At 41.7% G+C, this 144179-nt stretch overlaps 2 protein-coding genes across 3 annotated transcripts in view; one reads left to right on the top strand and one right to left on the bottom strand.

Moving 5' to 3' along the window:
* Pat1 (Protein interacting with APP tail-1) overlaps nucleotides 1-37582 on the top strand; it is a 42732-nt gene extending 5150 nt beyond the window's left edge. The window contains exons 4-12 of the mRNA XM_071680268.1: nucleotides 193-353; nucleotides 757-925; nucleotides 2025-2165; nucleotides 5472-5594; nucleotides 7011-7135; nucleotides 25333-25466; nucleotides 26463-26605; nucleotides 26852-27017; nucleotides 30219-37582. Of these exons, the coding sequence (XP_071536369.1) occupies nucleotides 193-353; nucleotides 757-925; nucleotides 2025-2165; nucleotides 5472-5594; nucleotides 7011-7135; nucleotides 25333-25466; nucleotides 26463-26605; nucleotides 26852-27017; nucleotides 30219-30451 (1395 nt within the window). The 3' untranslated portion in view covers nucleotides 30452-37582. The remainder of the gene's footprint in view (nucleotides 1-192; nucleotides 354-756; nucleotides 926-2024; nucleotides 2166-5471; nucleotides 5595-7010; nucleotides 7136-25332; nucleotides 25467-26462; nucleotides 26606-26851; nucleotides 27018-30218) is intronic.
* Nucleotides 37583-54007: 16425 nt separating this feature from the next.
* LOC139758675 (uncharacterized) lies at nucleotides 54008-138377 on the bottom strand. Of its 2 annotated transcripts, none has more exons than XM_071680262.1 (17): nucleotides 138227-138377; nucleotides 106045-106277; nucleotides 98674-98800; nucleotides 82845-83062; nucleotides 73531-73718; nucleotides 72419-72533; nucleotides 72025-72196; nucleotides 71588-71807; nucleotides 69690-71314; nucleotides 69082-69262; nucleotides 67435-67578; nucleotides 66193-66355; nucleotides 65251-65416; nucleotides 64288-64570; nucleotides 62214-62353; nucleotides 60191-60337; nucleotides 54008-59467 (listed from the first exon to the last, which is right to left on the bottom strand). In XM_071680262.1, exons 1-17 carry the CDS (start codon nucleotides 138271-138273, stop codon nucleotides 58954-58956), a joined length of 4683 nt encoding a protein of 1560 aa, XP_071536363.1. In that variant the 5' UTR covers nucleotides 138274-138377; the 3' UTR covers nucleotides 54008-58953. The 2 variants fall into 2 exon arrangements, with proteins under 2 accessions (XP_071536363.1, XP_071536365.1); XM_071680264.1 differs by lacking the exon at nucleotides 138227-138377 and adding an exon at nucleotides 134395-134643.
* Nucleotides 138378-144179: the final 5802 nt, after the last annotated feature.

The raw sequence follows: 144179 nt of genomic DNA, 5'->3' as shown, positions 1-144179 counted from the left end.
AAATAGTACAAAATTTTTGAAGATCTTCCTTCACAGAATTTTGCATGATTGTCCTCCATTATAAAGAATTTTGTTGCAGTTGTGTTATTTTTATTGTATGTTCAGGATGAATATTTGATTATGTGAAATTGAAGAAAGCATGTTGCATAGATAATAAGTAGATTGTATCTGATGATATCTTTATTTTTCCAGCTAGTAGACAACTTAGTGTTGCAGGGCTTGGCTGTCTCAGCATTCCTTGCTGAGGCTGGCTGGCTTCCTGATGCTGAGAACATCTTGACCTCCTGCCAGGCTCTCCTTGCTGAGTCCACTGAGCCACAACAAATGACTCGGGCTCTAGAGTGCTGCCACAGGTGTGGATTCTTGTGTGTTGTAATTAAGGTACTGGAAAAGGGAATGAATGATGGGTGGAGGGAGTACATGAAGTATTTTAAATCATTTTCATGTTTTAAGAAAAAAGTATCCTGTATTGGACCCATGATAACAGTAAATAGTTGGAATTAAACATTATGTATGTAGAACTGATATGCAGAACGTGTTATATGAGATTGTCAGAATCGTAGTTGCATACATTTTTATGTGGAAAGGATGTACATCACTATGATTATGGTAATTGATGTTACTGAGATCCACCTTATTCTTATAATGGGAAAATCTTCCTTAACCAAGATAGGCTGCTGGTGTATTAGGAAAAACATTTCGTCTTCCATTTAGACCTCTGAGAGAAACATTAATACACCAAGAGCTTCCTTGCAGACTCCTTCATGTCCAGAATGGATACTGTAGATTTGAGGAGGCAGAGCGGACATACAATCAAGCAATGCACCTAGTAAAGCAGCTACAACAGGCAGGAGTATCACCCAATCTTGCCTCTCTTTACTCAGAGTTTTCCACACTTTACATGCTTAGGTCTAACTATGCAGAGGTAAGTCTCATCTGGTAGCTTTCATCTTGTTTTCCGTGTCTTCTGTTGCTATTCTGAATAAAACTTTGCATGAAAAGGGGGTAAATTTGTTATCAATATATTTTATTTTGATGTGCTCATTTCCTCTTGTTCTTCCAATCCTTTAGATTTTGATATTCTTTAGTCTTAAACTTCATTTGAAATCAGTTTTGATTGGAATGACCTTAGTAATGATTTTGTCTTTAGGCACTTATCTTTTATCACACACACACACACACACACACCTCATGGCCATAGTGTTATCTCTGATATATGTATTCTTTTCATTATTCATGATATTCACAGATTTTTTTTCAACCTTTGATAATGTTAGATAGAGCATTTCAGGCAAGAAGTTTGATTATCTTTTCACTTTTTGTGTGATAATATAGGATTTATTCTTCAAAGCTGTGTAAGTCCATCTTTTAGTTGTGTATTTGTTGTCTGTTTCTTATCTTTTTTCTCATTTTCTTGCACAACAGAGTGCCCTCGAAATTTTTGGCAGCCTTTTTATTCATGTATATCCTTGTTTTAGTATTTGTTAGTCTTTCCTCCTTTTTCACATAATACTTGGTTTTCTCTTGTGTCAGTGATTCACTTTTGATTGATAGGTACTTTTCTACACTTGACATTGAACAGTGGAGACCCATGCATGTGATCTCTTTAGGTATTCAGCAACACATATCCCGTAAAAGGGGAAGTCAAACCTAATTATGTCAACTCAACTGTCTCAATATTAAGACCTAGCTCACCACACATGAAGTTGATTTTGAAATTCACTGGACTATTGTCACATTTACTCATAAAAATTAGTCTGTACCTGCAGGCAGTTCAATGTGTCAACCACAGAGAAGTAAAATGGTGTTTGTCACTGAACATCAGGGGAAGAGGCAAATGTTCTTGCATTGCTAGTTTTAAGCCACAAGCAGTTAATTTCAACCCATTCTAAGCCCTTCTCATTTTGGAACTCATCTTTTGACCATAAATTCCCACACTCTAACATGATGCAATTTTCGTTTTGGAACATGTCTTTTATCCACATATCCCCATAGTTTAACATGACACAATTTTCTTCTTTCAGGCATACAGCTGGAGTGTTAAAGCCTTACAAGCATTAGTTCCCAATTTTCTGAAACCACCTCTCATAGATGTATTGAGACAGTCAGCTAAAGCATGTGTCTTGAAACGGGAATTTAAGAAGGCTGGGTTGCTTATAAAACAGGTGGGAATTAAAGATATTTCATCATCAAAAGTATGTAGCACAGAAAAAGATGTTTTAACCTGTGTCACATGATAGTATGTACAATCTAAGATGCATCTGTCTTCCCTGTTTTGTCCAATTATTAGTTAAACCTATTGAACATTCTGAGGCTCAACTAGTGACAACATGTGGTTGGTTGGTATACCTGATTAGTTGGAAGTTTCGGGTTCCCATATGGATGATGTTTTGAAACGTTCAAGCATGATCACCATTTATGATTTGGAAACCTGACTGCTGAGCAATATTTATTATGGAACAACTTATTTTTAAGGATAATCATAAATCTGAAAGGTGTCTACATGTGAGATGTTGAAATGACTTGCAGTCTTCATTCACATGTTACATTAACACTTGATAGTTTTATGTAATGTGATTTATTGCCGAGTGGTTCATGTTGGCGGTATGGTTACCAAAGCTTGAGTGAACTGTTTCACTGTACTTGTACCATATGTAACTTGTTTCATGGGTACCAGGTCTGCCACCTGCACATAACTGTCACAGACATGTCTGTAGGTTGGCTCAACCATTCTGTTAAGTTTTTGCCAAAATCAGGAAAGATAGTTGTGTCTGTGATTGTACATGCATCTTAGATCAGATAAGTTCTTATATAATAGGTATAAGTTTGTTGAGTATTCCTGTGAAATTATATTGGAGGGTATTGATTGAGAGAGTTAAGGCATGTACAGAGCATCAGATTGGGGGAGAGCAGTGTGGTTTCAGAAGTGGTAAAGGATGTGTGGATCAGGTGTTTGCTTTGAAGAATGTATGTGAGAAATACCTAGAAAAACAAATGGATTTGTATGTAGCATTTATGGATCTGGATGAGACATATGATAGAGTTGATAGAGATGCTCTGTGGAAGGTATTAAGAGTATATGGTGTAGGAGGCAAGTTGCTAGAAGCATTGAAAAGTTTTTATTGAGGTTGTAAGGCATGTGTATGAGTAGGAAGAGAGGAAAGTGATTGGTTCCCAGTGAATATTGGTTTGCAGTAGGGAGTGCATGATGTCTCCATGGTTGTTTAATTTGTTTATGGATGGGGTTGTTAGGGAGGTGAATGCAAGAGTTTTGGAGGGAGGGGCAAGTATGTATTCTGTTGTGGATGAGAGGGTTTGGGAAGTGAGTCAGTTGTTTGCTGATGATACAGCACTGGTGGCTGATTTGGGTGAGAAACTGCAGAAGCTGGTGACTGAGTTTGGTAAAGTGTGTGAAAGAAGAAAGCTGACAGTAAATGTGAATAAGAGCAAGGTTATTAGGTACAGTGGGGTTGAGGGACAAGTCAGTTGTGAGCTAAGTTTGAATGGAGAAAAACTGGAGGAAGTGAAGTGTTTTAGATATCTGGGAGTGGATTTGGCATTGGATGGAACCATGGAAGCGGAAGTGAGTCACAGGGTTGGGGAGGGGGCGAAGGTTCTGGGAGCATTGAAGAATGTGTGGAAGGTGAGAGCATTATCTTGGAAAGCAAAAATGTGTATGTTTGAAGGAATAGTGGTTCCAACAGTGTTATATGGTTGCGAGGCATGGGCTATAGATAGGGTTGTGCACAGGAGGGTGGATGTATTGGAAATGAAATGTTTGAGGACAATATGTGGTGTGAGATGGTTTGATCAAATAAGTAATGAAAGGGTAAGAGAGATGTGTGTTGATACAAAGAATGTGGTCAAGAGAGAAGAGGGTGTATTGAAGTGGTTTGGTCACATGGAGAGACTGAGTGAGGAAAGACTGACAAAGAGGATATGTGTGTCAGAGGTGGAGGGAATGAGGAGAAGTGGGAGACTGAATTGGAGGTGGAAGAATGGAGTGAAAAAGATATTGAGTGATCGGGGCCTGAGCATGCTGGAGGTTGAAGGGCATGCAAGGAAAAGAGTGAATTGGAACGATGTGGTATACCGGGGTCGATGTGCTGCCAATGGATTGAACCAGGGCATGTGAAGTGTCTGGGGTAAACCATGGAAAGTTTTGTCGGGCCTGGATGTGGAAAGGGAGCTGTGGTTTTGGTGCATTATAAATGACATAGAGACTGAGTGTGAACGAATGTGGCCTTTGTTGTCTTTTCCTAGTGCTACCTCACGCGTGTGCCGGGGGAGGGGGGTTTCATTACGTGTGGTGGGGTGGCGATGGGAATGAATAAAGGCAGCAAGTATGAATTATGTACATGTATATATATGTCCGTGTACGTATATATATTTTTACATTGAAATGAATAGGTATGTATATGTGTGTGTGGACGTGTATTTATATACTGTGTATGTGGGTGGGTTGGACCATTCTTTCGTCTGTTTCCTTGCGCTACCTCACTAATGTGGGAGACAGCGACAAAGTATGATAGAAATGAATGAATAGATTATAGTTTCAGATGAAAGCAGATGTAAATGATGGTGGAAATGGAAGTCATAAATGAAAATAGGGAATAAAGTAAAAGAAATTCAGAGTAAGCCTATAGGAGATAACATCCTTGTTCTTATTCAATGTTTTTTGAAAAATGGATTTTTTTTTAGTATTTACCCTTGAAGTATGCTGCAGATAAAAACTGTATCCTCAGTGGCAGTCAGATAATCTCAAGAATGGAGTATCTTCCACACTCTGCATGGAAGTATTAGTTTTTGATTTTAAGATTATGTATTTGTGGAAGATTCATGACAGTGAAATTGTAAAGTGCTGAAATTGAAAAAACTATTCATGAAGTACACTTGAATGTTAATGATTAAAGGATTTTCGTTGTTGCACATAAAGTTGAATCTCTCATACTTTTTCATGATAATGGTCAGCCCATGTGGAGGAGTTTAAAAAGGTTAGTTAAGGAGTTAAGAATTAGAAAATGTTGATATGTATAAGAGTGTGAAAATATAGCTTGGACAGTTTCATTTGTTATGGAAATGATGTTAGGTAATGACTGGTATAAGCTTACGGAATGACAAACTAAAAAGTATTCCATTGGAGTATCATTATTTATCATTTATTAGCAGTATGGACAGCATTGTAAAGTCATACTTTTGGGTCCAGTAAAGATAGAACCAAAGGTATGTATGAAGTCACAGATTTTCATTTCATATTTATTACAGTAGTGTGTATTTTATAGAGGAAACCTTGTATCATATCTGGAGGGATGATTTCTTGAATTAGGAATTCTCATAAGCCAGAGTCATTGATACTAAGATATGCCAATCCTAAGATCCATGCATCTGTATTTACAGGAAAAGATTCATGCTGTGTCACCTTTTATCATCACTGATGAAAATGTTTATATGAAACATCAATTTTTTCAAAGGCTGTAATGATTGCCACTGAAGTGTTTGGTGACAAACATCCGAAGTATGCTGATACACTTATCGACTACGGTTTCTATCTTCTTAATGTGGATGCTATTAGTCAAGGCGTTGAAGTGTATCAGGTAAGCTATTGCTTGTAAATTTAAGTGTTGTGCTTCTTAACTATATTTAGATTTTTTTTGTAAATTCTTAAATATTTTAACTCCTCTCTCTCCCTTTCATTAACCCTCTTTACATTTCAGTTAAAATCTCTTTGATGTAGACTTTTGTCCATACTGGAACCTCCAACATAAAATACATAGGTAGTAGTGATTATAAACTTTATCATATCCTTATCTGCGTGTCGTAGAAGGCGACTAAAAGGGGAGGGAGCGGGAGGCTGGAAATCCTCCCCTCTCGTTTTTTTTTAATTTTCCAAAAGACGGAACAGAGAATGAGGCCAGGTGAGGATATTCCCTCAGAGGCCCAGTCCTCTGTTCTTAACGCTACCTTGCTAACGCGGGAGATGGCGAATAGTATGAAAGAAAGAATTAAGATAGAGGCAGTTAGTCATGGTAGTTATATTTATGACTTTGATTTCTGTTTATAGCAGTTTGCCTATATCTTTTATGTAGTACATTGCACTTTCGTTTTGCTTTTATCAAAATTAATGCCAATTATGTGAAAAAACATCAATGATGAACAGAAGGAAGTGTTTTGACAATGATTTTCCATTATCTCAGACATTTATACCAAGACTGAGGCACCTAAGAAATGAAAGATAGTAATAGATAAACGATATATATGCCTGATTTCCACTTTATAACATGGATATATTCACTTCATGGTAAAGCAATCTGTTAATGCTAGAAAACCAAGTAATAGTATGAGGAAGAGGTAGAAAAATTGGAACTTATGTGTTGGTGATATGTCTTCAATTAGTTTTCAGTCAAAAGAGCTGTAAGGGAGGTGTTAGTGGGTGTTTGTATGGGGTCCAGCTGAAGATGGAAGAATGGATGTTGAGATACTGGAAAGGGAGATGAAAGAGATTAGTTTATTAATGGCAGTTTTAGGAAGACTATTATGGGTTCAGGCATGAGTGTTTTTGTGTTGCAGAGCTTTGTGAAAGGTTTATTTCATCATATTCATGTACTGAATCAGGAAGTAGCATGGATTGAATAAGAAATGAAATTGTCTTCCTGTGGTGTTAAATGGAGAAAGGAGTGATAGCAAAAGAAGAGAGTGCTGAGGTGGTTTGGGCATAAGGAAATAAGTGTATGTTGAAGGATGATAAAGAAAGTGTATGTGAAAGAAGAAGAAGAATAATGGGGAGACAAAGATTTTGGCAGAAAGATGAAATGAGGGAGTGTGGTTAAGAGGAGTATAGATATGGAAGAATTCTTAGAATTATGTCGGAGGAAACAGATGAATGGAGAAGAATTTTCATGCAACATCTTGATTGTTAATCAGAGACAGCATGTTAGATATAAACAGAGGTGAATATTTTTGAAAGGATTTAAGATTCAGAAGTCACAACCAGTGTATACTTTGTGTTTCAGACTGCATTAGATGTTCGTCAGAGTGTGTTTGGAGGAATCAACTTACATGTAGCTATTGCACATGAAGATTTGGCATATGCCTCATACGTTCACAATTATGCTTTTGGGAAATTTACCCAAGCAAGGTAAGTTTTTCTTTAATTTTGCTATTCAAATGCTTCACAGAAGTTAGTATTACCATACCATTCCACAAATTTTGGTGTTTATTTTGTTTTTCGTTTCCTCCTAGCTTTTTTTTTTTTTTTTATTTATTTGCGATGTTCACTTTATGGTTTCCTGTACACTTAATGGTTGTAGGGTAAGTTTACTTGATATGCAAGTGTTACATCAACTCTTATACTCATATGGGAAGCTTTCTCGAAAAGACTTATTACTCTCCTTTTTTGTACCATTTGATTTTACATGTCTAGACTCTTGCTTTCACTAACCCTGCCCATAACATTTTCTTTATCAGTCGTACTACATTTATTCTCTTTATGTTCCTCTACCATCCCTGCTGATACACGGGGTGGCAATGCTGTTTCCTTTGGGGCAGGGTGGTACCAGGAATATGTACAAATATGTGAACTCTTTTTTCTTTTTTTTTTCCAAAAGAAGGAACAGAGTGGGGCCAGGTGAGGATATTCCAAAAAAGGCCCAGTCCTCTGTTCTTAACGCTACCTTGCTAACGCGGGAAATGGCGAATAGTTTAAAAGAAAAAGAAAGATGTGAAATTGGAAAAGAATGTAGCTTAGACATTGAAGCTTATTCTTTCATTGAAATGTGAACAAAGGGAGCATTTTTTTTTCAAAGTGATAGAGATGGAAAGCAAAAAGGTGTTTTTCATGAATGTACTGGAAAAGTTGAGGTCCAGATAAACTTTTAGTCTGTCAAGGCTTTATTATGGCGGATGACCAACTACCTACCCTCATGTATCCAAGATATGGTTGTACTTTGTGTAATGAAGACAATTGAGAAACATCATAAGCCAATATTCCAGTTTCATGATAAGAGAAGTGGACCAGGTAGTATGATACAGTGGTTGAAATGATGAAAACTACTATTGACGTTTGTGTAAATAAATTATACATTTCCCTTTTCCATAGCCAGAGGTTGAACCATTATGTGACATTCATTTTTCATTTCATTTCAAGCTAGAAGTTTCAGTTTTCTAAATTATTTCTTACATTTTTCATATGTATATATATATATACATATGGGAACTTCAGTGAAGGGCACAAATGGGGAGGTGATAACAAGTATTGGTGATGTGAGAAGGAGATGGAGTGAGTATTTTGAAGGTTTGTTGAATGTGTTTGATGATAGAGTGGCAGATATAGGGTGTTTTGGTCGAGGTGGTGTGCAAAGTGCGAGGGTTAGGGAAAATGATTTGGTAAACAGAGAAGAGGTAGTAAAAGCTTTGCGGAAGATGAAAGCCGGCAAGGCAGCAGGTTTGGATGGTATTGCAGTGGAATTTATTAAAAAAGGGGGTGACTGTATTGTTGACTGGTTGGTAAGGTTATTTAATGTATATATGACTCATGGTGAGGTGCCTGAGGATTGGCGGAATGCGTGCATAGTGCCATTGTACAAAGGCAAAGGGGATAAGAGTGAGTGCTCAAATTACAGAGGTATAAGTTTGTTGAGTATTCCTGGTAAATTATATGGGAGGGTATTGATTGAGAGGGTGAAGGCATGTACAGAGCATCAGATTGGGGAAGAGCAGTGTGGTTTCAGAAGTGGTAGAGGATGTGTGGATCAGGTGTTTGCTTTGAAGAATGTATGTGAGAAATACTTAGAAAAGCAAATGGATTTGTATGTAGCATTTATGGATCTGGAGAAGGCATATGATAGAGTTGATAGAGATGCTCTGTGGAAGGTATTAAGAATATATGGTGTGGGAGGCAAGTTGTTAGAAGCAGTGAAAAGTTTTTATCGAGGATGTAAGGCATGTGTACGTGTAGGAAGAGAGGAAAGTGATTGGTTCTCAGTGAATGTAGGTTTGTGGCAGGGGTGTGTGATGTCTCCATGGTTGTTTAATTTGTTTATGGATGGGGTTGTTAGGGAGGTGAATGCAAGAGTTTTGGAAAGAGGGGCAAGTATGAAGTCTGTTGTGGATGAGAGAGCTTGGGAAGTGAGTCAGTTGTTGTTCGCTGATGATACAGCGCTGGTGGCTGATTCATGTGAGAAACTGCAGAAGCTGGTGACTGAGTTTGGTAAAGTGTGTGGAAGAAGAAAGTTAAGAGTAAATGTGAATAAGAGCAAGGTTATTAGGTACAGTAGGGTTGAGGGTCAAGTCAATTGGAAGGTAAGTTTGAATGGAGAAAAATGGAGGAAGTAAAGTGTTTTAGATATCTGGGAGTGGATCTGGCAGCGGATGGAACCATGGAAGCAGAAGTGAATCATAGGGTGGGGGAGGGGGCGAAAATCCTGGGAGCCTTGAAGAATGTGTGGAAGTCGAGAACATTATCTCGGAAAGCAAAAATGTGTATGTTTGAAGGAATAGGTTCCAACAATGTTGTATGGTTGCGAGGCGTGGGCTATGGATAGAGTTGTGCGCAGGAGGGTCGATGTGCTGGAAATGAGATGTTTGAGGACAATGTGTGGTGTGAGGTGGTTTGATCGAGTAAGTAATGTAAGGGTAAGAGAGATGTGTGGAAATAAAGAGAGCGTGGTTGAGAGAGCAGAAGAGGGTGTTTTGAAATGGTTTGGGCACATGGAGAGAATGAGTGAGGAAAGATTGACCAAGAGGATATATGTGTCGGAGGTGGAGGGAACGAGGAGAAGAGGGAGACCAAATTGGAGGTGGAAAGATGGAGTGAAAAAGATTTTGAGTGATAGGGGCCTGAAGATGCAGGAGGGTGAAAGGAGGGCAAGGAATAGAGTGAATTGGATCGATGTGGTATACTGGGGTTGACATGCTGTCAGTGGATTGAATCAGGGCATGTGAAGCGTCTGGGGTAAACCATGGAAAGTTGTGTGGGGCCTGGATGTGGAAAGGGAGCTGTGGTTTCGGGCATTATTGCATGACAGCTGGAGACTGAGTGTGAACGAATGGGGCCTTTGTTGTCTTTTCCTAGCGCTACCTCGCACACATGAGGGGGGAGGGGGATGGTATTCCATGTGTGGCGAGGTGGCGATGGGAATGAATAAAGGCAGACAGTGTGAATTGTGTGCATGGGTATATATGTATGTGTCTGTGTGTATATATATATATGTGTACATTGAGATGTATAGGTATGTATATTTGCATGTGTGGACGTGTATGTATATACATGTGTATGGGGGTGGGTTGGGCCATTTCTTTCGTCTGTTTCCTTGCGCTACCTCGCAAACGCGGGAGACAGCGACAAAGCAAAATATAAAAATAAAATAAAAAATATGTACATGTGTATTCCTATGAGTCCACTGGGAAAATGAAATACAATAAGTTCCCAAGTGCACTTTCGTGTAATAATCACATCATCAGGGGAGATACAAGAAAGAAAAATAAATCAGTTGATACACATCGAAGAGACGTAGCTAGGATGCCATTTGGTGAACAAGTACATGTGTATATATGTATATATCTGTATGCATTACACTTGACAGCTAGAGACTGTGTGAAAGAATGTGGCTTTTTTTGTCTGTATTCCTGGCGCTACCTCTCTGAAGCAGGGGATAGCAATGCTGTTTTCTTGTGGGGTGGGGTAGCGACAGGAGTGGATGAAGGCAAGCAAGTATGAATATGTAAATGTGTATGTATGTTGTAGTGTCTACGTCTGTGTATGTATATGTATGTATATGCTGAGAAGTGGGAGACCAAATTGGAGGTGGAAAGATGGAGTGAAAAAGATTTTGAGTGATCGGGGCCTGAACATGCAGGAGGGTGAAAGGCGTGCAAGGAATAGAGTGAATTGGAACGATGTGGTATACTGGGGTCGACATGCTGTCATTGGATTAAACCAGGGCATGTGAAGCATCTGGGGTAAACCATGGAAAGTTCTGTGGGGCCTGGATGTAGAAAGGGAGCTGTGGTTTTGGTGCATTATTACATGACAGCTAGAGACTGAGTGTGAACGAATGTGGCCTTTGTTTTCTTTTCCTAGCACTACCTCGCACACATGAGGGGGGAGGGGGTTGTTATTTCATGTGTGGTGAGGTGGCGATGGGAATGAATAAAGGCAGACAGTATGAATTATGTACATGTGTGTTTTTCTTTCTTTCAAACTATTCGCCATTTCCTGCGTTAGCGAGGTAGCGTTAAGAACAGAGGACTGGGCCTTTGAGGGAATATCCTCACCTGGCCCCCTTCTCCGTTCCGTCTTTTTGGAAAAAAAAAAACGAGAGGGGAGGATTTCCAGCCCCCCCGCTCCCTCCCCTTTTAGTCGCCTTCTACGACACGCAGGGAATACGTGGGAAGTATTCTTTCTCCCCTATCCCCTATACATGTGTATATATGTATGTATTCCCTCAAAGGCCCAGTCCTCTGTTCTTAACGCTACCTCGCTAATGCGGGAAATGGCGAATAGTATGAAAGAAAGAAGTATATATGTATATGTCTGTGTGTGTATATATATATGTGTACGTTGAGATGTATAGGTATGTATATTTGTGTGTGTGGACATGTATGTATATACATGTGTATTTAGGTGGGTTGGGCCATTCTTTCGTTTGTTTCCTTTCGCTACCTCGCGAATGCGGGAAACAGCGACAAAGCAAAAATGGATATGTTTGAAGGAATAGTAGTTCCAACAATGTTGTATGGTTGTGAGGCATGGGCTATGGATAGAGTTGTGCGCAGGAGGGTGGATGTGCTGGAAATGAGATGTTTGAGGACAATATGTGGTGTGATGTGGTTTGATCGAGTAGGTAATGTAAGGGTAAGAGAGATGTGTGGAAATAAAGAGTGGGGTTAAGAGAGCAGAAGAGGGTGTTTTGAAATGGTTTGGTCACATGGAGAGATTGAGTGAGGAAAGATTGACCAAGAGGATATATGTGTCAGAGGTGGAGGGAACGAGGAGAAGTGGGAGACTGAATTGGAGGTGGAAGAATGGAGTGAAAAAGATATTGAGTGATCGGGCCTGAGCATGCTGGAGGTTGAAGGGCATGCAAGGAAAAGAGTGAATTGGAACGATGTGGTATACTGGGGTTGACATGCTGTCAGTGGATTGAATCAGGGCATGTGAAGCGTCTGGGGTAAACCATGGAAAGTTTTGTCGGGCCTGGATGTGGAAAGGGAGCTGTGGTTTTGGTGCATTATAAATGACATAGAGACTGAGTGTGAACGAATGTGGCCTTTGTTGTCTTTTCCTAGTGCTACCTCACGCGTGTGCCGGGGGAGGGGGGTTTCATTACGTGTGGTGGGGTGGCGATGGGAATGAATAAAGGCAGCAAGTATGAATTATGTACATGTATATATATGTCCGTGTACGTATATATATTTTTACATTGAAATGAATAGGTATGTATATTTGCGTGTGTGGACGTATGTATATACATGTGTATGGGGGTGGGTTGGGCCATTCTTTCGTCTGTTTCCTTGCGCTACCTCACTAATGTGGGAGACAGCGACAAAGTATGATAGAAATGAATGAATAGATTATAGTTTTCAGATGAAAGCAGATGTAAATGATGGTGGAAATGGAAGTCATAAATGAAAATAGGGAATAAAGTAAAAGAAATTCAGAGTAAGCCTATAGGAGATAACACCTTGTTCTTATTCAATGTTTTTTGAAAAATGGATTTTTTTTTAGTATTTACCCTTGAAGTATGCTGCAGATAAAAACTGTATCCTCAGTGGCAGTCAGATAATCTCAAGAATGGAGTATCTTCCACACTCTGCATGGAAGTATTAGTTTTTGATTTTAAGATTATGTATTTGTGGAAGATTCATGACAGTGAAATTGTAAAGTGCTGAAATTGAAAAAACTATTCATGAAGTACACTTGAATGTTAATGATTAAAGGATTTTCGTTGTTGCACATAAAGTTGAATCTCTCATACTTTTTCATGATAATGGTCAGCCCATGTGGAGGAGTTTAAAAAGGTTAGTTAAGGAGTTTAGAATTAGAAAATGTTGATATGTATAAGAGTGTGAAAATATAGCTTGGACAGTTTCATTTGTTATGGAAATGATGTTAGGTAATGACTGGTATAAGCTTACGGAATGACAAACTAAAAAGTATTCCATTGGAGTATCATTATTTATCATTTATTAGCAGTATGGACAGCATTGTAAAGTCATACTAGAGTGGGTCCAGTAAAGATAGAACCAAAGGTATGTATGAAGTCACAGATTTTCATTTCATATTTATTACAGTAGTGTGTATTTTATAGAGGAAACCTTGTATCATATCTGGAGGATGATTTCTTGAATTAGGAATTCTCATAAGCCAGAGTCATTGATACTAAGATATGCCAATCCTAAGATCCATGCATCTGTATTTACAGGAAAAGATTCATGCTGTGTCACCTTTTATCATCACTGATGAAATGTTTATATGAAACATCAATTTTTTCAAAGGCTGTAATGATTGCCACTGAAGTGTTTGGTGACAAACATCCGAAGTATGCTGATACACTTATCGACTACGGTTTCTATCTTCTTAATGTGGATGCTATTAGTCAAGGTGTTGAAGTGTATCAGGTAAGCTATTGCTTGTAAATTTAAGTGTTGTGCTTCATAACTATATTTAGATTTTTTTTTGTAAATTCTTAAATATTTTAACTCCTCTCTCTCCCTTTCATTAACCCTCTTTACATTTCAGTTAAAATCTCTTTGATGTAGACTTTTGTCCATACTGGAACCTCCAACATAAAATACATAGGTAGTAGTGATTATAAACTTTATCATATCCTTATCTGCGTGTCGTAGAAGGCGACTAAAAGGGGAGGAGCGGGAGGCTGGAAATCCTCCCCTCGTCGTTTTTTTTTTTTTTTCCAAAAGAAGGAACAGAGTGGGGCCAGGTGAGGATATTCCAAAAAAGGCCCAGTCCTCTGTTCTTAACGCTACCTTGCTAACGCGGGAAATGGCGAATAGTATGAAAGAAAGAATTAAGATAGAGGCAGTTAGTCATGGTAGTTATATTTATGACTTTGATTTCTGTTTATAGCAGTTTGCCTATATCTTTTATGTAGTACATTGCACTTTCGTTTTGCTTTTATCAAAATTAATGCCAATTATGTGAAAAAACATCAATGATGAACAGAAGGAAGTGTTTTGACAATGATTTTCCATTATCTCAGACATTTATAACCAAGACTGAGGCACCTAAGAAAATGAAAGATAGTAATAGATAAACGATATATATGCCTGATTTCCACTTTATAACATGGATATATTCACTTCATGGTAAAAGCAATCTGTTAATGCTAGAAAACCAAGTAATAGTATGAGGAAGAGGTAGAAAAATTGGAACTTATGTGTTGGTGATATGTCTTCAATTAGTTTTCAGTCAAAAGAGCTGTAAGGGAGGTGTTAGTGGGTGTTTGTATGGGGTCCAGCTGAAGATGGAAGAATGGATGTTGAGATACTGGAAAGGAGATGAAAGAGATTAGTTTATTAATGGCAGTTTTAGGAAGACTATTATGGGTTCAGGCATGAGTGTTTTGTGTTGCAGAGCTTTGTGAAAGGTTTATTTCATCATATTCATGTACTGAATCAGGAAGTAGCATGGATTGAATAAGAAATGAAATTGTCTTCCTGTGGTGTTAAATGGAGAAAGGAGTGATAGCAAAAGAAGAGAGTGCTGAGGTGGTTTGGGCATAAGGAAATAAGTGTATGTTGAAGGATGATAAAGAAAGTGTATGTGAAAGAAGAAGAAGAATAATGGGGAGACAAAGATTTTGGCAGAAAGATGAAATGAGGGAGTGTGGTTAAGAGGAGTATAGATATGGAAGAATTCTTAGAATTATGTCGGAGGAAACAGATGAATGGAGAAGAATTTTCATGCAACATCTTGATTGTTAATCAGAGACAGCATGTTAGATATAAACAGAGGTGAATATTTTTGAAAGGATTTAAGATTCAGAAGTCACAACCAGTGTATACTTTGTGTTTCAGACTGCATTAGATGTTCGTCAGAGTGTGTTTGGAGGAATCAACTTACATGTAGCTATTGCACATGAAGATTGGCATATGCCTCATACGTTCACAATTATGCTTTTGGGAAATTTACCCAAGCAAGGTAAGTTTTTCTTTAATTTTGCTATTCAAATGCTTCACAGAAGTTAGTATTACCATACCATTCCACAAATTTTGGTGTTTATTTTGTTTTTCGTTTCCTCCTAGCTTTTTTTTTTTTTTTATTTATTTGCGATGTTCACTTTATGGTTTCCTGTACACTTAATGGTTGTAGGGTAAGTTTACTTGATATGCAAGTGTTACATCAACTCTTATACTCATATGGGAAGCTTTCTCGAAAAGACTTATTACTCTCCTTTTTTGTACCATTTGATTTTACATGTCTAGACTCTTGCTTTCACTAACCCTGCCCATAACATTTTCTTTATCAGTCGTACTACATTTATTCTCTTTATGTTCCTCTACCATCCCTGCTGATACACGGGTGGCAATGCTGTTTCCTTTGGGCAGGGTGGTACCAGGAATATGTACAAATATGTGAACTCTTTTTTCTTTTTTTTTTCCAAAAGAAGGAACAGAGTGGGGCCAGGTGAGGATATTCCAAAAAAGGCCCAGTCCTCTGTTCTTAACGCTACCTTGCTAACGCGGGAAATGGCGAATAGTTTTAAAAGAAAAAGAAAGATGTGAAATTGGAAAAGAATGTAGCTAGACATTGAAGCTTATTCTTTCATTGAAATGTGAACAAAGGGAGCATTTTTTTTTCAAAGTGATAGAGATGGAAAGCAAAAAGGTGTTTTTCATGAATGTACTGGAAAAGTTGAGGTCCAGATAAACTTTTAGTCTGTCAAGGCTTTATTATGGCGGATGACCAACTACCTACCCTCATGTATCCAAGATATGGTTGTACTTTGTGTAATGAAGACAATTGAGAAACATCATAAGCCAATATTCCAGTTTCATGATAAGAGAAGTGGACCAGGCAGTATGATACAGTGGTTGAAATGATGAAAACTACTATTGACGTTTGTGTAAATAAATTATACATTTCCCTTTTCCATAGCCAGAGGTTGAACCATTATGTGACATTCATTTTTCATTTCATTTCAAGCTAGAAGTTCAGTTTTCTAAATTATTTCTTACATTTTTCATATGTATAAATATATATACATATGGGAACTTCAGTGAAGGGCACAAATGGGGAGGTGATAACAAGTATTGGTGATGTGAGAAGGAGATGGAGTGAGTATTTTGAAGGTTTGTTGAATGTGTTTGATGATAGAGTGGCAGATATAGGGTGTTTTGGTCGAGGTGGTGTGCAAAGTGCGAGGGTTAGGGAAAATGATTTGGTAAACAGAGAAGAGGTAGTAAAAGCTTTGCGGAAGATGAAAGCCGGCAAGGCAGCAGGTTTGGATGGTATTGCAGTGGAATTTTATTAAAAAAGGGGGTGACTGTATTGTTGACTGGTTGGTAAGGTTATTTAATGTATATATGACTCATGGTGAGGTGCCTGAGGATTGGCGGAATGCGTGCATAGTGCCATTGTACAAAGGCAAAGGGGATAAGAGTGAGTGCTCAAATTACAGAGGTATAAGTTTGTTGAGTATTCCTGGTAAATTATATGGGAGGGTATTGATTGAGAGGGTGAAGGCATGTACAGAGCATCAGATTGGGGAAGAGCAGTGTGGTTTCAGAAGTGGTAGAGGATGTGTGGATCAGGTGTTTGCTTTGAAGAATGTATGTGAGAAATACTTAGAAAAGCAAATGGATTTGTATGTAGCATTTATGGATCTGGAGAAGGCATATGATAGAGTTGATAGAGATGCTCTGTGGAAGGTATTAAGAATATATGGTGTGGGAGGCAAGTTGTTAGAAGCAGTGAAAAGTTTTTATCGAGGATGTAAGGCATGTGTATGAGTAGGAAGAGAGGAAAGTGATTGGTTCTCAGTGAATGTAGGTTTGTGGCAGGGGTGTGTGATGTCTCCATGGTTGTTTAATTTGTTTATGGATGGGGTTGTTAGGGAGGTGAATGCAAGAGTTTTGGAAAGAGGGGCAAGTATGAAGTCTGTTGTGGATGAGAGAGCTTGGGAAGTGAGTCAGTTGTTGTTCGCTGATGATACAGCGCTGGTGGCTGATTCATGTGAGAAACTGCAGAAGCTGGTGACTGAGTTTGGTAAAGTTGTGAAAGAAGAAAGTTAAGAGTAAATGTGAATAAGAGCAAGGTTATTAGGTACAGTAGGGTTGAGGGTCAAGTCAATTGGAAGGTAAGTTTGAATGGAGAAAAATGGAGGAAGTAAAGTGTTTTAGATATCTGGGAGTGGATTTGGCATTGGATGGAACCATGGAAGCAGAAGTGAATCATAGGGTGGGGAGGGGGCGAAAATCCTGGGAGCCTTGAAGAATGTGTGGAAGTCGAGAACATTATCTCGGAAAGCAAAAATGTGTATGTTTGAAGGAATAGGTTCCAACAATGTTGTATGGTTGCGAGGCGTGGGCTATGGATAGAGTTGTGCGCAGGAGGGTCGATGTGCTGGAAATGAGATGTTTGAGGACAATGTGTGGTGTGAGGTGGTTTGATCGAGTAAGTAATGTAAGGGTAAGAGAGATGTGTGGAAATAAAAAGAGCGTGGTTGAGAGAGCAGAAGAGGGTGTTTTGAAGTGGTTTGGGCACATGGAGAGAATGAGTGAGGAAAGATTGACCAAGAGGATATATGTGTCGGAGGTGGAGGGAACGAGGAGAAGAGGGAGACCAAATTGGAGGTGGAAAGATGGAGTGAAAAAGATTTTGAGTGATAGGGGCCTGAAGATGCAGGAGGGTGAAAGGCGTGCAAGGAATAGAGTGAATTGGATCGATGTGGTATACTGGGGTTGACATGCTGTCAGTGGATTGAATCAGGGCATGTGAAGCGTCTGGGGTAAACCATGGAAAGTTGTGTGGGGCCTGGATGTGGAAAGGGAGCTGTGGTTTTGGTGCATTATAAATGACATAGAGACTGAGTGTGAACGAATGTGGCCTTTGTTTTCTTTTCCTAGCACTACCTCGCACACATGAGGGGGGAGGGGGATGGTATTCCATGTGTGGCGAGGTGGCGATGGGAATGAATAAAGGCAGACAGTGTGAATTGTGTGCATGGGTATATATGTATGTGTCTGTGTGTATATATATATGTGTACGTTGAGATGTATAGGTATGTATATTTGCGTGTGTGGACGTATGTATATACATGTGTATGGGGGGGGTTGGGCCATTTCTTTCGTCTGTTTCCTTGCGCTACCTCGCAAACGCGGGAGACAGCGACAAAGCAAAATATAAAAATAAAATAAAAAATATGTACATGTGTATTCCTATGAGTCCACGGGGAAAATGAAATACAATAAGTTCCCAAGTGCACTTTCGTGTAATAATCACATCATCAGGGGAGATACAAGAAAGAAAAATAAATCAGTTGATACATATCGAAGAGACGTAGCTAGGATGCCATTTGGTGAACAAGTACATGTGTATATATGTATATATCTGTATGCATTACACTTGACAGCTAGAGACTGTGTGAAAGAATGTGGCTTTTTTTGTCTGTATTCCTGGCGCTACCTCTCTGAAGCAGGGGATAGCAATGCTGTTTTCTTGTGGGGTGGGGTAGCGACAGGAGTGGATGAAGGCAAGCAAGTATGAATATGTAAATGTGTATGTATGTTGTAGTGTCTACGTCTGTGTATGTATATGTATGTATATGCTGAGAAGTGGGAGACCAAATTGGAGGTGGAAAGATGGAGTGAAAAAGATTTTGAGTGATCGGGCCTGAGCATGCTGGAGGTTGAAGGGCATGCAAGGAAAAGAGTGAATTGGAACGATGTGGTATACTGGGTCGACATGCTGTCATTGGATTAAACCAGGGCATGTGAAGCATCTGGGGTAAACCATGGAAAGTTCTGTGGGGCCTGGATGTAGAAAGGGAGCTGTGGTTTTGGTGCATTATTACATGACAGCTAGAGACTGAGTGTGAACGAATGTGGCCTTTGTTTTCTTTTCCTAGCACTACCTCGCACACATGAGGGGGGAGGGGGATGGTATTCCATGTGTGGCGAGGTGGCGATGGGAATGAATAAAGGCAGACAGTATGAATTATGTACATGTGTGTTTTTCTTTCTTTCAAACTATTCGCCATTTCCTGCGTTAGCGAGGTAGCGTTAAGAACAGAGGACTGGGCCTTTGAGGAATATCCTCACCTGGCCCCCTTCTCCGTTCCGTCTTTTTGGAAAAAAAAAAACGAGAGGGAGGATTTCCAGCCCCCCCGCTCCCTCCCCTTTTAGTCGCCTTCTACGACACGCAGGGAATACGTGGAAGTATTCTTTCTCCCCTATCCCCTATACATGTGTATATATGTATGTATTCCCTCAAAGGCCCAGTCCTCTGTTCTTAACGCTACCTTGCTAACGCGGGAAATGGCGAATAGTATGAAAGAAAGAAGTATATATGTATATGTCTGTGTGTGTATATATATATGTGTACGTTGAGATGTATAGGTATGTATATTTTGTGTGTGTGGACATGTATGTATATACATGTGTATGGGGGTGGGTTGGGCCATTCTTTCGTTTGTTTCCTTTCGCTACCTCGCGAATGCGGGAAACAGCGACAAAGCAAAAATGGATATGTTTGAAGGAATAGTAGTTCCAACAATGTTGTATGGTTGTGAGGCATGGGCTATGGATAGAGTTGTGCGCAGGAGGGTGGATGTGCTGGAAATGAGATGTTTGAGGACAATATGTGGTGTGATGTGGTTTGATCGAGTAGGTAATGTAAGGGTAAGAGAGATGTGTGGAAATAAAGAGTGGGGTTAAGAGAGCAGAAGAGGGTGTTTTGAAATGGTTTGGGCACATGGAGAGAATGAGTGAGGAAAGATTGACCAAGAGGATATATGTGTCAGAGGTGGAGGGAATGAGGAGAAGTGGGAGACTGAATTGGAGGTGGAAGAATGGAGTGAAAAAGATTTTGAGTGATAGGGGCCTGAAGATGCAGGAGGGTGAAAGGAGGGCAAGGAATAGAGTGAATTGGAACGATGTGGTATACTGGGGTTGACATGCTGTCAGTGGATTGAATCAGGGCATGTGAAGCGTCTGGGGTAAACCATGGAAAGCTGTGTAGGTATGTATATTTGCGTGTGTGGACGTATGTATATACATGTGTATGGGGGTGGGTTGGGCCATTTCTTTCGTCTGTTTCCTGGCACTACCTCACTGACTCAGGAAATTGCGATCAAGTATGATAAATAAATGAATATTATTTTTTTTTTTTTTTCCAAAAGAAGGAACAGAGTGGGGCCAGGTGAGGATATTCCAAAAAAGGCCCAGTCCTCTGTTCTTAACGCTACCTTGCTAACGCGGGAGATGGCGAATAGTATGAAAGAAAGAAGTATATATGTATATGTCTGTGTGTGTATATATATATGTGTACGTTGAGATGTATAGGTATGTATATTTGCGTGTGTGGACGTATGTATATACATGTGTATGGGGGTGGGTTGGGCCATTTCTTTCGTCTGTTTCCTGGCACTACCTCACTGACTCAGGAAATTGCGATCAAGTATGATAAATAAATGAATATTATTTTTTTTTTTTTTTTGCACATGCTTACCTTTCCCCACCTTAGTAGAGTAGTCTGGAAACAGACAACCGAGTCTTAAGACAAAAAGCTCAGTAACCAATTTTAGATTGGGTTGGCTTTCATGACCAAGACTGGATTCTGGTCTGTTGAATTATAACTATTGGTGCTCACCATTACATTATGGTAGTTCATTTTGAGTGAAGCTTAAAATAAAACTGAAGATACAATAGGCTTGAAGGCCATCAGACGAGGTTGGTTATAGTTTTCTGAAAACTTGTTGTAAGAAGAATAGGCTTATAATTGTGGAGATGCCTGAATTCCAAAAGGTTATGGGGCCGTTAGATCATGAGGCAAAAAGTTCTTAATGCAAGAATTGGTTCCTCTTAACCAATGATGAAAATGGGTTGTAGGAGCTTAGGGGAAGGGGAAAGGGAGAGTATGCATAGATATTTTTAGATAAAAGTCCAGATTTCTGTGGAATGAAAGATGGTTTAATTATTTTGGTATGTAAACTACAAGTCAGTACATCTAAAGCAGCACTGAAGATGTCCATTTAAAGAAAAAAATGCTCCTCAAGAATTATTTTTTTTTTTATTGTCGCTGTCTCCCGCGTTTGCGAGGTAGCGCAAGAATTGTGTTTATTTATTCAGGATTGAAGTATATATGTCTTAATATGATATGAAGAGTAGAATTGAGAATAAGAGCAAGGTTGAGAGAGCAGAAGAGGGTGTTTTGAAGTGGTTTGGGCACATGGAGAGAATGAGTGAGGAAAGATGGACCAAGAGGATATATGTGTCGGAGGTGGAGGGAACGAGGAGAAGAGGGAGACCAAATTGGAGGTGGAAAGATGGAGTGAAAAAGATATTGAGTGATCGGGGCCTGAACATGCAGGAGGGTGAAAGGAGGGCAAGGAATAGAGTGAATTGGATCGATGTGGTATACCGGGGTTGACATGCTGTCAGTGGATTGAATCAGGGCATGTGAAGCGTCTGGGGTAGACCATGGAAAGTTGTGTGGGGCCTGGATGTGGAAAGGGAGCTGTGGTTTTGGTGCATTATTACATGACAGCTAGAGACTGAGTGTGAACGAATGTGGCCTTTGTTTTCTTTTCCTAGCACTACCTCGCACACATGAGGGGGGAGGGGGATGGTATTCCATGTGTGGCGAGGTGGCGATGGGAATGAATAAAGGCAGACAGTGTGAATTGTGTGCATGGGTATATATGTATGTGTCTGTGTGTATATATATATATGTGTACATTGAGATGTATAGGTATGTATATTTGCATGTGTGGACGTGTATGTATATACATGTGTATGGGGGTGGGTTGGGCCATTTCTTTCGTCTGTTTCCTTGCGCTACCTCGCAAACGCGGGAGACAGCGACAAAGCAAAATATAAAAATAAAATAAAAAATATGTACATGTGTATTCCTATGAGTCCACTGGGAAAATGAAATACAATAAGTTCCCAAGTGCACTTTCGTGTAATAATCACATCATCAGGGGAGATACAAGAAAGAAAAATAAATCAGTTGATACACATCGAAGAGACGTAGCTAGGATGCCATTTGGTGAACAAGTACATGTGTATATATGTATATATCTGTATGCATTACACTTGACAGCTAGAGACTGTGTGAAAGAATGTGGCTTTTTTTGTCTGTATTCCTGGCGCTACCTCTCTGAAGCAGGGGATAGCAATGCTGTTTTCTTGTGGGGTGGGGTAGCGACAGGAGTGGATGAAGGCAAGCAAGTATGAATATGTAAATGTGTATGTATGTTGTAGTGTCTACGTCTGTGTATGTATATGTATGTATATGCTGAGAAGTGGGAGACCAAATTGGAGGTGGAAGATGGAGTGAAAAAGATTTTGAGTGATCGGGGCGTGAACATGCAGGAGGGTGAAAGGCGTGCAAGGAATAGAGTGAATTGGAACGATGTGGTATACTGGGGTCGACATGCTGTCATTGGATTAAACCAGGGCATGTGAAGCATCTGGGGTAAACCATGGAAAGTTCTGTGGGGCCTGGATGTAGAAAGGGAGCTGTGGTTTTGGTGCATTATTACATGACAGCTAGAGACTGAGTGTGAACGAATGTGGCCTTTGTTTTCTTTTCCTAGCACTACCTCGCACACATGAGGGGGGAGGGGGTTGTTATTTCATGTGTGGTGAGGTGGCGATGGGAATGAATAAAGGCAGACAGTATGAATTATGTACATGTGTGTTTTTCTTTCTTTCAAACTATTCGCCATTTCCTGCGTTAGCGAGGTAGCGTTAAGAACAGAGGACTGGGCCTTTGAGGGAATATCCTCACCTGGCCCCCTTCTCCGTTCCGTCTTTTTGGAAAAAAAAAAACGAGAGGGGAGGATTTCCAGCCCCCCCGCTCCCTCCCCTTTTAGTCGCCTTCTACGACACGCAGGGAATACGTGGGAAGTATTCTTTCTCCCCTATCCCCTATACATGTGTATATATGTATGTATTCCCTCAAAGGCCCAGTCCTCTGTTCTTAACGCTACCTCGCTAATGCGGGAAATGGCGAATAGTATGAAAGAAAGAAGTATATATGTATATGTCTGTGTGTGTATATATATATGTGTACGTTGAGATGTATAGGTATGTATATTTGTGTGTGTGGACATGTATGTATATACATGTGTATTTAGGTGGGTTGGGCCATTCTTTCGTTTGTTTCCTTTCGCTACCTCGCGAATGCGGGAAACAGCGACAAAGCAAAAATGGATATGTTTGAAGGAATAGTAGTTCCAACAATGTTGTATGGTTGTGAGGCATGGGCTATGGATAGAGTTGTGCGCAGGAGGGTGGATGTGCTGGAAATGAGATGTTTGAGGACAATATGTGGTGTGATGTGGTTTGATCGAGTAGGTAATGTAAGGGTAAGAGAGATGTGTGGAAATAAAGAGTGGGGTTAAGAGAGCAGAAGAGGGTGTTTTGAAATGGTTTGGTCACATGGAGAGATTGAGTGAGGAAAGATTGACCAAGAGGATATATGTGTCAGAGGTGGAGGGAACGAGGAACATATGTGTGTGTGTTTGTGTGTGTTGGAAAGGATCACAATTTTGCGCGTGATCGTCTGTCTTGGACAATCGCATGTTTACCATATGGCATCCTAGCTATGTCTCTTCGTTGTATATCAAATGAGTGTTATATTTCTCTCTTGTGTCTCCCCTGATGATGTGATTATTACACGAAAGTGCACTTGGGAACTTATCGTGTTTCATTTTCCCTGTGGACTCATAGGAATATATATGTGTATATGAGTGGATGGGCCATTCTTCATCTTTTTCCTGACGCTACCATCCTGATGTGGGAAACAGTGATTATGTATAATAAATGTATCTGTATTTGTATGTATATGTATGTATATGTATGTGTGAGTTTGTGTATATGAATGGATGGGTCTTTCTTCGTCTGTTTCCTGGCACTACCTCACTGACTCAGGAAATTGCGATCAAGTATGATAAATAAATGAATATTATTTTTTTTTTTTTTTTGCACATGCTTACCTTTCCCCACCTTAGTAGAGTAGTCTGGAACAGACAACCGAGTCTTAAGACAAAAAGCTCAGTAACCAATTTTAGATTGGGTTGGCTTTCATGACCAAGACTGGATTCTGGTCTGTTGAATTATAACTATTGGTGCTCACCATTACATTATGGTAGTTCATTTTGAGTGAAGCTTAAAATAAAACTGAAGATACAATAGGCTTGAAGGCCATCAGACGAGGTTGGTTATAGTTTTCTGAAAACTTGTTGTAAGAAGAATAGGCTTATAATTGTGGAGATGCCTGAATTCCAAAAGGTTATGGGGCCGTTAGATCATGAGGCAAAAAGTTCTTAATGCAAGAATTGGTTCCTCTTAACCAATGATGAAAATGGGTTGTAGGAGCTTAGGGGAAGGGGAAAGGGAGAGTATGCATAGATATTTTTAGATAAAAGTCCAGATTTCTGTGGAATGAAAGATGGTTAATTATTTTGGTATGTAAACTACAAGTCAGTACATCTAAAGCAGCACTGAAGATGTCCATTTAAAGAAAAAAATGCTCCTCAAGAATTATTTTTTTTTTATTGTCGCTGTCTCCCGCGTTTGCGAGGTAGCGCAAGAATTGTGTTTATTTATTACAGGATTGAAGTATATATGTCTTAATATGATATGAAGAGTAGAATTGAGAATAAGAGCAAGGTTGAGAGAGCAGAAGAGGGTGTTTTGAAGTGGTTTGGGCACATGGAGAGAATGAGTGAGGAAAGATTGACCAAGAGGATATATGTGTCGGAGGTGGAGGGAACGAGGAGAAGAGGGAGACCAAATTGGAGGTGGAAAGATGGAGTGAAAAAGATTTTGTGTGATCGGGGCCTGAACATGCAGGAGGGTGAAAGGAGGGCAAGGAATAGAGTGAATTGGAGCGATGTGGTATACCGGGGTTGACGTGCTGTCAGTGGATTGAATCAAGGCATGTGAAGCGTCTGGGGTAAACCATGGAAAGCTGTGTAGGTATGTATATTTGCGTGTGTGGACGTATGTATATACATGTGTATGGGGGGGGGTTGGGCCATTTCTTTCGTCTGTTTCCTTGCGCTACCTCGCAAACGCGGGAGACAGCGACAAAGTATAATAAAAAAAAGATATAATATTACACATGAACTATGATTTTTTCAGAACACATGCTGAAAGAGCAATTGAACTAATGCTTCGCCTACTGCCAGAAGATCATCTGCTTCTTTCATCTAGCAAGAGGGTAAAAGCATTAATATTAGAAGAAATGGCAATTGATAACCCAAATAAGGATGTAGGTAGGTATTACCATGTCATGACTTCAGATCATGGGTTGTGTTTGATATTTTGTTGTGTAGTTGTTGAATTAGATTTAGAGGCACTTGAGCAATAGAAATGTTTGGGAAGATTACGTATACATCGCCCTAATGACTTACATGGTATGAGTGTAGAATACTGTATGTAGTATATCACTTAGGTTTACAAGTGAAGTTGACCTTTATTTGGGTGAAGAAACATGAAGTTGAGTACTCACCAAAACTGTACATTGAAATTTTTAGGAAAAATTGGGACTACTTGCTTTTGATGGTAAGCAAAACATACCATGGAAACTATATAGAGCCACCTGACACTGGAACCGTGGTTGGATTGTATCTACATATATGGATACAAGTGTGACCCTGATTGGGGCACTAATGCTTGTTTTTCAAACCACCCTTTCTCTGCTTCTGTTATTTGAAAATTTTGGTCACCAACCAACTCCACTTGTACAATTTAGGATTACCAAACAACATAACTGAAAGCCCTTACAAAAGAGATTTATATATTTCTTTGGCTCTGTAAAATTATGGCATTTGTGATCTAGTTGCATTAGGAGTGAGGTTATGTAAAGCGATTGCTGGATGACTAGCAAGTTGAGCAATGGGAAAAGGGAGATAAACAGGTGTCAGAGATATAGACAGATAGCTGTAGGCATCACGTCTCACTCTCACATCTCGAACATCATTTTGAGTTGCCAACAAGACCCTTCATGCTTAAGATGCAGTTTCCATACTGAGGACCTGAACACTTACTTCTCAGTTGTCCTGCGCTCACCCAACAAGACATATCTCCACTGCACTTTTTGACTTCTGGTCCTTCCCAGTTGCTGTGTCTGGCTTTCGAAGCACTGCAGGAGCCTCATAGCAGGTTGTCCTTGGGCAGGAAGGTAAGTTAAGGTTTGGCATATCTGATAAGTGAAATTTTTTCAGTACTTATCTGAATGCTGTATCAGTAATATTGGGTTTCTTCCACAGAGAAGAAGTACCTAGCAGAAGCACACTTATTACATAAGGAGGCATTAGCAATGGCCATGCGTGCTTTTGGTGAAATGAATGTTCAGACTGCAAAGCACTACGGTAACCTTGGTAGACTGTACCAGTCAATGAGGATGTTTCAGGTAAATGCATATGTTTCACTTAATTTTGTATCATCTTGGTTTGCAGTAATGACTCTTGTATGGCAAAAACAGTGACTGGTATCATATAGTCTTTTCCTTCTTAATAGGTGTTCTTATGAGAACTTTGTTTTGATCAGTCATGGGGCAGGGCAAGGCTGATATTATCTTAATTACTCTGTTTGTGCATATCTGTTACAAATTTGGATAAATATTTGTAGAGGATGCATAGAGTATTATATCTCACAGTTAGCTGAGGAGATGCACCTCAAGGCGATCACCATAAAGGAGCAGCTTCTAGGGCCGGAAGACTACGAGGTGGCATTATCTGTAGGTCATCTGGCTTCTCTCTACAATTATGATATGATGAAACTTGATAAGGCAGAACAGCTTTATCTTAGATCCATTGCTATTGGTAGGTGACACTACAGATTTGGTGTAATTGTAAAATGTCCATACATTTAGGTAGTTCAATGTAAACACTTCAAGAAGAAATTTTTTACTGTGATTCTAATGATATCTTTAGGTGAGAAGTAAACCATGTGATGTGCAATATGTAGTAAGCTTTTGTCAGAAAAGATATGGTATTTCAGGTGTAACCATTGTGAAGCATATTTTAGGTAAAATGTTGAACTTCTTTCATTGTTTCTTCTTCCTCTTATTATTATTATTATTATTATTATTATTATTATTATTATTATTATTATTTTTTTTTTTTTTTTTTTCGCTGTCTCCCGCGTTTGCGAGGTAGCGCAAGGAAACAGACGAAAGAAATGGCCCAACCCACCCCCATACACATGTATATACATACGTCCACACAAGCAGATATACATACCTACACAGCTTTCCATGGTTTACCCCAGACGCTTCACATGCCTTGATTCAATCCACTGACAGCACGTCAACCCCGGTATACCACATCGCTCCAATTCACTCTATTCCTTGCCCTCCTTTCACCCTCCTGCATGTTCAGGCCCCGATCACACAAAATCTTTTTCACTCCATCTTTCCACCTCCAATTTGGTCTCCCTCTTCTCCTCGTTCCCTCCACCTCCGACACATATATCCTCTTGGTCAATCTTTCCTCACTCATTCTCTCCATGTGCCCAAACCATTTCAAAACACCCTCTTCTGCTCTCTCAACCACGCTCTTTTTATTTCCACACATCTCTCTTACCCTTACGTTACTTACTCGATCAAACCACCTCACACCACACATTGTCCTCAAACATCTCATTTCCAGCACATCCATCCTCCTGCGCACAACTCTATCCATAGCCCACGCCTCGCAACCATACAACATTGTTGGAACCACTATTCCTTCAAACATACCCATTTTTGCTTTCCGAGATAATGTTCTCGACTTCCACACATTCTTCAAGGCTCCCAGAATTTTCGCCCCCTCCCCCACCCTATGATCCACTTCCGCTTCCATGGTTCCATCCGCTGCCAGATCCACTCCCAGATATCTAAAACACTTCACTTCCTCCAGTTTTTCTCCATTCAAACTCACCTCCCAATTGACTTGACCCTCAACCCTACTGTACCTAATAACCTTGCTCTTATTCACATTTACTCTTAACTTTCTTCTTTCACACACTTTATTATTATTATTATTATTATTATTATTATTATTATTATTATTATTATTATTATTACTGAAGAATGTGTGGAATGCGAGAGCGTTATCTCGGAGAGCAGAAATGGGTGTGTTTGAAAGAATAGTAGTTCCAACAATGTTATATGGTTGCGAGGTGTGGGCTATAGATAGGGTTGTGCAGAGGAGGGTTGATGTGATGGAAATGAGATGTTTTAGGACAATATGTGGTGTGAGGTGGTTTGATTGAGTGAGTAATGAAAGGGTAAGAGGGATTTATTTTTATTATTATTTTTTTTTATTATACTTTGTCGCTGTCTCCCGCGTTTGCGAGGTAGCGCAAGGAAACAGACGAAAGAAATGGCCCAACCCCCCCCCATACACATGTATATACATACGTCCACACACGCAAATATACATACCTACACAGCTTTCCATGGTTTACCCCAGATGCTTCACATGCCTTGATTCAATCCACTGACAGCACGTCAACCCCGGTATACCACATCGCTCCAATTCACTCTATTCCTTGCCCTCCTTTCACCCTCCTGCATGTTCAGGCCCCGATCACACAAAATCTTTTTCACTCCATCTTTCCACCTCCAATTTGGTCTCCCTCTTCTCCTCGTTCCCTCCACCTCCGACACATATATCCTCTTGGTCAATCTTTCCTCACTCATTCTCTCCATGTGCCCAAACCACTTCAAAACACCCTCTTCTGCTCTCTCAACCAGAGGGATGTGTGGTAATAAAAAGAGTGTGGTTGAGAGAGCAGAAGAGGGTGTAGGGTGTATTGAAATTGTTTGGTCACATGGAGAGAATGAGAGAGGAAAGATTGACAAAGAGGATATTATGTGTTAGAGGTGGGGGGAACGAGGAGAAGTGGGAGACCAAATTGGAGGTGGAAGGATGGAGTGAAAAAGATATGATAATGTAATAAGTGTTATTATTATTGTTATTATTATTATTATTATTATTATTATTATTATTATTATTATTATTATTGTTATTATTATTATTATTTTATATTTTTTTATTATACTCTATTGCTGTCTCTCGCGTTAGCGAGGTAGCGCTAGGAAACAGATGAAAGAATGGCCCAACCGACCCACATACACATGTATATACATACACGCCCACACATAAACATATATATGCTTATACATTTCAGCATATACATACATATACATACACAGACATATACATATATACATATGTATATACTCATACATGCTGCCTTCATCCATTCCCGCTGCCACCCCACCACACATGAAATGGCACCCCCTCACCCCGCGTGCATGCGAGGTAGCGCTAGGAAAAGACATTAAAGGTCACATTCATTCACACTCATTCTCTAGCTGTCATGTGTAATGACAAATATGGTTGTTGTTCATTTGGTGTACTCTGCTAAGGAGGGAAGAATAGTCGGGTAGATCTTTTATTATCATATTAGGAATATGAATCTATAAATCCTTCCCTTTTTAGTAGGAACAGAAGAAGGAGCCAAGCGAGGAATTTTCATTGTAGGCTCAGTTGTCAGTTACTTCATTCTTGCAGTAACAAATTGAAGAACATCTCTCCATAGCGCATTGTATTTTTTATACCTCTTGTGCATACAGTTTTCTTTTATCCATCATATTGCCTATTTACTGCCAAGATATCTCCTTATCTCTAGTTTTTAGCCGATATTTTGATATATGAATTTTTTTAAGTGATTACTGTAATAGCCTTCATTCCGTAAGATTTGTGTTTCAGGATTCTGTTGTCTGTGCCAGATTTTTAATTAGGTTGCTAAGTATTTAAAGTTTTATACATTGCATGATAATGGCTACCCTCACTGATCGCTGTGGTGCATCTAGAACCTCAGATTGTTATTTCAGATGCTGTGTTTTTGAAAGCTGTGGAAAATCCCAGTTAGATTCTTTTATTTGAAGAGATTTATCCATAGATTTTCTGTGTACCGAAGGTTTGTTAATATTATTGGTACATATGAATTTTTTTTCTTAAATATATCAACAGGTAAGAAGCTATTTGGGGAAGGCTACTCAGGCCTGGAGTATGACTACCGGGGTCTACTTCGCGTATATAGCATTCAAGCCAATATAGAGAAGTGTGTCAAGTACCAGACTGTCTTGGCATACTGGAAGGTCTTACGGGACAAAGCCCAGGAAACACAAACATCACCTTTTAATGAACTCAAAGAACCTCTACGGGTTGTTGAAACCTTAAAGCAATTTATGTCCATGTCATGAATGATGCTAGTGATATATTTAGGCAACTCCAGTTTCAAACATTGTACTCCCTGTGCTGCAGTTATTGGGTAGGAAAACCATATATGATCTAACCTTGGATGTAGAATACTCTACTGCAGTTTCCAGAACCATATTCATATGGTGCATTTAAGTCAAGGGATACAGTGAAGGAATACTCATCAAATGGTACACATTGTAAATATTCAGAAGTAAGTTTAAGCACACTCAGTCCATTGATGGAGGCATGTTTTGTAAAGATATTTTGTTCATAGAAAGTTTAGCCACACTTGGGGTATTGATGCAAGCAGTGTAATTGCATTAGTCTGTTATTCCTACACGAGTGTGCCATTTGACTTGATTGCTCAAAGAGAAGAGTCATGAAATAGCTTGCTGTTAATGATTAAATTGTTTTGCTCAGAAGGATGTGTTGAGTTCATCCAGTCATTGGTATGTTAGTTTTCTCAATACTGCACTCCAGTTATTGTTTGTTATCCAAAATATTTATTTGTTCTTCATAAGATAGTTATTTAGACTGTATGATAGAGTTATTAAGTGCTTTTCAAAATTTGTATGACTTTTCTGTCAGTTCATCAGTTGGGAGCTTGTCGATCCAATGTTCTGGAGAATGAGTGTCATTACTAGTCATGACAATGTCTAGATTATGACATGATCTGCAGAAAATAGTATTGGTGCTTCAGATCCATTTTGTAATGTTGTTATTTGATCAGATTGCATCCAATATTCTTTTCCTTCTCACATAAAGCAGGTTAATTCATGAAGATTCATTGTTATATAAGTATATTCAAATGCAATAAATATCCACAGTCCAGAATCATTGATTGTGTGTGACAACACCCATGCTGATCAGTGATTGTGTTTGGAGATACCCATGCTGATCAGTGATTGTGTGTGGAGATATCCATGCCAATCAGTGATCATGTGTGGTAGTACCCATGCTGGTCAATGATTATGTACGGAGATATCCATGCTAATCAGTAATTGCGTATGGAGATATCCATGCTGATCAATCATTGTATGTGGAGATACCCATGCTGATCAACAGTTGTGTGTGGCATTATTCATTCTGAACAATGATTGTGTGTGTAGATACCCATGCTGATCAACGATTGCGTGTGACAATACCTATTCTGATCGAAGATTGTGTTTGGAGATACTCATGCTGATAGATGATCATGAGTGGCAGTACCCTTTTTGATGAATGATTGTGTGTGGAGATACCCATGCTGATCAACGATTATGTTTGACAGTACCCTTTCTGAAAAGTGGTGTGTATGGAGATACCAGTGCTGATCACCAGTCATGTATGGCATTTCCCAGTGCGATCAATGATTGTGTTTGGAGTACCTATGCTGATCAGCGTTCGTTAGTGGTGATACCCATGCTGATCAGTGAATGTGTGTAGTTATACCTATGCTGATCAATGATTGTGTGCAGAGATACCCTTGCTGATCAATGATTGTTTGCGGAGATACTCATGCTGATCAGTGATCGTGTGCAGAGATACCCCTTGCTGATCAGTGATTGTGTCCGGAGATACCCATACTGATCAGTATCTTATCTGCGTTGAAGGAGCATTCTTTTTGTGTTTTTGTTGATTTAATGTCATAGATGTATGTTCTTGGAACTGAGTATAGTTTAACTTCCCTATGGCCAAGCCTACATGTATTTACAGTTGATTTACTTTTGTTTTTAATCAAATTCTCCTTTAGGTTTTTTGAATGAAGAGGAAGTAAAAGCTTGTAACTATGCCAACCTGTGGATTGCAGTTGTGGAAAACAGAGTATCAGGGCTCTTTGACTTTAATATACAGAGAAAAATAGAAGTGTTAAGGTATATAGATTAGAGCCACCATATTTAAATAAGAATTTAGGTAAAGATGATTTATAGAAAGTACAGCACAAAGGCTCTCTAAACAAATTTAGATTTAAATCTCGAGCCTACCTTTTGCATGGATATCTGATAACTCTTTCATGTCATGTTTGAAAAATAACCTTTACAGTGCTAGGTCTTTGAGATAAATGTTGAACATTTTAATTCTGCTTGTAATTGAGGAACTGTAAGCAACTCTTTGCAGGTGTGATTGAACCTCAACCTTTAGATTCTGACAACTTGAATTACAACTTTAGAGGAGTATGCATAAAAGCACACATTTGAAATTATTCTTTGGTAAAAGCTCCTAAATCCAGCACCCTCAGGACCTAGCAGTTTTTGGAAATTCACGGGTTTGGAAACTAAACTGATTGCATGGCATAATTTTGCAAAATGATAGCTCATGTCCTGGAATTTTGTTGTAACACAACTTATGCATTTGGGAATCATTTCATTTATCAGGAGAACATTCATATTAAGAGTTATAGAACCAGTTCATTTATTGGAAGGATAAGATTAGGATAACGGAATTTTGATTCTCTAATGACCTGCTATTCCTTTGTCTCAGCACTAAGTTGACTCTAATATGATTAACTGACTGCTTTGCACTGATACTGTAATACTTTACCTGAATTGTAATATAGAGAAAGTGAGGGAGTAAGTGGTGAGAGTGAGGCAAGAGTGGCCATGAGCAGTAGTTATACATGTGTATGTGGAAGGGAGGAACTCTGTTTTCTGATGTTTGTGGACTAAGTTTACAGCCTGGAGGTTCTAGTCTAATGTTGATTTCTTATGCAATTAGATTACTGCTTTTTGCAGATTTAGTTACTGTATACAGTAGCTTTAACATGTTGACAATGAAACTTTTAAAGGATAATTCAAAAGAAAGGAGGGGATAGCTTGTGTTAGAGGAGGAGGCACCTTCTTCCCCTCGTACACACACATACCCCTGCCCACACCATGTTAAAACACCTACCCACACATGCACCACTGCTAAGTTGACTCACTGGTACAATTAAATGATTGCTTTACTGTGATGCTTTATTGCTTTAGCTGTATAGTATAGATGAAACATTTATAAAGATAAATTTAAAAAAAAAGTGGAGAGGGAGAGAGAGAGAGAGAGAGAGAGAGAGAGAGAGAGAGAGAGAGAGAGAGAGAGAGAGAGCATATTGGTAGTGGATGTTAGCAATGTATGTGTTTTTAATGCCTACAGTGTTTTTTGCATATAGGGTTGGAGTTTAACACAGATGGGTTCCCATCTCCGATCCATATACTCTTATGTTTCCCATATACTGACTTTGTTTTTTTCTGTCTCCAAAACAAGTACTGTGACCCTGGAATGGTGATTGTGTGTATGTCTTGTTTGTATGTGTTTCTTAGGAAATTTTTTGTTGTGGTTGTTGCTGATGGACTCTGTTTAAGGCCTGGAGTTTTAGCCCCAATATAACTTTCTGGTATGATGAAATGACTGCTTTACATGTTTATTGTACTGTTGTAGCTACTGTAAGTAGTTGCTCAAGTATGAAAATATTAGAAATGAAAATTAGATAAATAATGCGTTATATATCAAGTGGCTTGGTCAAGTGAATGCCCTTATCAGGGTCATCTCAACAATATGCTACCCCCTGCTTCAGCAAGGTAGTGCAAGGAAAACAGACAAAAAAGGCCACATTCATTCAAACTCAGTCTCTGGCTGTCATGTGTAATGTACTGAAACCACAACTCCTTATCCACATCCAGGCACCACAGACCTTTCAATGGTTTACCCCAGACATTTCACATGCCCTGGTTCAGTTCATTGACAACAAGTCGACCCAGGTATACCTGATCGTTCCAATTCACTCTATTCCTTGTACCCCTCTCACTCTCCTGTATGTTCAGGCCCCGATTGCTCAAAATCTTTTTCACTCCATCCTTCCACCTCCTATTTGGTCTCCTGCTTCTTCTTCCCTCCAACTCTGACACATGTATCCTCTTTGTCAATCTTTTCTTACTCATTCTCTCTATGTGTCCAAACCACTTCAACATACCCTCTTCTGCTCTCTCAACCACATTCTTTTTATCACCACACATCTCTCTTACCCTTTCATTACTTACTCGATCAAACCAACTCACACCACATATTGTCCTCAAACATTTCATTTCCAACACATCCACCCTCCTTCGCACAGCCCTATCCATAGCCCATGCCTCGCAACCATATAACATTGTTAGAACCACTATTCCTTCAAACATACCTATATTTGCTTTCCAAGATAATATTCTCTCCTTCCACACATTCTTCAACACTCCCAGAAACTACGCTATCTCCTCCACCCTGTGACTAACTTCCGCTTCCATGGTTTCATCTGCTGCTAAGGCCACTCCCAGATATGTAAAACACTTCACTTCCATTTTTTGTCCATTTAGCTTCTCCCTCAACCCTACTAAACCTAATAACCTTGCTCTTATTCGCATTTACTCTCAACTTTCTTCTTTCACATACTTTACCAAACTCAGTCACCAACTTTTGCAGTTTCTCCCCTGAATTAGCCACCAGTGCTGCATCATCAGCGAACAACAACTGACTCACTTCCCAAGCCCTCTCATCGACAACAGACTGCATACTTGCCCCTCTCTCCAAAACTCTTGCATTCACCTCCCCAACCACCCCATCCATTAACAAATTAAACAACCATGGAGACATCATGCACCCCTGCGGCAAACCAAATTGGAGGTGGAAAGATGGAGTGAAAAAGATTTTGAGTGATCAGGGCCTGAACATGCAGGAGGGTGAAAGGCGTGCAAGGAATAGAGTGAATTGGATCGATGTGGTATACCGGGGTCGACGTGCTGTCAGTGGATTGAATCAGGGCATGTGAAGTGTCTGGGGTAAACCATGGAAAGTTGTGTGGGGCCTGGATGTGGAAAGGGAGCTGTGGTTTCGGGCATTATTACATGACAACTAGAGACTGAGTGTGAACGAATGGAGCCTTTGTTGTCTTTTCCTAGCGCTACCTCGCACACATGAGGGGGGAGGGGGATGTTATTCCATGTGTGGTGAGGTGGCGATGGGAATGAATAAAGGCAGACAGTATGAATTATGTACATGTGCATATATGTATATGTCTGTGTGTGTATATATATGTGTACATTGAGATGTATAGGTATGTATATTTGCGTGTGTGGACGTGTATGTATATACATGTGTATGGGGGTGGGTTGGGCCATTTCTTTCGTCTGTTTCCTTGCGCTACCTCGCAAACACGGGAGACAGCGACAAAGCAAAATAAAAAATGAATATGATATATTTTTTTCAAACTATTCGCCATTTCCCACGTTGGCGAAGTAGTGTTAAGAACAGAGGGCTAGGCCTCTGAGGGAACACCCCCCCCCCCCCCCCACCACCACCACCATCCCATTCCGTTCCTTCTTTTGGAAAACTAAAAAAAAAAAAAAAGATATATAAAAAAATGTATACTTCCCATGTATTCCCTGTGTGTCGTAAAAGGCGACTGAAAGGGGAGAGAGAGGGGGGCTGGAAATCCTCCCCTCTAGTTTTTACTTTTCCAAAAGTAGTAACAGAGAAGGGGGCCAAGTGAGGATTTTCCTTCTTAGGCTCAGTCCTCTGTTCTTAACGCTACCTTGCTAACATGGGAAATGGTGAATATGTATCAAAAAAAAATATATATATATGCATAGCATTATGTATATGTATGTATATGTGAGTGTATCGGCATTTACGTATATATATATGTGTATATGAGTGTTTGGATCATTCTTTGTCTGTTTCCTTATGCTACCTCACTGATGCGGGAAACAGCGATTAAGTATAATAAATAAATAATAGATACATAGCATCAATGGGATGGTCTTGATTAGGGCCTCAGCTGCCCATGCTTTCTCAGCTAACATAAAAAGGTACATATTCATACTTGCTCACCTTCATTCATTCCTGGCACTGCCCTGCCCCACAGGAAACAGTATCACCACCCCCTGCATCAGTGAGGTGCCACCAGGAAACAGATGGAGAAAGGCCACCTCTGTTTACATCCGTACTTAAGCTGTCATGTGTAATAAACTGAAACCTCAGCTTACTATCCACATCCAGGCCCCACAGACTTATCCATGGTTTACCCTGTACGTTTCACATTCCCTGGTTCAGTACATTGACAGCATGTTGACCCCATCCTTCCATCTCCAGTTTGGTCTCCAGTTCTCGTTGGTCCTTTCACTTCTGACACATATGTATATTCTCTTTGTCAGCCTTTCCTCACTTATTCTTTCTATATATCCAAGACATTTCAATGCACACACTTCAGATCTCTCAGCCATACTCTTTTTATGACCACACTTCTCTCTTACCATTTCATTATTTACTCGATCAAACCACCTCACACCACATAATGTTCTCAAACTTTTCATTTCAAACACATCCACCTTCCTTTGCAGAGCCTCGTCTACAGCCAACCCCCGCATCATATTATATTATTGGAAGTACCGTTCCCTCAGACATTCAATTTTGCCCTCCATATAGCATTCTCTCTTTCCACACATTCTTCAGTACTTCCAGAACCTTCGCCTCCTCACCTACTCCATGAAAGACTTCCACTTCCTTGGTTCCATTTGCTGCCATGTCCACTCTCAGGTATCTAAAACACTTCACTTCCTCCAGTCTTTCTCCATTCATATATACCACAGAGGTGGTGTGTGAGGAGGTGTCTATGTTTGCTGTTTTACTGGTAGACTTAGTCATTATACAGAGGATATGGGGAAGCATAATATTAAAATGAAATGAGTAAATTTTCTAGTTTGGCGTGTTCCAGCGCAGCATTCAGTGATCATTCTCTGATTTTTCATTGACAAAGTTTACCATACAGGCTTTTCATCATGATAACTTCAGTAACAATGTCTAGATAACTGGAAAAAGTCTTAACTGATAGTAAAGACGCCGAGAGAAGCAGTAAGCCATTTACTTGTGAAGTAAAACTGTAAGTGTTAGGATTGTTTAAAAAGGCTGGAAAACTTAATTGAAATTTCATGTTAGGCCTTGTTGCATCCACAGTGGGAACAATACTTGACATGAAAGACAAAATAAAAAGTCATTGCTTAGGCATCTGCATCTGTAGGTGCTATGGAAGGTGACTCACCAATGAAGCGATGTAATGGAAAACATGGAAAGACCGTTTTTACATGGGGTCTCTTGTATATAGCATATATTGTACAAATGTAAGAGTTTGAAATAAAGAATAGAATGTATTTTTTATTTACTTAATGAATTATCTTTCTTGTTCCACTCCAGAGTGAAATGCATGGGGGTGATTGGTAGATGCTTACATTGGCAAAGGTGAAGGAGATGTGATATGTGAATTGTCTAGGGTCACTTAGGTGGAAAACAAAGGACTTCTGAAGGTGGAAGATGGCTGGTAACACTTTCCTTTTTTTTTAACAAGAATTTACTGTAGTTGATTTTAGATAATATATTCACAAGCTGTATACTTGTTTTTGGGTGGAACTGTTTTAGGATGCTGGATTTTAGAGGTTTTTCTTTTCCATCTATAAGAGCTGACAGATTTATGTTCTTAATCTGTAATACTTTGGAATGCTGTGAGAACCAAAATTTCAGCAAATCCAAATACTTCATGCTTTTATGATAATTTCTGATGCAAAGGTAAATTTATTGTGTGGTGTATGTTCTGGCATGATTAAGATAATTCTGTTCAATAGTTGTGTTTAGTTTCATGAACAGATTACTGTATGACTCTTTTAGGTATGAAAACGTTAGAAGGTATGATTAGATGACAAAAAATCATCTGTTCTGTCAGGCGTAGGAGTGACTTCCAACATGAATGAGACAGTGAATGGACATACCCTTAGAAAGGAATAGGAAACCATGAAAACATATGAGAGGTGTGTGATAATGTTATGAGTAGAGGAGTTCATTATTTTTGATAACTTGGAGAATTCCTCTGTTATTACAAACAAAAAATTTCCAAGGAAATGTTATTGAGATATCAGGACTTAGATATTATGTTATGTTTATGTATATGGTATCCATTTTGACTTCCAAGAAATCAAATACATGACCTAGAAAGATTATGCTGAAGAAACCAAATGTTTTGAAATCTGCAAACACTCTATCTTAAGATAAATGGCAAATGGATTCAGGTAGAACTTTCTATTTTTGTACAGATATGCTGTCGATGAATGCATCACATTATTTAAGGTATTGTGTATATAGAGCAAGAATAGAATTATGCAAAACTCATTCATCGTTTATTAAGACCAATTGAGACATTGTGAACCTCAGCGAAAGTGTAGATTCATGCCAAACTGTGAGCAAAACTTAAAAAAGTACATGTAATTATCGAATATCAATGGCAGTTTAGTTTTACTACCATACCTAGTTGCATGAGATAGATCAAGTAACAAAATTGTTTTGATAAGATTTATTCAAACATGGTTTCATGAAGGCAAGATTTCTGTACACTGTATAGTATCAGAACCTGTGGATAAGTTAAGGACTTGTATAAGTAAATGTGTGAATGAAATATGGTAAAGAAGTATATGTTTTGGATGTGAAGTTGATTTTGTGGAACAGAAGAATGTAGATATGCAAAGAACATTTTGATATGAAAGAGAGCAAGCAAATAACCTTATTACAAATATAGAATTGTGTGAATCAGTAGTAATGGAGCAAACACAAAATTGGACAAATGTTATTGAAGACATAAGATCATTTAGGTGAAGACTGTGCTTTGAAAACTAATATATCCAAAAAACGCCTTTGATGTGATCAAGTTTGACATAATGACAATATTCTTCATCCATCATCATAATGCAACTCTAATTAACTGTTTGAAATTAAGACCAGGTTTCAGGATGTTTTAAGTTAATGTATGGGTCATTGATAGACATTTGCAGAATTTTACCAGACATGGAAAAGAAAATGTCTAGCTTTATATGCTAATTTGTGGTTTATTGGCAGTCTTTGTAGAAGTGTGTGTGGAAACAGAATTCATATCTTTGTATGCTGTATGTGAAAACAAAGTAACACACCCTTAATTACTTATACTGTTTAACTCTTGTATGGGGCTCCTGTGCTGTAATCGAAAGCAAGGGAATGACTTAACTTCTTTGGGGTGAGAAATTCCTCAGTGAGATTATCCTCCTTTCCGTCCATTGATGATGATGCAACCATGCCAAAGGAGACCTTTCACTCACAGCATAACTGCACATGGGCTGAGTCCTTTGTGTCTGTATTTGGTTCATTGGCAGTCTGGCAGTCTTTATGGAGTTTGATGTGTTTACCACAGTCTATTGTATTCTGATCCATTTTGAATGATGTGTAAATAAATTCCCTCATAAGATATGACACATATTCAGTCAGTAATTTTAGGAAGAGTTTTGTAATAGATGAAATCAATGGATGATGAGTCTGAATCTTGATGTGAATTCTAAGATTCTATACTTTTGCCCTATTATCACAAATTAGCTTCAATGTGAGCTCAGTTGGCTGGAAAAAGCTGATGCTCAGATAAGTGCTTATTTCCAGGCTTGTCTTCAGTACAGTTAACTAGTTACTGAAAGTTTTGTGATAAAGAATAAAAGAAATTATTTGTGGGTTGATATACATGTAACTCGTGGAACATCAGTATACCTCCAGAAATATTTTGTGTTTAAAGAATTAGTGACTAACTGGTCAGTTTATTCTGTTAGAATTTACTTTTCTGATATTTTTACATAGTGTTCACAAAGAAAAGCTGATACTTTATTGATACTGACTGAGAAGTTTTCCTGTTTTATAGGATAGTGTTGTTGATGCTGATATTCACTAGCTGTGAAAAAAAAAGAACTATCAAGCTGCTGCATGTTACTTATGAAATTTTTTTTTAATACTCCTTTGGTGTTTTGCATTTCTTTATCCCTTGTTAATTACTTTATGTCTTAGAATTGAATACTTGATACATTCAAATCTTTCTCATGGCACTGTGGTTGATTGTGAAATTATTTTATTCTAGGTTTTCTAATAAGTAAGGGTTGACAACTTAAAATTTACTCGTGCAGTGTTATACCTGTTTGGTTATGAAATGTGATTTTAAGTTGTAAGTTCAAAAGTTTCCAATCAGTAGGGTTGACAGGCTTTCAAGTATTTTGGTAAAATGTAAAGATAGATATTCCATCTATATACAAAGCACCCTTCCTGTATTTAAAGCTGGTTGGTGTATTTAGTCTGTTTTCAGATGTGTAAAGTTTGATATATGATATTGTATACCTGTTTATTTGTAAATTTAGGTGGTCTAGGGAACTCATGTCACCTACGACCTTTGATTTTCTGGTTGATATGCTTCTTTTTCAAGGGAGAGCAGGGATGCTTCCACAGATTTCAGTTGGAGGATTCACCAATGATAGATAGTGGAGTCACACTTTGGGAAGCAGCTGTGTGATCTTCTATAGAAAGTGTTTGAGGATCACTCCATTCCACAAGTCCTCTTGTTCGTCATCTTAAAAATATGTCAGAATCTGAAAGGAGTGTAATGCCCCTGACGAGTAATAACATAACACACACAAAACAGGTCAGTGAGTTTTTGCTATGGTATGTAAGCAATGAAAGAAAGAAAGAAAGATTAGATGTAAAGGTGAAGGGGAGTTTATTGTTTATGGCTTCTGCTAAACATCCCAGTGAATAACCTTCTTTGAACCCTTTTGGTGCACAATTGAATTTTTGGCCTTCCCCAGTGCGCATAAGCAGGAAAATTGTTTGACAGCCATTTCTAGTTGAGGAAATTGCTTTGTTTGTTGGATTAACCAGTTCTGAGTGTGCTGAATTATTGTAACTTTTTTTACTGATGTGATTAAGTTTACAAAAACGTAAGACCATTGTTTTTCTTATGAACTATGAGTTAAGTACTCTTAGTGTAAGAAAAACAAATCACATACTGGACTGGTCAGTCCACAGTAGTGGTGGTGGGGTTGCAGCAGTGGGCAGAGTGGATGAGGCATTAGGTGTCACAGACACAGTAGATATCAAGGGAAGGTGCACGACCATCCACTGTGGTTACAAGCATGTTTCTGATGCTTCCAGGTAACTCCTGTGATTCATCTTTTGTTTAGGTTGCCATTTTTGGCCAGCCAACAGAGCCTACAGTCCACTTGGAATTCAACTTGTGAATGGGTATTATGTGTGTAGATTGAAACTAATAGTACCCTGCTGTATAAGAAGCAGTTGACATTCATACCCCTGAAAGAGTTAAGATATATTTTTTTGGTAGATTTTGGATCTCCTGTTGAAATGTTTTGCTTCAAGATATGGATCAGAAATCCCTTCAAAAGAGGGTTTTACATCCAAGGTTCAGAATTATTTCTTACCCTCTTACCAGCAGCAGCAAAATGTTTCTGAAAAGGTATATTTTGGAAAAATGACTAATACATTTTGAAAGCATAATAGTGCACAAAGTATAGCTAACATGTAATTTTCAGTTACAATACTTACTGTAAGAAGAACAAACCATCTGTTGTGTGAAACCTGAATTTTGTGCTTCTTTTTTTTTCTTAAGCCGTTATGATGTGTGTGTGTGTGTGTGTGTGTGTGTGTGTGTGTGTGTGTGTGTGTGTGTGTATGTTTTCTGTTGGCTTTGTAAAACAAGAGTAATGCTCGGGAAGCTGAAAAATATATTGATTGGCCCTGATCCTGTGATAGGTAACTCAAATTATGCTGATATTTGTAGCTGCAAATTCAGACCAAGTTATAGTTTAGAAGATGCTAACCACTTCATCATGGAAGCCCATGAATGTAAATCATGTTTATTTTTGCCTCAACTCAGGTATTTGGAAGATGGTATTTTGTTAACATTTGTAATATATTTTCAAACAAAATTATATAGAAATGTTATTTTTGATAAACAAAAGTATCAGGCATTTTATGGTGCCAGTCTTTCATTATGAATAAGAGTACAGAAATATATTCTATAGTAGAGCATATGAACTGGATTTGATGTTAATAGAAAGTCATATGCAAAATATATTTACCTACCATCCTGCTTCAGGAGCCCCTTTCCTCTTCTGTGGGAACCCTGCAGTGCTCAGGAAGCTGTCCATGTCCACTGTGCAAGACCACAGGTCATGAAGTTTAGTGATGTGTGTCTGTCTACAGGGTGTGATTGCAAGGGATCTGAGCACTCTGTCTTCATAGTGATAGTTGCATCTTGGGCATGAAGGGTTTTTAGATGTGTTGAATATGGTGTTTGTGTTGTTGAAGGAGTGGGTGATGTCCAGAACATAGAAAGTTTGACTCATACATATCTGGGATGTGTGGTTTCAGTTGGATGAATGACTGGTGGGGTGGTGTTCAAGACAGGAGAGCAGCTGTGTAGTTCTCGTGTCACTGTGATGTGTTTATGTTTTTTCAGTGTTGTGTTTTTTAGGGTGAGGGAGATCTTTGAGTATATGTTGCTGAAGTATGAAGCAGGGTATTGATAGTTAGTCATGGAGTAGTTTGGATGGGAAGAGTGTAATGCTATTGCAGAGAACTGAGTGCTGAGCATTTTGAAATGTGAAATGGGAATTTATTGGGAGGAGTTTTGTTTTGTGGTGTAGGTGTTGAGTATTTATAGTAGTTAGGTAGCCATTGATTGTTTTGAGTCCTCTGTTTGTGAGGTTTCCAGATCTCTTATGTTTGTTTTTGAAAAGGTTGATCAAGTAGATGAGGCATACTGTAGGTTGGAGTGGATGAATTGTTTTTAGAGGATAATAAAAGATTTTTTATCTTGTCCAGATCTGGTACCAGTCAGTGTTCTGAGAGCTTTTAGGTTATTTGTAACTTTTGTGTTGATATGTTATTTTATTCAGAGTGCATGTGCGTGTGTTGTATATGATACTTAGAAATGTTAGTGTTTTGTTGAAAAATGAACTGAAATTAGCTACAGTAGTTACTTGGCATTTTTGTGCTGTGGCTAGTGACTTTGTTTAACTCATATTTTTCTTCTGTATCAGAGATTAGCAAATGTGATACACACACAGTTAGTACTATTGGACACTTTTTGGGTATTGAGCAATCCTTTTTGAAGTTTCCTAAGAAAATATCATTGTGAGAAAAAATCAAGCTGGAATAAGTGCTGTAATTGTGATGATAATGGTGGGGAAGTAATACCCTTAAGTCAGTTTTGAAACTATGGCATTGAATACATCATTATTGCGACTAGTCTTGAATACGCCATTATCAGAACTACATTATTGAATAATTCATTATCACAACTACAGCATTGAATATGTAATTATCACAGCTATGGCACTGACTTTAACGTAAGAGATTTCCTGATGATGATATTCTTGTAACATAACTGAAATTGTTCTGTTCCAATTTATGTAAGGTGTCAATAGGTAGGCTGAACCAGGGCATATGAAGTGGTGAAGGGAAACCATAGACTATGAAATAGATGCATTGATCCTGGCTGAGGATGGTGTTTTATGGATTTGGTGCAATATGCTTGGCAACTAAAGTGTAGGTGTTAGTAAATGAGGATGCTGTTTTGTTTGTTCCTTATGCTGCCTAATTAAGATAGGAAATGGGGAACATTATCAAAAATGATAGTACTCAACATGTAAATTTGATTAAGTAATAAAATGGTAAGAGAGAGGTGTGGTAATAAAATGAAAGTTGTAGAGAGAGCTGAAGATGGTGACCTGAAATGATTTGGACATTTTTTGAAAATGAGTGAGGAGTGGTTGACAAAGAGGATATATGTGTCAGAGGCAGGGGGACAAGAAGAGGGAGACGAAATTAGAGGTGGAAGGATGGGGTGAACACTGATTAGAATCAGTTGGAATGATGTGGTATACAAGGGTTGATGAACTGTCAATGGACTGAACCAGGACATGTGAAGCAGCTGGGGAAAACCCTAGAATGCACCCTTTCTTTGTGTTCCTGGCACTATCTTGTAATCAGGTATGGAAAAAAATGTAATTATGATATCTTTTTGGTCCTTGACACAAAAGAAAAATTTAAGTCAAACCATGTCACTAGCCACAGCAGAAAATCACTAAGTGTTCAGCAAATATAGATCCAGTCAAAAGCCCCATTCTCACAATTTTACTTTCTGGATTATTTCTTTGCATCATTGCAACCCCTATGAAGAGATTAAAGGTAATGTTGACATTGAAGACAAACCTGAAATCACCAAATGGCTGACTAACAAGTTTGCTATCCCTCAGAATGTAGCATGCGTAGTCTACAACTAAGAATGCAAAGAAAAAATATTGTGGGTCAGTCACTCTCACTGAATGCAAGGAATTCAACAAAAGTTGGGAAATGAAAAGATACTGGCTACCGTGGTAGAAGATAATATTCAGAAACAAATGCTTTGAAGCTCAAGTATGAACCATGTAAGGGATTGAAATGAAAATTATTTCCAGAAAATTAGTTTATATGCTTTTTGTTTGTGGCTAGAGTGAAAACAGGGAGTGGTCAATATTGGGAATGTACCTTTACGTTTCTCAGATAGTATTAGGTACACTGCAGAGAGATGTACGTTCATTTTTCTTGGAATGTATTATTTTTGGATAGTGGGGGAGGCTTGTACCTTCTTTCATTTAGAATAATACTAAAGGAACTTCTTTACCTACAGTATTTTCAGAAAACCAAATTCCAGCAGTAAAACATAACAGGGCAGTGTGTGTATAATGTATGCAGTTGTTCTAATTTCCTTGATATTGATACAGTCTGATTTGTGCAAAGGTATTTGGAGACTGATAGAGGCACCATGTATTATCATAACACTTGCACATGAGCAAAATTTATTGTTTGTACGATAATCATAGTTGACATGCTGAGTACTATGTGAAAACTGAAATTTTTCTGCTGAAGTGTATAAGGTTCTTTGTTGTTTGTTGTTAATGAGTAGTTTTATTAAAGCAGTGAGTTTGGTTGCTCTTCTTCAGCTTTCAGTTTGACCAGTCATGTGGTAGTCATGTATGCGACTGATCCATGCATTGCTCTCAGAAACTTTTTATGCATGGTTTTTATTCACAATAACCATTGTATACATATTCATACTACTGACATTTGATGACATCACACTTGGTAAATTCAAGTTTTTGCAGACCTCGTATCATGAAGTATTCTACTTCTGAGTTGTTCTCACTTAAAAACAAGAAGAGGAGATTGTATTGGTCTCACCAAAAAACAAAGAGTATTGTAGAGTTGAAAAGCTCACTCAGGTGTAGAGCTTCCTTTTTTGTGTAAATGTATAACTTGAAGGTGAAAGGCATTTTTTGAAAGTAATGTATAAGACATCAAGGAGTATTGTTCAATATTGGTACATGGATCACTTTTCATGTTCATCATCTAATTGAAAAATGATGAATATGAATCCAGGTAAATGGTTTTAGAACTTTCATTATGGTACTTTTGATTTGTGGTTTCATGGAGATAACAACAAAAGAATGTAGGTGGAGCACTGTAACAGCATGCTGTACTGTACACCAGGTTGAGGGTCATCTACGAGGATTATCCAAAAAGTGAATGTACTACATATCCTAGAGATTAACTAAAGGGTGGCTGTTGATATGAGACATTAAGTTTGTGGTGTGCTAGGAGAACAGATGTCAGTCCTAATGGTGTTTGTTTATACAACTGACCAAGAGTGGTTTGGAGAAATTTTGCACCTATCTTTTTCTCTCTTTTCCTGTGGCAAAGTCTGGTTATGGGTACTTGGTGCTACTTTTGAAGATGGTCTGCAGTTTTGGAAAATTCCCCTCATGGTGTGCAAGAACCTCTTGATTTATGTGTATTTGATTTATGTGACTTATAGGATAATGAGCGTAGTCCATTTACTCCTTTTTTTGATTTATGCGAGCTGAAGTTTGGAATAACGTAATCATCACTGGGTTGACAGTGTGTTGGTGTGGCATTGCCATTGCTGTGCAAGAAGTTCATGTAAGCATGACACAGATTGGGTCTGTAGTCATGGCGTGCTGCAGTATTTTGTTTTGCAGTATACTGTATATTGCATTTGATTCGCCCCTTGCATCATGTCATGAAAACATCTTTTAAGGTTTTCTGGTACCAGTGGTGCTAAAAAGCACAAGGCTGTCACCATTGAGGTTAAGATGGATTGCTCAAACATTATGAAAAAGGTGAGTCAACAGCGGATATCATGTGTGACCTTGGACTTCATGAATTTACTTTATTGATTATTTGTGGTAGTGTAGAGATCAAGTAGAGTGCCAAGAGTGGAACATTGATCAATTCATCTAAGACTTTGTATCCCGAAGGTTCAACTCTGGAGAGAATAGAATGAATGTTTAGCACATGGATCGAACACCAAGTGCGAATGTGATCTCTCACTAGTAAGAAGTTAGCTGAAGCACTGCACCACACTGACCTTGCACTTGCCATATTTGATGAGGATGACCCAGACACAGAATGGTGTTCAAAGGTGGCCTGAAATGTCCTAGCTGATTTCAGGGGTTACAAATAAATCAATGTGAGAAGATAGTGAAGGGTAAACAGAACACTAGATTTCTTTTTGAAGAAACTAGGCACTCGTAAGGAGGACCAGCCCCCAGCATATAGTGTCGCTGTAGCTGAACTCGCTTTACCATCACCACCACCCTCCACAACCACATTATCTGACCCAGATGACCCCTTTCCCCAGTAACTCCTTCACTCACCTCCTCTCTCCATCAGCACCAGCAAACAATTCAGGAGCAGTAGTAAACATAAGTGTTGGAGTTGAGTTTGTTATTTTCTGTTTATATTGATATAATTCATTGTAAAGTATGTGTATTATAGTAGTTTATATTTTCTGGTACATGCATACTATAATTTTCCACCGATATGATATTGGGTACTATCCTACTAAAAATGAAACCCTTAATCTTAATTACTTACATTATTTGATTTATGCAACCATTTTCATGAATGTAACTATTGCATATGCTGAGAGGTCCCTGTGAGGCTTAAGGAAACAATCAAGTTGTTTTGTTGGAATATGCAAATGTAACTGGATGAGTTGCTTATGTTTGACTGAGCATTTATAGAAATGAAATCTTTGTATGTCATGTACAAATAGGGAATGTTTCAAACTTATTGACTTGGGTAGCTTTTCTGTTGATTTTATTATCAGTTGTATATGTATGTATTGAATCATAATTTTTTTTAATCATTTAAAGTAAATTGGACAACAGATATTTTTTGTAAATAATTGCTATCTTCCTATGCTTACCTCTTGTTGTTGAAGATTTTCCAAGCCTTATCATGCCACAGGCCCATGCTTTTAGATGGCCTGTCCCACCTTATCCCCTTAGCTTAGTGGTATATATATATATATATATATATATATATATATATATATATATATATATATATATATAAAAATGAATAACAAATATATATATATATATATATATTTATATATATATATATATATATATATATATATATATATATATATATATATATATATATATATATATATATATATTTTTTTTTGCTTTGTCGCTGTCTCCCGCATTTGCAAGGTAGCGCAAGGAAACAGACGAAAGAAATGGCCCAACCCACCCCCATACACATGTATATACATACGTCCACACACGCAAATATACATACCTACACAGCTTTCCATGGTTCACCCCAGACGCTTCACATGCCCTGATTCATTCCACTGACAGCATGTCAACCCCGGTATACCATATCGATCCAATTCACTCTATTCCTTGCCCTCCTTTCACCCTCCTGCATGTTCAGGCCCCGATCACACAAAATCTTTTTCACTCCATCTTTCCACCTCCAATTTGGTCTCCCACTTCTCCTCGTTCCCTCCACCTCCGACACATATATCCTCTTGGTCAATCTTTCCTCACTCATTCTCTCCATGTGCCCAAACCATTTCAAAACACCCTCTTCTGCTCTCTCAACCACGCTCTTTTTATTTCCACGCATCTCTCTTACTCTTACGTTACTTACTCGATCAAACCACCTCACACCACACATTGTCCTCAAACATCTCATTTCCAGCACATCCATCCTCCTGCGCACAACTCTATCCATAGCCCACGCCTCGCAACCATACAACTTTGTTGGAACCACTTTTCCTTCAAACATACCCATTTTTGCTTTCCGAGATAATGTTCTCGACTTCCACACATTCTTCAAGGCTCCCCGGATTTTCGCTCCCTCCCCCACCCTATGATCTACTTCCACTTCCATGGTTCCATCCGCTGCCAGATCCACTCCCAGATATCTAAAACACTTAACTTCCTCCAGTTTTTCTCCATTCAAACTTACCTCCCAATTGACTTGACCCTCAACCCTACTGTACCTAATTACCTTGCTCTTATTCACATTTACTCTTAACTTTCTTCTTTCACACACTTTACCAAACTCAGTCACCAGCTTCTGCAGTTTCTCACATGAATCAGCCACCAGCGCTGTATCATCAGCGAACAACAACTGACTCACTTCCCAAGCTCTCTCATCCCCAACAGACTTCATACTTGCCCCTCTTTCCAAAACTCTTGCATTTATCTCCCTAACAAGGAAACAGACGAAAGAAATGGCCCAACCCACCCCCATACACATGTATATACATACACGTCCACACACGCAAATATACATACCCATACATCTCAGTGTACACATATATATACACACACAGACACATACATATATACACATGCACACAATTCACACAGTCTGCCTTTATTCATTCCCATTGCCACCTCACCACACATGGAATAACATCCCCCTCCCCCCTCATGTGTGCAAGGTAGTGCTAGGAAAAGACAACAAAGGCCCCATTCGTTCACACTCAGTCTCTAGCTGTCATGCAATAATGCCCAAAACCACAGCTCCCTCTCCACATCCAGGCCCCACAGAACTTTCCATGGTTTACCCCAGACGCTTCACATGCCCTGATTCAATCCATTGACAGCACGTCGACCCCAGTATACCACATCGTTCCAATTCACTCAATTCCTTGCACGCCTTTCACCCTCCTGCATGTTCAGGCCCTGATCACTCAAAATCTTTTTCACTCCATCTTTCCACCTCCAATTTGGTCTCCCACTTCTCCTCGTTCCCTCCATCTCCGACACATATATCCTCTTGGTCAATCTTTCCTCACTCATTCTCTGCATGTGCCCAAACATTTTCAAAACACCCTCTTCTGCTCTCTCAACCACGCTCTTTTTATTTCCACACATCTCTCTTACCCTTACATTACTTACTCGATCAAACCGCCTCACACCACATATTGTCCTCAAACATCTCATTTCCAGCACATCCACCCTCCTGTGCACAACTCTATCCATAGCCCACGCCTCACAACCATACAATATATACAACATACAACCATACAACAGTCCTCTGTTCTTAACGCTACCTCGCTAATGCGGGAAATGGCGAACAGTTTGAAAGAAAAAGAAAGAAAATATATATATATATATATATATATATATATATATATATATATATATATATATATATATATATATATATATATATATATATTTCCCTGGGGATAGGGGATTAAGAATACTTCCCACGTATTCCCTGCGTGTCGTAGAAGGCGACTAAAAGGGGAGGGAGCGGGGGGCTGTAAATCCTCCCCTCTCGTTTTTTTTTTAATTTTCCAAAAGAAGGAACAGAGGGGGCCAGGTGAGGATATTCCAAAAAAGGCCCAGTCCTCTGTTCCTAACGCTACCTCGCTAACGCGGGAAATGGCGAATAGTTTGAAAGAAAAGAAAAGATATATATATATATATATATATATATATATATATATATATATATATATATATATATATATATATATATTATCCCTGGGGATAGGGGATTAAGAATACATCCCACGTATTCCCTGCGTGTCGTAGAAGGCGACTAAAAGGGGAGGGAGCGGGGGGCTGGAAATCCTCCCCTCTCTCTTTTTTTTTTTTTAATTTTCCAAAAGAAGGAACAGAGGGGGCCAGGTGAGGATATTCCAAAAAAAGGCCCAGTCCTCTGTTCTTAACGCTACCTCGCTATCGCGGGAAATGGCGAATAGTATGAAAAATAAAAATATATATATATATATATATATATATATATATATATATATATATATATATATGAATAACTGAAGCCAAATTATAACTGGAACTCAGTAGCTGTAGCATGTATACTTACTTGAATGATAAACTAAAACCTTTAACCATATGACATTGTTATGGTAATTGTTGATAGTTGGGAAGTATTAAGATTTTGACATTTAAATGATTTATCCTTTCCTCTGACAAAAAGCTTTTGTCTTGGGATATCTTTGTTTTGATTTTTTGCTTTAGCAAGTAAAGTTTTTATTCTTAAGTAGAATATTATGTTTGATGGTGAACATGATATCTATGAAAATGATAGTGATTAAGAGCAATAAAGTGAAAGATATAAGTGAATTAGGATTAGGAATTGATTTGAAGACTTCAAAATCTGTATTGTAACTGGAAAAGAAGCTTGGATGCAAAGGAGCTAATTAGAGGGGTAGTAGGTTAGAGGGTAGTAGGCTGAGCATTATGCTTATCTTGAAGTCTAACTAATTTTTCCCTAACTCTGACATGACATAAAAAATAAGATTGAATTTATGATTCGTAGTTTTGCTGCATTAGACATAAGAATGGTATAGTTTAAATAACTGGAATTTGTGCAGTAAATATTTTGGCATCAGGTCAAAAAATAGCGGTTGGAGTGTAGGAAGAGAAACAAACCAATGTAGTAAAGTTGCAATAGTCAGCCATGGAGTCAAAATATTTAGTTCTGTCAGTTTTATCACATTCAACTTCCTCATTGTACAAATATTTGCTTATCATATATTCATCTGTATATTGGTTTATCAGAGAATGAACTTATGTAAACAGATGTTGCAGAAGTGATATTACTGTATTTGTATTAGTTTGACTGTTATTCAAAGATTACTTAAAATGAAAATTTTTACAGAAATTGTTTTAATTTTCCCTTACACTGGTGTGTTATTATCCTGTTAGCATGATATGTTGATTTATGCACTGTATCATTACTGTATTGATTAATTTGAATTTGGCATCAAAAACACTTTAAAGGGTATTCTTCCATACTATCACTGCAGTCAATCTTTATTTGTACAGAGAGGAGACTATTGGGTTTAGTCCAATTCTAGAAACAGTTGGAATTGATAACTCAAATTTTGTGGGATCAAACAGTTCGTTGCATTTTACACAACACACACAGACATGTATGTAAAACAGCCTATTACACCGTAATCATCTGTGGACTGCCCTGGGCTGGTTACAGCACTTCAGGAACACACACCTAACCAGTGCCAGCATTGGCACCTTGAGAATGGGCTGTCATTTGACAAGAGCTTGTGCCAAGCTTATTTTTGGTGAATCTTAACTTACTCCCATACACACAAACACACACACATACACACACACTCAGACCCTTGTTCTCACTAGAGGATCACTTTCTTAGCACAATCATAAATGCATTATTTATTTTCAAGTTCCATATTTCCCTTCAAGTTTTTCCATTTCTCTTGTTATCCTTCTATTTATATTTGTTGGTGCAACCACTCATGATTCTTTTCACGCATTCTTAATTCTTTTTGCAGGCAAGTACTTCCTTCACATGTGAGACAGCCACTTAGTATCTTCAGCGGATGTTTTAAGTATTGCAGTTGTTTGTTTGATGCTGGAAGCTGTGGAGTTGGCCAGCAGCTGAAATGTGTGTCAATTCCCTTTGAGTGACCCTTTTCTGAAAAGGTATGTATGATAGTTTTATTGACAGACAGTTAGATAGGTAAGCCACACCTCTCTTTATTTGAAGGTTTTCCAATACCTTTATGACCAACTTGGAAACCATACGACACACAGTTTTGTTTTTATTTACATGTCCACATCACAGATATCTTTTTTGTTTGTATTGAAGACTTGCTCTGAACAAGTCTTAACTGAGGACTTGCTTAACTGGAAAAAAAAGAGGCTAGATGGATAAAGCCGTAAGGAGAGAAGAATTAAAGACTTTCTAAGGGAGGTTGCCTTTTTATGAGAGCAGATCATAATTATTGGGAATAACTTGGAATAAGTTTCAAAGCTTTATGGTGTAGGAAAAAACAGACATGATAAGAGCCCACCTTGGGTGCATAGTAGTCATGTGTAGCTTCCTGAGAATTGTGTAGTCTTAGTGAAAGTGTAAAGGGCTACTTTTCAGGAGCAGAAATCAAGGTAGTAATTACAAAAGATGGAGAAAGGAAAATCTTGTGTAGGGGAAGTGGGTGAAATTTTGAAGGATGAGAGACTTACGTTTCAGATTGCTGTAGACTGAACATGTTATGATCAAACATGGAATGATCAAAGTGTTCAGAGTAAGATATGACTTTAGGAGAAAGGATATTGTTAAGGAAGAATTCAAAGTAGAGGAAGTATTATTTTGATATAGAAATTTAGAGAGATTAGATGTGGAGAGAATAATTTAATGCTGTTTGAGATGGTATGAAAATCCATGTTTTCACCAGAATGATACAGATGTCAATGTATGGAGTGCCACACATGGATGATTTCATTGATGTCATATTGGTCCATGCCTAGTCATGGAAAAAGCATATTGAAGAGTCTAGAGAATTTTTTGAAAATACTGCTGCATTAGCTGACTTGTTTTTCTTTGACCCATGAAAGAACGTATTGCAGTGTGAAGTTCTTAATGAGTATGTGATGGGAATAGCAAATCAATAGATAAACTTTTGTAAAATGAGGGATGCAACAAGGCCCAAGATGAAAGCTCCTTTGAGGTTGTTTTTGGCTTTAAGCGAATATTAGAAATGTGATACTGATGATGCTCAACAGCCAGAATATCTTAGGAAAAACTCATTTTACCTTTAAATTAGTGTTGAAGGATGGATGCATCACACTAGGTATAATTGAGAATTAGGTACAAGATGGAGAAAAGCACGTTTTGGCTTATTCAGCAGAGGGAATTGTCTACCGTAGGGTTTGGCTTATTCAGTAGAAAGGGAATTGTCTACAGTAGGTTATATACTTTTTAATGATACAGGTGCTGATTTTTCAAAGAATTTTACTTCGTTAGTACAGTAGAGTACCCATGCATGTCCATGTTGATTTTAAAGGTGATGTTGTGCTTAGGCAGTATCATCAAACTGGGTAGCTGGGAAGTGAGTTTGCCCAAGGGAACCTACCCTTGCTAGCCTATAGGGTTAGGGCTGAGTATTCCAAGTACTCTGCTATCAAAGAGTTGTCTTGTGTTTGACAGTAGGCTTGTAATCACCAAAAACTGAATGATTTAGATTTGTAAGGCTAAGATGAATGGAGGAGTGATTTATAAATCTGTGCAGATGCAAGTTGGTAGTTTACCGCTATTTTGTCATGTTTCACCCAAGTCATTCAAACTAGACTCTTCAGTACCCCTGGGCTTGCTTCTATCTTTCTTCATAGCCTGCAGGCAGTATTCAAATTATTGAACATGGATGTTGGATATACATATTATTTTATTAAGCTTTGGTGTGAGAACATCTTCAAAAAACCTTTTAGGCAAATCTGAGATTCCTTCATATCTTATAGGATATTAGGTTAATGTCGAAGGTATTGAAGACATCCTTTATATGATTTAGTACTTGGAAACAAAATCTCTCCCTACCACTAGCTGTCCAAGGATACAGAAACAAGCAATCATGGTTTACACATTTATTGTATACCATGTGAGAATATTAATACTGGCAGTACTTTCCTACATCCAGGGGAGATAAAAGCAGGAGATATTGGCGGGCGGGTCAGGCCCTGGGAATATCTCCAAGTAACTACATCACAGAGATGGACTGCTTTATGCTGGGGCAAGGTGACCTAGGGGGACCACACATGATACAGGTGGAGAGGTTGTGAGTTGCAGGAGGTTGTGGGTGTAGGGGAGATGGAGGCTATAGAATGGAAAATGGGAAGAAGTGTAGGGGAAAAGAGGTTTTGGGATGGGGAGAAAGGGAGGAGGCTTTTGGTCAAGGTGAAAGTTGGCTATGTGGTAAGAAGTAGAAGGTTGTAGGATAGGAAAGGAAGAGCTTTGCCTTTAGGAAAAGGGTGGTATTGAAGTGGGGGAAAAGAGGGGATCATAAGAGGTTAGGCGGAAATGTTAAATGGGATGGCTTAGTGGTAGAGGAGGAGGTTATGGGGAAAAGGGGAGGAGGTGGAGTAGGATGGGGTGAGGATGAGGCTGTATTGAAGTGGAGTAGATTGTTAGGTGGGGAAGGTAAGGATATAACAATGTGGAGAGGTTGTGGGAGAGTGGTCCTGGGAATGAGGTTGGAAAGAGATTGTCCTGTAGATATGCAAATATGTCTTTAGAATGGTAAGGAGGAAGAAGTTATGGAGTTGGCATTGAGATCAACAAGAGCATTGGAGAAGCAGTGTGAAGGAAAGGAGATCTGGGGTGATGGCAGTTTCTAGGATAGATGAATAGAGTGGTTCACGGGATGGGACATGAGCAGTTAATTTGGGCTGGAGGTTGTGGAGTTTGGAGCGAGGATAGGAAGTTTGAAGTGGGGAGGATGAGGATTAACTTAAGTATCTTTAAGATAATTTAATTTATCAACAGCTAAGGTAATTAACACTGCACTGGATGGAAGTTCATTGTTAGATTATGAATGTAATCAAGGGTTTGGCACTGTAAATGTTGCTCATATAGAATTTATTTATAATTACCCCGGGACCTCTTTCTAAAGGCTCCTACAGCCTAAGTCTATGCTACTTTTAGTAGCAGGAAAATGCAGACTCATTTACAGTATGTCTGAGACTGTATTCCCAGTGATACAGTATCACCAAACATGACTTTTCACATGCAGTGTAACCTCTCGCAGGCAGAGCCTGGTAGCACCTTTATATAGTATTAGAGATGTAATCTGAAACAGTGCAGAATGAAAAACTCAAATAACAAGGGACTGACAGAAAAAAGGATTACATATATGCATCAGAGATGATAATTTCATTGTTATCCAGAAAGCAGTGCAGTAGTTAGAGAATTAATATGATGACTTCTGGTAATGTGAAACAGTGGGTGTGTATTAAGATAAAAATATCTTTAACAAGGTATTACCGGTACCCATCTTCAACAAATGAGCACCTATTGTCAATAACAGGTACTAGATACACAATTAATAAGGTGAAGGAATATTTTCAGACTGTAACAAGATCACCAATGAGATGAATTATCTTCACATATGGACACCATTTTTTCCTCAAGGCTACGTCACCCCAGCATAGGTTGTCATAATATTTACACATACACATATTAAAAACTATGTACATTATATTAAGTTAAAGGCCTATAAATGATGGACAACATGGAGACTGCAGCAAACTGTTCCAAAAGAAGGAAAAATGAACAGTCAAAATCATGAAGGTTGGCTTCCACGGAGGCAGACAATTTTTAGTTCAATTTGCTTTTCTGGGCTTGTTTTTGATAACTATAACAACCAGGTATAAACTGAAACATGTATTCTGTTTCTTTATACTAGAAAGATATATTAGTTTACATTGCAACTCATGGACCAGCCACCTCACAATGTTTGGTAGGTTTGTACAAGAATACTAAGGAATTTCTGTTAACAGGAAATCTGAGATAGAAACATTCCACAGTATTAACAAAATGTTAACGGAATGTACTGGAACACTTCTAGATAAACATAGAGTCCACATATACAATAATTATATATATATATATATATATATATATATATATATAGTTGTTATTGATTGCTGTTTCCTACATCAGTGAGATAGTGCCAGGAAGCAGATGAAGAATGGCCCATCCACTCATATATATATATATTTTTTTTTTTTCATACTATTCGCTATTTCCCACATTAGCGAGGTAGCATTAAGAACAGAGGACTGAGCCTTTGAGGGAAATTTTCACTTGGCCCCCTTCTCTGCTCCTTCTTTTGGAAAATTAAAAACGAGAGGGGAGGATTTCCAGCCCCCCGCTCCCTCCCTTTTTAGTCGCCTTCTATGACACAAAGGGAATACATGGGAAGTATTTTTTCTCCCCAGGGATGATATATATACATATATGTTTGTCTGTCTTGGACAATTACGTTTACCAAATGGCGTCCTAGCTACGTCTCTTCGTTGTATATCAACTGACTGTTATATTTCTCTCTCGTATCTCCCCTGATGATGTGATTACTACACGAAAGTGCACTTGGGAACTTATCGTGTTTCATTTTCCCCGTCGACTCATAGGAATATATATATATATCCCTTGGGATAGGGGAGAAAGAATACTTCCCACGTATTTCTTGTGTGTCATAGAAGGCGACTGAAAGGGGAGGGAGCAGGGAGCTGGAAATACTCCCCTCTCGTTTTTAATTTACCAAAAGACAGAATAGAGAAGGAGGCCAAGTGAGGATTTCCCTCATAGGCTCAGTCCTATTTTCTTAATGCTACCTAACTAATGCGGGAGATGGCGAATAGTTTGAAAAAAATATATATATACGAGTCAGTTCTTGTGCGCTGATGATACAGCGCTGGTGGCTGATTCGGGTGAGAAACTGCAGAAGTTGGTGACTGAGTTTGGTAAAGTGTGTGGAAGAAGAAAGCTGAGAGTAAGTGTGAATAAGAGCAAGGTTATTAAGTTCAGTAGGGTTGAGGGACAAGTTAATTGAGAGGTAAATTGAATGGAGAAAAACTGGAGGAAGTGAAGTGTTTCAGATATCTGGGAGTGGATTTAGCAACGGATGGAAGCATGGAATCAGAAGTAAGCCATAAGGTGGGGGAGGGGGTGAAGGTTCTGGGAGCGTTGAAGAATGTGTGGAAGGTGAGAACGTTATCTTAGAGAGCAAAAATGGATATGTTTGAAGGAATTGATCCTCCAACAATGTTATATGTTTGTGAGGCATAGGTGGTAGACAGGGTTGTGCGTAGTAGAGTGGATGTGTTGAAAATGAAATGTTTGGAGACTATGTGGTTTGATTGAATAAGTAACGAAAGGGTAAGAGAGATGTGTGAAATAAAAAGTATGTGGTTGAGATAGCAGAAGAGGGTGTGTTGAAATGGTTTGGTCACATGGAGAGAATGAGTGAGGTAAGATTGACAAAGAGGATATATGTGTCAGAGGTGGAAGGAACAAGGAGAAGCAGACCAAATTGGAGGTTGAAGGATGGAGTAAAAAAAATTTTGAGCAATCGGGGCTGAGGGTGAAAGGCATACAAGGAATAGAGTGAATTGGAACTATGTGGTATACCGGGGTTGATGTACTGTCATTGGATTGAATCAGGGCATGTGAAGCATCTTGGGTAAACCATGGAAAGTTTTGTGGGACCTGGATGTGGAAAGGGAGCTGTGGTTTTGGTGCATTACACATGACAGCTAGAGACGAGTGTGAACAAATGTGGCCTTTTTGTCTTTTCCTAGCACTACCTCGCAGGGAGGAATGCTATTTTGTGTGGCGGGGTGGTGATGGGAATGGATGAAGGCAGCAAGCATGAATATGTACACGCGTAAATATGTATATGTCTGTGTATGTATATGTATGTATACGTTGAAATGTATAGGTATCTATTTGTGCGTGAGTGGACGTTTATGTACATACATGTGTATGTGGGTGGGTTGGGCCATTTTTTGTCTGTTTCCTTGCGCTACCTCGCTAACGCGGGAGACAGCAGTTTCATGTGTGGCGGGGTGGTGACGGGAATGAATAAGGGCAGACGGTATGAATTATGTACATGTGTATATATGTATATGTCTCTGTGCATATATATGTGTATGTTGAGATGTATAGGTATGTAGATGCGCGTATGTGGACGTGTATGTATATACATGTGTATGTGGGTGGGTTGGGCCATTCTTTCGTCTGTTTCCTTGTGCTACCTCACTAACATGGGAGATAGCGACAAAGTATAATAAAATAAATATATATAGTCAGTAATGAAAACAATTGTGGTAAATGCTTCACATCATAGGATCTTTCATCAAGGTTCCAACTGTATTTGGATTCTCTTTCGAACCCATCATAGAGGAGTTCACATTTACAATTTTTAGAGAATATTATGAAAACTCTGTATATATATATATTCAACTTGTCCAAAGATGTTGAAGGATAAATAACTTATTCATAATACATATACAAAACGAATGCTACATATACAGTATATGTCCAAGTAAAGAGTATGCCATGGCTTCAATCTCACAAAATACAGCAAGATTTCAAAGGCATATCACACTCATTCTGAGAAATGAAATGGGCCTTTATAATTCAGGTGCCCAAACTGTACATAAAAGTGGCTTAAATAACTAGCAGGACCATAGGGAGAGGTTTTGAGGCAGGAAATCTATTAGACATTATGAGACCTGGTACTTCTGGAAAAGGTTTGGGGCCTCATTTACATAGGACAGGTGTACAAGAGGCTTGGGCTTAGGATCTGCATTATGGATTTTGGTGCCTGTATTCAGCAAATAAGAAACAACCCTCACTGTATGGTCTCCAAAATGTAGACATGGTTTTCAATCTCGGGCACAGTTTTAGAGACCAAAGAGACCAGTTTGAAATGTGGGGCGTGGATGACTTTTGAAGGTCCTTTTATCCTGTATGACAAGATTACTCAAACATGATAAAGTTATTCAGAATTATCCTAGCTGAACAGGGACCGCAGAAAAGGTGGGATTGGGAATGGGAAGCGGAGAGGGTTTTGGGGTGGAGGTGGTGGAGGTCGGAATATGGGGCCTGTGGGTGGAGGTGGTCTGGGACGCAGAGGCAGCTGCTGTTGGGGCTGAGGTTGTGGTGGAGGTGGTGGAGGTGGAGTCAGACCCTCACTGAAGACGCTAGCAGGTGGTGGGCGTGGTGCTGGTGGCTGCACAGGTGGTTGCTGTGAGGGACGGTTTGGATCAAGGATACTTCCACACTGGGCCCTGCATACATTATCCCGCAGGATGGTTTCAAGGCCAAAGCGGGAGCGCAGTTCAAAGCAGTTGACTTTCAGTGTCTGGCACTGTGCTCCTGAAGGTGTACAGGTGCAAAGTGTGCAGGGTGTGGGTGTCCGAGTCTCCCCAACACCAACAGCCTGGTTATCGATGACACAGGTGTTCGAGTCCCGCCACAGTTGAAGGTTCACATTTGGTACAGCACCACAAGGCACACGGGGATTCCTGTGTAGGGTCAAGATGGGTTGACAGAAGGTGAACTTTACCAATCAGGGCTTGAATAATGCTATTCAGGAAATAATTAATGCCATCACTAACCTGGGTATACAGATTCTCTCAGGAACACAAACACTTGTCACTCAGGGTAAAAGCACTTTCAGTCTGGGCATGAACACAATTTAGGCCACTGAGGAACAAGCATTGTTAGCTAGGGCACAGACACTGTCATTCAGGGCACAGTTACCATCAGTCAGCTCAAGCATGGTCAACTTTTGTACAGGCATTATCACTTGGTGTACAAAAGCACTATCAGCTATAGTACAAGAACTCAGTCAAAACACCAACTATATCTGGTAGGCACAAATGTTTGTTTCTTTCCTAACAGCACTGAAAAGGAAGCATCTCTTCTTTAATCCTTTCTCCCCCTAAAATGTGTAAGCCATGTCAAACACCTCTCTTAACTCCTTTGCCCCAGTAACTCTTCCAGGAGAGGCAAGTTCTTAAATATGTTTCCCTAAACTCCTCTATCTCTCTCCAAGCAACATTTACAAAAGTTGTAAGGTATGTCAAACACCTTCCCAACCCCTTCCATCTCCTGGGAACATGTACAGAGGTTGTGAGGCATGTCAGACACATGCATCTCAAACCCTTTCCTTCCCCAGAAATACTTATGGGAGTTGTAGGCATGTTCTACTTCCCACCCGCCCTTTCTCCTTCACTAAAACTTACAAGAAGTCATGAGGCATGTCAAAGACACCCCTCTGGATCTGCTCAACGACGTCACAGTTCTCACAGATGAGGGAGGCCATGGTCACTCTGCGGATGTCTGCCAGCTGCTCCTCAGAAAACTTCAGGTGGGGATTTGATGTCTCATACCTGTGGCAGTGACACAAGTTAGCTATAGAAGGACAAAGGAAGGGAGATATGGAGACTCATTCAAAACATGAAAAGAAAGCAAGCTAGTGCATACATCTTATTTTTCTGGGTTTTATTAAAACATATTACTGGAAGGGGCACAGGATTAAGAGGTCTATATCATGGAGTGTGGGAATTTGAGCCATCAGTGGTAGAGTTATCAGAAAAATAGAGAACCAAATGGGTAACTTTACAACTACAACATAGCTTGCACAATAAAGCAAAGGCAGAGCAACACAAGGTGTTAGAAATACTGTGGACATTGACCAGGAAGGTCAATAATAAGAAGGAAAAGAAAGATTATAATCTCTTTAGATAAAGTGATTTTTGCAGAGATGAAAGCTGTATGGAACCTGTTTTTTCATGTCCAATATGCCATGCCCTGCTTGTACAGCATCAGAACAGGAGTTGCCATGTCATGGAGAACAAAGCATCTGATAGGAAGACAGGATGCATAATTACCCATTTGTACTGTACAGGGAGGGAGTTTTACACTTGCTGGGTCTTATTTCTTAAAACATTCTCTATTATCACACAATTTCTCAAATTTATGCATGCTGTTTTCATTTATGTATGCCCCAGTGATGACCATCTTGGATTTATTACAGTACAAGTGAACCCTAAGGTGAGACTGTGGAATTGTTAATGAACAAAAGTAAACTACAATCTTGCAGAAGAACTTCTCTATGTAAGTTCATTTCCGTACTCCTGCCTGGGGTACAACCTACAATTGGTAGGAGCCCCATATAAAAGGGGTTTGGCTCTAAGGGTTGTAAAGTTAAAATTATAATTAGTGTATATAATATAGATAAATATATTATATACACTAATTATAATTTTAACTTTACAACCCTTAGAGCCAAACCCCTTTTATATGGGGCTCCTACCAATTGTAGGTTGTAAAATATAATATAGATAAACTATCCCTGGGGATAGGGGATTAAGAATACTTCCCACGTATTCCCTGCGTGTCGTAGAAGGCGACTAAAAGGGGAGGGAGCGGGGGGCTGGAAATCCTCCCCTCTCGTTTTTTTTTTTTTTTTTTTTTTTTTTTTAATTTTCCAAAAGAAGGAACAGAATTGGGCCAGGTGAGGGTATTCCCTCAAAGGCCCAGTCCTCTGTTCTTAACGCTACCTCGCTAATGCGGGAAATGGCGAATAGTTTGAAAGAAAGAAAAATATAGATAAATACGTACATATATTTTTATTATTATTTCATACTTGATCACCATTTCCTATGTTGGTGTGGTAGAGCCAGGAAACAGATGAAGAAAGACCCATCCACTCATATACACACATATATATACATACACATATACATAACACATACACATACACAGACATATACACATATATACACATGTACATATTCTGAAAGAGTCCTGGCATTACCCCGGGACCCTTTTTTATTGGCGCTCCTGCAACTCTAAGATTGTGCTACATTCAGTAGCTGGGATAGGATGGATTCCTTTGAAGTGAGTTACTTGATGAGACTATGCTTTTTTGTCAACAAATGATAATACAATCTCATTAAAGATGACTTCTCTCATAGTGAAAGCTCATGCAGGGAAGAAAGTTTTCAGTCTAGCAAACTTTTAGAGAATGAATCATTTCATTGTGTGTTAGTCACCATGGCACATCTGCTGCTTGTACAAGTTGGGAATGAAAATCACATGTTTTACAGACTGCCTTGGGACAATTTCCTGGTCTTACTGACAAAGACATAACAAATGTTTCAGGGGACGGCAAGGATCGAGTTAGGTTGATTACAGAGAAGGAAAATGACCTGGGGAGGGTAATGCAAAAAATGAAAGAACATGTAAAGAGAATAGACTTACCAGAATCTGTCACATTTTCTGAGGAAGGAGAACTGGAGGCCGATGATGCAACCGAAAGTGGGGCCAATGATGCCTCCCTGGAGAGGTGTTTCACACAGTCCTCCAGTGAACAGGTCAATGTCTTCAACACTGTTGTAAACCTGTAGGAAAGCAGTGTAGATATTGTTAGGTGGTAAAAGGGGTAGGGAAGGTAGGGAACTGGAAAGAGGAATTAGAGAAAAGGAAGATGTTATGGGTGAGGAAATCAACGGTTGTCAGAAAAGGGAACTGGGAATGAAGAAGTTAGAAAGATAAACAAAAGGCAAACTATGCCAAGTCACCTGTAGAATGATCAGAGGACTGTGACCCACTGCTCTAAAGCAGAGGTAACTATGGGACTTTATACAATAAGAATTCAGTTACAATACACGAAAATACATCCACACATATGTATGGCTACATATGAAAGTGTTACGACTTTAAAAGTACACATATCTAACTCAAGAATTCTATCCTTGCCCACATTAGTATCCCCTATAATTTCACAACCATACATCCATTCTTCTGCTCCCTTTCTTCCTGACACAGCCAGAGACACAGATATGAGTGTGTTGTCCTGATGGTAAGATATTACAAAAATTTTGCTGTGAGAGGGACTTCAGGGGTTAGTGTAATGCTCAGTCTCCTACCTGAGAACCAAATCAGAAGAATTATCAGGGAAATCATTTTCATACTGGTTAATGTAAGTATTGCCTCCAAAGTTGTGAAAATCATTTTCAGATATATATGATATATATATGTGTTGGAAATGGAATGTTTGAGGACAATATGTGGTGTGAGGTGGTTTGATCGAGTAAGTAATGAAAGGGCAAGAGAGATGTGTGGTAATAAAAAGAGTGTGGTTGAGAGAGCAGAAGAGGGTGTATTGAAATGTTTTGGTCACATGGAGAGAATGAGTGGGGAAAGATTGACAAAGAGGATATATGTGTCGGAGGTGGAGGGAATGAGGAGAAGTGGGAGACCAAATTGGAGGTGGAAAGATGGAGTGAAAAAGATTTTGAGTGATCGGGGCCTGAACATGCAGGAGGGTGAAAGGCGGGCAAGGAATAGAGAGAATTGGATCGATGTGGTATACCGGGGTCGACGTGCTGTCAATGGATTGAATCAGGGCATATATATATATATATTATTGCATGACAGCTAGAGACTGAGTGTGAACGAATGGGGCCTTTGTTGTCTTTTCCTAGCGCTACCTCGCACACATGAGGGGGGAGGGGGTTGTTATTCCATGTGTGGCGAGGTGGCGATGGGAATGAATAAAGGCAGACAGCATGAATTATGTACATGTGTATATATGTATATATCTGTGTGTGTATATATATGTATACATTGAGATGTATAGGTATGTATATTTGCGTGTGTGGACGTGTATGTATATACATGTGTATGTGGGTGGGTTGGGCCATTCTCTCGTCTGTTTCCTTGTGCTACCTCACAAACGCGGGAGATAGCGACAAAGCAAAACAAAATATAAATAAAATATATATATATATATATACAGCATGAAATTGGGAGAAAAGAGATTGCAGCATCAGTGTGCTCGCCATTCTTAGAGAAACAAAAATCTGCTGAGGAGAATCCTAAGTAGGGAAATAAAAATTGTACCTGAAATGAAAGAGATAAGCCACATGGACAGGATGAAAGTCATGTTCTTTCTCACAATGGTAGAAAGAGGTAAAAGGGAATATATAACTGCATGCAAGTTTCTCAGCTGGATGTAATGATGGTGACAGTCCTTTGTGATTCAAAGTAAAATGTAAACAGAGGGCATGATGAGAAGCTAACATAACAAAGTTGGTTGATTGGAACAAACCAAGTGTTAGTGTCCAACATGATGATATTTAGGAATTGATCTGAAAAGTACTTCACAATGTTGAATTCCGAACTGAAGCAGGAGAGCTTTGAAGCATTGGGGTTAAATAAATATGAGTTCAAGTGTTTGTATGATAGAAAAGGTTTAGCAAGGGGTCCGTACAATTGTGTAACTCCCTTCCATTATGAGTAAGAAGGCTACAACACACACACAAGAACTCACTCTCTGCAGCTTCTCAATGAGCTCTGGCTTGATCTCTCGGCTAAGGTCACTAAAGGTCCTGGCCCTCTTGAGATTACAGACAGCACGATACTCGTTATATGAACGAATCCCATGCTCGCGTCCTCGCTGAATGTTGAGGGCAGCGAGATCGAGGCCTGAGAATGGGATGGTTGCATCCTCAAAGAGGTGGTTTGTGATCTCTTCCGTCATGAAGTTATCTAACGTTTCCATGGGCGTGGAGATGAGGCCTCTCACTAGCTCATCAATCATTTGGAACTCTAGGCTGTTGGTGGGAGATGGAGGTAAAATAGGTTAGAGGGACTTAAAAGGTACAGGTACCTACAGCAAAGTGGAAGTACATACAGCACAGTGAGAGTATTTACAGCAGAGCAGAGATACTCACAACAGGAGAAGGTACTTACAGCAGGGTGAAGGTAGAGCAGTGGAGGTACTTACTGCAGGTTGGAGATACTTACAGCAAGGTAGATGGAGGTATTTACAACAGGGTGGATGTATTTCCAGCAAGGAAAAGATATTCACAAAAGGGTGGAGGTACGTACAGCAAGGTAGAGATCAAGCAAGGTAGAAGTATGAACAGCAAGGTGGATGTACTTACAGCAGGGTGGAAATACACACAGCAAGGTGGAAATACTCACATCATGATGGAGATATTTATGGCTGGGTGGATATTCGTACAGCAATATGGAGGGAGGTATTTACAGCAGACATGTGGTAGGCAGTTACATCAGGAAGGATGGAGGTAGGTACTGCAAGAAGGGTGTGGAGAGATACCTACAGCAGGGTGGAGGGAAGTACTTCCAACAAGGAGAGTACTGGAAGGAATGTACAGCAGGGAGTGTGGAGGAAGATACTTACAGTAGGATGGGCATGGGAGATACTTACAGATGGGAAGAGTATGGAGGAGGTACTCACAGCAGGGAAGAGGGTAGTGGAGGTACTTACAGCATGTCTGGGTTGAAGAAGGTGCTCCTGAGTTCAACACCATCATGGTTCTCGCTGAAGGTGGTGTCCATCCGAAGCAGTGACTTACGGATCAGTGAATGGCCAAACCTGAAGGCAGCTGTTGCGAACTCATTCAGGATGCCAGGGTTACAGTTGCCATCATACTCTGGGGGCACAGATGAACATGTTTGGCTTGGGTGATGTCAAGGAAAGAGGTGAAACGTGTTTAGCACGCAATGGGAAAGAATTAAAGTGATAGGCACCATGAAGGTACTTGGTGGTGGTAGCACTGCTGTGGGAGATGGCTGTCAACTTACTGTTCACTGTTTGGATTTATTTCATGAAAACTTGTACCTTGTGGAATATGGGAGGTCCCTCAGTGGAAGGAACATGGTTTGGATACCAGCAAGGAGAACTAGAACACATGATGGTAGTATATCTTCATTGTGTTCTTTCAGAGTGAGGGAGATAAAGGATGGAAAGGAATATCTTATGAAGAAAATAAAAAAGTAAACAAAGTATAAACAGTGATGAAGAACAAAATATAAACTACAAGTGATGTATAAGCAGAACATTAAGATGAGAGGAGGGAACTAAGAAGGCTAGGAAGACTAAAGGAGCAAGAAATATTATGGATGATGAAAGAAGCACTTCAGATGAAGAGATACAGAGGTTGTAAAAAGAATCTAGCATTACCAAAGGAGGAATGAGGAAGCACTAAGGAAGAAGTTACAGACATCTATAGCAAAAACTGGACCAATAAAAAAGATGTTGCCTGAAAGATAGCCATCTTAAAGGAAGGAAAGTACACTGAGGAAGACATCAATATTCAAGAAGCTGTGAAGACAGGCAGACAACCAAGGAACACCTTAGGAAAACAGAAACACTTAAGGAAGATAGGAAAACCAGAGAGAAGCAAGAGGAGGAGGAGGAGTCACACACCGCCATAGTATCCTTCCTGCTTGAGCCTGAGGGAGTACAGCTGCATGGCATTCCAACCAAGCACCCGGGGAAGGAACTCATTGTATACGATGTGCTGCCACTCAGCTGTCACGATGCGACGCGCCTCTTGGTACAGTCGCTCCACGTCCCAGTGTGGGTTCACCTGTAGTAAGAGGAGGGCTGGTTAGTATGAGTATGAGCAAGGGAATGGGCAGGAGTGTGTGGGAGGGACTGAAAATAGGCACGCTGGACAAGAATGTTGGGGGTAAATGCTGGTGGAGATAAAGGGAGGATATGTGAGGAAGGTTACAGTAGGAAGTTGGGGTGTTTTGGGTTGAGAGAGAGAGAGAGAGAGAGAGAGAGAGAGAGAGAGAGAGAGAGAGAGAGAGAGAGAGAGAGAGAGAGAGAATTAATTTACAAGTGGAATATTCTCTGAATTAATTTACGAGTGGAATATTTTCCAAGTCATGGATCTCTAAGAATCAGTGCCATACACTTAAGCATAAAATGTCCAGGTTCAATTTCCTGATGTAAATGAAAAGTCATGAAATAAGAGAGTAACACATGAACTCAACTCTCTTATTTAAGTACATTTAATGCAGTATATTATACTGTTCTATCTCCCTCTCTTTCCCAGTTTGTTTCTGCTTCCCAGCTTATGTCCTTGCTTAAATAAATTATGTAGGTGACTCTTTCACTGCTGTTCCTTCATTGTTTTTAGATGACTACATTAACTTGACTAATGTCTAATTGACAACCATGATTATAACATGTTGAAATTGTTTGACAACCATTGAGCTTGGAGAAACTCTTAATGATTCTTAGAAGCCACTGTTTTTACTATGCACTAACATTAAATGCTCCGTTTTCTGAATGAGCCTGATGACCCTTTTGATTCAGTGTAATGACTGCTTGCTTAGATATATGGTTTGTTTTGTTTGAATCAATTGACTGAATATTTCTAAAAATTATTGCTTGGTGCTTTTATAAAACTGTCTATGCTTGTTTGCTTGCTTAAATGGTATACTGTGCTTGAACTGACTTTGCTGCTTAATCAAAGGAATAACTTGTTATCGTTTCTAAAAAGAAACATCTATCTTTGCTTATTTTAGTACGTGGTTTGCTTTGTTTGAATCAACTAACTGCTTGCTTGTGGAACATACCTGTTTACTGCATTTCTCCTTCATGACTTTTAAATAACAAGTGTATGCTTGCTTGCTTTCTTTGCTTTCCTTTGCTTACCGTGGAGAGTCCATCAGCAATGCGATTGTGTTCCCTCATCCAGATGGTATGAACGACTGCTAGTCCTGGCTGCTCTGATGAACGTGAGTCGCCCGCCTTGAAGCAACGACCAGAATCAGCCTTGCACTCGGGGTTGCCAGTCTCCTGCAGAAGGTGACAGAATGGGGTGATTAACTGCATGCCTTTACTGTCAGTAACTGGAATGTATGTTATAATTGGTGATATAATTGGAAGATAAGGAATGTTATACTTGGAAGTACTTAGAAGGTAATGAATACTATAATTGGTAGTAACTGGAAGGTAGGGAACATTATAATTGTTGGTAATTGGAAGGAGAGTTACAATTGGTGGTAATTGGAAGATAAGAAAAACTTAGCTGTCATGTGTAATGCGCTGAAACCACAGCTCCCTATCCACATCCAGGCCCCACAGACCTCTCCATGGTTTACCCCAGACACTTCACATGCCCTGCTTCAGTCCATTGACAGCACATCGACCCTGGTATACCATGTTGTTCCAATTCACTCTATTCCTTGCATGCCTTTCACCCTCCTGTATGTTCAGGCCCTGATCGCTCAAATTTTTTTTTTTTGCTCCATCCTACCTAGGCCAGGTACCCAATGTATTAACCAACCCTTAAGGGAGGATGAACAGCTAGATTGACTGTGGACAAACCTCTATAACCAGGATTTGAACCTATGTGCTTGATCCCAAGCAGCCTGTGAATGCATCAAGGTCAACAATGCTAACTGCTATAGATATGGTGGTAACTGGAAGTTAAGAGACTTTACTGAAGTTGAGAATGTTGTAACTGGAAGACTAGAAACAATGTAATGTGGTAATTTGGCAACAAACAGTAAAACTGGTACTAAACAAAAGGTGAGGGATGGCATAATTGATGACAACTGGAAGCTAATGAATGTTGTAATGGATGGTGTTTTTCTGAGGGGCCATCTCTGCTTACCATTCCCCTCACCTGTGGTCTTCCATAGGACATCAAGATGGGACCTTGTTTTTCCTCATCCTTATAATTTGTGCCTTGATGGATATACCTTCTTGATAGAAGTTCATCCACAACTCTACCACAACAGGTATCCTTACAACATAATCCTTCAGAATACCCTCAACAGCCCCCAGAGCTCGACCACCACAAACCACATCACTATCAACTAAATGAAGACCGTCCTCATACATGTCATTTTCATTTTCAAGATCATCCTGGGTCCCTCTTATACACATACCAAGAGATGCTCAAAATACTGGTCTTTCTGCCTCTCCAACTATCACCTGGACCTCATCCAACAGGTTTGGAAGACACTACTGCATGAACTTTGCCATCATCATCTGCCATATGAATCCTTAGTCAATTAGTTGCAGCTCAGCACCACAACCACAATGAGCCCATCCGGACTTGTACAGACTGATACAAAGAACAGTGTCATCCCAACCACTGTGAATGTAAGTAACCAGCACACTTCCAACCCCAGAGTTTGTAAAGACTATCTTTTTAGCTCCATATTAAAATCCCTGCCTTTATTCAAAGAGTTTTCTCTCTAATTGCTTCCTTTGGCTGCACTTGATTCAATAAACTGTTAAATTTTGTTAATTATTCATTACTGAGAGATGGGTAAAATGACTAACACATACTTGAGGCAGGAGTGGCTTGCCACGGATGGGGTGTCTGGTAACATTGAGGTGTCCATTCTGGTTGGACCGAAGCTCCCTGGCCTCACACAGCTCTTGGCCATAGATGTGGGAGGCATCCAGGAAGGCAGTGTTCTGGTTGATCTGCTCCCGTGGCCCCAAGGTCTGCTGGCCTGGTAGTGACCTGAGGAAATGGGGTATGTCAGAGGGAGGGTGCTCAGGTACTGTAATGCAAAGTAAATGGCAAAGTGAATGTTAAAGATATCAGGGTGGAATGGAAGAAGGTATAAAAGCAGAAGTAAAATTGGAATGAATGTAGACACCAGAAATGCTAAGGTGTAGCCTGACACCATAACTCATGAGGCACAAACTTTGACCCTTACACAATAAGTAAGAAATGATTATTTCTTATGAATACTCTCAGTATCAGAGTGACCGTCTACAGCTGCCTCTAAGAATGTCTTTGGTACTTAGATATTATGTCGTGCTTATTGAAAGGGTTAAGATATATAGAAAGAAGTCTTTTCCTTTTGATGGCAAGAAAGATTCTTTTTGAAGTACAGGGAGGAAGAAGAGTATCAAGTGAAGACAAGGTTGAATAGTTTTAGTACCTGGTAAAGGCAATGCAGAAGGGCCTGCCAGACGATATGTTGACAGCAGGGTAGAAGGGGTCATTGTCTGGCACAGGGATGGGCCAGCACTCTGGGTGCACCCGCTGCTGTGCCTCACAGTCTCGGCAGTCCAGGATAGAGTTCTGGAAGCCCTTGTTGACGGGTGTAAAGGTGATGTCGTGGTCCAGGAACTGGCCAAACTGCATGACCATGAGTGTGTAACGGGCATGCAAGTGCGAGATGTCATTGTGGATCACAGTGGAGATGGTGCGAGGGGAAGGGAGGCTGTCCCCAGACACAGAGCGTGTGCGTGGTTCAGAGATGCCATCATCGTAGCCAGCAGGGAGCATGCGTGCGAAGACTGTGCTGGAACGACCAAAGTCTGGGCGACGGAGGTTGTTGCAGTGGCCACTTATGGTTCTGAAGGGGTGACGTGCATCACAGGCCCGGTGTTCCTCAGTCTCCCGACAGGTGCGGATCAGAGGGGCCGGCGGAACCAACCCTGAGATGTCGACGGATGGAAGGTTCAGGTCTAGGGAGTCGAACTCATTGCCAAGCCCCTGGATCTGGCGGCGGACTCGGCGGTCGTGCATGATAGTAACCAGCTCCTGGCTCGTGGCCTCTAGCAGCACCGATGTATTGGCCAGGATCAGGGAGGTTGGGTTGGGCTTGTTGTTGGCATAGGCTGAACCAACTGATGACTTGGAGCCTGCCACCAAACCTTTTTCAAAGATCAACTTCTCCATCTGTCGTCGCTTCTCAACAGCTTGCTTGCCCTTCTCCACAACACTGTGGAGGATGTCCTCTGACACAACAACTTTGCCGCGGGTCTTCCAAGCACCCAAGTTCACGTCATCGAGATCACTGCATGGGATTGGAGCATTGAGGAACTGGTCGCGAGCAAGAAACACAGAGCGAGGAACAGCATCCATCCCAGGTACATTGTTGCACACCAACCTTGCCATGGAGGATTTACGGATTTCAAAAAGTTGTTGTTTGCTGAAGGCAGCAGGAGGGAGGTCATTCTCATACCAGTACCTGTCAGTTTGTCGCAGTACCTTGAACTGTAGGGCGAGGAGGCAGGAGGCCGTAGGGCCTACCACTGCCCCATCTAGAGGTCTTTCGGAGATAATGCCAGTAAAGAGATCGATGTCAGCGACATTAGCATAGATTGACTGGAGTCGAGCGATCTGCTCTGGGTTCATGGCATCCACAAGGTCATCAAAATTATGTGCAGGTCGTCTACCACAGAGGGGGCGCCACACCACATAGGGCGGGAGGCCATGGTCTCGGCCACTTTGCACCACCCGTGCCACCAGGTCCAGCCCTCCCAGATATCCACGCACAGAGCTGCTAACAGCAGGGTCAAAGGTCAGGGAGTTGGATGAGACCAGACCATGGATGAGCTGCTCGTATGCACCCGGCTTGTAGAGGATGGTCATGTTGAGAGCAGTCATGGTGAGTGGCAAGTGGTCAGAACCGAAGGGCAGGAGGTCTGGCAGTAATGTCAGTACCAGCTGCAGTACCACCGTGGCCACCGAGTTGAACACCCCGGGCTCAATGGTGATATCATAACCGTGGTGAAACCCAGCTGCCAGTGGATTCAGTTCGTTCTTCTCCACAACCTGCAAAACACAAATAATGTGAATAAAATGATGTGTATCGTTTATGTTATGTGTCCCAGAAAATGAAGTGACCTTCAAATGCATCCAAGGCCAGAACAGATGGCTGAGGACATAACTGTTTAAATTGTTTTACTGAACTATTCACCCCGTCAAAGGTCTCTTAACGCCATATTCTTTGAGGCCCGTTCACTCTCATAACAAAATGCAGCTCTCCCCACCCTGTAGAACACCTTACCCCTCACTATGTCCAGTAAATCACAACTGCTCACACACCTGCGTGCCCAGGAGAGTGGGCAGGAACTCCCTGTAGGTGATGTGTTGAATCTGTGCCGAGACAATGGCTCTGGCCTCTTCGAAGATGGTGTCATCGCCCCACTGGGGGTTCAGCTCGGAGAGGATGGAGGCAATGCGATTGTGCTCATGGACCAGAAGAGTCTGGAGGGCCGCCAGGCCTGCGTGGGTGTTCAGACGAAGGTCACCACCCAGGAAACACCTGCATCAGAGGTTTGGGGTTAGGGATACGAACATGTAAAGGGAATATCTGAGATGGGGCTTACCAGAAACGGGAAACTTGAGAGATGAAACACCTGGAGGATAGAATAGTGAATATATGACTCGAAGCGAGGCAACACCTGAAGAAGGAAACTCCTGCTGGAAGGAGAACGAAATGAGACAGGGTAGACATTAACAAATTACTGAGAGGGACGTACATCATGGCATCCTTGCAGGTATGTGAGGTAGCACGAGGCAGGAGCCAGTCCGCCTGGGTCTTCAAGTGACCCGTTTCAAACAGGCGGAGAGAGTCGGACTCCCGTTTGGACGACCCATAGATGGCAGACCCGTCCAGGAACGATGTGGCTCCGTTAAGCTGCTCACGCACTCCTATTTGCAAAGATCCAATGAAGTTATTCATCTACATTAAATGATCTACTGTTATTCATTACATTTACTATTTCGGTTTTGACACATAATGAAAAGCTAGTATTCAAATTAAGATGGGGTGGGTGAGCGAAAGAGCAGTATTGGCTTTACACATATTTTTTCGGATGAAAGGAAAGGTCATTGCTGTAGTTCAGGCTTGACGTAACCAGAGAGAGACGTTACCTAGGGCGCAGTCGGTGGTGGTGGCTGGAGCGGTCCTGGCGTACTCTGAACACTGATCATGATCCCTGATAGGGAAGCACTCAGGGTGGGTCTCCACAGGTCCACAACACCGGAGCTGTTGAGGAAACAAGTCAGTCATCGTCTCCCACTCTGCTCATCTTGCCGGCGTTGCGTTTGTTTGCGACAAAGTTAAGCAAGCCTTGTGATCCCAGCAGTGGGTACTTCAGTAATCTGGGTTCATAAGATTATCTACAACGGTCATTATGGCTAACATCATCAAATCACAACCTACTGAAGTCCTGTTCATCATCTCGTGTCTGTTGACAGTTCCGAGATCATAAACACACACTCACTCTAATCTAAGTTCCTTGGACAGAAATGGTACCTAACAAAGTGTCTACGCTTGTTACGATGATAGGGTTTGCCTTTGTTTACATCATAAAACGCTTACTGACATACATTAAAACAAAGATATACATGAAAAGAAAAAAATGACAATCATATGTTACTAAATCAAATATATCTCAAAAAAAATAAGACCTTTAGTTCTACAATCTATTTTGCATGCCAGTCTCAAACGCTTATTCATATTCTTTCAATCATTCTTTACTATTCACATCTCATGCTATCATCTGTCTCTGGTTTATCCATTCTTGCAGTAAATTTTCTTTATAATGACCCATATTCTATTTAACATTCGTTCAGCACATGGTGGTGTTGTTGTCACAAAAGTTCCTCAGTATTTACCAGATGTTTGTGTAAACACGTCACCTTAATCACCTCATTTAGAACTAGTTTACCGTTTCTTATCGTCAGTGAACCAAGACATTGAGCATTACTTAGTGCATCAGGGTAGTTTGACCGATAACGATGAGGGTGGTTTATCACCAAACACGAAAGTACCTCACGACAATGTTGCCAAAAATACATGGCTTTCGCGCAGCGTAGTTCTTCATAGAAGGCAACACACAAACTCACGAAGGTGTCGTGTGGGTTACCGTATTGTCGTGTGACGTGTGAGATGTAGTGTGTTTGTGGACTGAAAGCCAACAGCCCACCAAGTGGGTGAGATGAAGATCAGCCACACACCCACCGTTCCCCTCTGTACTCACCCTCTCACCCCTGACCCCCTGGCCCACGAGGGGCCTGGAGAGGTCATGGGCCAGGTACTGTGTCCAGACGGCCGCCAGGAGCGACACGTGGGCGTGGGCGTGAATGGTGCCGGCGTGTACAGCACGAGACACCCTCGAGGCAGGCGGCAGCGGACGCCCGGCCAGCGACGCGCGTGGTGACGACACACCTGCAAAGAGGACGGGATGTGGTGTGGTTACTTGTAGCGTGGTTAGGGATGGTGTGGTTACTTGTAGCGTGGTTAGGGATGGTGTGGTTACTTGTAGCGTGGTTAGGGATGGTGTGGTTACTTGTAGCGTGGTTAGGGATGGTGTGGTTACTTGTAGCGTGGTTAGGGATGGTGTGGTTACTTGTAGCGTGGTTAGGGATGGTGTGGTTACTTGTAGCGTGGTTAGGGATGGTGTGGTTACTTGTAGCGTGGTTAGGGATGGTGTGGTTACTTGTAGCGGTAGGATGGTGGTTCTAGGGATGGTGTGGTTACTTGTAGCGTGGTTAGGGATGGTGTGGTTACTTGTAGCGTGGTTAGGGATGGTGTGGTTACTTGTAGCGTGGTTAGGGATGGTGTGGTTACTTGTAGCGTGGTTAGGGATGGTGTGGTTACTTGTAGCGTGGTTAGGGATGGTGTGGTTACTTGTAGCGTGGTTAGGGATGGTGTGGTTACTTGTAGCGTGGTTAGGGATGGTGTGGTTACTTGTAGCGTGGTTAGGGATGGTGTGGTTACTTGTAGCGTGGTTAGGGATGGTGTGGTTACTTGTAGCGTGGTTAGGGATGGTGTGGTTACTTGTAGCGTGGTTAGGGATGGTGTGGTTACTTGTAGCGTGGTTAGGGATGGTGTGGTTACTTGTAGCGTGGTTAGGGATGGTGTGGTTACTTGTAGCGTGGTTAGGGAGTGTGTGGTTACTTGTAGCGTGGTTAGGGATGGTGTGGTTACTTGTAGCGTGGTTAGGGAGTGTGTGGTCACTTGTAGCGAGGTTAAGGGTAGTTGGAAGTGGCGTAGTTTGGGATGGGGAGACGAGATGGCATGGATAACAACAGAGACAAGAGGACACCGGGAGACAGCGAGAGACCAAGAGATACTGGGAGTAACACACACACACACACACACACATATATATATATATATATATATATATATATATATATATATATATATATATATACTGTGGTTACATAATATAGGGCAAGGCCAGGCTGCCTTCAATGCTGACTCTCTCTACAGAATTCATAACTTTATTTGCTTTTGTTGATTTATCTTTTTCTTTGTTTTGTTGTATTTTTCAGTGATTTTCCATATGATTCCCGTTTTCCTTGCCAATTTTGATATATATTTCTTTTGTATGTTTCACTCACACCGCATGTAAACATCTTTCCTTTTTCCTTTATGTCCATTATTTTTGTCATGGATTTGTTTACACAAAGTAAATTGTGAGAAAGAACGATGGCATGTTTTAAAAACCTTTGATTTAAATGGCAATGAAAAAAAAACCCCTGAAATCTATATTAGATTGCGAGGACGTTTATACTGCATCTGTACGTGGTAAACATTTAAAAATATGTCTTAAATCCTTTTCTCTGATCTGAAAACTATGATACATGCAAAGAAATATTAGGACATGCTCAAAAGTTTTAAATAGACTCATGAAAAATGTAAAGTCTTTAGAAAATGATTGTGTGAAATTCTGATATATTGGATCAACTGATGTCGCGTTCCTGTTACAATCTGGAATAGGTCGAAAAACAGAGACGGGGTCGGTCTGTTGTAACAGAGAGAGAGAGAGAGAGAGAGAGAGAGAGAGAGAGAGAGAGAGAGAGTCTACTCGTGGCAAAGACGGAAGGGGGGAAGGGGGTGAAGACAGCGATAAACAAAACCAGTACAGGACCCGTTTGTTCTGGACGCCCGTGTGGCTGAGCCCAATCTAATATGCCAATATAAAGGTGTATGAAACAATACTACATGATCTCTGAGGTTTTAGGGAAGCAAAATGATAACAGACCATCCGATTTTAACTTTCAGCACGACGGTGCGATCCTTAAGCACGACGCTACGACCCTTAAGCACGACGGTACGACCCTTGAACACGACGGTACGCCCCTTCAGCACGACGGTGCTACCCTTGAACACGACAGTACGACCCTTGAGCACGACGGTACGACCCTTGACGCAGGGTCGTTCCTTCGTTTCCTAGCGTCGTGTCGTCGTGCTCAGAGTATTATGTACATTACAGAAAATTGGAATCCATAAATCAGGGGACCAATTAGAACAAGGTCCCTCACGTGAAGGTCGAGTCCTAACCCACTGGTCAACGTGGAAACCATGCTAATTTGCATAAAATTAACATTTTCCATCGAACATGCTAACCACCTAAGTACCTATGCCCACAGGCCAGCACAGAGCCTAATGGCCTCACCCTAACCACTCGTAACCAAGGCCAGCAGGGGTAGTCGGAGACCTCGACCTAATCTAAGGAGTATATGGGAATATACCAAAAGGTATAACACAGTTGGGGAATATGTCAGACATGTTGCCATAGACGGTAAGGCCCTTGAGCACGACGGTACGACCCTTGAGTACAATGATATGACCTCCGAGTACGACGATGCGACCTATAAACATCGCCCTAAAGGGTCAGGTCATAGATCAGCCAAGCCATTAAAAACCAAGCAGAGGATATCCCAGCCACCTCCTGGGTTAACCTAACCTAGCCACGTTATCATCGTTTACAATACGATATTCGAGATCAGCTAAGATCACCACTTAGCAATCGCCTCTAATCACCACAATCCAGTAGATGGTTTTAAAACGTGTTCACCTCGTATCCTAAGCACTCGATAAGTTGATAATGGGATACGTTAACCGAGGTCAAAGGTCATGCCTGGGCCTGTTGACCTTGCCTCTAGGGGTCCGAGGATGCTCTCATGTTTACATACTTTCAAAGTTTACATACAGGTTTTACAAACCGTGAGCTCAAATCACCGGCAGTTTCAGGGGAGGATCAAGTGTTGGGTTAGAGAGGAGGGTAACGCTGGTGGGTTACTGTTACCATGACTACATGATAGGTCAGGTTAGAGAGGAGGGTAACGCTGGTGGGTTACTGTTACCATGACTACATGATAGGTCAGGTTAGAGAGGAGGGTAACGCTGGTGGGTTACTGTTACCATGACTACATGATAGGTCAGGTTAGAGAGGAGGGTAACGCTGGTGGGTTACTGTTACCATGACTACATGATAGGTCAGGTTAGAGAGGAGGGTAACGCTGGTGGGTTACTGTTACCATGACTACATGATAGGTCAGGTTAGAGAGGAGGGTAACGCTGGTGGGTTACTGTTACCATGACTACATGATAGGTCAGGTTAGAGAGGAGGGTAACGCTGGTGGGTTACTGTTACCATGACTACATGATAGGTCAGGTTAGAGAGGAGGGTAACGCTGGTGGGTTACTGTTACCATGACTACATGATAGGTCAGGTTAGAGAGGAGGGTAACGCTGGTGGGTTACTGTTACCATGACTACATGATAGGTCAGGTCACCACGCTTATACTGTATTAAGTCACGTTAAATAAGTTGAAGTTATCATAGGTTAGCAAGGTTAAGTTCTGTGACTCCGATAAGTTAAGGAAGGTTACATTAACTTGGTTAGACTGGCAAGATTGTATTGACGAAGCTTAAGTTAGGATTATTTATCTTGTTTATTATTAAGTTTGGTTAACATAGCTTGTCAGCTATTTGTCCAGCTTGTTAATACCATTGTAGCCTCGAAAGTTGTAAGTTAAACATCAAGTCTACCTCACCACAGCAATGCTAGCTTAAAAAATCTGTAACTCTGGCTATTAAACTGCGCATTCCAAACTTGCTTTTTAATCACCCAATAAACATTTTCTATTCTAAATCGTCTAATGAATCCATTACGAGCAGCTGTGTGACCTCAGTACAGAGGGAAAGGTCTTGACCCCATAACTACGAGGTTATGACCCTTGAACGAGAAGGTGGCGACCTGGCATATATGACCTGGCCACTATGGGTCAAGTCACATGCCAGGTCATCACACACACACACACAAGAGGTCGTGTCGTCAACTTCAGAAATGTTACTATGTTGTCAAGGGCTTGGGTGTAGTGCCTGTATGACCTTGGCCGCCAGCGATCCACACAAGCATTATTGTGGTGGACAGTGCATGACACGACCATCAGCACCAAGGCCGCCATGCATGAGAGAGAGAGAGAGAGAGAGAGAGAGAGAGAGAGAGAGAGAGAGAGAGAGAGAGAGAGAGAGAGAGGAGAGAGAGAGAGAGAGAGAGAGCCCAACCCCTCAAGGTGTGAGAACAGTGAGTGAGTGAGTGGGAAGATGGATGGGTGTTAAAGAGGTGAACACGTCCAGGGGAAGTTTCACTGGGGCGTGATTGAGTGTCATACAATACCTGGTGTTTGCCTGACGTGTTCACTACCTGCTCAGTGTGGGGGGAAAACCATGCCAGGTGGGTAGCTATTCTCCTCCAGATTACGTACTGACTGAACATATTATTTGCTACTTCCATTTTCTGCTTCCCGGCGACACATGAAAGACGTGTCCTTATTAGCGTTTTTCTTCGAAAGTAGATATATATATATATATATATATATATATATATATATATATATATATATATATATATATATATACATATATGTCGGTTTTATTTCGATTTTCCTTTAAAGTATTAACATTACAACGATACGTATGTGTAGGATGTGTTATGGAAGACGTACGTGTGTTGTCAGTCGGTATTGATATATAAAGTTCATAAAAACATGTTCAAATTATACATATTTGTGATGTCAGATGACATATTCAGAGGTCACCTCAATTTTCCGAATATGATATCCGAATCAAAAGTGAATATCGTTTTTGAAAAATCCCTGTATCGTAAGAGAGCCTGATATCATATCTGTGTTTGATAACACTTACTCCAGAGGAAGATATGAATTAGCGAAGCCAAGTTTACTAATATTGACGGGAGAAGGGCAGCCATGACGCGGCTGTTCCACTGGCCGACCTGCCATCATGCAAGGCTGTTCCACTCACAGGAAAGGCAGCGGAGTCTTGGGAGATTACTATCCATTTACTTTCTCCTGCCCCACTGGCCATGCAAGGTAATTTACATTTTTTTTTTAGTGCAATCGGCACCTGCTCCACTTGTCCAATAACCCCAGGCAACACAAAATTCTCTATTATGGTACAAACTTTGTGAAAACTCGCCCTTGGACAACTAAATGTATTAATGTTGATTGAAGATAACTTTATCTGAAGGTGACCTGAGAAACGGCACATAGAAGCTTACACAGCAACGTTACGCCTGGGAATCTGAGGGGAAAGTCGACAAGTTATGGAGGTATCCGGTATTACGTTACACAGCCTCTGTTACCTTTGCTTGAAACGGGTAATTATCGTATAATCATCATTCTCCATCTGGCACGCCTTAATTAAAGGTTATATAATCAACTGACTGATCCTATAACAGAGTGGAGAAGGATCCCCTACAGCACTGCCTGGCACCTGCAGGGACGTCAAGGTCGCCACGTTAGGATACTCAAAGGCATCACCTAGGGATCTTGTGGGGCGTTATCGAGGATCGTCAGGGACGCGTCACTTACCACCCAGGAGGGACGTCCCAGGCCTAGGAATCCCTGGCTCGTCTTCAAACCCATCCTACCCACCTCCAAGGTCACTCCCTCACCAGCAAATATTTCCTACTCGTAATTGTCCTTCGAGAGGCAAAGGACACGGGCGTGGGAGGGAGAGGTCTAGGATGACCACTGTGGGCAGGAGAGAGGAAGCAGATGTTGGTATGGGTCGGGGAAACAACCAGAGACTTGAGGGGAACAGTTCAGAACACCGATAATGATGGGTAATTAGAACAGAAGCTGATGGAAATAATGATGCTGGTAAAGGCAAAACACCATGAGCTATTAATAATGGTTGCATAGAGACGATGGTTTAACCTGGCGATGATGACGTAGACATACTGAAACGGGAACTGGCCTCAGAAAACCACGAAAAACAATATTCTAGAAAAATTCTGAAGTAATTTGTACGTGTCCCGTCCTGGGGAGGTCACTGATCTCGCCGGGGGTCGACCCTGGGATACTAGAAATATAGGTAGTTTTTTTGAACCCCTCGGCCAAGCAGGACTTTCTCAGAAAGCAGCGAGAGATAACACTGGTAGATTTAACTACAAAAATTCAAATGTTGGCAGAGAAACGGTCATGTGCCACCATTTCCGCCACTCAGTCCCGCCTGCATTACGTCAACCAAACATTACTCACCTTAATCACTGAGCTTCAAGCTTCCTGCACCTGACAAGCGATTCTCAACCACCAATTTCACACAAAGTATATTTCATTATTTTCTACGTACCGATACGAAAGGCATTTAGGTCACGAAGAGCGAAAGGCGGGTAAAAAAATATTTAACATAATGAAATTTTATTTGTACAAACGACAGCTGGTGTGTCTAACCCTAAAGGAACGATGCATGTGCACGCGAACGGTCGTCTCGTCCGCCTTGGTCAATAAATAGAGACCGCGAACACAAGTACAATGTATCCAAGTTAGAGTTGATTTAGTCTCGCAGTCTCTCTCATTCTCAAATCTATTTATCAGTAATAGTGATAACACATTCTCACCCACAAGTGGTCATGTCCTGGTCAACACACTGATACAAGAAAATTCATGGGTGTCTTGTCTTCAAAATTGGCGGCAAAATAAGGTCAAACTTTCCCTGAGAACGTTCTAAATATTGAGAATTTTCCCGTCAATTTCACCATTAACAAACCCATTCTATTTACTTACGAAATATTTTTTTTTTTTGGTTACGTATTTTCCTCGCGTCGTACTCATGAAGAATAAACCATCTGGGATTTCTTATCAATCCTTACGTAATATAGTCAGCTTTTTACTCAAGTTCTCAGAGATGGCGAGCTTGTGACATAGCTCGTTTTTCTCTTTTTCAAGAATAAAAATTGTGATTCTTAATTAATTTACGACACTGTCAGGCAGAGACTTTATAAGACTTTACGTTAACTGAATCGTACCAGACCGAACGTCTTCTCATATACCTTATATACATATACGTTAATTACAAACATCCAGCCAACACATGAAGTACTGGATATCAAAACAGGTGTAGTACACACACACACACACATATACGTTGTTCAAGACTTGCTCTGAGACTACGATACACCGTAATAGTTAGGAAGGAGGTGCTTGGAACGTATTACGTCATGCAGGAGGCCGTAAGACGCACCAATCACGCAAATCTGAAGAGACAAGAAGACCGGGGGCTGTGACGTCATGGTGTAATGTCAGACCTGACCTATCATTCATATGACGGTCGTACGAGCAAATGGGGCGGGGGGAAGGAGGGCAAAAAAGAATGACGTCACTGCAATCGTCGCCAGACTTGCCAATCAAGTGAAGTAAGGGGGGCGGGGCCTACACACACACACACACACACACACACACACACACACACACTGACGTCATCCGTGGACGTGAAAAGTCGTTACGGTTTGGGCGGGAAAGTTGGTAGTGGGGTGTCATCATGGCGCTCACGTTGTGTCATCACCATGGATGAGGCAGCCAGAACCGTCATAAACATGTAGCATTACGTAAACCAGTGTTGTGTTCGGTCCACGGAACGATTGTTACGGTGACAACCACCAGCAGTAACCACACACGAATCGCACTCAATGATTTCTCCCTTTTCGTCCCGTAGACTATGGTCGCCATTACTGACAACTGGTTGAGGTATGTATGTGTGTGTGTGTGTGTGTGTGTGTGTGTGACGGAGGAAGGAAAACTGGGTGTGAGTCTGGGCGGCTGGGTGGGTGGGTGGGTGGGTGGGTGTGAGTGCTTGCTTGTGTCTAATCATGAACACACAAACACACGCTCCCTTATATATATTTTGTCATCTAAACAAAAATCTTACGTTCAGCTGCGGAGGAAAAGAAAAAAAAATTGGGTTACACTATTTGTTCATTGCTGTAATTGTCATGATTATTATGGTATGACCAAAATCGTCCCACACGACGAGATGCTCTTCATCTTAGGAAAGTGATGACAGTGCCACTGGATGTCAAGTCATGGGCCAGCTTGCCACATTGCGCATGCGCCGTGACATCATCATAAGGAAGCCGTGACGTCACGAGTCATTTAAGATGAAACTGTTACTTGAGTTTGTTGTGGCATCGGACTGACGGTTCTTGTTATCTTGAAAATGTGAGCTGATCAAAATCTGTGGACACGCCACTTTTTATTGAGCAGTAACTAATGAATCTTAAATTTGAAAAGATAAAAATCTGCCAATTTTACAGCATATTTTCCCCTCGAAAATCAATTTTAAATTGCCAATTTTACAGCACATTTTCCCCTCGAAAATCAATTTTAAATTTTCCATTTTTTTTTTTCAGTCGTAAATTATTGAAGTTTAAGACAGTCCGGCATTGTTGTGTCTTTATTCCCTAAAAGGATGGCATCGACTCCCACTGTCTTAACGCTTAAAGATATATAAAAATCCACAAGTCATGACGTCATACACACACGCCTGGCGAACGCAGTTTTTCTTTAGGTTTATAATCGTGTGGTAACACGTGAGATGGCGTACCGATAGTCGTGCTAACATTCACAAATAATATTTCCTCCAACTTACATGACTGTTTTGTAAGTGAAAGCCAGATATGTACACACATGACCGTGTAGATCGCTTTTGAAATCATAAGATCCGTACGAACAAATATGTTTTCACAATGTCACTTCTGAAACAAGCAGTGCACTTTCTTTTTTCCCCGCTGTAATCGTTCCGTTATCTTTATCTCATACTTGGTTGGCGATGTGGCCCTTTAAACAAACTTAAATTCGACATGACCCAACAATTTGTTGTACGAAAATGATAAAGCTTAGTTTTTAGGTCTAGAAGAAAATGTTATTAGAGAAAAGTAAGAAACTCTGTTGGCTTCAATGTAATTATACTAAAACATCCCATAAATTTTCTTTTTCTGAAAATAAAAGAACTACCTAAAAAAAAAAAAACCACATTACCTAAAAGAACGACCACCACGTAACCTTTCCCTCTAAAAAACGTAAAAAAATCAACATTTACAAAAATGCATCTTTTTCCCAACTAAAACAAATCGCAGGAAAGAGACAGATGGTTCTAAAAGATAATCATTGCGACAAAATGGATGGAAAATAACATACAAAATGGACAACAACAACATCAACAAAAGCAGAGAAAGAGTATTAATAATAGACTTACCATCAGCGTACCAGGCGGGCAGGAGACGAAGGTATGGGGTGTTAGCTGCACCCCAGCGAGGCTGGTCGGGGTTGTTGCAGGTACCGTCCAGGGTTCGGTACCTGGAGGGTGGGCAGGAGGATGGTGGTAGTGGTGTCGGGCATGACTCGGCCAGTACCGTCATCATGGTGTCGTGTTGGGGCAGCACGAGTGATACCTGACCCACTGTCAGGTTGTGTCTGGGAGGAAGAGAAGGGAAAACGCCACCTTAGGCTAACTCTTGCTCGGCCACGGAGATGTTGTTAGGCTAAGATGGGACTATACGCTTGAAGGGATAAAGGAAAAGCAAATATTGACTATTGGCCACTCCTTCAAAAACAATAATTAACGAATATTAACTTAATGAGAAATAATGTACAGATAAACACTAAGCATTTAGAACCCTTTTTAAAAATATGGCTTAAAAAAATACTTGTTACTACTTTCTAAATCCTTGCTTTAATGTTCATAATTAATGTGTGTGTGTGTGTGTGTGTGTGTGTGTGTGTGTGTGTGTGTAGGCTTACCATTATCTTGCCCACCTGGAGGTGTGTTCAGGGTTGTTTGTTAGTTATAACTTGACAGCCTTAATGACCCCCTGGCAGTTGAACAGGCACACATGCTAAATACCAACCATTCTTTCCTCTTGTAATTTCTGTAACTCATGTTACAATATCTGGTTTAATAACCTCAGCTGACGGTGGCCACTAAGCTTTATATGTATTATGAGTTAAATCATGTTGTTATTAACTTTAGCTTGACCTCTATTAGTCTAAATGGGTCAATATTAACCTAGACATAACTAACCTGTGTTAAAGTTCCAGTCACTAGGCATTAACCTAAGCCACAGCACACCTAACCTGGTTAATGTTAAAATCCTATCTCTAAACATTAACCTACACACGAGGCAGTAAAGTGCTAATCTCATGTTTACGACTTGTCCGGATGAACGGAATTCTGGCCTCATACGCCAGGAAACTGGTCCTTCGGCCACTTTCACTGCTGGCCGCGAGCAGTGATATTATCAACAGTGCAAGAGGGCAATAAGTCTTGGCCACTGAACAGAGTTCGACCCACTGACCACAACAGTACAACCCTTGACCACAACGGTACAATCCTGGAACACAACGGTACTACCCTTGACCACAACGGTACAATCCTTGACCACAACGGTACAATCCTTGACCACAACGTTACAACCCATGACCACAACGGTACAACCCATGACCACAACGGTACAACCCTTGACCACAACGGTACAACCGTTGGATACCGTTAGGTCTTTGGTCTGGCCCTTAATGGCCAAAAGTGTGACAACAGAGGTGTGGCAACAGAAGTGTGGCAACGTAAGTGTGGGAACAGAAGCCTGACAACGGAGGTGTGGCAACAGAACTCCAGCAACGGACGTGTGGCAAGAGCTTTTTTTCTGGGCATCGGTGTGTGAGCAAAAGTTTTAACAACAGAAATGATGTTGGAGTTAAGGCAAACAGCTGCTTCTGCTGCTTGGATGAGTTTGTACAGACAATCCGTTGCTTCTAAGCAAACACACACACACACACACATAATATATATATATATATATATATATATATATATATATATATATATATATATATATATATATATATATATATATATATATAATGTTTGAGGACAATAGGGTGTGAGGTGGTTTGAACAAGTAATAAAAAATGTTAAGAGAGATGTGTGGTCATAAAAAGAGTGTGGCTGAGAGAGCAGAAGAGTATGTGCTAAAATGGTTTGGACACTTGGAGAGAATGAGTGAGGAAAGGTTGACACAGAGGGAGGGAGGGAGGGAGCTAGGTCAGCGGAGAGACCAAATTGGACATGGAAGGATGGGATAATTCTATTGTCGGGTTTATAACAACAATAATCACTCGCAAAATCATACACACATAATTCGATAAACTCTACTTCAAGGGTCACCTCAGTAAACTCTACTTCAAGGGGCACCTCAGTAAACTATCCTTCAGGGGGCATCACAGTAAACTCTACTTCAGGGAGCACCACAGTAAACTCTACTTCAGGGGGCACCACAGTAAACTCTACTTCAGGGGGCACCACAGTAAACTCTACTTCAGGGGGCACCACAGTAAACTCTACTTCAGGGGGCACCACAGTAAACTCTACTTCAGGGGCACACAGTAACTTCAGGGGCACCACAGTAAGTACAATATACGGGTCTGAATGATAATTGAGGTCATGACTCAGTATAATCATTTTCATTTCCTGAGCAGCTGTACATCTGTCTCTCCACCATAACATAACCCCCCACGTACATCCCCATCGATCCACGTAATCCTAACAATACAATGTTGTTTGTTTACAACACAACCCATCACACCTTGTGAAATTCATTGGCTTTGGGAAAATCCACCAATGGTAAACTCTACAATTCAAAACGTCGCCTGGAAATCCTCTGCCAAAATTAAGAAATAAAAGCCATATTTTGTAAATCCGCTCAACAAAAATTGCGTCACTTTACGAAAGACATTAATACACAAGCCAAGAGAAAGCCTTTCATTACGATCACAATCTATTAACAAAAAATAATCTTCGATGTATATAAGGTCAAACCAGCAACGAAACTCGTCATCACTCAGTGTTATGTTATCAACCAACGAATCCATGACGTGTACAAGATCAAATCAACAGATAAAGACAGAGACAACGGGAAAAAAATGAGTGGCTGTGTCAGTCCCAGGGTCAGTGTGGCACAAGTGAGGAAGCCATGACACCATCAAGGTCAAATGAGCATCTACAGTGAACTCATTTGATGATGTAATTAGCATACGTGACGTATGAATACGGGAATGAAAAAGGAGAAGTAATTAGCGCCATTAAAGATAATGACTTCAATGAAAACGAGAGAGAGAGAGAGAGAGAGAGAGAGAGAGAGAGAGAGAGAGAGAGAGAGAGAGAGAGAGAGAGAGAGAGAGAGAGAGAGAGAATATCTATAGTTACGAAGAGCGAGACATGTGAGTTCCAAGGTTTTTTAAGTACTTTGTGAATGATAGAGTTTTGACGGATACTGGGTCCAGGGAGTGGAACTCGATTGGAGAGCCAAGCCAGATGTTCATTAATGAAGAAATGATCACCTTTGTGTAACTGCTGACGAAGGAGAACGTGCGAGGGACTATGTATGTTCTTCCTGACACATGGGGGCGGAGGGACAACACTATGGCAACAGAGAACGGGAAGCTGTGTCGACAATTGTAGTGTTACCCCTGAAATTATCAGCGCGAGAGACACACACACACACACATATATATATATATATATATATATATATATATATATATATATATATATATATATATATATATATATATATATATATATATATATATATTTTCACAATATTACTCAGGGGGTTGACAGTGTTGAGATAAATGCGAACTAATTAATGACGGGACCAAGGACGGCAGGCCTAGTGTGCCAAGAACTAGAGACCAGTGTGAGGCAGTGTGTGGTGGTAGGGTGAGGCAGTGTGTGGTGGTAGGGTGAGGCAGGGTGAGGCAGGGTGAAGGAGAGAGTGAATTTACGTCAGTGCCCCCTTGTGGAGGCGCCGCTCGTCCCCCGTTTTTGCTGCCGCCACAGTAATCTATTTGGGTCGCTCAACCCACTCTTGTTTTCATTTCCGGACAGCAATTCACTTATCCCGTTTTCTTCCCCTTTTACGACACTTAAGATATTTCTATTCTTGAAAATCAAGAGTTAAACATTTGGTGATTTACGTTGCCATGACGTAACTATCATTTACATTACATGTTTTTACATCGTTAAGAAAACAAGCATATCAGGTTTCAAGCACGCACGCACGCACGCACATCTACGTATTGATCCATCGCTAGGAATTACTTATTTCTATTTTTACCTCAAGTTTATTTTGTAATAATAATAATTCACGAACCTGCGTACAAAAAAAATCTTGAAGGGGAATGTAAGTGTATTGATGTGATAACCTAACATTAACTTGTCGTCACCCAAACCAAATTGTAGACTTAGTTGTATGTTGAAACTGTCCAAGTGGCGAGGTACGCTTTACTGAGGCTCAGTCAACCCAAGTTCACAATAAGAAAGTTCAGGTTTGTGAGGTTGAAGCTAACTCGAGGTTCATTTAACTGAGAGGTGTTCAGTCGAGGTTGATTGTCTGAACTTGGCGGGATATCGAACCCACACGACACAATAAGCGAAGCTCTGAGGTTTACCTTCTGAACCCCACGCGAAGTTGCCTTGGAATAACAGCTCCAGGGTTGGGGTTCAACTCCAGGGTTGAGGGTTCAGTTCCTCAGTGAACCCCGGAACACGAGTGACCCCGACATAACAGACCAAATAGTGAAGTTCACATCTTGAACTATAGGATGACGTTGACCCCGTTATAATAGCCCTAGCTGCTCGCGTTACGTCTTGCCTCGGGCTCACGGTGAATGGGGTAGGCCTTCTTTAAGCCTAGGCTCGACCATCGACCCCCAACCCAGGTCTGGGATCGACTGTCGAACCCACTCACCCCTCGACTGAAACGAACTGTCGACCCCATCGATGCCCTCAGCTCTTAAGATGAGACTCAACCTTCCTTACAAATACCCAATGTTGAGCCGGAGGGAGTGGTGGTTGGGGGAGGAGTAGCCTTTTGCTTCACTGCTCGGTCTCCATGTATAGTGATGGTGAGGAGTAGCATTCTGCTTGGCTATCCTGTCTCCATCTACAGTGATGGGTGAGGTGGGGTGGGGGCCTTCTGCTTGACTATCTTGCCTCCATCTATACAAAACAGGAATATAGGACAATATCACCTTCCTCCATCAGATAACCCCGTCATGGAACATCAGGTCTTTTACCATCTCGCTTTCTCTCTTGTATCTAAAGCCTCACTAACTTACTTACCTACAACCTTGCCTCTCTCATCTATTCCCAGCTACCTACCCTCTTCCCTCGCTTATCAACAACCTACCTTAACCAACTCGCTCCCCAACCAGCGAGCCGGGCCAGCACCACCCCCGTACATTCTCCCACGAAAACACCATTTGTCTATGATCAGCCTTAGGCCTTCCTGGGATAGAAAGAAAAAAAAAAAGAAAATGTATGGAGGGGGAAGGAACAAGTCCAGGTCACGTCTTCTACAAGGGTCTGAGCAAGCCTTCTGGTGGGATGAGGGAGGGAGGGAGGGTTCTGGTCAAGTAAGTCTTCTACAAGACACTGAATGAGCAGTGTATATATAGATGGTTCTGACACCTCCATCACTTCCAAGAAGGACCTGAACAAGACTTCTATAATACTCTATAGAGTGGCTGTACCCCATGACCTCTCTATCCACCACCCACCCACTTCTCCTCAACCTCCCAGACATTCTACCAACCCGCCCCCCCTTCACCCCATCTCCCGTGTCATTACCACCCAGCGCACTGCCTGGGAGGGAGGAGGAGGTTGCTGTCTCCCAGCACACCTGGTGATTACTCTGGGGGATTATTGCCACCAGCACCACTCGTGGTCCCTGCCGCTCCTCCGTGCGTTCCTTGATGCTCCAGGAGTGGAGAGGGTAAACCCCCAGGTGTGTGTTGTTGTGCTCCTAGACACCAGCAGAAGGCCAGACCCGCCTACAACCACAACTCTAGACCACGACCACAGCTCTAGACCACAACCACAGCTCTAGACCACAACCACAACTCTAGACCACAACCACAACTCTAGACCACAACCACAACTCTAGACCACAACCACAACTCTAGACCACAACACAAGGAAGGACATCTTTAACGCATTCCACTGATTTTGGGATCTAAGAATGTTATTATATTCACCAAAATATTTGTTTGACTACAGAATAATAACGGTAACTCGAATATTAACATCTGAAGGGTTGTCTATATATATACAAGTCCATGATAAGTGGAAATGTCAATATTTGACAATAATCTCGATGAAGAATTACATTGGTGAATATGTCCGGTTTTGTGGCACATCAGAGGAAATAGCTCTGAGGGCGAATGTGAACCACGGAAATAGGAGAGAGAGAGAGAGAGAGAGAGAGAGAGAGAGAGAGAGAGAGAGAGAGAGAGAGAGAGAGAGAGAGAGAGAGAGAGAGAGAGAGAGAATCATAATTCATGAGGGAAAGTAGATGTAGCGGCGTCTTACCACACACAGACACACACACACACACACACACACACACGTCCTTACCTAAGTACTTGTTTGTTTTGCGCGTAACTCGGGAACCGTATTGGCGCGAGGTTCAAATGTTATATGGAGATGACTGGATGATGATTTCCTATTAACAAATGTCTTGAATATATCTAATGTGTGTTGTCAACAGACCTGCCAAACACACGGATAGCCTCTGACTCCCTTACACCACACAAACACACATCTTGCGCCCCCTACACCACACAAACACACACCTTGCGTCCCCTTCACCACACAAACACACACCTTGCGTCCTCTACACCACACAAACACACACCTTGCGTCCCCTTCACCACACCAACACACACCTTACGACCCATACACTACACAAACACACACCTTATGACCCCTACACCACACGAACACACACCTTGCGTCTCCTTCACCACACCAACACACACCTTGAGTCCCCTTCACCACACCAACACTTCCTGGTAACATATGAGCCGTCAGCGTTACGAGTGGTGTAAGACAACAGGTTATTACGTCTTACGTTATAAAGCGCTACACTCCATTACAGAGCCTGGCTGTGACAGATGTTGCAAAGGTTGCAACACGAAAATACACTACAAATATATATATATATATATATATATATATATATATATATATATATATATATATTATATATATATATATAGTGTGTGTGTATGTACACAATCGTTATCATCATACAACCCCAGCTCACCTGTCGTAAATACGCCCTGGGACTTTAATCCCAGAAATCCCCATCCAGGGCATCCTGCAGCTCTAAAGCTGCGCTACATTCAGCAGCAGGGACAGCAAGGACTCCTATCAAGCGAATTAGTTCGTCCGTTGATGACAGAGCCTCACCGAAGGTGACTTTTCGCTCGCGGCGGAGTCCGGCAACACCCCCCTCCCCCCCTTTACATTATACAAACTACCAATTCAGCAGGTCGTTTCGAAGCGCCTGACGAAACTGATGGTTAATCTTACCTACCCATCTACGTGCATCTAACCAAGCAGCCAGCAGCCTGAACTATCTAGTTTAACCACCCTTGACCTCCTAGCCACCCATAGGCACCTAATTACTGAACCACTCATCCCGCTCTTAGCAATCCCTGACTATCGAACTGTTCATTTAATCACTCCTAACTCTCCAACAGCCCCCCTAATCACTATTCACTCACTAACTACCTAATTCTTGAATCATATGAATCCATCATATCAAATTCTTTAATTGCCTTCCCCTTTCGTTGCCTCTAACTACCTAACTGGCCAGTCCCTTCCAACATGCACCCTTCTCCCCAGGGCGGCGCTACTTTCCCAGTCTAACAAGCGAACGGCCTCGTAACGACGTGAACTGGCAGTTTTACAGAACTGTTGTCGTTCCCGAGTCAAAAATAGTAACAATGGTTCCTCCTTTCCCTTTTACACACACACACACACACATATATATATATATATATATATATATATATATATATATAAACCATTCCTGCCCTGTGGTCCAGGCTGGTAAACGTGGCTGACTGCGTTGCAGAAATCCCTGGGCAAGATAAATAAACAAGTATATAGTAGACAGGAGAGTAACAGCCACAGACAGACAGACAGACAGGCTGGGTAACAGCCACAGACAGGGCAACAGCCACAGACAGACAGACAGGGCAACAGCCACAGAGAACAGCAGAAGGTACAGGATGGATTGGGTAAGCATGTACAAGAGTTTCAACAGACGTTGCAAAACACGATGAAGCAGCAGAAAGGTAGGTGGATACACTGCCTCCCTCACTCGACACACACACACTCGACACCTACTCGACAGATGACACAAACACTCGACACACCTCTCGACAGATGACGACAGCAGTCATCATTCGACGTCTGACACATACCATTCGACAGGTCGACACTTTCATCAGCACTACGTACCAAGCCAACCAACTCAATGCGCAGGAAAACATCGAGTACTCCATCACAAGGAAATCAATGGTGTCTTATGTCCCGCAATCAATTAATAATAATCAAAATAACTAACGACCCCATTAACGTGCAAACCAACAAACTGATACGCCATATCGTTTATCATTTCCTAACACACATGTGTTATCAGTCTGAGTGTGTCAACACTGAACACTCCTGAGTTATACCATCTGTACCAAACATATATTTTTTCCTATTCAATATGTAAATTCATGCAACGCCATTCAGCCAGATATACTCAGTATGTGGGCTGTGTGGGTGATAACTGTAGGGAAGTACAAAGTTCTAAGCATGTACTGTTCTCTGTTCTTTAAATCACACAAAAGCAGAACGTGTTCACACACAGACAAACAAAAATCCAACACACTCCTCATGCATCTGACTCTTAGAATATAGAACTAATCCGTCAAAGAAACCAGAATTATGTTAGAAACCTACACTACAACGGGAGTACTTAGCCAAAAAACCCCACAGAAACCTCACGATAAAAACCTATAATGGTTCGTCAAATAAAACCTCAGAAACCTCTTAAAAAACACCACAGAAATCGGCCCAAGGAAACCCCTTTTGGTTTCGTCAAGGAAACCAACACATTTCCTTCAAAGTAATGATCAGAAAACATTGGAAACGTGTGAAAGAGACCCAGGAGTATCAAAATAACCATATCTTAGTCCAATTTATTCTTTTTCCCTCCAGTTCTAATATATTCTCATGAAATTTACTATTTTCCGTCCATTTTACTCATTTTCCCTGTCCAATTTCACAAATTTTCTCCAATTTTAGTATTTCTATCCCAAATCTTCCTCGATTACTAGCAATTTCAATGTTGCCTAAGATGTTTCACTTACTGAATTGAATACTACTACTACTACTACTACTACTACTACTACTACTAACAACAATTAATTTGGTGTTGATATCAGAAAAATTCTTTGAGAAACAGGATGCAGCACAGATCAGACAGATACACACAGACAGACAGACAGATACACACAGACAGATGCACACAGACAGACAGACAGATGCACACAGACAGACAGATACAGAGACGGGATGGGGGTTTAATGGGGTTGGGAAGGGGGTGTTCTTGGGGTGGAGTGGGGATGGGGGGGTCGAACATAACTGTTTCTGAACGTTCACTTTTGGTGCTGCAAGTCACGGTACCTCACGATCTTTACCTCTTTTCTTCCCCCTTTTTTTTTTTTTTTTTTGGTTCGTCCGTCCATTCTTCTTGACGGGGCACACACACACACACACACACATATATATATATATATATATATATATATATATATATATATATATATATATATATATATATATATATATATATATATATACACACACACAGATAGACAGATAGATAGATAGATAGATAGATAGATAGATAGATAGAGAGAGAGAGAGAGAGAGAGAGAGAGAGAGAGAGAGAGAGAGAGAGAGAGAGAGAGAGAGAGAGAGGTGGACTCGGTGATCCGAGAAAATGGGGCACAAGTCGACGAGTCATGTTTACAGTTATGTGGGCATCCCACAGCCCATGTACATCTCCCTCCCACGTATGCCGATCCATCAACCACCTACACCGTCCCATCTACACCCTCCCACCTACACTACGTCTTATCCCAACACTTCCCGCCACAACGGCCGCTACCACCAACAACGTCTTGTTTAGTTTGGAGAAAATTCCCGGGATTCGAACACTCTGGAGACTTCCGCCCCTCACTCTATAACCAACTGACTCACCCTCCTCCAGATAGTGGGGTTCGAACCCAGGACGTCCATGATTCCCAAAGTCCTACAAAATGAGGTCTGGTAGCCGCTGGAATACATCTGATGTATTCGTTAAAGCTATACGTTGTGTCCATGTTCCGTTCCTCCTGTGCCAATCTTTATCGTTTTCCGTCGTCCTGTGAGTATGTGACTCGTGTTCCGTTCCTCCTGTTCTTATCTAAGTCACCTTCCGTTCCTCTCCGACGCCGGACACCCATGACAACAGACCCTCGTCTCGTTCCTAGGGGAGGGGGGGACCCCAGCCCACCACAACCCCCGAACCACCTTCACTTTCCACCATTTGCGCTTCCGGTTCCTCTCTCTCTCTCTCTCTCTCTCTCTCTCTCTCTCTCTCTCTCTCTCTCTCTCTCTCTCTCTATGTCACTTCAACATTCTTTCATTGATTATATATTCATCTATCACCGGTACTTCTGCCTTTATCCATCCAACACGGAAAGAACCAGTGAACCCCATCTATCACAGAATGAACTAGTGAACCCCATCTATCACAGAATGAACCAGTGAACCACATGTATCACAGAATGAACCAGTGAACCCCGAGTATAAAAGGTTGACCGTCGACCGAGACATCTCGACACAGGCCCAGGGCTCCGAGAGGGAAAGGTTCGACCCACAGACCCAGATTACGAAGCTCGACCCTCCTCCAACTCTTGCCACCTCACCACGGCGGCTGCCTCTCCTCATGTGTACGGCCAGCATCGCCCACACAGGGTCATGTATACATGAATACGTACATGGGTAAATATACAAGGAAACGTACCCATGGTCATGTAAATATGCACATGCACATGTCAACACAAGACTAAAATATGGTCACACACACACACACACACACACACACTTAAGAGTCGACATCGGTCCTAGCCTGTCACCAGAGACCCACTTCAGGAGAATAGTTAAGGAGACCAACTGTCTGCTGGCGAATATGAGAATTGCATTCAAATTCGTGGATAAGGAAGTACTGAGCCAGCTGTTCATATCCTACACTAGGCCAAAACTAGAATATGCTTCTCAGATTTGGTCACCGCGTCTAAAGAAGTACAAAGAGCTAATAGAGAAGGTCTAGAGGAGGACAACAAAGAATCTACCAAAACTAAGAGAAATGAGTCATAACGAAGGGCTTAAGAGCCTTCAAATATGCCCATCTTGAAAGAAAGAAGAGTGAAGGGTGACTTGATCACAACCTTTTAAGTTTTTGAAACAGATCGACAACGTAGACCGCGAACAGTTCTTCGAGATATGTGAAGAAAGAACAACTAGTGAACAGAATATGACGTTAATCATTGAACTAGAGCAAAATGTGAGGCAATACTTTTATAGTATAACAATGGTGGACGAATAGAAGAAAAGTAATTGAAGATATGGTTAATGTAGACAATGTACATGAATATGAAAAGTTGTATGGTAGAAAATGGTCAAGAGACGGGAACCCACGACTATAGAACTCCTTTCCCATATGGTATAGCTTAGCACACACACACACACACACACACACACACACACACACGAGTAAAGACATGGTACATATAACAAAGTTGTGAGATAGAGCAACACGATTGTAAAGCTCCCTCCCCGTAGCGCACATATAGTAATCACACCCTAAAGTGATCGACCAAGGCAGCCATAACGTAATGGCCAACACAGTCATCAACCTTCAGCTGCGGAACAATCTCATTGCACCGGTGCAGACGTACGTCCTCAGTGATCACCGTCAGACTGTGCGCTTCCGAGGGGGCATCTCCACCTTCAGGTCCCTCACCTGTGGCCTCCCACAGCACACCAAGATGGCACTCTTGTCTTGCCTCATCCTTATATATGATGCCTTGATGGATGTACCTGCTTGATGGATGTGCCTGCTGATGGATGTAACTGCTTGATAGATGTGCCTGCTGATGATTGTGCCTGCTGATGATTGTGCCTGCTTGATGGATGTGCCTGCTGATGGATGTGTTCTCACGACTCTACCATTGGTGTTCCATCCCTTACAGTCCCATTAAGGCCCCAATCCCCTCCAGGTGTCTCACTCCACGCCAGACCCTGTCCCATCCCCTATTGCCTAACTGGGCCCCAGTCCCCTCCAGGTTGTTCAGGCTTCTCAGTGTCACTCTGGACGATAAACTAAGCTGGAGGGAACATGTCAGCACCCTCATCAAGTCCTCCAGCTAACGTCTCTACATTCTCCGTCGACTCAGTACACTTGGCCCCCTCTGCACCTGAATACACGAACACTTACACAACTTTCATTCTTCCAAAACTCATCTCTGCCTCCCCCTGCCTGGTCTTCCTCCACGTCCACCACACAACAGAGGCCACAAGAGAGGTACAGAAAAGGGCATGCAAAATCATCCTGGCTCCTTCCTACACCACCTAGCGTGAGGCGCTCAACACACTGCTCCTCCTGACTCTCACCAACCATCACTTCATCTGACAGTTCGGGATGAACCTACTGCACCAGACCCGCCACCGTCACCTCCTAGCACCAGGGATCCCTTGTCCCCGTGGTTGCAGTTCGGCGCCACAACCACATGGATCCCATCATCCCGGCTGGTACAGACCACTGCAAGAACAGCCCCATCCCAATAATCGTTTGAAAGTCCCTCCACCCACCACCACCCTCCTCTTGCTTGAGTCTCACTGTTTCTATTGAGTGGATTTTCTCCGTATGTCTAAGGCTTTGGCTACAATGATCATTATTACATCCACGAACACACACCACATCCACCCACACTGAACACACCCACTCACTCAACACACTTTCAGAATCAACACATCCACGCACTCAAACCACTCAACAGACGTCATCAAGCAACACATCCACACCCAGAGAATCAACACACTCAACACATCAACACACTGAACACACCTACACACTCAACACACCTACACACTTCACGACACAGGGAGGTAAAGATTAACATTCTAGTGGTGGTGGTCTAGGTTGGGGGGGGGGGAGGGGGACACGGCGGGTGAAAGTTGGCTACCCTACCTGGACCGGTTCTGTGGGGGGAGGGGAGGGGGGGAGGGGAGGGGGGGGGAGGGGAGGGGAGAGGGAGGAACTAGGTAAAGGGTAGCCCTCCCCCCACCACCCCCACCTACCTATTTAGGGAGTTAACTGCTCCACAACACTCCACTTACCCTAACCTACCAAAGGGGTAACTATCCTTCCCTCACATCCATTACTTGCCTATGTAGGTAAGAGGAAAACATCCAGTCCACCACGACATACCTACCTAACCAGGGGCGTGGGGGGGGGGGGATCTCCCTTCAACCCCTTCTCTACCTACCTAGTGGGCAACCTTCATGATATATTCCTCAACCACCACTTGAATAATTCCCACAATATATACAATATATATATATATATATATATATATATATATATATATATATATATATATATATATATATATATATATATATACTAGGACTAGAAATGATATTAAACCGGACGAGATGAACTCCACACATGGCCATAACTTTTCCTCACCATCAAACAAATGAATAACTAAATAATGAATCTTTATAAATTGATAATATTATTATGAAAAGCATGGGCTTGAAATTCACTTTTCTTTACAAAGTGATGGCTGTAATTCGTCTTTTCTAGAGTGCCCAGCAACTGAAAGTAGATTACATATATTCTATGTTCACTCTTTCCTGTAGAATGTCCATGTTAGTATACTCTCTCCACACCAGCTGGCGGTCCTTCAGAGTTCTCATCCAGCAAGCTAATGTGCCGGAGGGAGTGGTGGGTGGGGAGGAGGCTATAGCTTTATTGTACTGTCTCCATCTATAGTGGTGGAGGAACCTACAGTTTTACTATACTGTCTGCCACCATCTATATCACGTCAGCAGACATCCCCTCATCTCCCCTCCAACCTATCTAGGAGGACCAATGTCTCACCCTACATAGGTTATAATCCTCCCTTTACCCAGAGTATTTAGGGGGTAAGACCTACCCTAGTCACCTGCTTTCCCCTTAGCCAAAAAGGGGACATATCAAACTTAGGAATCCCACTAACTTATATACTTGATTTCCTAGTGACGATGTTTCCTTCGGTTTACTTAATATTTGAAGGTACACTTATACTTAAAACAATAATGTAGAAAATGAGTAAAACTATTTGGCTCGAAAATATCGTAAAGGAATAGTCAAACGTTCTCAGATTCTCGCGAACGTCAACAATGAATCCGGATTCATGAGAATCCGAGTTTTTATGCACAGATCTGTGGCAGGGGGTACAGTCAGTGTGGTGGCTGACATGGCTCTAGTCTCGAAATATCGCTGGTCTAAAGACGTCGCCAAGGCCTGGTTTCTAACGTTGAGCGTTTGGTTAAAGTCTGGTTTCTAACTCTCAGACACAAATAAATGAAAGCCAACAACCTTTATAGAATCAAAAGAACAACCAGAAGAAATAATAAAAAAAAATATATAGAATAAACGAGTAATCAACAATGATAAATGATAGAAGCGTCAAGCAGGTTCTTACCTTGACACACAAGACGAAAAAAAAAAAGCTTTGTAAGTAACTATTTTCTCTGTAAGTATTAAAAGTATAAATACTATTCTAAACAACACAATGAAAAATATTCCAGAAATTACAAAACGAGCAGTAGGTAAATACAGACATCCAAAAATTAATTACAAGAATCAACAGATGATTGTTAGACGAAGACCCCAAAGCCTTATATGTGACAACAGATGGTCAGACTAGAACCCAGGTCATCACTAGACCCCAGACCATCGGTTGTACACACGACAGAGAAAGAGCAAATGATTAATGGATGATGAGAGGAAGCCGCAGGGATACTTTCATCTGCCTGCAGAGCAGCCTTGAGCCACACCAGGGATCAGTATATCAAAAAATAATGATAATCTATCAATAATGAAATAACGTCACGAGAAGTGAAAACTGGTTCAGTATAGTTTGTATACAAGGGGGGTGCGCCCCTGACGGCTGGGAGGTCCAGTGTACAGCTAGGGTTCTCCAGGAAGCCCTAATCTCTTGGTTTAAGGGCTCAATCTACCCTCAGAAGAGGGCCTTTTCTCTGGAGCGAATGAAAGCCCTCATCTCTGAGGTAAAGGACGGAGTGTAGCCACAGAGAGAGAGTGCTTAATTCCGGGATAGAGGGCCGAGCTTAATTCTTAAAAAAAGACCTTCATCTCTGGGGTGAAGGAGTGAGTGTACACCCTACCAGAACTACCATCTCTGGGGTGAAGGATGGAGTCTCTCCCTCAGACGGTGGCCACTTATCTCAGGGGTGAAGGATCAAGTCTACAATTAAAGGAAAGAGTTGGTGTTAGTAAGCCAGTGTCTGCGGCTCCCAACCCTACCAGTCGTAAGTACAGGGTTCCCTCCCTCTATCCCACCCTCTATTAAACCTTCCCTTCCTCCATCATTACCCCTCCATCATTACTCCACCATCCTCCTCCATCATTACTACTCCATCTTCCTCCAACACAGAGGGTTCAAAGACCCTCTCTGCATATATTACTCCAGACGCTGGTCAAGGTCAGGATGTGGCGGTGGTGGGGAATACAGGAGCTCTGCCCTTCATCCCATCCTTCCTTTGGCCCCATTCACCCCCCCTTCCCCTTCCCCCTCCCTCCAGAGCACATGGAGGAAGCGGTCCACTGGACCAACACCAGAGCAAGACCAGGACGAGACAAAAATTCTAACCAAGTTGAGACTTGGAAGGCCCACAGCTGTCGAACCCCCGTCGAACCCTGTCAAATGCCGATCCAACTCGACCCTATCAAATTTGTACTAAGTTTCTATTTATATCTCTATCTACTGGACAGCTCCCTAAACCCCCTCCCCAACACGGGGACGCTTCTCCCACCCCTAGCACCAAGCGGCCGTGGCTGACGTACCTGACGGCGAGGATGTGGGTGGCCGTCTGGGAGATGAGGGCGACGGCTGCGATGGTTCTCGTCTCCTCGGTTCCGCTCATGAGGCTGTAGTAGTGGAAGGCAGGCGAATCCGGACCAAGCTTCCCTCCTGGTGGGGGTTAAGGGAGAGGAGGAGAGATAAAGAAGATGGGAGTTACCACAACTGGAGTACATGATGGGTAATTAACAAGCTGTATGGGTAAGATACAAATGGGTCATTAGCCATGGATATTTAATCAAGAGATGGAATGCATTGAGTTGATGCCTTGAAGACGACGGCACAACCCTTGGGTGTGATGGCCCGACCTAAGACCTGGCCCTTAAAGATTTAGTTCCAAGGGTCGTAAGGTCGTGCTCAAGGAGTAGTGAAGTTAATGTGTGGACGATAATTCAAAGGTGAACAATACTTGACAATCTGTTACGATGGAGGGATAACTGTCCCTAGATTACCTGGCAATTATGGCACACACATGTATGATAATTAGGCAAAAGTGTGTATAATTCTTAGGCAAATGTATGTCATTTCATCACAACCATGGACGGTGTGTATATATATATATATATATATATATATATATATATATATATATATATATATATATATATATATATGACAGACCACATATGTGTATGATGATAAGACATACATATGCAAGATAATTGAACACGTATGGTAATTTACACGCAGTAGAAAAGATGGAATTGCCAAGCCATTTCTATACGAGTAAAAATCGTAGATGTAATCTTTATCTTCAAGTATGTATGGCATTACAACTATGTATGATAATTACATGTATAATAATCATGTGTAATGATTACAGCTATATCAAGTATACTCACAAGTACATGGAAGTATCTGTTTCTAATCTCTTGCTTGTGAGAAAACTATGCATGTGTGTGTGTGTGTGTGTGTGTGTGTGTGTGTGTGTGTGTGTGTGTGTGTGTCGTAATTACAGCCGTGAACAGACATCACTATACACACAAGAAGAGCAGCTCTGGGCTGCGCAATAACAGCAAGCAGTGAACTAATTCCCACAGATTCACACCACAGTGGTAAAGGGGTTATAATTACCTCTAGCTGCAGGTACCTTATACAATATTCATAATTACATGTGGAAATGTATTGATCACAGGCGTGAAATGCATGTACACTAATCACTAAAGTGTTCAGTCCAACAATATGTAGAATAATCATAGCACTTTACAACTAAACACTTACAAGGGGAAAGAAATGGACTCTGGAAACACTTTTTCTCAAGTGTATCAACACACTTACCCTAGTGTCTTCAAAACACACACACACACACACACACACACACACACACACACCTCAGGAACCTTTCTTTCAGCCTGCCTTCCTTTTTAACGAGTGTCTATTTGTTCGCTTATTCGCCAGAAAGTTGTTGTTCTTAGTAATATATATATATATATATATATATATATATATATATATATATATATATATATATATATATATATATATATATATATATATATATATTGTCGAACGTCTTTTTTGGTAGAGGTGGCAGTATAGTATGAACTTGGAGTTCGTCCAGTAATTCTTCAGCTCTGGAAAGGAGTATCTCAGGGACGTCTTGCTCTGCCAACAGAAGGATGTTGGCTTCTGGTGTTGGAAGCTAACTTTCCATCGCGGAATTTGGGGCCCATGATTCACACCCATATGTCAAGGAAGGTCTCTTAAAAACTGATGTGTATGGATATCATTATCTTTAGTCGACATGGGATCCTTCTGGACGCTTGGTACAGAATGAAGGCGATGTTGGCTAATGCCAGTAACCTCTTGAAGACCATAGTAGGACACTTAAGGACCATGGCGTTACCAATGAAGACCATAGTGCGACACTTAAGGACCATGGCGTTACCAATGAAGACCATTGTACGACTCCAGAGGACTATGGTGCGACTCGTAAAGACCATGGTACTACTCTTGAGGACCACAATACGACCCTTAAGCATGGTGTACGATGGCCCGGCCTTAAACCTGTCCCTAGACATAAGTTAAAGGCCATCCATCGTCCTCAGGGGTCGTACCACCGTGCTCAAGGGTCGTACCATCTACCACCTGCTCTTGGAAGGTCACCCCTCCCTCCACCGAGCATGTTACAACATTACATCATTAACATATGCAGGAGTCTATCTCCACATCGGTGTGACGTATTTCAACACATAAGTGTGTGTGTGTGTGTGTGTGTGTGTGTGTGTGTGTGTGTGTGTACGCGCGCGCGCGCAAGAAGGTCAGACTGGGGAGTCGACAGCACACTTCCCTGTAGCATTCCAGTCTGGTGAGAACCAGTCCTGATTCTCTGATGGCACCTGTCACTTGGCCTTTGGTTGCTCTACCTCAGCTATTGTGGACCATCGCGATCATCACTCACCAATGTTGGCCTTTGTCTGAGGAGGTTTCTAGATCACCTTCTGTAAGTCGATAAATGAAGCAGATCTCTAGAGCCTTATTCTCTCTCCTTATTCCACTCCCAACTTTTATAATAGCTAGTTCTGACTGCCAGGATCGGACATATTCTTCTAAGACTCATTGTTACATTTCATTCCAGTATTTCCTCGTACACCTTCCTTGTATGTGCCAATCAAATCATCATCTGTTTTATCCTAATTTTTTTATGGGTGAGAAATTTCTGTTCTCCAGTCTTTCTGGACCTGTCCAGGCCACAATGTGGGCAACTGGTAATTAAGAAACATCTCAGAAACCCAATCTTACCCATACTATACAGACCTCACTTACGATTCAACGATCATAACCAATAGACTCTCCATCATCCTCAGAACTTCTGTGATCATTCTAAGGACCTCCATGATCATTCTAAGGGCCTCTCTAAATGTCCTAAGGTCATCCCTGATTTCTTTTCTTTATATAATTTCTTATTTATCGTCTGCCTGCTTGATGTAGGTTACTCTCAGCATTTTTCTTCGCTACACTCATAAAACCTTCTCAATCTGCTTTCATTTGTGATGACATCTCTCTTGGTTCTGTTACCAAGTCTGTTTGAGCATAAATCTTTGAGTATCAGTCGCTGGTGCATTTTTTTTTTTCAACTTTTTCACTAATGTTCACCAATCAATCATCCATTTTCTCTTTACAATTTGATTCATAGCTTCATCTTGTATGTTTCTTTGTTCCACTCTACCTTCATGTGTGGTACCTTTCTCCTATTTTATCTCCGTACTCTCGTCCATTATCTTAACATATCCAAACTTATTATTTCCTCTTTCCATGTCTTGTGTGTGTCACGTCGCTTTCCTTCTATTGTGCAACATGTTGCAATGTCAGCCACCGAAATACTCAAAAGGTTTCCTTCCTCTTGAATCATTCATACGACCATCAGACGTCTTTCATCACATATGCAAATCCGAAGTCCATTTATACATAACATATTCCATCAGATATTCTCTCACATGTATCTTTCTTTCCTGTTCCCTTTACATTTTTGCTGTATCTGTTCTCAATCCGGAAAGGAAGCATTTTGTGGTCTGCATCGTAAGACAAAAGGGGAGTACGTCCTACATATAGAAATGTATGAGCACGACGAAACGATCCTTGAGTACGCCAGTACGACCCTCGAGCACGGCGACACGACCCTTGAGCACGACGGTACAACCCTTGAGTACGACGGTACGACCCTTGAGAACGACGTTACAACCCTTGAGTACGACGGTACGACCCTTGAGCACAAACCTTAAGGGTCAAGTCAAAGGCAAAATCATCATGTCTAAGGGTCGTACCGTCGTGCTCAAGGGTCGTGCCGTCGTGCTTGTATCGTACCGTCGTGCTCGTGTCGTACCATCATATTCTAGAATCGCACCGACGTGTCCCAGGCACGATATACACAATCATTAGTTAGAAAGACCAAACATACCTTCACCTGTGTGTGTGTGTGTGTGTGTGTGTGTGTGTGTGTGTGTGTGTGTGTACATCATCAATCATCGTCATACCTTCTATCACTTGTTCATGGCCTTAGAAACCCATCACTTGTACTCCTTCCCATGATTATAACTTCATAACTTGCAGCATTAGTCACCCTCACAATCCTCAGTTGATCACTATCTACCCGGACATTGAAATCACCACTCCTCCGCTGATCACTATCTACCCGGACATTGAAATCACCCAAGCTAATTCGAGTCTGTAACGCTTTCTTCCCATTGAAATATCTGCACACATTCAATTTATTTTCTTGAATGACATTGATGTACGTGATATCAATTGATATACCTGCTTTCCTAATCTGACTTCATCTACATACAGTAAAAATTGAAGACACTAATACTGTTCTGCAGCAGGTAAATAACTTCATAACATACCATGATGTCATCTATCATCTGGCTTCCCTCTATACACCTCGTGCATGAAGTGTTCTATCGTTTCTAAATATCTAAAATATTTTCTATGTTCATCATATAACCTATTCATGTATTTTCTTTCTTTTGAAGAAAATTAGTAACTGTCAATAGCAGATTTTCGCCTCCCTCCCTCCATATTCTGGCTAGAGATGTGTACGTGGCCACGATGGCTGCCATCTGTAAACACAACTGTAAAATTAGACTTAATATCTTAACAAAACATAAACAGCAACTTTATTCCATCCATAGTTAAAATGTTCATGTTTGTTTATCTCTGGTGTCTCTCAGACAACCAAGGAACAGGAACTCTTCTGTGAGGTGAACACAGAGCAAAAAACTGTTTAATATCGGAACAGTAGAGCGTACTCACTAAATAACACTGTGAAGAGAGAACAAGTGAACAATGTTCATCCTTGGTGTATGACAGTGTTCAGCAGAGAGGTCACACTCTAGACATTCTTTAGGGGCGTAAATCCTTTGTAGTCTTTAGGATCCTTCAACCGTATCATCCGCCTTTCTTTCATTATGATCACTGTCACTCTTTATCTAACCACAGTCACTATTTCTATCATCAGCATCCCTATCTTTACTATCACCTTCACTATTATCTTCACCGCCACCGTTCCTATCACTATCGCTATCTCTAACATCACTAGCCACATCTCTAACATCCGTATGATTACCTTTATCAATCGGTATCATTTCTACATCACCATCACTATCACTATCTTGTCACTATCTTTAACATTCATCCTCACCATCATTACTCATGTTCCCTACCATTCTCACCATCCGACACCGTGGTTTTCACCTTCATCACCGTCACATTCACCTCACCTTCCTCCCTATTTGCTCACACTATAATCACCATCAATGTCTACCCTCACCCCGTCCTCCCACTAGCCCACTAAGCGTGACCAAGGTGAGTGCTTGAGCGTGAGGGGGTTTCACGCTGTCCTACACACACACACACACACACACACACACACACACACGTTACGTCACCCGCTCCAAGGCCACCAATAAGGGGTAACTGGAAGGAAGTATCTAAGGGGTAAATGGGGAATTGTGGGGTAAAGGTGGAAGCAAATGGGTGGATTACATGGCAACAAATGGAAAGGGGATGATAACTAAGTAGATATACTGTTAATGATACTGTCAATTGTAATAACGGCACGAGATAATAATGCTACCATTATACTGACAGTTCTAATACGAGAGAGAGAGAGAGAGAGAGAGAGAGAGAGAGAGAGAGAGAGAGAGAGAGAGAGAGAGAGAGAGAGAGAGAGAGAGAGAGAGAGAGCACCGTTCATCGTTACGAAACACACATTTGTTGATGACTTTCCAACACACATGTAAATGCTCAAGCCAAACGTTGACCTCATCCCGTAGGTGGAGTGAATGTATTTACCGTCCATCAAGTTGGTGCATGACAAGTGTAACCAGGGAAAGACAGGCACAAAGTCTCCATCTCTGGCAAATGTTTTTGGACATATGAACACATCATCTGGTAAGACGTGGACACGTGTCATCACAAGATATATTATTATCAAGAGATAAGCTTTATCAGAGCTCTGTCTGCAGGGCTTTTAATGTGTAAGTTAAATCTATTACAGAATGTGAAAGTAAATTTAGTTTGCTTGTACTATGACAAGCAAATTGTACCAGCAGTGACTTGTACCATGGCAAGCATACTGCACAAACAGTACAATTCGCTGTCTCTATGCTTGTATGTGTAAGCAGTTTTTTAAGCAACGAGGCAACTCAAAGCAATAGATAATTTATTGATGCTGTGTTGTGTATGTGGAGAGCCTGTGTGGGGTGGTAGATATGTCAGCTGTGGCTGTTGTCTTTGGTGCCACAACCAGGCTTCAACCCTCCCATGGGCCAGGTCAGTTACTCTGCAATATATTTATTTTGATTTGTTCTAATCTTCATGTCATGTCAGGATGTGAGTGTCCAGTACGGTTGGCTGGCGTGGAAATGACTTGGAAAGAGGTCAAGTGATAAATAGTACAGGGGTCATGACCTCTGACCTCCGGCTCCAAGTGAGAATTTGTACCTCTGGATATATTTATTGCGAATTATAAACATGGACATCCAACTTTACGATCAATGAACAAAACAAACGTGAAACTGAATGAAGATTAAGACAAAAGATGAACACACATATAAGTGAGGAGGGAAGTAAGTGAGGATTGAATTAGTGGGCAAGAAACGTGGTTGAAGAAGAAAAGATGAAAGGTTCACAAACGTGAAAATGTTGCAGGAAACTTGGAAGGAAATTGTTACTTCTCATCTGGGAGAACCAGACGTATCCTTACTCACACGTCCCTTCACGTACCAGCCTCCAAACTCCAAAATGAATACGTGAAGAAGAAGAAGATGTAAAAGATGAGAATAATATCAATATAAAGAGGAAAATCTCCCCCTGACTTGAAAGATTACCCTTTAAAATACTAATGAAGTAAATCCCTAAAAAAAAAAAAAAACCTTAAAACTACGTGGCTGTTGGCAACACAAGGGTAGACAGTTGTTTTATCTGTGTCTTTCCCTCGACCGCTAAGCTTTGGAACTCTACCTTCTCCTGTCTTTCCTAGGAACTTTGACCTGACCGTTTTTAAAAGACATGTTTCCTGGTTCCTCCAGATTATCTTTCCTCCTCCTCTTCTCTCTCTCTCTTTCTTTCTGTGTCTCCTTAATTTCATCTACGTCTCAGGTCGAACCCAGGGGTGGGGAACGTGACAGAAGACTTCGACACAGAAAATCATGAATTAAATCATTGATGACAGAAAACAAGACATAGAAGAATGAATATTTTATATATATATATATATATATATATATATATATATATATATATATATATATATATATATATATATATAAAGAAAAACACGTGTGAAATATTTAATGAGTCGACATAAATGAAGGAATACATATACAAAATACAGACGAGTATAATGGACTTACCATTATGGAAGACGTGTGGCTCAACCACCTCGATCTGCTCCCTGACGAGGACGACCGCCTCCCGCACCGCCTCCTGCACCTCCTTGGGCGTCAGGTGCACGTCCAACACGCCTTCGCCCCCGCCCACTGCCACGGTGGGCGGGGCCTCCAGCACCACGCCCTGCGCCCCGCCCACCGCCGCCCACAACAGGTTCAAGACCAGGGCCGTCCGACATAACGTCCTCACCAGCAACCTGACGAAGACGCAGAAGGTGATGTGGGATACATGCTCGCTGAGGGAAGCGCTGTGGTAGATCGAAGAAAGGAAGGAATGAAGAAAGAAAGATGGAGAAGGAAGGTACGAATGAGGAAGGAAGGAGGAAGGAAGGATGGAGAAGGGAGGAAGACGAAGGAAAAAGAAAGGGATAAAGAAAGATGAAGAAACGAAGAAGGGAATGAAAGGAAAGGAAAATATGGATGGAAGGAAAATCACGAACACATGGAACAAGTCTCAGTTGGTTATCGTCACTACAGTTAACTCTCTCTCTCTCTCTCTCTCTCTCTCTCTCTCTCTCTCTCTCTCTCTCTCTCTCTCTCTCCAGCTGCCTAGCTATTCATACGTACGCAATTCAAAAGAAGGAAGAGTTCAAATATGGTCTGAGGTACAAGGGAAGTCTGGGGGTTGTAAATTTGTCCACCTAGGAAGAGAGGAGAGTAAGGGGTGACCTGATCAACACCTTTTGAGTTTTTGAACTGGATCGATGAGTTAGCGGACGAAATCTCGAAGGAGAGAGTAACCAGACGAGATAATGTAAAATAAGTAAATAAATAAAGAACTTGTAAAAAAAATATATATACATAAGTTTAAAAAGTTTTATGATGACAGGGAGTTCAAGAGATGGAACCTCCCACGTGTGGAAAACTCTCCCCCTCCTCCCCTCCCCCCCTCCCACCTACAGCACGAACAGATAATTAAAAACATAGGCAATTACGCACACACGGACAAAAAACACACTTAAAAATGCACACACACAAAAGTATAAGAACCGACATGCAAGTATACACATAAGAAAAGAGACGCATATAAACTCACACACACACACACACACACACACACACACACAAAAGAATATATACAAACGACCGCAAATATACACATGGGATTCGAACCCTTATATCCACAGTCGTCAAGGTTCCTATTGTGTGTTCCTTAAGGGTCAGGTCAAAGGCCAGGCCATCATACCCAAGGATCGTACAGTCGTGCTCAAGGGTCGTACCATCGTGGTTAAAGGTCGTCCAGTCGAGTTCCAGATTTTAAAACTCCCTTGGTCCCACATAGGTCAACATGACCTAATATCACCTAACGAGGTAGTTAGACTCCCTGACACCACATCATGTGGGGATTCTGCAACACATACCACATACCCTCCAGCAGCACACTAAGCAGTTCATATCTCTACCACATCCTCTACACCACACAGTATCACTCTACCACACTCTCTACACCACACAGTATCACTCCATAATGTTGCTTTGCTCCTCATAGAACACATCCTGCGGAACCATATCTCGTCTTACCTAACCTTCCCAACACACTAGACAACCACACAGTGTTGCCAACCACACGATGTTGCAAGCCATGCACGATCAAGAAGTACTTCCGGTGTTCCACAGCAGGCGGTGTACAGGAGGCCATTGTACTCCATGCGATGTACTCAAGGACAATGACTTCACCTTGAAGTCATGCGATGTGCTATACGGCTCTGACTTCACCTTGAAGTCATACTATGCACTCAAAGCCTTTGACGTCATTACTAAGTTATAAGATGTACTGGGGGACATTACAGGTGGACGTGCAAACACAAGCACTGTTGACAAGAGGCAAACACAGACAAGCAAAGAGGTGCACAGACAGGGGCTGAAGAGACACCTGAGGTACAAATACAGTCGGACAAAGACACAAGTTCACTCAAACAAAGGAACAGAAATACACACACACACACACACACACACACACACACACACATTGAAACACATATAAACACGGAACAAAGAGAATCCGACACAGAGACATGGTAACAAACACAAACAAATAATGAGATGTCATCTAGAGTCAAATAGCCACAAAGGAAAAAGTTGCACATAAATTCAAACAAACAAAGGCTTTACTTGTCCCCCCCCCCCCAACCACAGACACCCACAACCCCTCCCGTCCTTAATACACAATAGGAGGGAAACACACACACACACACACACACACACACACTCACTTTTCCTTTCAATTCATTATCTTTCTTGTCAACAAAGTCGCACTCGCCACACTGGCTCTATACTCAAACCCACTGTCTCGAGTTACGTCGTGCTCAAGGGTCGTACCGTCGTGCTCAAGGGTCGCACCGTCGTGTTCAAGGGTCGCACCGACGTGCTCAAGGGTCGTACCGTCGTGCTCAAGGGTCGCACCGTCGTGTTCAAGGGTCGTACCGTCGTGCTCAAGGGTCGTACCGTCGTGCTCAAGGATCGCACCGACGTGCTCAAGGGTCGTACCGACGTGCTCAAGGGTCGTACCGTCGTGCTCAAGGGTCGCACCGACGTGCACAAGGGTCGTACCGTCGTGCTCAAGGGTCGTACCGACGTGCACAAGGGTCGTACCGACGTGCACAAGGGTCGTACCGACGTGCACAAGGGTCGTACCGTCGTGCTCGTAAATTTAAAAACAAAAACATGAAAAAAGTGAACACAGCTCGGTGGCTCTTCCCCTCCCCGGGTGCTTGGCGTATTGTTAAATAATAACAAAAAACACGTTTTTTTTATGCAGATTGCAAAGCTAGCACGTAGATGACCGTTACTTAAAAGAAAAAAATAACGTTAAACGTTTGTGACAGGAGTAGATAACCGTTGATGTACCGTAACACTGCAAACGGTTCAAATAAAACTGGACCGTTACAAAGAGAAAAACCGTTACGATGGAAATCGATCGTTACAACGGTTGAAATCGTCCTAACAGCCGAGACGGATACACCGTAAACTGCCAGTTATACAGTCAAGACGATAATATATATATATATATATATATATATATATATATATATATATATATATATATATATATATATATATATATGTATACAGATAAGCAGGTTTTAGATAAGTTATTTAATGATAACGTAAACTTCCTATTAATATGTAGGGAAAGTGTGTGTTATTTCCCCCACCTGGTCTGTAAGGAAAATAGAACAGCTGTTAACTCTTTCATAGATCATCTAACAATCATACAACAAACAAAGTGTGGTTTGTGGGCAAAAGATCTTGCAAACAAAAAATACACACACACACACACACACACACACACACACACACGGACACAAACATACAATAAGAGACGGACACACCTACCTACAAACAAACAAACAAGTAAACAACCTGACATAAACTGACCGATTAGAAAGTCTAGAAAGGAACTTGTCACGCAAACAGCTGACGACGACCCAACATTCGTCCAAGTGACGCATGCGCCGTGGTTTCTACGCAGAGTTCTCTGAGTCTGTTCTCATTCATGTACCTAGAAACCCCAGGGACCTCAAGAATCGTGCTGGTCTTGAATACCAAGTTCCTCAAGAACTGCACTTGAATTATTCATGTCTAGAAAACTAAGAGTTCTCAAGAACTGTATGACGTTGTGTAGAAACCCAGACTTTTCATCTGATGCCTAGAAAACGCAGAGTTTTCAAAAGTCATACCTATTCACGTCCAAAAAAAAGAAAAAGTTCTCAAGAGTCTTATTTATCTATGTCTAGAAACCGAGAGTTTTCAAGAGTCGTAATTATGTCTAGAAAACCAAATAGCAGAAAGATTGCAATATAAATCTAAACGTTCCCAGAACAAGAGAATCTTTTGCTATTTTCAAATTTATCCCAAATGAAAGAGAGGAAACGAGGTTAACTATGTAACATGACTGAATATCACATGGAAGTATCTTGTATTTCACTGAGGCTACACCAGGAGCTAAACCTTCGAGGGGAAAAAGCCCCTCGCTTGCCTCCTACTCCTCCTCCTGTTCTTGATTTTGGAAAGTGATACTACAGAGGGGGAGGAAATTTTTTTTTTCTTTTGACCCTCACCAGCTTCCGCTGGTTGCCTTGTCCGGCAGGCAGGCAGGCAGGAGGTACGTGAGCAGTTGTCTCTGTCTGGTATCCACAAGGCTGCCGAGGTAGGAACACATTTTTAAAAACGGTGAGAATCCTTCAACATTTTAAAACAGTGTGACACAAACAAAGAGAAATAAAACAAGGATAAAAAGAGTTTAACAACGGCTGCCGTTAATGGCCAATTATGGGCCGGAAGTGACGTCACGGCCTCTTTTGTCCCGGCGACCCGGCTAGCTGAGGTCATCTGCTGCTGAGGCACTTGTCTCAGCTCTAGGGGAAGTGTAAACAATGAATGGTGGGAGGGTGGGGGAGGGGTATTGTCTTGTGGAGGGGCTGGAGGGATGAACCGGTAGGAGGGAAGAAAGAGGGCAAGGGAGGGAGTGAAAATACATCATGGGAAGGACAGATGACACACGACATGAACAGGTTACCTGTCGCATGACTAACATAGCATCTTATCTTCCTATTCTGTAGAGATGGAGACAAGATGGTGAAGCAGAAGGCTCCTCCCCACCCACCACTATAGATGGAGACAGGATGGTACAGTAGAAGGCTCCTCCCCACCCACCACTATAGATGGAGACAGGATGGTACAGTAGAAGGCTCCTCCCTACCCACCATTATAGATGGAGACAGGATGGTAAGGCAGAAGGCTCCTCCCCATCCATCACTAAAGATGGAGACAGATGGTACAGTAGAAGGCTCTCACTGGCACATCAGCCTGCAGGACAATATGAAGGAACACCAGCTGGTGTGGAAAGGGTATACTGACATGGACATTCTATGGAACAGCTATACAGAGAAAACGTGTTCTAATTTCAGCTGTCGAATCCTATACGTATGATGGATTCAAGTTACTAATCTGACATGAGAAAATGGGCTGAAGTACGTTCATATGAAACTGTCACTGTTAACCACAGGATAATTCACACTTTGCTTCACATCATTAAAGTATTTGTCATGTTGTGATTTATATGTACTGAGTGTCTTCACCTTGGAAATATATCTGATCATCGTTTTCTCTAATGGTCCATATAACTGTGGTGTTGGAAATTACTTTCGCCCATGGCATCCTCATGATTTCTGGTTCTTGCATCTTTATCTGTTCTTGGCGAGTCGTGTCTCCAGGTCGCTGATGTATATCATGAAAAGTCGGGGTCCCAGGAATGATCCTTGTGGTACCGCACTTGTCACGCGCAGCCAATGGGACGCTTACCCATTTAACACCACTCACTGTGTTCTGTCCTCCCGTGGCGATCTGTTGAATATTTCAGTGATAGAAAATGTAAAGTGTCGGCCTACTTTTGCCCATATTCTGGGGGAGTTATTGCCAGAACCAGCTGACAGTAGAGAAGAAAGGGCAGGGCTGACATCAAGACGTACAGACGGGGAGGATACAGGGGTGACATTAAGACGTACAGACGGGGAGGATACAGGGGTGACATTAAGACGTACAGACGGGGAGGATACATTTGGGGAGATATCAAGAGATACAAATAGGGAGGGGGTTAATGGGGCGCCTGGGGGGAGAGGGATGGGGTAATGGTTGATCATACCAAAATTACATAGGCATTTCCGAACATAAATTCTTGACCGTGCAGACGATCCTTAAATGCCTAATTACCTCATTTGGGGTAACTCTTAAGTGAAGCAAATGAGTCATTAGCAATACTCAGTGAATGAGACTTACTTAATTACCTTCATATATGTGTTCTTAATTACCATCATATACGTGTTCTTCAGGTAATACATGTGGTGGTTATTCATTTATTAATCCAGGGTTTTCCATTCAGTCTTCCAGGGTCAAATTCATTCACTTTTTGCCTTCAAGGTTCCATGGCATTCACTCACTTCATTCACGTCCTTAGTGTGTCTTCTCTCATTCATTCAACAACACTACAAATACATCTCCACCAATACCACCCAGCACCAACACGTCTCCACCATCACAACCAACATTCACACCACCAGACACCTACAAAACCGCAAGAAAATAAACCCTTCTAAAAATAAGGTAAGCAGCAAAAACCCACAAAACCACTGCATCAACAATAGGCTATAGGCCAGAGGGTTGCTATTGTCTTAGAGCCAAGTATATCTATGGCAAAGAGGGCGGAACGTGCCTCTCTTTCCTCATAATGTCAACCATGTGAACGGTCGGGCCGGCCATGGTTCGTGGTCGGGGCGCTGGCTGCTGTCATAATCGAGGACCCACGTTCGACCCCAACCACACCCGGGTATAAAGTTAACCATGACCCTTCCTATCAGGCTCCATACTGACCAATATGTCTACCGTCAAACATTCTCTTGTTCCGCTACTTCACAATGCCATTTTCTTTATAAAATGATATCTTGAGAAAATGGGTCAATGTTGGTTTCTCATTGACCTTTACAGTAAACATTAATCAGAGAAAATCATTCAGGTCACAGAAAACCTCTCCTAAGTGCCTACTACAGCCAGGGTATGACGTAAGGAGAACTCTCAGCCAGTCACACAACACTATTCAAGGTATCCTGCCGACGTCATCGGCTCTGACAAGCGGCGTCATCCAATGGGATGTCAACCCCGGTATTGAACAACAATCACCCAGTTTAACGATGTTGTGCGGCTCCACAACTCCGTTAGTGAGAACTACGCACAATTAAGCGATGCTCTATGAACAAAAAAACTATATGGAATTAAGTTTGAGTTGATCTACTATCAAAACTATCGACCCTGAGAGAGAGAGAGAGAGAGAGAGAGAGAGAGAGAGAGAGAGAGAGAGAGTACATATTCATCCATCTGTACAATAACATGAATGCTACAACACAGAGCACGACATAATGGCTCCTCATCCATCCCCATCCATTCATCGCTCCATCTATTCATCAACCCATGGGTCCATTCACCCACCTATTTACTACTCCACCAATCATTTTACCATCCATTCACCTACCTATCTACCCATCCATTCCATTTATTCATCACCCACTCATTCATCCTTTTACTCATGACTTCCTCCATTACTCATGAGTCAGCCACACGCGGGTTAAGCTCCCGGGTCTACCGTTCATCACTAGCCCAACCTGACATTCCTTCTTTCTCCCACCACTCCCCCCTCCCAAGTATTTATCTCCCCCCATTATCTCCCTTCCTCACTCTGGTAACTGGGGAGAGACGGTCACTTTCCCCCTCCCCATCTGTCCCATCTCGGTACCTGGACCGCCACGGCCCGGGCCATTATGTACCACCGGATAAGATATGGACCAGAGTCTGGAGGCTACATGAGACAGCCCTGTAACCTAGTTATGACAGTGGTAGTACCTGTAGCACTAGTCCTAGTGGTACCTGTTGCACACTAGTCCTAGTGGTACTACAGTGTTCCCAGCATCACCAGAAGCATCACCAAGTATGCCCTAGTGACGTCATGGGTTGTTTACACTTGAACAATGTTACCAGTCATATTTTTGTGACTTCACAGTTCCATCTCACTTGAACGGCCACGTAAAGTGACTAGTTCAAAAACGTTGTAAACACTGACGGACAATTATGACATATTTACATGACGCTTCCAGCAAAGGTGCAGTTTGTTTACACACTACTTTCATAATTTACAGTCAGATACTGACAATGACGCAAGTGACATCATCATTGTTTACTTTTCATATTTGGTTGATAACTTTGACGTCACGGACTGTTTACACTCACTCTGATCATAATATTGACTCGTATGAGACCATCAACAAACTCCTGTTCTCATGAGTGGTTTCTATCCACTCTCTCTCTCATCACTATCTAACCTGCACCCAACCAACTCTGCAAACACCCATCTAAACTTACTAACACCCCCTATTTAAACCACTTTCCCCCAGTTAAATCTTCCATACGCCCAAACCAACCCCGCATTTAAAACCTACGCTTCACCAATTCCTCCACAACCACAATATCAACCCCACTAACCCCTTATTTACATCTCTCTTCCTCTAGCTCCTAAATCCTAGTCACGCTATAATTCAACCCTATAAACTTTCAACCTCCGTGCGAGGTTTTATATACGATAACTGCAGTCAAAATATAATTTCAATAAGACATTATTGTCAACCCAGGATGATAAAAGAAATCCCATCAAAATTAAAAGCACAGACACCCTCCATATATATAAAACGTCTCCAACAAAGCGCATTCATAAAGCCTAAGAACTTAAAAATCTCCAAAATCCTTTAAAATGGCATGGGTTTCCTCAAACAGGCCAGAATCCCTTAATCAAAATAACTAAAATAATCCCCCTAGAAAAATCAAAACCAATCCTTCTTATAAGATAGCTTTATTCTTCCATCCTCGACCATCCTTTAAGTACACTCAGCCATTAAGAATGTCTGATGAAAAGACCCTTAAATCTCTGCAAAGCAGAATAGCACTAACTTGTGCCCCATCATCGGGGAATTCCAGGACCAGACACAGAGACGGGAGACATAGGTAATTACTCTGTAATTACGGCCATCGGCCCTATGGGACTCTGGGATACTGTAGACTTCCCTTGGGACATCGAATCCCAACGTCTAAGTCCTAAGATCATGGTCCCTCTAAAAATTAAAATACGACATTAGCAACACAAACACATTTTCGCTACAAACGCCAACAAACACATCATCACTACAACTTCCAACAAAGACGTCTTCACTACAATCTCCAACACATCATCATTACAACCTCCAATAAAGACGTCTTCACTACAACCTCTAACAAACACATCTTCACTACAACCTCCAATAAATGGCTCCGTCATCACACCTCAGAACCACTGGGCTTTTGACCTTATGGTTATGGGTCAGGTCAGAGGGCAGGCCCAGGGTGCTGACTGTTAGAGAGGAAAAGAACAAACAAGAATTAAAAAGTGAACAAAAAAAGTATGTCCTCACAAGGAAGATACAAATACACTAATACAGTAGACTACAGGAACAATACAGCAACTAAAAATGTTCAATATACTTCATGATAATTACATGTGCTCGAGTCAGTATTGTGTGTGCTCAAAGGTCTGCATGCGTAGAGAATTGGCATGCACTTAACAGCATAGTTTGCGTGCGTTGTGGCAGCTCTTGCGTGCGTTTTCTACACAGGTAATGACTAGGTGTGTCGCCAGTTACCGCTCTCGAACCTTCTGACCTGATGACGTCATAGATAACGCACGGACAGACAAACACAGACACGAACTCACCATTATACAGGCAGATTACACTGACATACCAGATGGCTCGTACAGACAGACTACAGGAGAAGACGACACACAAACACACGTACATGTTGGCTTCCATGGTGTAGTGGTTAGCTTCGCTGATCATGATTCGCTGTGCACTCGTCTCCTGAGTTCGAACCCTTGGCGCGGCAGACGGCCCACAGCTAATTCCTGGTGTTCATCCTCCCTCTTAATCCCTCTCTAACCTCCCCTACCACTAAACCTCTCCTGCACCAGTCATGGCACCGCTAAAGATAGCAGCAACTACACTAAACGTGGCATCAACGCTAATGAGACGAACACAGCAGCAGATGGCACCAGTGGCACAGGTACCAGAAGGTCTACTGGTTGTGTTGATGGCTCCACTCGTGGCTGTGGTAACGCTTGTGTGGTGATGGCTCTGCTAATAGCAGTAGTGAGGATTGTGTTCATACTAGACAATTATTTCCAGTCTCTATCTACAGAGGTATTAAGTGATGGACCGACTTCTAGCAGGGTGTATACTGGTACAACCATTCACCAGCACTAAGGCCAGTACTCCTTGCCTACCATTACCCTCAAAAACTACCGAAATCCTGAGAAGAACCACCACCCTAGTTCAGAAGGCCGGCCATGTTTACACAGCCGGCATGACGCAACCCCACTTCCCTCGCCCAACTCTGTAAATCCTTCCCTCACGAAAACTGAAAGTGTTTTTGAGTGCCTTGGGTAGACTAAGGAGAACTATGGCGAGTGCACTCACATCCAGAGCGTGTCGAAAGTGACTTTTATTGGCCATCGTGGCAGTAATGGGCGGTAACAAGCACAAACTCCAGTTACAAAATTGGCAAGTGTCCGCTCAGGAAATACTGGCAAACCCTGACATGGTTTCCGTTAAGTTTCCCACAAGTTTGATCGACTTGGAAATACTGTCGTACTCTGACTAGCTGGACTCTGGCTTTATCATTATTTCTAGCTGGTGAAAACTACCGAAGCATCTCTTACAAAAAAGGATTTCGACACCTTTTCGAATATTACGATTCTTGGAAAATGCTTAAAGTGACCTATTACGACTCTTTGTCCCTGTGGTGTGAAGGTCAGTCAGTCATTTGCCTCAGTATATTCTGAGTAAGTATTGACGACAAAGTAGGGCCATAACAAACAAAAGCATGTAGAGTTGCGCATCCCGAGCGTCAGTTGTTTATCGGGCGGTTACATCAGTGTGAAAGTGAGTGTGGTGGCGGAGCGTCGCCAGACACCACTTTCTTGTACTATTTATTCACCGTTACAAACACAAATCACACACGAAATCAGTGACGTAATGTTGTTGTTAAAATACAAAGCCTCTCTCTGGTGTAAATGAAATGATCGGGAAAGAATTACGCAAGTAATAAATAATGAATAAATTCGTCAGTTGGCCATTGAGAGAGAGAGAGAGAGAGAGAGAGAGAGAGAGAGAGAGAACTAACTGACATTTCCCCAGTCTGTCTTGAGCTATGTAGGCTACTCAGCTCTTCCGAAATTCTTAAGAAATAGCGAGTCGAAACAGTTCCTATTATGAACTATGTGATGACCTAATTACATGGCCTGACAGCTGTTTTGTTTATCAAGAGACTATCTATTACAGGGGGAGTAGCAGAAGACGCTGGGATTATCTGTACACGCTGATAACCCGGGACTATCTGTAGTACAGTTAGGATTAAACTATTATCTGTATTATGGTTGTATTTAACAACAGTTTTGCTAAATAACAACAATTAGTTATTATCATAATTAAACTTCACGTATCAGTGGTTGTAATAAATGGGGATATATGTTGTACTATTTATGATAATAGTAATGATATCAAAAATACGTAATTAAGTACGGTACTTATAATGCTAATTATACCACCAGTAATGATGGACGAATTTGCATTACAAGAGCCATGCTTAATGATCCCTGGGGGTAATGTTACTATCATTAGCGAAACTATTAATGAACAGCTTCACTAATTAGAGCAGAGGAAGCCATCGCCACAATCTATCGCTCATATTCAGAAGTATTTCCACAAAAATCTCGAGGGGGAAATAATTTCTCCAACTTCTTTAAAGAAAAAAAAATTAGTTTGAGACATGAGAGGAAAAATCAGAATATTTCTTGACGTCAAAGATCCGTTTCAGGTTTGAAAATCTTTGCCGGATATTGAACAAGACGAAGATTAATCTGTCAAGAAATGTTGTTAGGTTAGTAAACATGACGTCACTGTTAAACAATGCCCTTTCTCATTGGTGGAATTGCGAGAGGCCTTAACACGTCATTATCCACGAACGCTCTAATTGGTCGACTGCTTGTGACATCATTGCCAGGAAAGATTGATGGTAAACAACGGGAACTAAAGTACCATTAACGACAACACCTTCAACTGTGCTTTGACGCTAAAGGCGGAATTCATCAATAAACCAATCTGACTTTAATTCCTCTGAGGTAAAGAAAGAATGAGAAGCCAAAATCGACAGTAATGACAGCAAGGCAGCGACTTGATGACGACACGTGGACTGGCCAATCAGAGCGAACGACGCATGGAGGAACAGCTTTCCTACTTGTCTTGTTCAACAGAATATTGAATCCCATTTTCTTTTTTAAATGAAACTTCTTAAATCAAGGAGAAAGTTATATGTAGAGAAGGCATCACTGTTCACCCCAGAACACCTCCGTCCACCCCAGAACACTTCCGTACACCCCAGAACACCTCCGTACACCCCAGAACACCTCCGTACACCCCAGAACACCTCCGTCCATCCCAGTACACCTCCGTCCATCTCACAACACCTCTGTACACCCTAGGATGTCTCCGTACACCAAAGGACATCTCTGTCTACCCCAAAACGCCCCCATACACCCCAGGACGTCTCGGTACACCAAATGACACCTCCGTTTACCTCAGGGGGCACCTCCGTACACCTCAGAGGAGCCCACGTACACCCCAGGCCAGTCTCACCACCAGGGCGGCTCAGGGGTGGCGGTGGTGGAGATGGTGGCGGTGATAAGAGATGGTGGTGACTTTGCAGGAGGAGGAGATGGTGTTGGGGGAGGTGGTGGTGGTGGTGGTGGTGGTGGTGGTGATGATGGTGTTGGCGGTGGTGTAGGAGGAGGTGATGGTGGTGATAGTGTTGGCGGTGGTGCTGGTAGTGAATATGGTGTTGAAGGAGGTGGTGTTGGTGATAGTGTTGGAGGAGGTGGTGGAGGTAACTTCCTGCTGCACACTTTCACTCTTGGGTCAGCCGTGGCCGGGGCCCGCACCCCTGGGAAGGGAGGGAGGGGGCAGCAGGTGGCTCAGGGGTTAAGAGGAGAGAGAGAGAGAGAGAGAGAGAGAGAGAGAGAGAGAGAGAGAGGAGGGGGTTCCCACACCCCCTGCAGGGAGATGAGTAAGGCAGGTTCCTCCTGAAGGAAGGAAGGAAGGAAGGAAGGATGAAGTAAGGGTTAGGACAATGTAATGGGGCCACTGGACAAGTGGAAAGAGCAAAGGGTTAAGGGAAGGGGCAAAGGGATAAGGGTAGGGGCAAGGGCACTTTAGGTAAAGGGTAGAAGGGTAAGGTAAGATTCTCAGGGAGATTACTAAGTTAAGGGAGGAGGGTTGAGGGTGGGAAGGGTGGGGTAATGGGTTCAGGGCATCGTGGTAACGTCTCAGATGACGACACACGTCATCCTTTGTTGACACACGAACGTCACTCAATTCAAGCTTCTTCGCCACACGAAAGTCACGAATTGTTGACACAAACGTCACCTCACGCTGTACTGACGACCAATTGTGCTCCACGTTACCATATTCCTGGTAAGTCCAGTTTACACGTCCAACATGTAGTACATCATGTAGTACATATAGTAAACCCAACATGTAGTACATATAGTAAACCCAACATGTAGTCCATATAGGAAAACCAACATGTAGTACATCATGTAGTACATATAGTAAACCCAACATGTAGCACGTCATGTAGTACATACAAGTCTAGACTAAACGTAAATATATCTAAATGAATATTACTTTCCTACAGACATTTGTATTGGTTTCTAAGGTAATATATCCACATAGTCTTTGATATAATGCATTCACATGGTTTCTAAGGTGATGGCTCAAGGTTTCTTCATTATGTCTACAAGATTCCTATGATGATAGTTTCATACCGTTCTCAAGACATCATCCGGTATCTAAAATCTTAAAAACAAGATTTCTAGGAAGCAACATTTTTTTTTTCAGGTTTTCTAACACTACATAACAAGGATGACATACACTTCTGTGTTCTTCAGTTTGTCAGCTTTCCCAACGTTATCTTATACATGTTCTCTAGAATGAGGGTTTTCGTACGGTTTCTGAGATGACACTTCTCTAGGTTTCTGGACGCTTCTTACTAGAGTTTAGGTGAAGTTTTTATTAGGTTTCTAGAACACTTTCTACATACTTTCTAGGTTTCTACTTTTCACAGTAGTGGGGGAGACTACTTTTCATATGGTGTCTGGCATAATACTTTTCAAAGTGTTCCGCGATGATGGGTTGTTTTCACAAGGTTTCTAAAGGTTTATAATGTTTTCTAGTGTGATCATTTCTGAGCGGATTCTAAGCAGACGTTCCAATAATATTCAAGGACGATTATTTTCTCAAGACTTCTTCAATAACACTTCTTAAAATATAATTAGAAATAAATGGTCATCATGATTCTTATTTTCAATAACCATTTTGACTTTCACTTTCTCAGACTTAGTTTTCTCATTTTCTTTTTGATTTCAATAAAGAAAACAGTAGTTTTTCAATGTCACATAATATTGATGACATTTTTTTTAAGAAAAAAATGTCGACTTTAAATGTATATTGTTTTACCATTTTCTTACTTTCTCATTTCCGCCGTGTCTGGTCTCCAAAAAATTAATCTTTCCCAAAGCTCCTCTCTGTATTTTGCACATAAACTTATTTCAAGGAAGACATGATTAATAAAATTGAAGCCTTTAACATGCATCTACTTCAAAACTATTATATTACATAGGAAATTATGATATATACGGAATGTGCATATATACATATATTTTTTTTTCAAACGTATTCGCCATTTCCCGCGTTAGCGAGGTAGCGTTAAGAACAGAGGCCTGAGCCTCAGAGGGAACATCCTCACTTGGCCACCTTCTTTGGTCCTTCTTTTGGAAAAATCGAAAACGAGAGGGGAGGATTTCCAGCCCCCCGCTCCCTCCCCTTTTAGTCGCCTTCTACGACATGCATGGAATACGTGGGAAGTATTCTTATTCGACAAGCGTTGTGCACTTGGACATTATAAATCATTGTATTCCTCTTAATACAATATACAATCGAGTGAAACTCATGATTCGACAGATACAGCAAGACACTACCACAGCAGAAGAAGAACAAGAACACGTACATACAGTTACATGGAAGTAAATGCTTCTTTAGGCCCCTCCACCTCCTGTATTACCCTCCCCCGTTTTCTAAGTTCTCTTGACTCTGCTTGAACGCGTGAGGTGTTCAGGTCGGCGATGAACGCGCGTGTATGCGTAGATCCTACGCACACACGACCATCGACGAACGCTTACACAACCAAACAAACACAAAGACAGTGGGGTGAGGGTAAGGGCGTGTTGAACAACAGACAAACTCCTGTACTCAGGGTCAGACGCGTGTACAGACATGTGCAGACAACATAACCCATTCATTGTCCGAAATGAAGAACATTACTGATCCAGAATCCCTCACGTCCCCTGCACTGAACACTTCACTGAACACTTGTGAACACCGTATTTACGTCACAACGCGCCATCCGTCGACGTACCTGTCGTAAGAACAATAATATATGGTTCCTCTCACGGCTGTACTGATGTAAACAAGGTCGCTACAAAGATATTTCCCAATGATTAACAAGATCCGAAAGACGACCACTACTCAACGTAACACCTAGTTTCACCGCACGTTCATAGAGGGCAGTCACGCGAGTCAATAGCTCAGTCTTTTCCACAGACGGCGGACGCCAGTTTGACGCGGTCTCACACATGGCGGTCGACCACCGGGTCACAGTTCAAGTTTACTCACGTCGGTGGCGGTCGTTCGTTCGCTCGTTTTAGCCATAGTTCAAGTTCGTCCTTACAGTCGGCGGGTCACCCAGGCGGAAGTTCCGGTGCACACCCATAGATGGCAGTCACCTCGATCACACACGTCTACTACTGAGGGTCTGCAAATTGTGTGGCCATATATATATATATATATATATATATATATATATATATATATATATATATATGAGAGAGAGAGAGAGAGAGAGAGAGAGAGAGAGAGAGAGAGAGAGAGAGAGAGAGAGAGAGAGAGAGAGAGAGAGAGAGATGGTTGGGAAAGGGGGGAGAGGGGGGGAAGTGAGAGGGAGAGTTTGATGGGAAAGAAGGAAGGGAGGAAGAGGGTCGAATCACCCTCACCAGAAGGTTAAACTGGTGTCCTTAACACGAATACCCCCACCTGGCCCTCCCTCCCTCCCTCACCATCCCTCTATACTCCCTACTCCCTATCGGGGTCACGGTTCTTTATTACCCTAATCCCTCATTATCATCAACACAACCCCTCACCACCATAGTCCCTGTCATCACCACCACAATCCCTGACCATCACCACCACAATCCCTCAACATCACCACTACAATCCCTGACCATCACCACCACAATCCCTCAACATCACCACTACAATCCCTGACCATCGCCACCACAATCCCTGACCATCACCACCACAATCCCTCACCATTACCACTACAATCCCTGACCATCGCCACCACAATCCCTCACCATCACCACCACAATCCCTCACCATCACCACCACAATCCCTCACCATCACCACCACAATTCCTCACCATCACCACCACAATTCCTCACCATCACTACCACAATCCCTCACCATCACCACCACAATCCCTCACCATCACCACCACAATTCCTCACCATCACTACCACAATCCCTCACCATCACCACCACAATCCCTCACCATCACCACTACAATATAAACCCATCATTCAAGATTTACTTTTACCCATTCCACATCAGATGCCCATCTACCACGAGACCCCGTTTCCCCCTCCAGGACGGTCAGTCCCATGCAGGATTTGTTCCAAGGTGGCCGACCCAGCTCTCCCCTCCGCTCATGTGACCTCTGACCTTCCTGGGTCGGAGGCCCACCGCTCCCCCATGTGACCCATGACCTATGACCTCCCTGGCTCTCCCTCAGGAGGGCAGGCAATGCAGGACCTCATTTTCCCTCCCTCTCGAGTGACTCAGATCTCGTACCTTTAATATACATGAGATGTATTACGAGACCTGGATGCTGTATATGTATTCCCAGAAGTACACGATGTATACTTGTGTATAAACACTATGTAATTGATGTAAGATTATGTATACACACACAAACGCACATGACGCATTTATATATATATATATATATATATATATATATATATATATATATATATATATATATATATATATATATATATATATATATATATCCTCTTAAATTCATGCACACACACACACACACACACACACACACACACACACACGAGATGGAAAATACATATGCATACATCATCAATTAAGTACATAAATTAATGTATGTTCATAGACGCACATTTAGCTATGCACAAATACAAAAACACGCGTAAACATTCCACACATAGGAATGCACAAACATGTATCCATGGGTGTGCACATATACATATATACATGAAAATGCACAATACAAACTTAATCCACATGGCATATAATGTAGACAGCACGAGAACTTAATTATCGTATTGTTAGATTAAACAAATCCTCCTAAAATTGTCCATAAAATTCTGAGTCACTATTTCATCATTTCACCTCACAGTGTTTTGTTTACTGTAAAAACTCCTTAAACGGTTTGTAAATAGAATTTCTCCAGCTTTATGTCTACAATGTTTCCTGACTTGCGAGTAAATTGGTCTTAATCTTTTCCATCTGTTCCTTATTCCTTCCCGTCTATGGTCTTCTGTTTACTCCATCTTTCCGAGTCTTTCCCTTCCTTTTCCTCCAACATCCACGTTTTCTTTTCTTTTCTTCCTTTTTCTCTCAACAGTTTCCCTTCTCCTCCTACCCGACGTTTTCCATCAGCTTGCTAAGGTCCATTCCCGTCCTTCACGCTGGGGCAGGCCGGAAGGTCCCTCCTGGGGAAGGCCAGACGTCAGGAAATAACAATGACTTCGACTTTATACGTGGGTGGAGGGAAATGGGTCACGGGAAGGAGGTGATGGTGGGCAGGTATGTCCCCAGGCGTTGCGGGTGAGGGTGGTCGTCGTCGATAAGTCGACCTCTGGTGGGCAGGTATGTCCGCAGGGGCTGTTGGGGGGGGGGGGGGGGTGGTCGTCCAGTGGTCGACCTCTCGAGGATGGAGGACGTGGCTGCAGAAGGTCGATCGATCTCGAGGTAAGTCATCGTTCAGAGGTCGAGGTTCTCCCCTTCCACACTCTCTGCCCGGGTCCACCTCTGCCTCACGCAGGCCACCCTCCCTGTACTCCCCCTCCACCTGGCTTGGGTGGAGGCCTGACCACCTCCTGCAGGCCTGACCACCTCCTGCAGGCCGCCAGAACAGGAAAGAATCCACGAAACTATTGGGACCAACTAGACCAACACGACGTCAACACCAACCTATCTATTTCTTGACCTATCTACTCCCTCCTCCCCCAGGCTCCGGCGCCCCTCTACACATCTCCTCCCTTATCTAAACCCCCCTTCCCTTCCCTTCGCCCCGAGCCCACCAGCATGACATAACATCTGGGGTCCGACAGGCTGGGGCCCAGCCATGTCTCTCACTAGTGGACTTTCTCTCTCCCTAATATCAAGGTTCAGCGGGGCAAGGAAATGGCCACGCTAATACAGCCACGAAGGCTCCCTCTCCCACTGGATCCGTACTAAATAAACGTCTTAAATGTTCCATCACTCTTATGTCCCTGTGTCTTCCAAGTACTGGTATATGTTGCTTAAATGATAACCTTTTACTGTTATTATTTCACAAAATAATAAGCTACTGTTCATATCTTGCTAAGTAATAAGCTTTTACTGTTCTTATTATCTTGCTAATAAGCTTTTACTGTTCTTATTCTTTTACTGACATTCATTATTTTCATCGATATCAATAAACTTCTTATGTATCACGATTTTCCTCGACGTTCGTTATGAACAATTTATGCACAGATGATATTTCCCAAACTTAAGAGGCAAATAATGAAATAATTGGTACATTCGGGTTCGAACCTGGGCCCTGGGCACCACAGGCTACGGAGATGGGCATCGTGGTCACTGTGAAACACAGCACAGTAAACATAGATCCATACTCATCTCTTCTATAGCCAGGGAATGTCTCTCTCTTCCATCATACATTTCGTATGGAAGGATTTGGAGTTTGAAGGAAATCAAATGAGAGGGATTTCCTTCTCACAGTCATTGTTATCACAGGTGGACACAGCCCTGTGGAACACAGACGTGGAACACCGACACGATCTAAGCCCTTCGAACAGTTGGTGTGCTGTGGCACAGTGGTAAGGAGGTTGTCTATGTCACCTCATAAATCCCGGGCCCAGGGTTCGAAGACGCTCACAGGGAAAACCATAACCTAATGTTTTAGTTTCCTACAATTAGTTATCAATATCATGACATCTTGCCAAACATCTATCATTCCTTATTCACACAATCAGTAGTCAATCTGAGGCAGGTTTTTCATTAATACAGTAGGGAACCATCTAGTACCATCTGTTGTATCATTGGTAGAACTTGTATAAGTAATCTATTAATTCTCTGATAATGACCATCAATTAGCCGATAAACATAATATTATACAAAGTTTGTATTTCATTGGATTATTGACTGTTCTAACCACAGACCAATTTGTGACTTAGTTGAATGACCTGATAGATATATCAAAAGGTTACTGGTAACGAGAAAGAAACAAAAGCTTTTGGGAAAACGTAATTGTCTACAGAAAACGGGGAAAAAAGTTTTTCCCAGGGAAACTAATACATCAGATTTTTTCATATAGTTTTAAAGAAAATACAAAACATTAGCATCTCTTGGGATTAGACACGACGGATGGATCCACCTGTTCTGTCCTCCACAACAGTTGTATTACACAGCCATGATTCGTAATTCCACAATTACAATATAACACATTATTGGCACAATATATAAACATATTCTTTCCTAGTTGTGTAATAACTCTTGAAACTTACATAATAAAAATATGATAAAGAAATATGAAGAGGATGAATGACTCAGTTATCAAAAAAATAACTTTCTATTCCTCTCACAAACATTCCGGGAAAAAATAGTAATATTTGAACTTCCAGTGAATACCAGTCTCCAGGCAGACTCAAATATCATGAAATGATTTGGGAGGACGCAAGTCATCCGTCGCAATGTACACAACACACAAATATCAACACCTCAGAGCCTCGCCGCACTGTAGTTACATATGGCCCGACCTGTGCCAGTAATGGCACCCCGAGCACATTCACCCGACCTGTGCCAGGCTGTCTTTGACACGTGCCCGTGCCAGACCTAGTGTTGACACACACACACACAGCTGGACACCGACCCCAGGGTGAGACCTGGTGGGTGGTGTCAGCACAGGGGGAGGGGACCTAGTGGGTGGTGTCAGTACCGGGGGCGACGTGAAGGACATTGTCAGCGTGGGACGTGGCGGTGTCAGCGGGTGTCAGCAACTTTCACCAGTGGGGCCGCGTCAGCCCAGCCAACTAACTTTCTGATGGTCTCCCAGAGCAGCCTGCAGCCAGCCATTACCTAACTCTCTTCACTCTCTCTTCCTTCCTCCATTTCTTCCTTCCTTTCTTCCTTCCTTTTTCCTTCCTTCCTTCCTCACCCCTAACTTCACTCCTTCATTCACTCTCCTCTTTCTCTCACAATCCTGACTTCATTCTTTCATTCACTCTCGTAATCTTGATCTTATTCCTTCATTCACACTCCTCCCCCTTCCGGGTGTATGATTTCATTCACTCTTCCTTCCGCTCCCCTGACTTCATTACTTCTTTCACTGCCTCACCCCCACGTCGACTGCTGGCATTCATTCTGCACCCCCAACACAGTATCTCTCCATCTCTCCAACACTCGGCAACACCAGACTCACACGACAGGTTATTCTTAACTCTAGAATTTCCTGCTGTGAACACTGCGTCCTAGAAAAAACCTGGTAGCAAAATCCCATCACAGATACAAATAAAAACAAACTATCCATACCAACCCCAACCAATCATCTATCTTATTTTTTTTTTTATCCCAGTCGATCTATTTATCCATTTCCCAACCTACTAGCCTTCAGCATCCATCTGTTTCCCCGTTTTCTTCCTTTACTATTTATCCATCTACTCTCCCTCTCCCTCCCCCTTCAACCTCTCTCCATCTATCCCTCCACTTCTGTTCTACTTCTATCCACCTATTTTTGCTTCTGCCAATCCTTGTACCTCTAACCAGCCGTTGATCTATCTACCGCCATTCTTCTTGTAACCATCTACCTAACCAGTCATCCGCGACCCATCCTATCCACCGCCTCCCCCCATTTTCTTTATCATCCTCTAATGCTTCGCAACTTAGGATTTACAACTGCAAGTCTAACAACAGCATGTCTTTGTAAGAGACTTTGCATAACACCAACTTCACAACTTACAGTTTATATACCTCTAATACCAGTGTGAACAATTTACAATCACAACATCAATACCAAAAATGTACACACTTCCAGTACCAACAATTTACACGCTGACAACACCACAACCAACAATTCAAAATGAGCACACTTCAACAAACATTAAACTGTCAAAGAAAAACATTATCTTTCTACAAACGCACAACTGCCAATGAAAATAGTAAACAATAACAACAAAATGAAAAAACGCATCTATAAACAGCAATTTACATCATCCAACTGAAACAAACAAGCACAAACAACTTATAACCACAGACAAACAACCTATAACCACAGACAAACAAGTTTTAACCACAGATAAACAACTTATAACTACCTTGAGGAAATACACACAATAACTACAAACAATAATAGACAACTACTGTACACAACAAGGATCACTCACAACTACCACACTCTGCAAACAACCACAGGAAACAACCAGTAAACAAAGCTACTATAAGCAGCAAGCAATAGAAGCGCCACAAAGAAAAAAGACAATCACAAAAAAGAGGCACAGGAGGGACGGGAAATTATACACATAAGAATAATAATATATCCACCAGTGAATACCACACACACACACACACACACACACACACACACACACACACACACACACTCCAAAATGTTAAAGATATTTCCTTGTAAGGTCACAGTGTACGTAATTCTAATAATGATAAAGATGATGATAATAATGATATTATAATCATTAGTTAATATCATTATTATCATTATATGGTTGTGGTGAAGGGAGTATTTTTAACACGGTCGGCCCCTTTTACTTGATGGGTCAAGCCACGAGAAGAGAGAGAGAGAGAGAGAGAGAGAGAGAGAGAGAGAGAGAGAGAGAGAGAGATGCTGCACATTCTAATCCATGTAACAAACATGGTCAGTGATACAAGCAAAACAACACCCAGAGATTAAACATATATATATATCACTTATAATTTGATCACACGTATCTATAAATTTGGGTTTATATTAAGAGATAAAATGTTCTCTTCCAGTAATATCTGGTGGCTCATAAATCCTTGTCATCTTTTCCTAATCTCATTCACTATGCTGCTCACACCAACCTGGCATTAACAATTCTCAATTAAACAAGGGAATTTTGGCTAACTGTAAAAATCATCGATTTCCAGAAATATATATATATATATATATATATATATATATATATATATATATATATATATATATATATATATATATATATTACCTACAATGCAAACAATTCTTATAGATATGAAGCCATCGTATATGTCATATATCTAAATCTAAATCAAAAGTACAATTTTGTCTACGTTTATCTAACGTCTCCACGACACACATATCTGAAGGGACGCTCAGCATTTGCGTTATTCGACCCAACTCGGGATCATATGAAGGAATCTGACCTCAATTTCAACCAGGCCTGGTAGAACCTGTCTCATTCCCTTCTTCTTCTTCTTCTTGTTATTTGTTTGTTATGATAATCAAGCGCCTGTTGTACACGACGGAATGCTAACTGCTCAAACTACATCATCCCTCCCGGCCTCCACCAGCTTGTCATTTTCATGTGGTATTTTGAGAATCGTGAGAAAAAAACCTCGTAAAAAAATTACTTGTTTAGGATAATTTATTTCTAAATTTTTGTTAATCTAATATTTCTTTTTAGCTTTTAAGTGATGATAATTTGAATTATATATATATATATATTATATATATATATATATATATATATATATATATATATATATATATATATATATATATATATATATATATATATTTCCCTTCTGACGAGAGAGATGTTGCCTGTCCTTGATAAAACATTTTACTGTTATTGTATGGTATAAGGCAAGGAAAGTATTACGACGATGTGGCAACACTGACGAGCAAGGGAAAAAATAGATATATAGATATATATGAAGGGCCACATATACAGCTAGGTGTGGCAACACTGTGCCGTGACTTGCAATTCTCGGTCGGCACAAATCTTAAATGTTACTCCAGCGGTAGTACTGGGGGGGGGGGGGGGGCAGAAACGGGGACAGGAGAGGTCTAACGAGTGTTGCCAGACGGAGCGACCAACCAGTTCCACAACAACAACAACAACAACAGACCGGCCGTTCAAATCACTTTTCCTTAGTATCCTGGAGGAGTGGGGGTGGGGGGGGGGGACACAAGATATGTGAATTTAATACACTTAATCACCTCGTTCAGCAGTTCATAGGAATTCCCTTACATAGTATAAGAAATTTCTGCTGCTAACAGCGTCCCACCCACACTGATATTGACCCTAACACTTCCACCATAGTAGCAGTGTACCCACAACCCATCTTCCCACACTACAATCACCAGTATAATATCCCAATCACCATCACCACACATCTGGCACACCTCCAATCACCACCATCCCACACATCTGGCATTCTCCCAATCACCACCATCATTGTAGCACTTTCTATCCCCACTCACCATCTCTCCCTCTCCCAATCACCCCCACCAATCTAGCACTTCTAATCACCTCACAACAATCCGGCCAGTCACCCTAACCACCACCACCACCAATTAGACACTAACCATCCTTAACCTCAAATGGCGGTGTGTAGGAAGAGCGTGCGAGCCCCTAATCACCCTGACCAATCGTCCTTCAAGGTGTAATCTCCCAAGGACGGAGGTACATCTGCTCCTCCCCTGCTGGGGAGATGCCTCACCTGGACACGTACTCACCTCCCCGCGCATGTGTGTGTGTGTGTGTGTGTGTGTGTGTGTGTGTATTTACACCTGTGGCGCCCCCATCTCTTGAACATTCTCAATAAGACCATTTTTTTTCCCACACTTGCGTATATACGTCTGCTGAATAACCCACGTCCTCTTAGAATTAATTCCATTCCTCAGCCTCTCTTATGCTACAAAAACAGATGCGTATGTTGTTGATTGTGTGTGTGTGTGTATAGCCTCCAAGTGTGTACACTTGCGTGTGTCTGTGATTGTATTCACAGACACACACACACACACACACACACATACACACACACACAGTGCCTGCCTACCTGCTTGTATGACCGAGTGTTTTGTGGGAACTGATCAAGTTTCTGCCCACAGTGACAAGCCAGGTTCAGACGTACAACATAGCAGCCAAACCAGTCTGGACCAGCCAAGCCAGTTCAACAGAGCAGCCTGAAACAGTCAAGCCGGTCCAACATAGCAGCCTGGAAAATCCAAGTCAGTCCAACAAAGCAGTTAGGAACAGGCAAGCCGCTCCACAGCAGCAAGTACAACACAGACCAGCCATTCCAACACAGCAGTCAGCATCAGCCAAGCCAGTCCAACACAGCACTCTGGACAACCTTACCAGTTCAACATAGTACTCAAAAGCAGCCAAGGCAGTTCACCACAATATTCACATACGGCCCAGGCAGTCCAACATAGCACTGACACAAAAAGCCAATTCAGCAGGGTACTCCAAACCAACCAGTCCACTTTAAAACAGTTAACACAGCCAAGGCAGTCCAGCGTAATATCTTTAATTCAAAAAAGTTCAACAAAGGATCTGCATACAGCCACACCATTACGACTCTCTGACCTACGACATCTTAGGCAAGGCAGGTTAACATAGCACCTTCAGTCATCCAAGTCTACTTTAAGACAGCCTTGCTAGGTCATCATAGCCCTCTGAGATAACCAATGTAGGTCAATACAGTAGATCCAGGTCAACACCGAAACTTCAACACACCCAAACCAGGTCAACACAGCACTCTTACAAAGCTAACGCAGGTCAAAAGCACCTTAACACAGCCCAGTCACCTCCTGTGTCTTTCTAGTATTGAGTGATAAATAAATTTACACTTGGTTATACTTCACTTTTACACACCATCCACCTTTCTGTAAACAGAAATGTAAATGATCAAAATGTACCCATTTTGTGAAGAAAAAATAATACATAACGGTGTAAACATGTGTAAATAAATCAATAATACGAAGAGTGTTTGCTACTTGGACTATTTCTCAAATGGACATTGTTTACACATTCTGACAGAGTTCGCCACGTGCAATACAAACTAATGGTGATTCGCCACGCGCAATACAACTCAATGGTGATTCGCCACGTGCAATACAACCTAGAACAGTTTTGATACGTGCATCAACCCTTAGATTGTGCCACGTTCACAACAGTGCTTCCACGTGCCCACAACCCTGATGCTAAGCTTGCACGTATACTACAACCCCAATACAGTGGTGCAATGTGCACCACAACCCCAAAAACAGTGTTGCTACAAGGGTTACACTTTCAAGCAGAGTTGCCACAACTCCATTACAATCAAGGGTTCGAACCCCCTTCGTATCCCACTGAGAGGCAACAGGTTTCCCCAGCCTAACGAATCAAGGGGTTCGGTTGGTCTCCTTATTCACAACAGAAGAAACATCAGCAGATCTACTGACAACAAATGAAATGTGTTGTAAAAACAATAGAAAATCAGCTGGACTGTATAACAGATCATATAATTATTTTGTTTTTTTTCTTACAGAGTTGACTTTTGCTGTAAAAGCAACAAAAGTCAAATCATCTGAGAACAAAAAAAGATCATCTTATCAAAACTGTCAAAAGCCAGCTAATCCCTTAAGACAACAGGAAAAACGAGATATATAAAGAAACACAAAGCTGAGCGGATTTATATAAAAAACAACAACAAATATCAGTTGGACTGTAAAAAGTAACGAAAACACGTTTCCAAACCACAAAGAAAAGAGCAGTTATATTTAAATGAAATTGCACCAGCTCTCAGCTGTTTCCTGCTTAAACATTACAGTCAGGTGTTCACCGACTGCACCCCCCCCCCTACACATTCCCCTAAACTCCCCCAGTCCCCCACTTAGAATCAGCTGTTATTACCCCAATCAAAGTCATTATCAGCTGTTTAGCATGGCTAAATATACAGGAAGATGCATTGCTCAAAATCACCATAAGAACAAGAGGAGTTTAGCGTTTCGTTCTTTTCACATCCCAGCAAGAATCAGCTGTCCAGTCTTGCCTTGCACCACGGCAAGAATCAGCTGTCCAGTCTTGCCTTGCACCACGGCAAGAATCAGCTGTCCAGTCTTACCTTGCACCACGGCAAGAATCAGCTGTCCAGTCTTGCCTTGCACCACGGCAAGAATCAGCTGTCCAGTCTTGCCTTGCACCACGGCAAGAATCAGCTGTCCAGTCTTGCCTTGCACCACGGCAAGAATCAGCTGTCCAGTCTTGCCTTGCACCACGGCAAGAATCAGCTGTTCCTCCCAGCCCTAGCGGCCAGCCAGCTGTTTGTCCCCCCCCCCCACTTCACCTCCGTAACATTATACTTAATGTGCTTGTCACCACATCATCACCACATTCCCTTCACCCCGACCGAGCCTTACGCTCTTCACTTCGACCCAGACACCTTGCCAGGAATAAGTAATTTACTCCTGAAGACGAAGAGAATCAGCTGTACTTTCCCTGCTGCTGCTCCCAACAGTCAGCTGCGCCACCAGCTCTAAACCTTAGTGACGCCCTCCTCCTGTCTTATGACGAATCAGCTGTTCTCCTTGACGATGAAATATCACTTGGAATCAGCTGCAAGACGTCACTAGGAATTAGCGGATTCCCATGTGGCCAAGTGCCTTTTTCTTTCCCAGTCTGAAGTGTATCATCTGTGTAGCATCAACCAATTAGCTGTGTAGTATCAAGCAATCAGCTGTGTAGTATCAACCAATCAGCTGTGCAGTATCAACCAATCAGCTGTGTCGTATCAACCAATCAGCTGTGCAGTATCAATCACAACCATCGCCTCCCTCGTCTAGACTCTTTCCTCCCAATAATTAAGACCATTAATTAGCCTGGTTATCTCTCCATTCATCACCACCAAACGTAATGTTATCTTCCCGAGCCTCACTACCAGGGGAGAGCATCACCAGCAGGGGAGAGCATCACCACCAGGGGAGAGCATCACCACCAGGGCAGAGTATTACCTCGCCTCATTATTATGACTACAAGACGTGGCAGGTTATCTTCCCAATCATAACCATCAGAAACAACTGATTATCTCTCTAATCACCAGGAACGACTGTTTGCCTCCCAGCCAGGAATGAGTCGCTTCCTCCCCAACCACTGAACACCCAATCCAACAACTCCCTCCCCAGACACAGCAGTAATCAGCTGTTCCTCATCAATAGGTCGCCAGAAATCAGCTGTATATTGTAAACAACTCGTCAGGGATCAGCTGTTGAACCCAGCTGACACGAGTGAGGAGGAGTAGGAGGAGGAGGAGGAGGCGAGGCAGGAGAAGGCAGCTTTCACCATCATCGAGTGCACAAAGAACCTCCCCAAGACGATGCCAACATATCCCAGGTCTGTCTCTCCCTTGGCTTCCTCCCCATAAAAACATCACAGAGCAAAGCACGTTTTAGCCATCCAGTTTCCGTCCCTAACATTCCTTCCATGAAACCGAGATTAAAACTTTCCCGCCACATCACAGGATGAGCGACGCGTTGGCCTCTCAGTTTCCAGCCTTGCTACTTAACTAAAATCTCAAGATTATCTCCAAACAAGTCGACACAGAATAGCTGTACATATTCCACTCTAGGTTTGGTTAAGTATATTACTTTCTCGATATATCAAAAGACTGTAGACGATTTAATCCCTGAATATCCGTGTTTAAGTTGTGTTTACAAAATATCACCTACTTGGTAAGGAGTTCCCAGTCTTAATTACTTTCTCAAAACATCTTGATCAACCCGACGCATGGGAGACATACCTTACCTTCTTACTTTCTCAGAATACCGCTCCAAATATACTGGCTTCACTTCTCTTTCTCTCCAATATATTTGATCGTAAATCCCGACCCGGCAGTTCCCGCTCTAACACTGCTTTCCCGCTCAATAATTTTGGTATCAGGGAGAAAAAAAAAGTTCTTCAACGATCATAAAAAAAGATTGTGGATATATATATATACATCATATATATATATATATATATATATATATATATATATATATATATATATATATAGAGTCACTGTTTTCAGTGTCAAGATCTTGAATCGTCCAGTTGAGCGAGGACTGGAAGACGAGCACTGAAAGGTCGTTACATCGATTGTTCACCGTGAATTGCACTTTCCTGTCGTTAACTCTGCCTAGTTTCACGCTACATTTCCCAGAGTCGGGACCCGAAACAGGGATGGCAAACTGGTCGTCTATATCCCAGGCTACATCCTACAGTATATCCCAGAGCCCAGTAGGGTGTCCCAAACCCTCACTAATCCCATCAGGACAAGAAGATGTAACCTTACCTAGTGGTCGCCATGGCTCGGCCGTTTCACCGTCAAAGTGTGTGTGTGTGTGTTTGTTTTTTTTCACTGCCTTTTAAACGCGCTCACTCACGGTGCAAAATTTTCACTGTAACCCCCCTTATTACAAAGCACTGTTGTCTCTCGGCTATATCTCCCCGTCACTGTCAGCACCAGCACACGGGGGGGAGAGAGTGTGTGTGGGGGGAGGGTGGGGGTGGGGTGATGTACGGTAGGGAGCGTGTACACTCCCACAACTGCTACGTTCAGAGTCCTTCGTAACACTAACCGCCCCGCCATCCTCAACCCCCCTCCTCTCTCTCTCGCACAGTCTCTCTCTCTCTCTCTCCTACAGGGTCGTCGTCTCTCTCTCTCTCTTTCTCTCTCTCTCCCTCTCTCTCACACACACACACACACGAGCCAAGCCCAGCTTTCACTAGCAACGAGGAGCCGTCCGCTGGACGAAGAGGCACCAACGCACACACGAACGAACGTGGTTCCAAGCGGCCTTATCCCCCAACCCTCGTCTAGGCTTTGGGGTCGGGTGGGAGGCTCAGAACATAAGCCGACTCCACGTGTGTCCATCATGACCGTCCTTCCCTCTCTATCCCTCTACCAGACACAAATCCCAGGCACCTACCAACGTCTCGGAATCTCCCTACCTTACAGCCATCTCATTCTTATAGGTTCCAGGAACAAACATATCTGGGTTATATACATCCTAATCCCAAGTTATTCGCCAATAAGAATGACCCACCTCTCCAGAAGGCCTTTTCCTTAAGAAACCGTCTTAAATACTGTTGCTAAATCTTAAAGGAAAAATACCTTTAAAGGACTTACCCAAAGTCTCCCCTCAGAAGAGGATTTCAACAGACGACACACTGCCATCAACATCAATATGGAGGCTGAGTGTGTGTGTGTGTGTGTGTGTGGGTGAGTCAATGCAATATCTACACTCGTTGTTTACACTCTCCTCTCCCTCCTTTTGTTATTCTATTTGAGTTGCGAGTGTATTGTGAGTGCACCAGCAAGCTCCTCGTTACAAACTCCAGTGTGTGTTGCAAGTGTGTTACGTTCTGAGCGCATGATGAGCAAACCGTCAGGGTTATCAGCTGTGGGTCTGTTGTGAGTGTCTGTGTTGTGAGTCCCTTATTACTAAAACCCTGTGAGGCTAAAGTGTTCGATGTTGAGAGTGAGTGTATGGAGTCTCTTATGCTGCATTTTAAGTGCTGTAAACTGTGCTATGTGTTGTAGGTGTGTTGTATCTTGTGTTATAGAGCGTGTACTGTATGCTGAGTGTGTTGTATGTAACTGTACACATGAATGCGTTGCGCCCTTGACCGAGTGCGTTAGGTGTCGTCTTGTGAGTGTGTCAACAGACCCGAGAAATTTTTGTATCAAAAGCCGAAGGATCTAGCCAATCAACGCCACGGACGGTCATGACCTCATCCCCTTATTAGCCAATCATGGCCACGCACAGGTGCCCAACCAGAGGTCCTTGATTCATAACAACCGAGGCGTAATCTATGAGATCAGAAAGGTAATTATAGACATGTAATTAGTGATTATTAATGATAGATACGAGAAAATTATTGAGTTAAGGTAAATAGCTCCCATAATTTGGCATTATTATTTGTATATGACATAAATCACCTGTAGCCTGCTGGTTACGGCAGTTCTGAAGGAGCGTGCAGAGGGAATTCTTTTATCATTATTTCCAGAATTCTGGATATATATATATATATATATATATATATATATATATATATATATATATATATATATATATATATATATATATATATGATACAAACGCTTGAGAAATATCTGGCACAGACGGACAGACAGACAGACAAACACACACAGAAGGCTACATGGACAGGCACGTAGCCAGACAAAGACACACACAGACAGAGGCCATTTCAAACGCCGGGGGCAGTACCTATAGGCCACCACAGCTGGTAAAAGCGATATTTGGAGGCTGACAATACGATCCAGGGCGACGTATATATATGGGTCATCGTCGCTATGAGTGGACAGGGTCTATCGGGAGACAGAACAGAATAGATTACGTTAGTAAAATGAAGTTGCTGAACGAAGAGCGAACATATGAGGCGTTTAAATTTGAAAAGAATTCGAGAAACGTTCTAAATGGGTCAGAGAGGAGGAAGAAAATGATAGGTTCACTCAAGGAAGCATGCCTCTCCACTAGATGATATACGTCATCACAGAACAATGAATGTGGTTATAGTCTACGTAGACAAGTACGGACACCCACGGAAGCGGCAAGAGGTGAATATAATGCTCGAGGAACCGAGGAAGCTGGTAAGGAAAGCCGTGGAAGCTGCCCACATATGGGCGGATGAAGTGACGAACAGCCACGAAGGCTTAACACGTTGGGACCAGAGCAGCAGGGGAACACGGCTGACAGATGTGGAACACGGCCGGTCGAGGATAAGGAACGCGGAGCTACGCCCGGCCACGTAGCACTCTCCTGCTGGGATACAGAGATGTAACATGTCTTTGTGTCTTACTCACTTGCCCGGAGGAAGGCTTCTGCGCATGCTCTATCCTGGGTTGACGCAACACCTCAATTCACACACGTGTCGTAATGAATATGTCATATTCATGTATATATACATTGCACATTATATTGTGTAAATTCGTGTGTTTGTTGGTTAGCATGACGAAACATGATGAAGGTGAAGGGAAGGAGTAATTAGAAGGGTGGGATTGTATAATACGTTGCTTAACCCTCTGAGCACGACGGCATGACTCTCGAGTATGATGTGACCTTTGACCTGAGCCTCAAGGGTCGGGAGGAACACGTCTGCAACGAGATAAACGTCTATTTCACCCCCTCTCCCAATCCCCAACCCTCCTCCTCCGGTCAGTACGATATTACCCATTCCCCAGCAGCTCTCCGTTTTCGATGTCTGAAAAAAACGAGTTTTTAAGCATATACTCCTCTAGAATCTGGCAATGTTGTCTTCCCACGTGTAAGCATACAACTCACCCTCCCTCAGAGTACTATAAACACTTTGGCGGTCATTCTTCCGTTACTTATCATTACTACATAAATAATGGATCAATTATTGACATTTGAATAATTCATTATTTACTTAGGTTACCTACACACTATGTCTGGTATTCCCAGGTGACCACAGGATCTCATAACATGCTTCACTCGACCTTCGTAGGTAATGTTAGAGAAGAAAACCAAAAGCTGTATCTATCACTGGCAAGTTTCACGAACTGTTGACACAATAGTATGGCAAAACAAGGAACCTTTCTGGAGCAGGTGATAAACAAGGCGTTTCGGAGCGCTGGTCTCATAACAAACCATCAGCCACGGAGGAGAAAATACGGGAAAAGCAAACAATTATTCTCGTTAATTCCTTACTAGTTTTACTCTTCCAGAACCAGCTAACCACAATTCTTAGCTTACAAGGCCACTATAGAACCAGCTAACCACAATTCTTAGCTTACAAGGCCACTATAGAACCAGCTAACCACAATTCTTAGCTTACAAGGCCACTATAGAACCAGCTAACCACAATTCTTAGCTTACAAGGCCACTATAGAACCAGCTAACCACAATTCGTAATTTCCAAGGCAGCTAAACCACTTCAGTCTCACGTGTTTGTCGCCTGTCACCAGTGTGACGCCTGTCACATCTGTATGACACCCGTCTCACTAGTGTGACGCCTGTCTTACCAATGTGATGCCTGTCTCACCAGTGTGACGCCTGTCTTACCACTGTGACTGCTATATCATCTGTGACGCCCATCTCAACCGCATGACACCCATCTCAGCCCCGTGACGCCCGTCTCACCTGTGTGACGCCTGTGTAGTGGCCGTTGGGTCCGGAGGTGTCATCATGTCTATCCTAGCACTGGAGGACCCAGCTGAGACCACGTACTTCCACGCAGGAACCGAAGCACATACTGACCAGCACCAGAGGTCAAGCTGGGGGTCACACTAGGGCGTGTGAGGTCAATCACTCCCAAGAGGTCGGATATGGCCAAACGAGGGCAACTAGATCTTATCATCACACGATCCCAAGGGGTGAATCCCTCAGTCTTGCATACCGCTACTTCATCCTTATGAGCAACGATATTACGTTCTTTTTTAGGTTAATTGGATGGTGACCTTTGACCTGGAATAAGCCTACCCCATCTGACGTTTTCTCTTAATAACTAGCTTCGACCACCTACTACGCAGTGTCTCGTACTTCAAGGATATATATATATATATATATATATATATATATATATATATATATATATATATATATATATATATATATTGGAAAGGATCACAATTTTGCGCGTGATTTTATTGCTTGAGTCGTCGCGGAGGGCAGTACGACCCATGATAAGCAAGGGTCGTACCCTGGTGTTCAGAGGGTCGTACTCAACCAGCTGCTGCGCCACTCGATGCCATCTCCACCTGGTCAACATCTGAGGTCATTAGGTTAATGACCTAATCATCCCAGACGATACATCTCAAACTGGTGACACATGAACCAAAGACTCACTTGCCTGTCGATCAATCAATATATATATATATATATATATATATATATATATATATATATATATATATATATATATATATATATATATATATATATATAAGCACTTGCTTGGAGAATAGAGACCCATTACTTCATTATTGGATTAATGTCGACTTTATGTAATAGAGAGAGAGAGAGAGAGAGAGAGAGAGAGAGAGAGAGAGAGAGAGAGAGAGAGAGAGAGAGAGAGAGAGAGAGAGAGAGAGAGAGAGAGAGAACAACGAGAAACATTATTTACTATCGTATTTAGTTTGTTTATCTATGCATAGAATATATATATATATATATATATATATATATATATATATATATATATATTTTTTTTTTTTTTTTTTTTCAATTTTCCAAAAGAAGGAACAGAGGGGGCCAGGTGAGGATATTCCAAAAAAGGCCCAGTCCTCTGTTCCTAACGCTACCTCGCTAACGCGGGAAATGGCGAATAGTTTAAAAGATATATATATATATATATATATATATATATATATATATATATATATATATATATATATATATATATTTATATATATATATATATATATATCCCATTGGCAAAACAAATAATTCATTCGTTATGTTCATATCTGGAAAGTATGTCTATCTTAATCTGTCTACCTATATCTCTCAAACTATCTATACAGCATATATCTATCAATCTATCTCTATAGCGTCTATCTATCTATATCTAGAGCCCTCTCCCTCCCCGCCCTCCTGAGGCCGAGTGGTCACTCCGGCGACTTCAACGCGGCAGGAGAAAGTGGTCGGCCATCTTGCCTAGACTCGTTTCTCCTGGCTAGCCAGCCTCATTTTTTTTTCCTAACCTAACCTAGGACGAGAACACCATTCTCAACCTCAGGCATCAAAGTGATCCCGAGCTGATACAATCCTGTCGACTTACTCAAATGCTCATCTTAACAAGAAATATATAAAAAACGCCATTTTCAAAAAACGCCAACCGTGAGGCATATGTTTATCACCACATTTAAATACCTAGTTTATCCTAAAAAAAAAAAAAATGTTCATTTCTATTTGTTGTTGATTATATTTTTCTTATATGTAGACCTTTCTTAATACACTTCCCTGCACTTTCTTTCATAAGTTATAATAATAACTATCTTGAGTCTGGCTCAGGTAAACTTTCACTTGCTCGGACAGAAACAGTCAGTTATTCCACACAGACTCTCCCTCCCCCCCTCCCCCCCTCCCCCCCGACTCACAACCATTCCATTAACAACACCGTCTTCCACTACTCTGCTGCAGCTGTTGTATTTAATACATCTTTAATCAACCCCTACTTTACATTTTCTTTACAACGGTTTTTAGATGAGAAAATGTTCTTCGTCAACACTAACTGAATGCCGGGGTTCGAATCTCCGAACCAGAAAGACACATGGGCTAACCGCATTCCTCTATCATTAAATGTCTTTCTTTTTTTTGTTTCATTCATGACGACATTTACACTGATAGGTCTGGTCGCCGAAATATATATATATATATATATATATATATATATATATATATATATATATATATATATTTTTTTTTTTTTTTTTTCAAACTATTCGCCATTTCCCGCGTTAGCGAGGTAGCGTTAAGAACAGAGGACTTGACCTTTAAGGGAATATCCTCACCTGGCCCCCTTCTCTGTTTCTTCTTTTGGAAAATTAAAAAAAAAAAAAAATTAAAAAAAAAATGAGAGGAGGATTTCCAGCCCCCCGCTCCCTCCCCTTTTAGTCGCCTTCTACGACACGCAGGGAATACGTGGGAAGTATTCTTTCTCCCCTATCCCCAGGGATATATATATATATATATGTGTGTGTGTTACCGGACTGCCAGTATGAGCTTATGCCGCGAGTAAAGAGTCACCCTCGGCAAGGCTACTTTAACATCAGTGGATAAAAAGGAGTATAGTCTCGCCCAGGAACTTCAGACTCTAAAGTAATCCATCGTTTCCCAGCTCCTGATTGTAGCGCAGCCTCAGTATTGCAGGAATCCCCTAAAAGAGGTTCCGTGTGTGTCATACATTAATCAATTATTATTTACCTTGAATGAGGTATCATATATATATATATATATATATATATATATATATATATATATATATATATATATATACACACACACGTCGATTACATGCTCGCTATTTCCTGTATAAGCGAGGGAGCGTCTACAACATTTGTCTGAGCTTTAGAGGATAAAAGATTCTCATTTGACTCTTCTGTTCCTCCTTTTAGAAAGTAATACAGGAGGAGAATATTTCCAGTCCCCCCCCCCCCCGCTCCTCTTCGTCACCTTCTCCCACGCGCAGGAGATACATGGGAGGTTTATTCTTTTTACCTTATCCCTAGGGATAGATAGATAGATAGATAGATAGATAGAATGAGATTTTCCCCAAAAGGTTACGAATATTGACTGGTGTGAGTTACATGTTGTCCAGTGTTGTGTGCGAGATGGAGGGACTGTCTCTACAATGTGAGGCAGCAGCCCACGTGTGTGTGGTGAGGCAAGACCAAAAAGACAACTATCTGGGGCAAAGGAGAGACACTTGACAGCCAGTGAAGTGCTGGGTCACTGCGCACTCGTCACTAGCCCTCCCGATACCCTGGTGGGTGATACAGGTAATATACCTCCCTGGTCTGTGGTGGCCTGCTGACCACGAGAGAGAGAGAGAGAGAGAGAGAGAGAGAGAGAGAGAGAGAGAGAGAGAGAGAGAGAGAGAGAGAGAGAGAGAGAGGTAGGTCAGTCTGTGGTCGGCGGATGACCCAGTTCCAAGTGTTTGTTTACATCACCTGTGCCCAGGGCCTGGCCAGGTCACCTCACCACCGGGATACCAACAACAACAACAACAACAGTTGTAACAACATCAGCAGCAGTTATAACAGAAGGAATGTGAGATAACTCAGGAAGGAAGAGAGAAGGAAAAGAAAAGAATGAGATGGAAGGGAAAAGAGAGAAGAACATATGGTACATAGCAAGGCAACATAATGATGGTAAGGTATGAAGAAAATGGAATTAGTTTCCATCCTGTTGTAAGCAGGAGAGTATGTAAGGCAGTAATCACACACACACACACACACACACACACACACACACACAGAGAGAGAGAGAGAGAGAGAGAGAGAGAGAGAGAGAGAGAGAGAGAGAGAGAGAGAGAGAGAGAGAGAGAGAGAGAGAGAGAAAGCTGGAGAAAGAGAAGAAATTGTTCCTGGATGAGCTAGACGTCTATTGTGGTGGTGACGTGATTGTGGTGGTGAGGTGGTGGTGGTGGTGAGGTGATTGTGGTGGTGACGTGATTGTGGTGGTGAGGTGGTGGTGGTGGTGACGTGATTGTGGTGGTGAGGTGGTGGTGGTGGTGAGGCGATTGTGGTGGTGACGTGATTGTGGTGGTGACGTGATTGTGGTGGTGAGGTGATTGTGGTGGTGACGTGATTGTGGTAGTGAGGTGGTGGTGGTGGTGGTGAGGTGGTGGTGAGGTGATTGTGGTGGTGAGGTGATTGTGGTGGTGACGTGATTGTGGTGGTGAGGTGGTGGTGGTGGTGAGGTGGTGGTGAGGTGATTGTGGTGGTGGTGGTGGCAGAGGTGGCAGCATAGCCCCTGCCATCAGCCCTCAGTGCCACTCGTACATCAAATCATTTAATTCTAAACTACATAGACGAATTAGGTCGTCTGGTTCACCTAACATCACGCTACACAATTACAGTTTCTTCGTGCTTAACTACCCCATACCATCTCGGTAACCTCCTATTACTGCTAACTACCCTCAACCATCACCATGTCCTCACACTAACTACCCTCAACCATCACCATGTCCTCACACTAACTACCCTCAACATCATGACCTCACACTAACTACCCTCAACCATCACCATGTCCTCACACTAACTACCCTCAACATCATGAACTCACACTAACTACCCTCAACCATCACCATGTCCTCACACTAACTACCCTCAACATCATGACCTCACACTAACTACCCTCAACCATCACCATGTCCTCACACTAACTACCCTCAACATCATGAACTCACACTAACTACCCTCAACCATCACCATGTCCTCACACTAACTACCCTCAACATCATGACCTCACACTAACTACCCTCAACCATCACCGTGCCCTGGTATCGTCAACACACATACCTAGCCTTACCATGGGTCTGGCTGGACACCGGCACAGCTTACTGACTGAGTTTCAATAATTCAGTGACGATGTTGACATCAACAATAACAACAACAACAAATAACAATGAATAATTCAGATGAATGAACATGTATAACCAGCCCAGCAGGATGTTGTGTGTATATTGTTAACTGAGGGAAAGAAGACTCAAAAGTCTTGTTACGTTAGACACTATCTAGACCTTCTGTAAAGCTTTCATTATGAGGCAGAGCTCCAGCTTAACCCTACGCTTTATAGAGCCTTCAGCTTACTAATACGCTTTATAAAGGCTCCAGCTTAACACTACGCTTGAAGGAGCCTCCACCTTAACACAATACTCTATAGAGGCTCCAGCTTAAAGCAAAACTCTACATAGAAGCCTCAATATGCGTCGAAGCTTTATAGAGATGCATTGAAGCTTTAGCTTAGAAAGTTAAGCAGAGGCTCCAGCTTAAGCCTGTGGACGTACAGAAGCCTCAGCAACATGAAACAAATCATCTTCAAGAATGAAAGGCAAGAATAAGTACAGTAGGCACGGAATACAGACAACGGTTGCTGTATAGAATACAACAGGACCTACTTGCCTATAACACAAGACCCGTTACACTGTCCAGAAGGACGAATTCCCAAGGCCATCCGTATGGAAATGAGACCATGCTTTCCTCTCTCACATCCTGTACGTGGTCTGTCTCATGTGCTGCAGCCAAGGACGGTACGTATGCTGCTCACTGTACCACGGACGGTACGTATGCTGCCCACTGTACCACGGACGGTCGGGGTTCTGGTGGTGAATAGCATTTTTGAAGGTTCCAATTCTAAAAGTACCTACGTTGTTTCCCCACCCCCTCTTCCTCCCGTTTTTCTAAGCGATGTTCGGCGTTAAATGCTCCCTTGGATCACATCATTTATATTCCAGGTCAACTCTGAGGTCAGCCCTGGAGAAACGACGGGCGTTCCTCTTAACTACTGGCGATAGCAATCTGGACCCTAATGATCAGCTCTCACGGGAAATATTTCCCTCATCATCAAAATGCATTAGATTTTGATGACG

This window comes from Panulirus ornatus, chromosome 31 (assembly GCF_036320965.1).
Source record: "Panulirus ornatus isolate Po-2019 chromosome 31, ASM3632096v1, whole genome shotgun sequence".
NCBI classification, from domain to species: Eukaryota; Metazoa; Arthropoda; class Malacostraca; order Decapoda; family Palinuridae; genus Panulirus; species Panulirus ornatus.
Note: the sequence above shows the minus strand (reverse complement) of the source record. Positions and strands in the feature narration are given on the sequence as shown.

What these genes read in the sequence shown, in the direction of transcription:
- LOC139758675 (XM_071680262.1), bottom strand. Translation starts at nt 138,273, where the DNA reads ATGATGACACCTCCGGACCCAACGGCCACTACACAGGCGTCACACAG. An exon ending in GCCACACGTCTTCCATAATG is followed by an intron (nt 98,801 to 106,044) that starts GTAAGTCCATTA and finishes AACCCCCACCAG; the next exon opens with GAGGGAAGCTTGGTCCGGAT. An exon ending in ACCCACATCCTCGCCGTCAG is followed by an intron (nt 83,063 to 98,673) that starts GTACGTCAGCCA and finishes TCTTCCTCCCAG; the next exon opens with ACACAACCTGACAGTGGGTC.